The following is a 113839-nucleotide window of genomic DNA, read 5'->3' as shown; positions in this document are numbered from 1 at the left end:
TTGAGTTAGTATATAATTTAGGTAATTAAAAGTCAACTAGTGTTTTGTTTGATCCTTGAAAATGTAAGTTTAGGCAATTGCTTTTTAGACGTGTTACTTGTTAAAGTACTACTTGTATTAGGCCGAGAGATCTCGGATAATAATGATACAAGTAACTACTTATGAAAACTTTAATAAATCAAATTTGGAGTTAAGGTGATTTATCTCGAGAGGAGTGGAAGAGGCTTAACCTTGACCATATTTGGTAATTTGTAGGTGATTGTATTGTCAAAATCAGTATGTTTTATTAAACATCCTAATATGATGCACATGCAATATGTCATCTGTGCATTTACTTGTACACCGAATTATACAATTAAGATAAAAGGCTGAGATGTGTTATGAACAATATGATTTGAGATTAATAAACAATAATACTTTATGATTTTTTTAATTAAAATATTACAAGTTATATGGATAATACAACTGCATTTATAGAAGTTTCTTCCACTAGTCACGTGGAAAGATTAGCTCATGCATATTGACTGGGATTGGGCTGGTAACCGTACGCAGAGGGCTTTTTTGTAGAAAGAAATAGTTTTTACTATAGAATTTTATTGCAAATCATGACATAGAAATATGTGCATCCTTTGAGTTCAACTGCATAACCTACATCTTTTTACTGATTGCATTTAGTATGGGGTCCACCTGTATCTATTAAAAGCACTCAACCAAATATTTTGGTATCTTATTAACATGGTACGATGCAGAGTTTCAGTGAATGTAGGTTATGAAATATGAATCTGCGAATGTAGCGCAAAAATGACAAATCATAGTCTAAAAGTGAATTATAGGAATATGTATTAAAGAAAAGCACATGCAATGTATTCCTAATTAGTCCCGATATTGTACTCTTAGGTGTCTTTTTATAACAAGAAACAAATTTTAGAATGACGTCTTAACTACTTGCGTTTTTTTACCAATTTCACCCTCAAATAATCTCTCATCTATTACTACATATAAATATAGAAAGCTCCTTATGAGCATTAGATTACAAGACGCGTCACATATTAGACAATAATCAGCCTTAAAATAAGATTTTGAATAATTTTGACATAATAAAAAAAAAAATTTTAAGTATAATTCAATAATAAAAAAATACAAAACTAATTTATAAATTCATATTTATTTATATACTATCATTTGACTTTATTTTGTGTAGTTTTTACCTTTACCTAATCAACTAATTGTCCTCACTGTACTATTTTGTCTTCCCAATCCAAAGTGCCATACGTTGTATGATAGGTGAAATGTAAATATGCTCGTAATACAATATTAAGGGCTTAGCAAACCAACAACAGAGTTCTTTTAAGAATTTATACACACTATATTGTGCAAACTTTTTGAAATACAAAAGAAGTCTCAGACAATATATCGAAATTATATAACTAATAAGAGGAGAAAGTAACTTCTGGGTATGGAATTCTAGAAAATCCTAACAAGGTTATATGGTTTCATCAAGAGAATAATTTCTTATTTTCCAATAGAGATCTCAGCATTGTGGGAAGGAAGTCACAATTTTAACAAAAAAGATAAACTAAAGTAGTAAAAAAAATGTGAAAAGCCCATTCGCGTAGAGGTTAAAAATTAAAAGATCTTGTACTACAACGTAAGTACGAGACTCAATCTCATACTTCAAATTCATATATGTAAAGCTTACATTTTTTATTAACTAGTTTGTAAAATTTAGTTTCCTATTAACTGTTTTGTTAACTTTAAAAGGATATTAATTCAGTCCACCTTAATTATTTTGAAATATTAAAAATAAAATAGTGAAAAAGTGATCAGAATATTTTTTAATTATTTCTAGTGAAAAACGTAAATGAAAAGGCTGAAAGAAAAATATGATATGAGAACAAAAAGTATATGAAAATGATGAGTTTGTATTGTTCATGTACGCAAAACAATAAATAAGTTATAATATGGCATAACGTGTTAGTAAAGAGATGGATATCAGAACGACCATCATGTTATTACAAGTGAGATTGTAATAATGTTTGAACTATAGATATGCTAAGATTTTTGAATAATATTATTTTAAGTTGAATTAAATTAGATGAGATAAATTATAAGTAAGTCAAATTGGTTCAAGATGGTATATTTAGAAAAAAAAATACTGAATAATATGTATAAAAAGGAAATTGGAACATTTTTTTACTAATTTTCCATAATCCATACAATTATACATAATTGATTTGTACATAAGTTGTTGGATGACCATTTATTTGTTGAGTTAAATTTATTTATTTGAAAAATAAAGAGATTTAGTTGTTAGATAATTACTTATTCACCGAACAAAATTCAATTAAATTTACATTTGAGAGTTTTTTTTACTGTGGGAATATAAAATTGTTGGGCAAGAAAACTTTTAAAGAATGAGTGAACTTCTACTTGAACAAGTAGACTTAGTAGCTAAGCAAAAATAATGTTTTCTTAATATTAAATAACATGTTTGTAAATGTTAAAATTATTATTTTATCAAGATGTTATAATGAATGTTATTATAGTGCAATGGATGGTAAATTGATATTTATGAGTTTTTATCTTTATGTTGGAATATTTTTGAATGATAAATTTGATAAGTGAGTTTTCGTTACTTTTTTATTGATGATTTATACTATGAGATGTAAAATTTGACATGAATGATGTGAAATGAGATAGAAATTGAGTTAGGCTACATATGAATAAAAGTATATGATAATCATGTTATAATATGACATATGGTGCGTTACAAATAAAACTGTTTTCAAACATTTAGTAATATATGTATATATTTTCTAAAAAACAAGTTACTACTTACAGCGTCAAGTATATATATATATATATATATATATATATATATATATATATATATATAAACATTATACAGTGTACTTCACGTAACAGTATTTAGAGAGATTAGGTAGAAATTTTTTTTACAATAAAATATCATATATATTATTTTGTGATTGATTCAAAATTATTTTAAAATTAATTATAATAATTATAAATACTAATTTAAAACAACTAATTACACGTAAATTATATTAAAATATTATAAAAAAGAAAATTATGAAAATATATTATTCAATTTAAAATGGTTTCTTGCAACTCACCTGATACTTCATCAATAAATTATATACTGTCGCACTCACGTGCATTATTAATGCATGCTATTTTCACCCACAAATTTTATCACTATTATTAAAAATATATACTCATCAATGTCAAATCGCTGGAACTGGAAATTTCAGAATTTCATTATTAAATATAGGGTATAATCAGTAATAAATAAATACTTACTTTATCTAAATAAATTATTGTCTCTGTCAGTGTTATAGTTAAGGAGTTTGAGTTTAGAAATATTCGAATAAAGTCAACTGTACAGCAATATTATCTATTTGATATCTCTTCCAAAGAATTTAGTAGGACGAATTAATTATATCTTAATACAGATGTGTTTATAATATTTTAATACTCGCTTTTATTAAGTTTAATAAATAAATAATAAATCGATAAAAAATAATATATGTTATGTTAAAATATTATTAAATGAAAAAATAATACATATACTGTATCATAATGTTATAAAAAATCTGTGCCAAAATATTTTTTCTTTCCATTAAAGATTGAAGTGATTTTTATTTTATTTTACATAAGTATTGCTTGGAGTCTTTATGTTTTTATAATTAAAGATTGATTTCTTTAAAATATAGAAATCGTTGAAGTGAATTTTACCTTTTTTTTTTTTTTACTTAAGAACTTGTTATTATTTATTAACGTGACTGAACAATAGTACAATTTACAAGTCGTTTGTTATTAGTATTTAAGACGACTAAATAATGGTACAAATTTCAAGTCGTTTGGAGAAAAAACTTTCAAATTCTACCACGAAAATAAAATGCTTTTACAGTTAGTATTAATTAATCTTTATCACTGATGTTTTAGTTCATCTTTATGCACTTGTTCGGAGTGGTAAAATTGATAAATGTAGTAAATTCTGATCTAATAATTAGTCATCCATATACTCAAACTGAATCAGAATGCATCTATTCATTAATTATTTATTAATTATGAACGAGTTGGGTATTTCTCAATACATCTTTAGCCATCAACATAAATTTTCTAAGATTTAAAAAATCAGTTTTCAAAGTTAGGTACTATATATTTGTTCTCTCTTAACTTAGACATCATTAGTTCATTAAACAAATGTATTAATGTTGTTTATAGTTTGTTGTATAGATTGTCTAGTGATTAGCGTGTATCGCACTTTGTTTATGTAGATCGAAAACTTCTATTAAGGTATAGATCACTGACTAGTTTAGTTAAGTATATAAAAGGCATGAATTTATTGTTGGAGTGATTAAATAATTAATTATAACAAATATAAAGAAAATCTTGTTTCAATATTGAAGCTTGTTAACATTGTAATTGTTGAATTAATGTGGTATTAATATGCAACTGTTGAGTCAGTCTGTTAGAGTGATGTTTAAGGCGTTAATTAAGAAATGAGTGGATAAAATATATTTAAAAAGGAGTGAGGATAATAAAAAACTTATTGTTGAGTTGATGTCTTTGACTTAGCTTTTAACTATTTTAGCTTTTAAGAGTCTGGGCCTTTCTTCCTGTCTGGTCTTTGCAGATTAATGTCACACGCAAAGCAGTAACTGTTTCCTTTCAGAAACATAGACAAGAGTGAATGCATACTCAGAGTGTTGAGACCGATGGAAAATAGAGCCTAAGCATTCTTCAGCGACTGGTTTCTTTGTTGAGAGAGATTCATGATAATGACCCATAACTTCCATTTTCAGGGCCCCCCCGTTTAAAAAGACTCGACCTTTATCACACACGATGTGTTTTCTGGTTGCAAGAAAGAGACTTTAAAATGGGGTTCTTCTTCAGATGATGGACTTTGTTTCTGCTTCAGATTTGGGTTCTTGAGAGAAAGTAACTGTCAACAGGATCTCATTGTTTGATACGGCCAACGTTATAATGGAGGTTCACAGAAGACGTTTCAAGGGAAGCTTTCTTAGCTTCTTTGACTGGAATGCTAAATATCAAAAGAAGCACCTTTCTCACGATCCTAAGTTGCCTGGTAATTATCGTCGGCCTCTTGTATATGTATTTATTGTTCTTATTTGTTGCACTTCTGTCTTGCTTGCTTTGTTCAAATGTTGTGTACCTTTTTCAATCATTAGTTATTGTATGGGAGTGAAGTGAGTCTGATTGGCCTGTTCTAAACATTTATGCTGCATGTACTGTAGAAATTTCAAAGCAAGGAAAGGAAAACGTGGACAATTTGCCAAAGTCAGAGGTCAATGAGGTTTGAATTTGTTCAGCCTTTCACAATCCCAGAGTTATTTGTAACTTTTCTGTTCTTGTTTTTTCTGCCCTTCTTTCATGATACGGTTTATTTTTTGTTGGTTGTTGCAATTGTTTCAGATGAAAATGAATGACAATGGAGCAAATCCTGGTAATAATGCAAGTTCTGATTTTGATTGTGCCATATCAATTAGTAGTGATGAAGGGTGTCAGACTAAAGCCCCCGGGTTACTAGCCAGACTCATGGGTTTGGATTCACTGCCAGTTTCAAATGTCTCTGAGCTCTCTTCATTATCCACTTCCTTATATGGCTCCAACTCTCTTGAATCTTCTCGTACTCCTGATGAGGATGTTCTTCTCTCAACGGTTGACCATTGTTGTAATGTTGATTCGATAAACATGGGACTTAAGTCGGTGAAGTCTTCTTGGAGTGTCATGGAATCAAAAGAGAGAAATCCAGCCATGAAAAGATTTCAGACTGAAATGCTGCCTCCAAGGTCTGCCAAAACCATTCCAGTTACTCACGACAAACTTTTGTCTCAACCTAAGCATGCAGCTCAAATTATGGAGGCAGCTGCCAAAATAATTGAGGTAAGTCCCCAGCCATGTAAGAGGAACAGAATGTCTTCAACTGGACCTTCATCTGTACCCTTAAGAATTCTTGAACTCAAAGAGAAATTGGAAGCTTCCCAACATGAATCCAAGTTCACAGGTAAGCACACTGCTAACCCTCTGAATGGCAAGCCTAGTGAGAGGAGAAATAGTTTATGTAAATCTACTCCAAGTTCAACAGGTTCAAGAGATTCAGAAAAAAACAGTTCTTGCCGGTTGCCAAGCAAAAGAAAATCTGCTTCACTTGCAATTCCATCTAGAACCAATGTTCAGAACTGTGATGAATTGACTTTGAATGGTAATAGGGGATGTGTGAAGCAGAAGGAACATAATGATATCAAATCAAACCAGTTGTCTCGGAGCCAGAAGAAACGAAGTACAGACCGAGCCAGAGTCATTCAGCAGAAAGCTTGTAATGGCCAGAATAGTAATGTGCTTGGGAAGAATAACCAAAAACTGTGTAGTGAAACCACCAAAAGTAACCCGACTTCCAAGGCATACTCGCATAAACCAACACAAAATTGGTCTTCCGAAAGTTCTACTAGAGCAAAGAAGACCACAAAAAGGGGTGTTGTAAAAGCCAACACTGAGCCCAAAGGGTCAGACACAAGGGTAATAGGTGCTACCAAACCAGTTTCCAAAAGAAAGAGCATTTCCCAAAAGAAAAACTATATGAATAGGGATGTTCACAATGAGGCAAGAGGCACTGATACTGCGGCTAATAATTATGAAAACAAGTCTATAAAATGCAATATTACAACTGACGGAAGTATTAACCAGGATGCATTTAGTATGAAAGGAAGCAATGGTGTGATTTCATTTATATTTACATCTCCTTTGAGAAGAAAAAGTCCTGAGTTACAGTCCTCCATTGAGAAAATGGTGGAAACAAGGAACAAAACTGATGTCAATTCTTGTAGCAATAATGATATGCTCAATCCCAGAAAATCATCATTATCTCCTCCCAGGTTACATGTTATAGATGGTGAGGCTTTAAGTGTCCTTTTGGAGAGAAAGCTGCAAGAATTGACATCTAGAATTAACCCAACTCAATGCTCTGTGATGAAAGAATGGTCTTCTGCTGGTTTGGAAGACAGAAGTTTTCACCCCAACCTGGTTAGTAATAAATTGGACAGCAGGCATGACAATTGTTTGTCAAGTGATAGCATGGTGCTTAGTATGAATCAGCAACCACAGGTCTCTCTTTCATTTCTTTTATACTGTCAGTTTCATCCATTATGGATTTTTTATTTTTTTGCAATTTTGAATTGTAAAAATATTAGTATGTTATCCTCGGTAACTACCTGACATCAATTGTCAAAGGGGATATATTTTAGGGTTTTGGTAGGGAAGGAGGATGGTATGGGGATTTGTCTGATACGATCTGCATACTATTAAGTCATTCATTTCAAATTTAATTAAATATTTGATATTTTTTGAAGTTTGAACTGAAAAGAACCGTATAGCAATCAATTACTCCTCCATTGTGCAGACATCAGAATCAATAGAAGGGCCTAGCTGCAGCAGCAACAGCGAAAGCAGAAATGAAAGTTACTTAGATAGTGCATATGGTAATGCCTTAGTATTTATTTTTTTTGCACTTCCTTGAGCTTATTTTTTATCCAAATCTAAAAGAAAAACCAGTAGCTTCGCTTTCTTATAGATTTATAATTGAATACTGCATCAAGTTTATGAATATTCAAGCAGGGAGAGGAGTTATTAGAACAGTCACTGAGCTAGATGTGGCAATGAAACTATGCAGACGTTGCAGAAAATTCTAAATAACTGTCCAATTTTGCTTTACAATGGAATCTTTATTGCAGTTTCAATTGAATGTCTAACATCCAGCTCGCCATGCATGTACTATGAAGATAATTCATCAAATTTAGGTCATGAAAAAATAACTGTTAGAAACTTTCTGGGTTCCTAAGCACAATTGCAAAGGCTCATAAAATATTAACACCCATCCATATTTACTCTCTTTTTAGGCAGCACAGTTTATTCTTCCATGCAAGATGAAGAGGTATCTGATTTTTCTCCAATGAATGAATCTCTGAGGTCTGAGCAAAGCTCTTGCATAGTGATGGGAGATGACATGGTTGCCATTGAACAATCAAGTATAATGTCAAATTCAGTCGAGTTTACAAGATTATCTAGGAACGTGGAATTTGAATACGTAAAGGATATACTCAACAGTGCAGAGCTGGTGACAGAAAAATTTCTGATGGGTGAGACAGATAAGATCATAATGCCAAATCTCTTTGATCTGTTGGAGACTAAGAGCACTGTGGCAGAAAGCTATGAAGAGTACTCTAAGATCGAGAGAAAGGTTATATTTGACACAGTGAGTGAATGCTTAGAGTTAAGATGTAGAAAAGTTTTTGTTGGAAGCTGCAAAGCAATGCCTAAATGGATGGCTTCAGTTCAGAAGAAGAGCTCTTTAGCTGAAGATTTGTACAAGGAAATGTTGAACCTTAGGAGCATGGAAGAATCAGTGGTGGAGGAACTAGTCTACAAGGACATGAGTACTCCATGGGGTAGATGGCTTGAGTTTGACACTGAAGCATTTGAAGAGGGTTTAGAACTTGAATTTGATGTTTTCACATGTTTGATTAACGAATTGGTTTCTGATTTGTTGCAGTTTTAATTCCTCAGCGACATTTTTCACAATATATGTATACGTAATCACATGGTAGGCTTTGTAATAGTTTTATATTATTGTAAACAACCATACCATCAAAGTTTCCTTGTAGGATCTTTCATTGGATACTCATTATTTTTATGCTTATTGACTGGTAGAATTTATCTTAATACTTAAAAGGTCTAATAGTGTATTATTCTCCCTTGTCTCAAATTTTTGTCCTTTAAAAAAAACAATGTTACTTGTTAATTGATAGTTAAGTTTAAATCAATTAATCTTGTGTGATAAAATGGTCCTAAATAAATAATTTGAGCGAGATTACACATATTATATTTGTATAAATGTTGATTACCTCATACACAAATACTAACTAACAGGAAAGTGCATTGGAGTATAAACATAATAAACATGCAGATATAATTTGGTAAAGAACACAAAATATATGATAAGCTTGAAATTTAAAACAGACACAACTACCCAATTATAAGTGCATTGAATTGAACAGCTTCTCTGCAAATGTTTGTATAGACTTGAGACAATAGGGTTGCAGCCATGACCCATCAAACTCGGATGATTGTCTCCTTGTGTATACCGTTATGCTTGCCCATTAGCATTGTTTTCACATATTTAGAATGATCAATATCTCTTTGTATTGTGCTTTGATACTCGTGATAAAAAGGGTTGCCAACCATGATTCAATTTGTTTTAATAGTATCTTTGTTAATGTTTCAGCTTTTTTTTTATTCTCTTACTTCTCGTAATGATCCGGGTTATTCAGAAATATTTGCAATTTAAGAGAAAATTAAATTAAAATATGGAAGATAATATTGACTAGAGATAAAAATTAGATTATAATATATAAATTGATATAAATTTCATTGTTTCGATTTAAAGGTTGATCAATGAGATTCAATCTTCCAAAACTTCTTTAAGTCTATTTCCCTATTCTTTCACACATTGAAACGAAAGTATTTTGAATTTTTATTTATAATTTTTTTAATAGGCTTTTGATTATAGCATGCTTAATTACGATTCAAATTTTTTTAATCTTGGTTAGGGATTTAATCAAATGATATTCTACCTTAAACCATTTGACTTTGGTAGTTCAATTTTTCTGAGTTGATTAGTCACTTTTTAAGAGTCGATCCTTCAAAAATTCTTACTTCAAACTATTTCTTATTTGTTTACCATCTTCAGGGATACCTTGGACTTCTATTTATAGTTTTTTTAACGAGTTTTTTTTATTATAGTATGCCTAATTAGAGCCTAAATTCCTCTAATCTTTATTAGAGACTTAATCAAAATTATTTTTTATTTTAAACTATTTGATCTTAGTTGTTCGATTTTTCTAATAAAAATCACTTAAGTTCAACTAACTGACTTTCCTACAGTTCAATCACATCGTAATTAGACGGCTCATAGTGTACATAAAGAATTGTAATGAATGAGAGAGAATCATTTCTTCAAATTTAGTGGAAGCTAGTGAACTTATAAATGTTTATGCTCTTTCACATCATGACTAGACAATTCATATTGTACACTTATTTTATAATTCAGTTCTATGAGATTAACTTAAGTTTAAAGTCTACTTCTTAGTATGTTATGAAAATCAATCCTTGTACATTGAGTTTATTGAATTATCACCTTTGAAAGTATATATTTCAACATAAAGTAGAGCATAAAGTTAAAGTCTACTTCTACATCTTAAAAATCCAAGAGGACCAAGTTGAGTTGTTTTTGTTTTTCTTTGTGATGTACACAAGAAACGTACATTGATGAGTTTACATTGATGAACTCATAAACGATAACTGAAACAAGTTAACCCATCATAGACCCAAAGCATGAATGTGTTGAACAGTGGGCCACGGAAGAAAAGAAACACGGGTGAATCCAAAGAAAATTGCAGGCATTAAACAAAGAAAATAATAGTTTTTGGATTGTAATGAAAACGAAGGAGGTTGTTATTGGTGCGCACATGGGTCCTCTCCGAGGGTGAGGTGAGAGAGAAAAAGTGGTCTTGACTTTTTCAAGCTCATGCAGTTGTTGAGAGAGAGAGGAGAATGGGTGAATGCTATTGTGTGATTTTTGCCTTCATTGTCAACGCACTACACATGTCATAACACAACAATCAATCTATTTCTAACCTCAAACCATTTATTACAACACAACATCGCATGTGGTTTCTTTCTTATTTCCTTGTCTTTCTGTTACCTTTCTCCTTCCTTCCATCTTCTCAGATCTGCCATCAACTTCCCCCAACACACATATCCTTTCTCACATCACACCCACTTACATTCATCAACCCTATGCATACCACATTCCAAAACTATTCAAACTGAAAACTACTTCCATGTCCAATTCCACCACATCCTCTACTACTTACAACAAATCTACGTATATTATTATATTAAGGTTGTCACAAAAGAAATGGGAGTGAATCGATTTGGCATTCAAATAATTTTGATATCAAGAGTTGAACTCTAAATCTGATTCAAGGTAGAAAATCATATTATAACTATTTATATATTATAATATCCTTTTATTTTTAATTAATATAAATTTTTTAATATATTATTTATATAATATAAAACTACATAATAATAATAATTTGATACCAGTGATATAATAAATTAATAAACAATAAAATAGATTTTCGACTATTCTAATATTATTTTATAAAATAATTTTGTTCAAATCAATTTTATAAATCAATACCAAATTATATATATTAAATTCATATTTGAGGGGATGTTAAAAAGTACAACACTTTGTAATACTACTTATTTTTATAACAACTATTTAAAAAAATAATTTAAAATTACTTACACTTATTAAAGTAGAAAGTATTTAGAAAATATAAAGGAATGGGCATCTTCCTCCGAGTTGCATTCACCTTTTCTAATGAAACTCAATTATTAACTGACATCGAATTGGATAAGAATAGCTACATTTCTAATTTAGATTAGATTTCCGTACTCCAAATTATTTGCTGGTAACGTTGGATGGGAAAATGATAAGTGGACTAATTAAAATAATGAATTATATAATTATTTTTTAGTTAGAACATGTTTTAAAATTATAAAGAAATTTTAGAAGAATATATTCCCTGAATGAACTTGTTTGTTTAAAAGTTTTGTAGGAAGAAAAAAGAGATACAGGTAATGTTATTTGGTAACAGTGATTCCATGTGAGTGATGAAGAAGAGGTAATGTTCCATCCCAAGTAAGCCACTGATATTCTTTCTTTGATTTCTTGGGTTTGGAGAAAACTGAAAAGAGTCTCTGCTTTCTATGATGTTCAGTTTTTCACAGATTAATATGCTATGTATCTTCTTTCTAGATCATTAATTTAATCCATTTTTTAATTGCAGAATTATGCTATTATTAGAGAATCCTATGCTTTCTAATCTTCTCAATTATTTCATTAATTTTACAATTACCATTATTAATCAATAATATTTATATATTTTACTCAACAACTAAAATACCTTATAAATTCTCGATGTGACCCAAACTGAACACTGCATTGATATTTACAACTTGCAAGCATTAATTTGCATGTCTTGATTCATTACTGTATATAAAAAAAATAAGTCAACATTTCAATAACGCGTGGGTTCTGAATCTTACAAAAAGTAACACAAAAAATTAAGCAAAGGAAAAAAGAATTCATAATTAAGTTTATATATTTTAAAATTGAAATATATAATGTTTTTGATTTAAATATGCGTCTTTTTTATGTTTCTAAATATCTTTAAAAATAAAACCGATCACATAATATAATTTTTCGTATCAGAAATAATACTTATCCGGCAGAAATAATACTTATCAATCCAACAGTTAGGAAGTAATAGTATTTAAACCAATTATTACTTTTTTCAAAAGTTAGAATGACTAGTATTATAATTCATACTCGATTAAGTTGTTTCGTCAGATATTCTATCTATCTTGGAAAAATTTATTAAATAATAGTTTTGACTCCTAAAATTATAAATATTAAAAAATAAATATAAATATGTGTAATATAAAAAGAATAATAAAACTGGTAAACATCTTATTGTCATGCTTGCTTATGCTAAAGTAATACAACATGTTTATAAAAAATGATAAGTAAATTTCTAAAAGAATATGATAGAGTATTATAAAAAATAGTATCATTAGTAAGAAAGAAAGATGACTAAGATACTTCTAAGGTGTTTTTTTTTTACTTTAACTTTTTGTTCTCTTCCTAAAAAAAATAAACCGGAGCAGTTACAAATTTTGAAAAAGATCTACGAGGAAATCATTATGATAATTATACACAAAAATAATTTGTTTAGTCTGATAATTTTATTTCTGTGATTTAAAATCATTTCTAAATAAAAATAAAATTACCCAAATTTTAAATTTCATCTTTGTCATGATAAATTTTAAATTAATCTCTAAATTTAAAAACTAATTTACATGCTAATTTCTTCATTTATAATTAATTTTGGAAATCAATTTAAATATTAATTCATAAATTTATTATAATTTTTTATTTATAATAAAGACTATTTTATATATAAATATCTTTTAATTTAATAAATTAGTTATTAATTATTTTTATTCTTTAAATTTGATTATTATTTATTTATTTGTTAATGTCTCACCATCATCATCCACATAAATTAACTAATTTAAGTTAATAACAGCGTAAACAAATTGTGTAAAATAAATAATAAAAAAATATTATTTTTTTATAAATGAATATTTTAAATAAACAATTGTTTTAAAAATTACATTATAAATGCAATTATATACAAGTTTAACCATTACCATTTCATTCATTTATTAGTAGGTTCAGAAGCCAAAAGTGAGTGGATAATTATTTTTTTTCTTGAATATGAGAAACAGGAAAAACCATCTGGAAGGTTTTGAAAGGAACTTATGGGACTTACATAATGTGAAATAAAAATAGACGTTAACAAAATTTTGTTTTATTTGAGTGGATGTATATACTTTTATTCAAATTTCTTAGGATTGAAAGTAACTTTTCTATATATTATATGTCTACTATTAGAGCAAAATTCGATAAATTTCTAGCACGTGTACACTCTTGACTAGTTTGTAAGTCTGATAATTTACTTTAATTTAATATTTGTTCAACAATTACATATGATAAATTTATTCAATAAAATCTACTTATCTTATTTATCAAGGTAACTTTTATTTGAAATAGTGGTTAACACTAGATATTTTGTCTCCATTTAATTTGTCAATATTTAAAATCTAATAATAAAAACTGATATAATGACCTTATCATCTTATACTTATACGACTAATTTCTTATCATATATATTTATTTATTTGTGTGTGATTGTAAATTTATTTAATTGAAAGATTTGAATAAACAGAGTTTGTGCTTATGTGTACAAGTTGACTCTTATAAATTTTTTCTTTGTTTTAAAATATTCAAAGTTTATTTCAAGAGCATGATAATATTCATGAACAACATACTAAAGTATTATAAAATAGATTTTTTATTTATGTAATCAAATAATAATTATAATTTTAAAACTATATTTTGCTCTTGTTAGACAAAGTTCATAATGAATGTGACATAAATTTGTAGATTAATATTGTCTGAAGTGTATAACTATAATTTTGTTTAACTTTTTTTGTTTATTTTAGTTCTTTTCGACCTTATTATTTATATGAAAATTTATACACTGCTATTGAGATAAATGTGGATTTATGGCATATGTGTCAAATAATGATATATTTAATATAAAAAAGTATTTATAAAGATTGTAAAACTTTGTGTTTTCTATTTTTATGGCAGTGAGTTATGATTCATTTTGGTATTATAAAAATAATAATGTGAGACACAAAATAAACCAATCATGAATGTTTTAAGTGGAAATTTGGAGAACAAAATCTATGGATGTGGAATAAAGCTTAAACCACACATTCAATCTAAAAAGAACAGAGTAAAGATAATGATATTTTAAGATGTACAAATCAAAATTATGTTTATTAGAACTATAGGAAAGAGTATAGAATGAATAATGATGTTATTTGTAATGAATACTTAATAGATAGATAACGATAGTATTTGTAATCCATATTTAATGCTTAGTGTCAATGTTGTTGTCTTAGATGAATTATATATTCACTTTAATTTGTAATAAAAAAAATTATTGCTATCTAGAGTTGCCAAGTTAGACAAAGAGAAAAATAAAATAAAAAGGTCAATGCTATTGAAATAAATTTGACTAAATGAGTATATGTGAATCAATCACAATACAAAACAAAAGATGACCCACAGAAGTTTAGTAAAAGACAAATGAAATATAGAGATACAATTTGTATTACTAACTATATATATTAAATATGATCAAATTTTGGTACGTGGTTTGATATTAGCTCAATTAAGCGAATTGAAGTTGCAAACCATCTTTTGGAGTTTAGAAGAATATGTTTGATAGTTTAATGAATCTTATGAATGAACAGAATAAAATATTTCTTTTATCTGTTTGAATTGGGAGCAGATAGTAGGAGTCTTTTATTTCATATATATTATGAATTAGTTAATCTAGTTATTTTATATTATTGTTTAAAAATAAGTTTAATATGTATATAGTTAAAAAATATTATAATTTCAACATATCATATCAATCATGTTAAATATAACACAATATAACACAGTGTTGTTTGTTGTATATATCAAACATTTAATATGATTAAAATTCATCTTCATCATATTTTATTACATCTTAATCACCAAAAAATCTTATAATTTCATATGAAATGTTCAGTTTTAATTATTTGGACTATTGATATATAATAAGATTGTAGAAGATAAATATGTTTTAAATAGATAATAAATCACTCTTTAATGTATTGGAAATGCAAACACTCATTAAATGACCTAAACTTCCTTTAGCTAATAAGGAAGTAACTCCCTCTTGCTTTTGTTTTTAAGTATTATTTAGTGGTGTTTATTTAGTTAATTAATTTCATATTTGTTTCTTGTTTTTATTGGGTTAAATTTGATCTAATTTAATTTGAATTAATCAATTATTGGTTGTGAGATAAGTTCTGTAATTGAACTCAACTTTACCAAAATTGTTAAGTGACATTAATATTATTTTATTTTCTCTATTGTTCTATTATTAAAATGTATATTTTTGAAATATTAAATTATTTAAATTTTTATATGGTACATACTTTTTTTAATTTTTGATGTATTATAGATAATATTTTCATATTTATATTTACAAAAGGAAAAACATGGATCCGTTAACATTAAAGATTTATACTAAAGTTATCCGCACTTTTGCAAGACTGTTTATGTAGTTTGTTTTTGTGTTTTAATAAAAACTCTTTTGATCATGATGATAAGTTATATCATATATATATATATATATATATATATATATATATATATATATATATATATATATATATATATATATATTATTTTCTTTTCTTTTTTACGGAACACATATAATGCATTTCTATGTTCATATGTGTGAAAGATGGAAATGCTTAAGGATGAAGATTTGAAACAAAAGTTTCTCACCATACAAACAATATTTACAACCATGGTTTTTACAACCTTTTATTTAGAATATTCAATGTTGAAAAAAGAAAGTGACACAATGACTAGGAGTTGTTAAAACACTACTATTTTTATTGCTTAAAGTTTTATGTGTCTTAAATTTCATAAAGAGTGTCTTTGTAGTCATTTAGTAAACTGGTAATATTCAAATACTATATTAATGGAAAAACATTTTTTTATTTAGGGGACAAAATCCAACTGTATTTTAGATCATATTTATTTTTATATAATTTTTAATGAGTACTTATTTCAAAAAATACACAAGTCTTAGACAAAAATAATTACCTTGGTTGTTTAGTTTTGAGTGACTATATTTTCAAACAATACTCTGATTTGATTTTAGTTATGAGTAATTACATTTCATATAATTCTTAAACTTTTAATTAAAATTAAACACTTATCTAACTAATACTTAAATTATTTTAATTGGAAGTAAAAACTCAACATACACCTATATTTGCTTAAGGTTTGTTTAAATTGCAAGTTATATCAACTGCTAAAACAAAATAAGGATAAGTTTTTATAAAATCTTTTAACAAATGGTCTATCACCTTATCAGAAACAATTTTACAAAAAATATTAATTTTTTTTATACACAATGCAACTTTTACTTCTTATACATTAATTATCTGTCTTTTCACATACTAGACTGGATTAGAGATGAGTAGATTGAGTTGAACTCAATATAATAGAGAATTTAAAATTCTATGCAACTCAATTTATTTTTTTAATTTGAACAATGACTTTGCTTAAGTCTAACTCAACTCAATGTCTATATAATTCTAAGATTTTTTAAATTGTTTAATTTGTATTTGCCTTTCGTTTTCAAAGTTGAAAACAACATTAGTTACTTTTTATCATTTATATTTTTACTTTTCATTTAATACTTAATTAGTTTACATATATGTATTTATTAAAAAATATTATATTTCTTAGTTTCTTCTTAAAAGAATTCTAAACTGAACTTAAAAATGAAGGTCATTTCTATTTTATTGTTTGTCGTGAAATATTGGAAGAATTGAAAGAAATCTATTTGGGCAAATATTATCAAACACATGGTTAGAATTATTGAGATTGAAAATTAGTCTTAAAGAAATAAAGAGGAGTGAATGAATGCTTAAAACACATGTAAGAACAAAATTATCCTTAGAACATGGAGAAAGATAATATAGTAAAAACAAGTTTACCTTTTAATATTTCATTTCTAAAATATATATTCAAATTTAAAATTATATTATCAAGTTTTGAATCGTAATCTACTTGGTTGAAAAATATAAGCATATATTATTTCAATAAAATTAGAGTCCTATATAGTACAAAAATATTAAATATTTCTTTATCAGTTTATTGAGATAGTTTTCCAAATCTCTTAAAATTGTAAATATACAAGGAAAAAAAACATAACAAGGTCATCCATTAAGCAAAACTAAAAGAGAAACTGTAATCTTATTTAATGAAAATGTGAGAAATACAATCTAATCAAAGTCTAGTTCCATGTTCTGAAAGAATAGTTAAATTTTTTGTTTTTTAAATTATTGATTTAAATTGTAAAACTGAAAATATTGATTGTTTTATTTTATTTTCATATATTTTTTTTATTAGTAGAATAATAACTATAAACTTTTTTATATCTATTATTAAGAACATTCTCCTAATAAATAAACTCAATAAGAATTATAATTTTAATTAATTTTTACTATATTTATTTACAAACTTTTTAATCTCTATATATTTTTCTCCATATTTTTAGTTTTAATTTTTTCCAATAAGAATAAGGATAAACTGAAATGAATATTGATTAGATTTGGGAAACTTTTCAATTTGAAATAGGTACTAACACACACACACACACACATATATATATATATATATATATATATATATATATATATATATATATATATATATATATATATATATACATTTTTAAGTGATAAATGACTAGCAAAATGTTATTTATGCAGAATACTTGAAATCATTTAAATTATATTAAAAGTCAATCTTAAAAGTCATCCTTCTAATGAGGCGGACAATTGAATACAGTGTATTATTTATTAAGAGATACGTTTTCATATATATTTTTGTGTACATATTTGTGTTTTATAAAATTTTAAAATGAATTGCATAAAGATGAACAAATTTGACCATACTTTATAATTAATAAATTGTACATTTTAATTAAACTTATCACTTTTATCAAGCAAATATTAAACAGACATTAGACAGTAAGAATAGTTAAGGATACAATTCATTTACCTCTTTCTTTCTTTTGCAACAAGTAAGATTTTAATTTCCACAAAAATAGAAAAGAATAATGAATGGCAGTTAAGGATATAAAATGAAAGAGAAAGGGCAAATAGGTGCAATAATAGAATGCATAGAGTGTAACAAGTAAAACATTTATTTATTCATTGTTGGTTTTGTGTGTGCACTGAGTCAGTCAGGTGAGGTATTAGGGAGTCACATACAAACATATCCACACCCACTCTCTTCTGTTTCTTCTTCTTTCTCTTCCTCAAACAACAATAATAATGGACCAGCTTCAATCAGCCACCACCTATAATGCACAGAAGCCTAACCCTCAACCACCTTCCAACTCCACCAATGGCGAACCGCTCTATGAAGACTTTGACAGCACCTGTTCCACGCCTTACGTCAGTGCCCCTTCAAGTCCCGGCCGAGGGCCGCACCCAGGCTTCTTCTACAGCGCTCCTGCCAGTCCAATGCACTTCGCCATAACTGCCGCCTCCTCCTATGACAAAAGTCCTTCTTCCGCACCAATGGGTTACGAGTTTGAATTCTCTGCCCGGTTCGGTTCAGTGGGTTCTGCCGGTTCAGGTTCCATGAGCTCTGCTGACGAGTTGTTCCTGAATGGTCAGATCCGTCCCATGAAGCTCTCAAGCCACCTTGAACGCCCCCAGGTCCTCGCTCCGTTGCTGGATCTGGAAGGTGAAGAGGAGGAAGAGGAGGCCGAGGCTGTTAGCGTTAGTGTGGTCCGAGGCAGAGATCTGAGGTTGCGGGACAAGTCTGTTAGGAGGAGAACCAGATCCATGTCTCCTCTTCGAAGCAACACGCCTTTGGAGTGGGCGGAGAACGAAGATGATCATATTGTTGGTGGGGATCACGACAATAACGTGAGCTCCGGAAAGCAAATGGAAGTTAGTTCCTTGGAAGCTGAGAAGAGAAGGGAGAACACAGAGGATGGTTTGAGTTTAGGTTTGGAGACAACTCCTTCGGTATCAGGCTCGGCTTCTTCCTCCCGGTCTTCTTCGGCTGGGAGAAGTTCGAAGAGGTGGGTTTTCTTAAAGGACTTTCTCAGAAGCAAAAGCGAAGGAAGGAGTAACAACAAGTTCTGGTCCAGCATTTCTTTTTCCCCAACCGCCAAAGACAAGAAACCCACCACTTCCACTGCTCAAACTCTCAATGTCCCAACAAACACCAAGAGCGGACCCTCTTCTTCCGAAGCCACGCACAAGTCCAAAGGAAGTAGCACTCAGGCTTGGGCCCGGAGAATGAGCGGGAAGCCCACCAACGGTGTTGGGAAGAGGCGCGTGCCACCTTCACCACACGAGTTGCATTATAAAGCGAACAGGGCCCAAGCTGAGGAGTTGAGGAAAAAGACCTTTCTGCCCTATAGGCAAGGTCTGCTTGGGTGCTTAGGGTTTAGTTCTAAGGGTTATGGCGCCATGAATGGCTTCGCCAGAGCCTTAAACCCTGTTTCTTCCAGGTAAATTCAATTTCCTCTTTCCTTTGAGGTTGGTTTACCTGAAATTGTACAGCTCACTACCACTATTATTATTATTATTTGTTTCTTCATTTTGGAATGGTTTAGCTTAGTTTTAGCTTCGAAGAATTAAGATAGCCTCATCCCATCTTAGTGTGAATGAGGATGGTTAGAAGTGAAGTAAAATACTAAGAGAGTTCTTGTGACGAGGATGACGAAGATGCTCTGAGAAAACTATCATGTACAATATACTAAGAAGAAGCCATGTACTGGTACTCGCAGCATTTTACTATTTACACAGTTGCTGTGCAGTGACTGGAGTTTATTAATATATTTTTCATGCTGACCTTTTCTTAATCTCTTTATTTAACTGTCCTTAAAATTATGGCTAGGCCGGTGACATTATTGTGGCGATACCTTAGTGCTGGTTATCTCTCGTACACCATGGATTTGCATCGGTTACAGAAACCACGTGGTGTGGGGAGCCTGTTAGTTGGTTCAGGCCCCATAGTAACTGTGTGAACACATCTCGGCGCCTTCCGCACCACACCACAATTGAAAGATGCCCGTGTTTTTGTTTGCATCTTCTGCGTCTCCAGTTTTTGGTTTGGCGTGCAAATTGCATGTGACGGGAGTGTTGCGGTTTTCTTTGGGGTCTAAATGGTCTTTTTAGATGTAGTCTCATAATTATTATGGTGTGGTGAGATTATTTGAGCTTTGAGTTGTGGAAAGAGATGTTTGGAAATCTATATGCGACAAGATGTGGACATAAAGTAGATCGAGATTATTTGATATTGACATGTTTATAAGTTAGTAAAATATTATAAAGTAGGAATGGAACCCATGTAAACCCCCCAAGAGATGTTCCATTTTCTTTTTGGTTGCTTCTATATAAGTCTCTTTTTCGATTAGGCCTTTCTACCATCCTCTTGTTAGGTGCACCCTGAGTTTTCTTACTCGATGCCCCACACCCACCATTAAGATCTCAATAGCTTTTATATGTTGCCACTGGATTAGGTAGAAAATTTTCAAAAAAGTAGCCAATAAATAATCCACTAGACATGAATCCACCTGGGGGGCCCAGGTCCTTCAATAAGCTCAGCGGCATTTAAATTTGTTTAGCCTACTCAGAAGATGTGTGTGCCATAATGAATTAATCATGTCTCCCCTCCTAACATTGCCATGGAACAATTTGGCTGCCTTCCAAAATTCCCTTTTAACATGAATCTAGTAATCAATAGTGGTAAAGTAAGATTATAATTATATTTCCTTGGTGGTTACTGAAGAAACTGTTCATACTGTCCACTCTTCTCTTCAATCACATGCTAGCTACCTGTGCGGGGATTCTGCTAGACTAAGCAGCAAATTTGTACTTGCCATATTTGGCCCCCCGAATATTTTTCTCCAACTTTTTGCCATAATATTTGCCTATTCTCCAACTTTTTGCCATAATATTTGCCCCTCACCTTCAGTTGATCACGATGCCACTGTAGAAGATACTACTCCTAAAAATATTACATGTTGCTGAAGGAAATGTTTTAAATATAATTTATATGAATTTGGATTTGTGGATCACACTTGCACTGTGGTTCAGTTGTTTCATAACTGCGACAAAATCATTAATTACTACAAAATATAGCATTTTACCACTTGGTCAATGAAATGTTTAAGTAACGAGACAAGTATTAACAAGACCAGAATAATTTCCAAATGGGACGAATTTGGTTTCTGTACTCATTCTAGTAGGTTTAAAATAACAATATTTTTTTATCAGATGAGAATAATGTTTGGTGCATGGTTGGTGGAAAGGATAAGTGAGATGTGCATAAACTGAGGGTGGTAAGACCTTGGAACTCAGGAATTAGAACCCATATCTCCCGGAGCAGAACTTTTTAATGCAACGAATCTTCCATGATGATTTGGATCAAGGCAAGGAAGGGAAAATATGGAGCTGAACTGAGGGTCAATTCATCTGACTCTACAAGACTGATTGACTGCATTAACAGACACAAAATTCAAACATCTTCAGAACAGTTCTCCATACTAATGTCAAACAGTGAGAGCTTGTTTCTGATGCCCAAAATTTATTGTAGAAAACCATTTCTTTTATTACCAAATTCGTTGCTGCTTTATATTAGTGACTGCTACAGGTAAAGTCGTTTCGATTATTTTACTTGGACTTTTACACATATCACCAACTTTAAGCTGAATATACAACAACAATATGGGATATATAATTGCTCATACATGGCACGATTTAACACCATTTCACTGTCTATCATTGTACATGAATTTGGAGTAGAAACTAAATTTCCAATGTCGCGGCATCTTGCGGAACCGTATGTTCTTTCTATATTTTCAAAAAAGGTCATTTTCTAATTTTTGTCAATTTATTTTGTTTTTTTTCAAACTTTATAAAATTATTTCATATACTTAGATTTTGAATTTTGATTTAAATCTTTCGTGGGACTTCTCATGAGTTTTTGGTGTTTTAAACAAATTTTTAAATCATTTAAAGTTTTTTTAAATATACTCTTAGTTTTACTCTAAATTTGGATATATATGGTGTATGAACAACAAACAAATTCAACAAAGTTTAACCAATTTATAGTCAATAAAAAATAAATACGAAAATGAAAACGAAAGTTCATAAAAAATCCAAAATAAAACTAACATTCTTGAAGGTTCCGGAATAAAGTGGTGCAGGTAGTGAGACAAGGAGAACGCGCATAGTGAGACAAGGAGAACGCGCATAGTGAGACAAGGAGAATGCACATATGTTTCAAATAGTACATGTGCACTTCAAATAGTACATGTACACGAAACTAATCAGTCAAAACGAAAGAAAATTATATATAAAGTAGTTCATCGACGTGCATTTGCATAAAACGAACGAAAGATTACATGTGTTGGTCGCCAAAAGTTTCGTCCGAGAAGGGTTTGAGCTGAAAACAAGGTTTCGCACAAAGATAAAGTTAATAAATTTTCACCATCTCGCCCAATTTTTTAATGAATTCACTAACATATAATGTCTGAAAAGTGATATTTTGACTTCTTATAGTTCTTTGACGTCTAAAACTAGGACATTCGACATCATATATGAGTACATTTTCACCTTCACATCAAACATTTTAATCAAATTTCCCTAATATAGTCAGAAATTGAGAATTTCGACATCTAATAACCATATGACATCGAAAAGTATAAATTTCGACGTCGAAATTCAACATTTATTTATAAACACTAGTGCAACGAAGGGACACAACAACAATTGTTTTGGGTCTATGACAATGGTTGTAGAACCAATGTATATTCAGGTGAGGTAGAAAGTTGGAGACTTTTTGCCTCGATTAAAAAATTGAAGCAAAAATGTTACGATTTTGCATCGGTTCAAGAAATTCAAAGCAATAAACCAAAAGAAAATAAAAAATTGGGTCTATTGCCTTGGTTCTGGTTTCAACCGAGATTGTAGACCCTTAAAATTAATTAATTAAAGGGTCTATGACCTCGGTTGTATCCAAAATCGAGGCAATAAATCTTTTTTTTGCCTCGATTTTTACCAAAATCGTTGTCTAAAGTATGTTTTTTTTTTAAATTCTCGTTTCTGTAAACATTCTATAACATATATACCAAATAACACAAACTTAGAAACACAAAAAAACAGACCTGCACGGAAAACATGTTCCCAATGTAAAAGCATTGTTGCTTTGAAGTAATTTTGATGATGATGCAAGTGAAGACTTGAAGACTTTGTTACCAATGTGAAAACACTATTGCCTTTGAAGTAATTTTGATAATGATGCAAGTGAAGACTTGAAAAACCTTTTGTAAATGATTAAAAGCATTCTTTGTAGAAAGAATTTGTATAGGAATCATTCTACATTTGTAAGCACTTAGAAAGTTTCATAATTTAGTGATTTATTACAGCAATAATCGATTCTCACTAAAGGTAATCGATTATCACAAACTAAAATAGAAAGGGGTTGGTCGCGCAAATAATCGATTATTACAAGGGATAATCGATTATCATTGCTTGATTTAATATTGTCCAGGGCGCGCAAATAATCGATTATCACTCAGGATAATCGATTGTCACTTTTTGAAAACCCATAACGACCTCAAATAATCGATTATCACTTATGATAATCAATTATTACTAGTAGTTGGGAGATATCTTTTCAGTTTCTGACCCTACACGAACCATGGCTTATAAATAGAGTTCTCCACAACTTTTAGAAGTAACTTTTCATTTGAGAGTATTAGAGCTATCTGCCTAAGGAAAACTTTTTGTGTGTGAAAAGGAAGAACTAAGCCATTTGAGAATATAGAAATGTTATGAGGAAGTTCTTAAATCTTAGAGTGCTCATATCAAGTCTTGTAAATAGGAGAAACTTGTGTTTAGTGAGTCTAAAGTTGAAGTGGTTCTCTTCAAGTTGATTGAGCATGTTCTTCCATCGTGTGTTGACGGAAGGTGTTCTTTGTCTTTATTATCATTTGTATAATATGATTGTAATCTGAAACAAAAATTTTAATGAAAAGGTTAATAACTCTTTATAGTGATTAACAACTGGATGTAGAATCTTTTGATTCAAACCATGATAAAATCATCTTGTGTTGATTTTCTTTAACTTTATAACTCTAGCATTTAACATGTTCGATAAGAGTTCTTAAAGAAAATAATATTTTTTGTCTGTTACACGCTCCTTAAGTCCTTTCTGCTACGTGATAACAATATCATCAAAACAGACCTGCACATAAGAACAACTATTTAATGTGATTTTTAGTTTTCATAACTATGGTCATTATCTTTGAACGAAATATTTTTCTACCACTCTTTTAAACTCGTATTTCAGGAAACAAATCACAAGAGCCCTTAATTTGGGTCAATATGAAGTTTAAAAATTATTTACATTGCAAATCTTAAAATGACCATAAACGTTTTTGTATTATTATATATGAATTTGGGGTAGAAATTTTTTTTTTATATTGTAGTAACTTGTGTAGCCAGCTAATCTTTCCTGATCTCCCAGAAAATGTTATTTTCTATTTTTCGAATTTTTTTCAGACTTTACAAAAACATTTAAAATAATTAGATTTTGAATTTTGAGCCGAAATTTTTGGTGTCATTTGGACTTTATTTGCACATACTCTTAGTTTTAACAAAAATATGAAAAACATGAAAAACCTAAAACAAAAGTAAGTAAAATTGGGGTGTTGCGAGAATCGAACTCGCGACCTCTCGCACCCGAAGCGAGAATCATACCACTAGACCAAACACCCTTTGTATAAAGGGTGAATGAGATATAAGGTTGCTCACTATTGATGACGATGAAGTGTTTGAAAGAATAACCTAGTGAAGTTAGGGTGTGTGGTGAAGAAGTGATTAGTTGGTGGAGTCAATGAGCAGAAGCAGAGAGATTGAGCGCAAGATTCTACGTCTCCTTCACGGTGCCAAAAACCCCACACAACTCACCCAAATCCACGCTCACTTCCTACGCCATGGTCTTCACCAATCAAACCAAATTCTCGCTCATTTCGTCACCCTCTGTGGAACCCCTTACGCCACGCGCATCTTCGCACACACCCCCAACCCCAACATTCTCCTCTTCAACGCCATCATCAAAGCCCATTCCTTACAACCTCCCTTCCACCCTTCATTCTCCTTTTTCTCCCTCATGAAGTCACGCGCCATCTCCCCCGACCACCACACATTGGCGCCCCTCATCAAGTCCGCCTCCAACCTCCGCCACTACGTCCTCGGCCAGTCCCTCCACGCCCACATCCTCCGCCTCGGCTTCACGCGCCACGCCTCCGTCTGCGTCGCCACGGTCGACCTCTACACCACTTGCGGGAGAATGGGCGATGCAAGCAAGGTGTTCGACGAAATGCGTGACCCTGACGTCGTCGTTTGGAACTTGATGATTCGCGGCTTTTGCAAAACGGGGGATTTAGAAACGGGGCTGAAGCTTTTTACACAAATGAAAGAACGGACCGTGGTTTCGTGGAACCTCATGATGTCTTGTTTAGCGCAAGGAAACAAGGAGAGGGAGGTTCTTGAGCTTTTCAATGGGATGTTAGACCAAGGTTTTGAACCCGACGATGCTTCCTTGGTTACGGTGCTACCTGTGTGTGCTCGTTTGGGGGATGTGGATGTTGGTGAATGGATCCATTCTTATGCGAATTCCAAAGGGTTCCTCCGAGACGCTGTTAACGTGGGGAATTCTCTCGTTGATTTCTATTGTAAATGTGGGAACTTGCAAGCCTCGTGGGGCATTTTCAATGAGATGGCTAATAAAAACGTTGTTTCTTGGAACGCGATGATATCGGGTTTGGCGTATAACGGGGAAGGTGAAGTTGGGGTTGGCTTGTTTGAGGAGATGGTACGTGGAGGCGTAGAACCTAATGATTCCACTTTCGTGGGGGTTTTGACGTGTTGTGCTCATGCAGGTTTGGTTGATAGAGGGCGTGAGATATTTGGTTCTATGAGTGTGAACTTTGGGGTTCCCCCTAAACTGGAGCATTATGGCTGCGTTGTCGACCTGCTTGGTCGTTGTGGGCACGTGAGGGAGGCTCTTGACTTGATTACAAGCATGCCATTGAAGCCAACTGCTGCTTTGTGGGGTGCATTGCTCAGTGCTTGTCGTACTCATGGTGACAGGGAAATTGCAGAAATTGCTGCTAAAGAGCTGATTGGTCTTGAACCATGGAACTCGGGAAATTATGTGCTGTTGTCAAATGTTTATGCAGAAGAAGGGAGATGGGATGAAGTTGAGAAAGTGAGGCTGTTGATGCGAGGAGGCGGTGTCAATAAAGTTCCGGGGCAGAGTGCAACTGGATAGTTGCAATAAATAACTGTCTTTTGGTGGACACAGACTAAAGAAATTCCTCACCATTTACAAAGTTAATGCATGGATCTTGATCTTGATCTTGAGAGAGGATCATACCATTTTTTGACATTTCTTGGTGGATTTGAATTCAAAAGGAATCAATCATCTTGACATGGATGAGTTAGATGTGTTGATTAGTTGAGGAGGCCACTGGACTATTTATCATGTCTTAAGAGATTAAGGAATCAATCAACTCAGTACTTGCTCTTTTGATTCCCAGAGTAAATTCACGTAGTTTAAAATGAATACGAAATGATTTTAATGACAATAATTTTCATTTATATATTTATTTAAATAAAAAAATTCAGGTATTATTATTTTTCATGCAGGAGAAACTATATACATTGTAAATTTGCATGAACTAGAAAAGGAAAATGTACTGATAGGTCCTCCCGGCATAAGGCACGCCCGCCCAGTAATCCGGACGTCCGCCAAATAGTCTGGACCGTCCGTCCTTAGAAACCGGACGACCGTCCAAGGACGTCCGCCCAGGAATCAGGACCGAACGAGCGGCCAACCATCTAAGAGGTGGACGTCCGCCCAAGGTTGGCATGTCCGCCCAAGAAGAAGGACGTTCGCCAATGTGGAGCGTCCGCCCAATGTGGAACGTCCGCCCAAGAAGGACGTTCGCCCAAGCAGTGGACGTCCGCCCGGGTGGACGTCCGCCCAAGGTTGGCATGTCCGCCCAAGAAGAAGGACGTTCGCCAATGTGGAACGTCCGCCCAATGTGGAACGTCCGCCCAAGAAGGACGTTCGCCCAAGCAGTGGACGTCCGCCCGGGTGGACGTCCGCCCGGGTGGACGTCCGCCCAAGGTTGGCATGTCCGCCCAAGAAGAAGGACGTTCGCCAATGTGGAACGTCCGCCCAATGTGGAACGTCCGTCCAAGAAGGACGTTCGCCCAAGCAGTGGACGTCCGCCCGAGTGGACGTTCGCCCAAGAGTTGGACGTACGCCCAAGGACGTTCGCCCGAGAGTAGGACGTTCGCCCAAGAAGGACGTCCGCCCAAGAGGAGGACGTTCCCCCAAGAGAAGGACGTTCGCCCAAGGAGTGGACGTTCGCCCAAGAGTAGGACGTTCGCCCAGAAGTGGACGTCCGCCCAAGAGGAGGACGTTCCCCCAAGAGCTGGACGTCCGCCCAAGGAGTGGACGTTCGCCCAAAGAGTTGGACGCCCACCTAGGGTGACATCCCTGACCGACCATCATTCCCAACCGACGCACTTTATTGATTACACGGTTATACGCTAATGACACGTTAAAGTCCTAAATGAAGATTAAGGTATTACTGGGCCGTTTCCAGGCCCCCAAAAGGTAAAAGCCCATTACGATTCACTATAAATAAAGGTCTCAGGTATGAACTCTAGACCAACTGAAATAACAATGCATACATGCATTATAGAACGCCCTGTCATATTACTGACTTGAGCGTCGGAGTGCCTTTAGCAGGTACCCGGCCCCTCCCCAGCTTGGAGCAAGGAGCAGCGCTTGGAACAGGAGGGTAACCGCCCGGCTTGGAGGGAGGAACAGCGTTCGTCCGTCACGGCACTGTCCGCCCGGTCTGCATCAGCTGGAGAGAAGTGTCCGCCCGTTTCCAACGGTCGTGATGGTTCATCCCCCGGCTCCAGCGTTCGTCATCAGTCGTCCGCCCGTCCGCCATCGACAGTAAGTTCGTGTGTTTTTGCAGGGTCCGCCCGGATCCGGCCGAAACAGAAAAGAAGTCCAATCTAATTTACCGTGAACTAGTCGTATTAAATTATTTTTTAGTAGATATGTGTTTTTTTTATGGTTTCCTTCATAACGTATTGATATTTTTGGCACGGGTAATTGTAAGGTTTAAAATATTGCGATTTTAAAGTATAGTTAAGAATAAAAAATATGTAAATAAGATAATGATATCTTTATTATATATTGATGTAGATTATTTTTATTTTAAAAGAATAACTTGTAAAATACTTTGTTGAAGTCTATTTTTAGTTTTTGGCATGTCTATATTGATGTAGACATGTAAGTGATTGGTTGGATAGGATTTGGATAAAATCATTGTTCAATTCAATAAAAAAAATTGAGTTGAGTAAAATTTATGTAGTTTTTGTGTACCACATTAATTCATTATTAATAAAGTTTGATAGGATTAGTCAATTCAATCACATCTTTTTTATTAAAATTTGTAATTTTTAAATTCTTAGATTTTTTTTAAAATAAAATATATTGAATAATTTAATATTTTAAAAGTACAGTTAATAAAATAATAAAAACAAATAAAAACAAATTGTACTATTGATTGAGTTCACTTTGACTTAATTGAATAAAACTCAACTAATTTATTTAGATTGGATTGTCCCTTGCCCATTTAAAATATCCCTAATTTTATGATAGAATTACCAAATAGTAATTAATAAAGTTTTAAGTAAATCCTTACTGTCATAAGATGAGAAATTAACCCGTAGCCTAAAATTAGTACCTTGAGACAATTTTAGATAGTTTAATTTTTTTTTACAGTTTTTACCGAAATCAGTTTTGTTAATGAATATTATCCATGAACTTAACTCAATTTGTCATCACTCTTAGATAAGGTGAATTAAAAATGTCATAGTAGTTTCTTTTAAATATAAGATACATTATTTAATATTTTAAGAAAACAATATTTTAAAAATACACATGTAGTAGTTAATAGAATAAAAGTTATATTAATATATATTTATTGAATTTGAATTAATTGTAAACGAAAGCCAATCAATTTTTTTGGATTGTGACATTACCTTCTCAATAAACATCCCTAATTTTATGATAGAATTAGGAAATAGTAGTTACTGTGATTTTAAGTAAATTTTTACAGTTGCAATCCTTAGTCTAAAATTAATTACTAGAAACAATTGTAAGCAGTAATGATTTTATTTTGAATTTTTACTTAACTTGCATTTACAATAAAACATTCAAGTATAATCTTAAATCATTGTAAAATTAGTTTTAACTAGAATCAATTCTATCTTTATATATTTTATTCAAAATGAAACCTTACTTCAGATGGTACATTACAATACGGTATAAAATAAGACAAGAGTCATTCATATTGTTACAAGAAAGTAGTAAGCTTTAAGGATATGTGGAAACTTTTAGCCGATATTCACTTAAATGGATTTGAGTGAGAATGATGGAATGAAATCGAGAGAATTTGAAAGTAAATTTTTTATTGTTTATTTGAATGAATTTTGGAGATAAGTGAGATTAGATTTGGAAGTAAAGTTTATGAGAATTAGTGTAAAATTTGATTGATGTGACAGATTAAAAAAAATTATTTCTAAATTCACTGTCACTTACCTCCAAAATCCACTCAAATAAACATTAAAAATTTTACCTTAAAATTATTCAATTATTCTCTCACAAATCCATTCAAGTAAGTAAGGGCTAATGATATCCATTAGTATCTGCTTCTTGCTGCTACTACCTGTTTTCAAATTAAATAAACTGCTACTGATGTAGCAGCCGCTAGAATGAAAACATAGGATTTACTGAGGATTGTTGATTTAGGAGCATTACTTGTCTCTCCTCCTATGTACTCTGCCAAATTGAAGTTACCTGCACCAAGCATACATTTTGTAAGGGAAAATGAAAAGAGTAAAGAAAGTTGAAGCTGATATTTTAAGTGAGTGGAAACTGGAAAACCTCTTTGTCTTGAGAAGCTGCAGCCAGCATTCAGTGCATATCTCATTTGTTGTACAGTGGCTTTGTTGTAGAATAAGAAATTAGACAGTATATCATCTATGCAATTAAGCACTAGCTGTGCTTCTGTTAGGCATGGTCCACTGCAGAAAAAATCAGTGGCCTCAACTGGTATATTAATATTCCCAGATGGGTTTAATCTGAATGCTTCATCACACCCAACATAAATCTGAGAAAGATTCAAAAACAGCCAAAAGAAATGGCAACAGAACATGTGAGAGAGAGTATGCAAGATTGAAAGTGCAAAATAATAAACAATCGTCATTCATGTTCCAACAAATGGCATTAAATATTTGTCACTCACATGCTTATTGTTGAAGCAAGATAAGGCCTTTACCAGGCTTTGTCCTTGCAGCTCACCCTCGGCAGCCTCTGTTCATTTTTTCACACACAAACACATGCCATTAGTATACATCAGGATCCGTAGAGCATAGAATGAATAATTGGCAAGGAAAGAAAGTAGTTGAAGCCATAGAGATGGTATGATCATGACCTGAGCATAAGTAAAACATTGAAATTACAAGAATGATAAGTGCAAGTGCCATGACTATAGTGGTGTGAAAGTTAATATGAATGTGATGAAGCTGGCACTGAATACTCAACCTTTTGTCCTTTTATGAGATCAAGGCAAGTTCAACAAAAGTGGGAACTCATAGTAGGCCACCACACAGATATCTAATAATGGAAAAGCAGAAAGTGTAAATCAGTGGTTTGGTGAACAAATAGCACCAGTTTATACAGTAGTAGGTTGAGACAAATTGACTGATACACAAAGTGAAGTACCAAATAGAGTTTGCAAACCGTCTAACTTTTGAAGCTTTTTGAACACATTTGCCATAACACCGAGAAATTTCCAAAAAATTGAAAAATGGAGATGCGGGGTATCGATCCCCGTACCTCTCGCATGCTAAGCGAGCGCTCTACCATCTGAGCTACATCCCCATGACATGAAACATTAGAAACTCTACAAATACAATTAAAACATAGTGAAATAGTAATTATTATATTGAGGTTTATAATTCAGTGGGCTTGTTTAGAAAGACAGAAGAATGGATTTAAGGCCCACTGTGTTGGAATACCAGAAACCCAAACCTAGAACCGCCAACAGATTCAGTAAAAGTTCATTACATCTTTTTATGATGAGCTCACCTTTGGATAAGAAGACGTGGCAGAATGATATAAATAGACACATATGTCACACACTCTCCTTATTACTAGTCTGTACTTATCCTTTCTTTAACCCTGTTGTTATCTCAAAGCTTTTAGGATCAACGGCTGACATGGCACAAGAAGAACGCCGGATCTTGGTGGCCGTCGATGAAGGCGAGGAGAGCTTGCACGCCCTCTCATGGTGCCTCAAAAACCTTCTTTTTCAAAATTCCAAGGACGCCCTTATTCTTCTCTACGTGAAACCCCCTCGCGTCGTTTATTCTACCTTCGATGGGACAGGTATATATGATCAATCATATGCATAACAAAAACACCAAGCTTCGGTTTGTGTTTTTGATTAATTATATGTGGTGTTTGTTAATTCCTAGGATATTTGTTTTCCTCCGACGTAACGGCAGCCATGGAGAGGTACGGCCAGGAGGTGGCGGATGTGGTCTTGGAGAAAGCCATGAAATTGTGTAACAGTGTTGAAAAAGTAATTACATGTTATGATAAAGTATATTTGGTATGACTATTTTGGTTGATGAATTTTGTGATTGATACGAACGTGGTGATGTGGTTAATTAAGGTGGAGACGAGGGTAGAGAACGGCGATCCGAGGGACGTGATTTGTGAAATGGTTCAAAAGTTGGGTGCTGATGTGTTGGTGATGGGAAGCCATGGCTATGGTCTCATCAAGAGGTGAGTTCAAAAACTTCCCTTTTAAGAAAATGGAGTGTTTGATTAGTTCTTTAGTTGATAAAGCTTTGGATGTTGAATCATTGCAGGGCTTTCCTTGGAAGTGTTAGTAATCACTGTGCACAGAACGCCAAGTGCCCAGTTTTGATTGTCAAAAAGCCAAAACCAGCTGTCGGAAACCAATAAATCATATTTTAATCTTTCTCACCTTCTTTTCTTCTGTAAATAAGTTATTTGAGTTGCCTGTGTTTTTGTTTGTTCCTTCAAAGGGATATAATGCCAAATATATCTTATGAATTTTAGTTCCTTACAACGTTAATTAGTTTGTGCAGCTTAGGACACTTAATTACTCTTAAACAATACTCTTCCTCACCCAGTTAATTTACGGTTCATAATAGAAAAAAATTTAGTTTGGTGTAAATACTTATTTAATGTAATGTTTAAATATAATTGTAATTACTGTATTAAAAGAAATAAATGATAATTAAGTTTAAAATGAAATGGAGGGAAGTAAGTGTTGTTATGAATGTTTGAAATAATAACATCTCCCCTCTCTTATCCGCACTTGAGTTTGAAATAATAAAAGGAAAAAGTTTGAAATAATAAAAGGAAAAGTGATAGTATGACCTTAATTTAAGAATTGACACTAAAATTTTAATTTTGGAAAAGATGAATGAAACTATAAATTATAAAATTGAAATTTGGTTAAGTTTTTGAAGTTTAAACTCAAAACTACAACAATCGGAGCCTTATTGTTGAAACTAACGCTCATCGGCACTTTCTTCCTTCACTCCATTAAAACCCAAGAACTTGTATAACCATCTTTGTTGCTCTGGAATCTGTATAGACTGATTGATGAGACATCTCTTGTATCATCTTTTCGATGTGATTTTTCTAACTATGAGGGTATTTGTATGGTTTTACTTTCACCGGATTAGAACCATGTACAAGGATAATAATAACATGGTTTTGGTCTCTCTGTGGTGGCAATCTAGCAGGAGTATAAAAAGACCCTTTTCTAATGATGTAGTAGCCGAGCTAACTCACAATAGACATTATGTGTTATTCTTTATCTCTTCTGCGTTTTGAATTGATCCATATACACCATTGTGGAAATGGTCTATCTTTTCCTTTTCTATGTTTTCTTATTCTAACCTTTATTCATTACAAAAAGTTATTTCCATTTTTGAATTTTCTGTTTTTGTTCTTTACATTGGCCTTTCACGATTCCATTGAATGTTCTCTCCAAAAATACTGAAATCGTAGTCCTTCAAGAATACAAAATCCCCCTTTTTTTCATTTTTTGCAATGTGTTTTGGAATGTTTGAAGCATGGCTCAATGTTCTATACAACATTTATTTTGGTGAAAGTTAGGTTTATTTTGCTTTGCGATTTATGATGTCATATTCGATTATCAGGGATTCTGTTTCAATTTCTCTATATCTCAATCAGGATTAGGGATCTTGAATTTTGGCAACAACAAATTAGGATTTTGAAACCTTTATTCTCTACGCGTTTGTATATTTTTGTCTATTAGATGTTTTACACCCTTATATATTTTGTTTTCACACTTTATATTTTCGTTCCTTATATGTTTTACACTCTTATATATTTTGTTTTTAGTTTAACTTTTGTGTTCACTTGTGTTGTTTATGATTTTCAAAAATAGATACTTGAATGATTTTCAACCTCTGGAACTTAATTTCCAAGGATATTGAAGTTGGGATCCGTCTCTAACTTCATTAAGGCTGTGTTCCCTTGAACAGATTATACTGTTCAAGCGAATTTGCGAGTGAAGAATGATTTTGAAAACGTGTTCTCATCTGTTGATTTGAGACGATGGAAAGCCGATGATTTACGTAGATTTAGCGTGGATTGCACTGTTTACACCATCTCGCCAAAATGGAAGGATTTGCGCTGATTTATAAGTAAAAGACTTACATGCCCTGTACGATTTTTCAAAACTCTGACTCCATCTGCAACCCTTTATAATATTAAAAAAATCATAATATTAACGTTAATATTAAAGCATAAGACATGTTGCTGTATCCGATTCCAGTAAACATCGTATCCAGATACGATGTCTGTCATGGAAAAGTGAGTGGCAGAGTGGGACGTGAGTGGCAGAGGCGGTGATGTGTGTGATCTTCCTAAGGCTCTTCAGATTAGAGAAGAGACCCTAGGTCTCGTAGCCTCTTTGGGCGAAATGGAGGGGATGTAACTTAACCCTAGGGTTTTCTGAATTGGAAGCAAAAAAAAGGTTTGGGCTTGGCCATTTTTGTTCTTTTATTTGTTTTTTTTTTCTTGTTTTCTTTTTTTTTCTCTTTTTGATTACCTCCTTGCAGTTCCTGTTTCATTTTCACACTCCCTATTTAAAAATAAATTCATTTTATCACATTATAATTTTTATAATATTTAAAAATTAATTTTAATAATTATTAATAGTTTTGGTCTCTTTATAAACTTTTTTACATTAAAAAATAACATTTTATATTAATATATAGCTAGAGACATTTTAGTAATCTTTCATTTCTACTAATTAAACTAATTTTTAAAATCTATCACATCAATCAAATCCTACACTAATTCTCACAAACTTTACTTCCAAATCCACTCTCAATTAACCACAAATCCACTAAAAAAAACAACTACAAAATTACCCTCAAATTCACTCAAATCCATTCAAATCATCTCCCCCAAATCATCTTCCTCAAATACTCCCAAAAGAACACACCCTAAATATAAGTCTCCTTTCTCATCGGAGATGGTCTTACAAGATAAGGAAGTAAGATACATCATTCATCATCAATATAACTTTATCATACCATCCATGCCTTCTAACTTGTTACTTTTGATATTCAAGATGGAATTGTGAATGCAAGTCATACAATTCATGCCTCAATTAGGAAGACACTAATTTACAAATTTCAACTTAACTTTGAAACACAAAGTTTATTGTATTCAATGTTTTAGTTTATTGAATTCAATGCTTCAGTGTTAGAATCAAATTTCAACTTAACCTTGAAACAGAAACACAAAGTTCATTGTATTGAATGCTTTAATGTTAATGTAACGAAAGTTTTTATAAAATCAGTTAAGAGTCACAAAATAGACCAATTTAATCTGTTTTGGTCTAAAATGAAAATGAATCAGAAATGGATTAAATGAAAATTAAGTTAGGTTGGTCGGCCTGCCATAAAAAATGGATCAGAAATTGTGACGTACTTTGTTACTAAGATTCGTCAACGGATGACAAACTGCCACTTTTTTTTAAATTGTTTTTACTTTAAAAAAAATATTAAAAATATATATATATATATATATATATATATATATATATATATATATATATATATATATATATATATTTAAATCATATTTAATTATTTAAATATTTTTTAAGTTTTTAACTGATTAATTAATACTTTTAATTAAATAAATTAAAATAATTATTACAGGTTGAATTACTATACTATAACTATTAAATTGTAATATTATATTTTGAAACTTATTTTCTTTATTTGTTAACTTGTTACCAAATGATAATAAAATATTCAATTAGTTATTTAAAACTTTTTTATTTGACTTTTTTTTAAAATATTTTTTATTATAAAACTATTTAAAAGTAAATAAAAACTTTTAACAATAAAATTATAAATATTATGTAATTTAATTTTATTATAATAATAATAAATTTTATTATTTTTTATCATCATAAAAAAGTAATCATGTGTGTAACATACATGTGTTTTCACTTATTTAAAATATGTGTAGATAATTTGTAAAAAAATGACAAACATTAACAAATAATTTATTATTAACATAATAAATTCTTTTTTGACATTGCCTAATAATATAAAATATTTAAAAAATTAATATCAAATAAATATTTTTCAAATTTATTAAAAGAAGCCACATATTCTATACACTAAAAATTGCAGAGTTCTTCAATGTTATCGTGATGCTAATTCTGCTTTGCTGACATCGTGGTCAATTAATACTTATGACAAGTATAGATGTCAATTTGGATCATTCACGGGCTTGTCCCTATAGCCTATATGAACTGGGGTTAAAAAAAGTCTGTGAAATTAAAAAATCTTTCATTAAAAAAAGAACAAAAACCTCTTTTTTAAATGAGAAAAAAAAAATACTAATCTTTTATATATATTATTCCATATTTTATTTAAGTTGACCCATCTTAACTTTCTATATGATATCGATCCATCTTAAACTTCAGCTCTTCAATCTTAGTACCGACCGCTCTTCATTAATCAGTGCGATCGTTTCAAACTTATCAGACAGCGATGGAAACCGATGGCTGAAGCACTAGCGCAAAAACTCAGCCGCAAGGGCGGGCCAGTACGGTTTTTCTCCTCTTAATATTTGTACTATTTAGCTTCTCATTCCACAAATTCCGCTACCATTTCTTTACATACTCTCACGAGGAGGTATAGATTAAGCAAATCTTACCAATTGGAAGACAGCGGCAATTAGTGGATTAGTTAATCCGTTTTTATAAAAAAAAAATATAAGTTTTTAGAAAGAGCATGCGATGCACCGTATAATACTCTATCAAATCGATTTACAAAAAGAAAAATGCTATTAGACTTCAAACGTAATTTGAAAATCGAAACAAGAGACTTTTTGTCTGTTCTAATCAGTGAAAATAGTCAAATGTGATTGAAACAAAAGCTTCCAGCTCTTACTAGCAGTTTTCCAGTTTGCTTATCTAGAAAAAACAAAACAAAAAAACACTACGTCTGAAATCCTCATCCGTTTTGCAAACTGCCTAGAGCTCATCCTGCATACCAAAGACAAAATATTAAACACAATGCTCCCAAGCTTTGATTAAAGTGAGAGATATTGAGTAGATGAAAAACCTACATGACCATCTTCCTTGTCTTCTCCAGCTTCCGTCTTTGATTCACTATCGGAGTCATTGCCAGCTTCATCAGCTTCTTCATCTTCATCCTCAGCCTACACAGAACACATTAACTTCGTCAGAAACACTGCTACTGATGGACAAAATTTTTAAAAGACAGTAGTTCTACTTACATCAGAGTCAACTGGATCATCCTTTGCTTCCTGTACAAGAGATCAAAATATAGGAGTAAGAAAGGTTTCTTTCTTCAAGATAATTTTATAAACACCGAATTTTTCAAATATGTTTTTCAGTGTCAATTTTTACCTCCTCTTCCTTCTTCTTCTCGGCCTCTTCAAATGCTGCCTTCTCAGCCTGCAAGAAAACAATTCCATTAAGGAGATCGTATCATCTAATAGTGTAATTTAGGCCAAAAGATTAGACAATAGAAAGCGCTTACGTCCTTGTGCTTGCCCCATGTTTCTTCAGCCAGTTGCTTAGCATATTCAGCATCATCGGTAATCAAGACATTGTCAAACAAAGTGCCAGATTTCACCTGTAAGATAAAATAGCCTGCTAGTAAGAGTTCAAATGGAAAACAATCGACTAACAGGGTGACGTTAAATTAAAATGAAAAGTTACCTGCCACAATTCAATGCCCACGTACTTCAAGTTGGGGTAAACATAGAGATCGGGGTCGTCCTTGAAATCTGGTACATGTATTTCAAGTGATGAATATATTGATCCTATATTGCAAATTAATATAAAAATAGTACTACTGTGTCCAATGATAAACCATTGCTTTCTAACCTGGGTTGTCAATAATTGGTGCCTTCCACTTTCCTTTGTAGTTGGGGTTCTTAATTTTCTGCAGAAAGGATGTGAAGTTAGGAAGCAAATCCATTATCAAACATGATGCAATACGTCATATTTCATGTATTACAAGAATCCTTCGACAAACCTTTGGCTTCCACGGGCCCTTGTACTCAGGGTTGGGAATGGTTGGGGCTGTCCACTCACCATCTTCCTCATCATCCCAATCTTCGGGCTACAACATCAAATACAATAATCAGTAATTAAAGCACACTATGAGATATATAGAGCAAAAGGAAACTACAAAGTAAAAAGTACCTTCTTGGCTTCGGCATCTGGGATCTCTTTAGGGATGTCATCATATCCCTATAAATGCAAGATATAGAAGTCAGTATATAACACATAAAGTTCATAGAAGGTGAGATGAGAGGCCTTCTGGAAAAGGCATTACCTCTGGTTTCTTATCCTCGGGATCGGTAATATATTCTTTGTCATCCCAATCTTCTGGCTGTGAGCATATCATGATTAGAATTTACAAATAGTTCAACCAAAACAAGTCTCCCAATTAAATTAACACCGGTAAGAAAAGTACCTTTTTGGCTTCAGGATCCTTGATTTTCTTTGGAGGGAGAAGATCCCAATCAGAGTAGAGGCTACCAGATTGCTTCTCCACATTATCAATCAGGATGGTATAGGATGCATCTGGACGGAGGATAAATGTATAAACATGAGTTAGTTGATCAGTCTCACAAGGGACATCCTTCTTGATCAAGTGGTTTGTATTATTGTAGGTCAAAATAGCATGTACTTTCTTGGTACTGTAACCACAGATATCTGGTCCAAACATGATACTGCAACAGAATATAAACGTCAAAAGGTCAGCTACCATATCAAAAGCATCAATCAAGACCGAGTAACAAAACATATGGGGATATATGAATCACCTGTAAGGAGTATCGCCACCAAATTTCTTCTGATCAACATTCCCACTAAGCAACTTCATGTAGCCACCACCACAGTCAAGCTTCTGTTCATGCTTGACAGAAAATTGGAAAACTAGTGTCTTATCCTTATTGCTGAATTCAGGGTACTCAGCAGAAATGGCGTAGAATCTGTAATCTTCACTGGTTTGAATACCTGAATACATATCACCATTCAACCAAACAACCTCATTATCAATTTTAGCCAAAAGTAAACATGAGCAGCAATAATACATGACTGTTCAACATAGTAATTTAGTTCACCTTTGTCATTGGCGTCGCCATTCCATTGACCAGAGGTGTGGTTCCACTCCCCAGCCAGGTTCTCATCTTTTTTCCAATCTGATTTAACCCACCGACTTTCCCATCCGTCTGGCATCACACAAAACACATGCGTATTAGAAAACTGGATGATAGCGATTTAAGATTATAAAAAGATACAAATGAACAATGGAAAAGTACTACCCTTACAGGTGCACAGACAAAATTTAAAAAGAGAAAAGAAAAAGAGACGCTTACAGTAATCTTACAGACAATGTGCCATCAGATATACGAAGCAAATGCTAGCAATTTATAAAGGACATAACTAATATCAATTAACCAAACTACAAAGGACATAACTACCATCACTTATTCAAACATGAAGGGGGTCTGTAACTGTTGTCTGTACAGTAATCCAGGGTCAAATCTCAAATTAACCTAAAATGTTAGGACACAATCTCTCTTCATCTATCCATTCTATTTTGAGAACCGGCGTCGAGGCTAATGCTTAATCCTCTTTTCAAACCGACATCACCATAATACGGCTATTCAGAACAACTAGCAAAGCGGCATACATGCTAACAGATCTACTCCAAACTATGGCATTCCAAGGAAGACCTCGACGAACAAGTCCCAACACAAATCGAACCGTGAAAAGCTTTCAGATCGAGGCTCAAACGCGAAAAGAAAACCTTGATCCCAAACAAGAAACTCCAAATTCAACAAAAAACAATGCAGAATGAAAACACGAAAATTCAGGGGACGCGATCTGGCGAGAGAGAAAAGGAATAGAAGGAACTAAATTGTATACCTTCGAAGCGCTCCTCGAAGAATACCTTGGCGGAGCTGATGGTCAAGAGAGATAGAAGAATGAGAGAGCGGAGGTCAGGGTTTCGCACCCTAAACGCCATCGCCATCGACGGAACAGAGCTAGGGATGTAGAAAGAAAGTGAAAGCTTCTTAGAATAGTGTGGGAGTGAGCTACCTGTTCTATATAGCCGCTACTATGCTTCGGGTTTTCAGTGCAGTGGGCAAATTTGGAAATTGACGTGGCTAAGTCCTACGTGGATGACAGTTGGCAGACTACAGCAAATTGAATCATGACACGTCAGATATTATTGTCATAGATGTAGTGTGGCACGATACCATTGGTAAATACAGACTCTACCGAGTCGTTAAGTGGATCCGTGTATGCATTTTACGTTACTACCATCAGGTTTTGTCTTAATGTGGATCTGGCACCTGAAGCCAAACAATCAACCACACGTGTGATACCATTTTATTTCTTTTTATATTTTTGAATTTTTCAGCACAACTAATTATTATTGATATAAAAATGTTAGAAATATTCTCTTTGACCTATTTTACATATATTGTTTATATGTTAAGAGTGGTGTTTTCATTTCATTTGGTTTTTTATTAAATACTTGTCTCAATAACATAAAAGTTAAATATAGTTTGATTTTAATTTTAATATAAAATTTTGAACAAATCAAAACCATGTTAATTTTATGTGATTTGGTTTTGATTTACTTTTACATTTGTGAATCACTTTATTATATGTATGAATTAACAAATTTTTAAATAAATTATCAAATTCTAAAAGTAAATAAGTTTTAATTTCAAATTTTATTTTTAAATCAATTAAAGTTAAATTTTAACATATATTTGTACGTATTTGAACTTTTGCCATATTCTTATTGTCACCAAAATTTGGTTGTTGAATACTCAAATTTACAGTCAACATAAAAAGTTTCTGAATGTTAAGATTAAGGTTTATAGCTTAAGATTTAGTGAGTTGTCTAAACTTTGAAAACTATACTAAAATTATGTTCTCAGTTTAATTGTTTGTCCAAATTATTCATAGTTCCATTGCAAAAAAACATTAATAATTTAATAAATGCATTTCATCTACCTCTTATATCAAAATAACTATGTCAAACTAATAACACAATTAAAAATATTCAACAAATTTTTGATTAACCAACGGTCCAATAATAAGTATACCTCTAATTTTATCAAGTTTATTCATAACAAACTAATTTACTTCTCACTTCTCGTTGAATCAGTCTCTCTCATAACTCATTAAACAATTTCAATAAGAATTAACCCGAAAATCATATAATATATCAATATATTACATATTTAACTATTACATACTTATTGTCAATCAAACTAATTCACTTATTTTTAGATTTTGCCATTATTTAATTGATACATGTCAATTATATTACATGAAATTTAATATTTTTTAAAATTTCATTCATATATTATTTTTCGTTACCAGATATATCCATTATTATTTTTTTTTGCCTTTTTTTAATACATGCTCTTAAATTTAATTTGAAGTTTAACTACCGTTTATACGTATTGAGAAGCCGCGAAAGGATAAAAAGAAATTATTTTCGAACAGAGTAAAACAAAATTGTATATAAATAAAATATTTATTATTTTCAATCAAATTAAAACTCGTTTCACTTAATATATTTTTATTAATTGAGATTTCGACATTTCATAATTTATATCATACATCTGACATGTTTCCCATTTCTCTGGGCAAAAGTTATCTTTCAAAAACAACACTGACCCATTTTTATTGGACCTTTCGTGTTTTGACAGTGTGCGTAGTTTTGAAGAGTTAAAAGGAGCCAAGAAGAAACTATGAAAAGATAACATGGCTGAACCTTACACCCATGAGAAAAGTTTGGCATTGGAGAGAAAGTTTTTTTTTATAGACGAGAAAGGTTAACAATATATTCTATATCTTGTATTTAAAATTTATGAAAAACATGAAATTTTAAGGGATCACGTGTTTTCTTTAATGAATTAAACTCATAATATTTCATAAATAATAAATAATGCGTTGACACTCTTTTCTTTCTGACTTTTTTTGGGTGGAAGAAGTAGAATGGGAAAGAGCATGCGTGTACTTCACCTATTCAAGGCTGGATTTTAGTGACGCCGGCATTCATTTTATTATTGTGGTTGGCAAATCATGATGCTTAGATTTGCAGCTACTCTAGACCTAAAAAACTATTGCAAATAATAGTTTCTGCTATCTTGTTCGTTGGCCACAATTATTTGTAACATTCTAGAGAATTCCATTGTGGAGTGCACAAGGGAATTAATTAGGTTAATCTTGGCTTGGTTTTATTATACTCCTACTCATGGACCAAGTGATACAGCACGTGAGGTAGTACCATCATATATAAGCTCCAAAAAGACAAAGTGCAATCAGTTTCTTATAGTTGACAAAGCCCTGTATCACAGGTAACACATTAACAAAACCAAAGTTGATGAATCACATTCACAGTTTTAATCCCTGTTCTGCTTACATAAAAGCCCCAAAAGTGACACAAGTGCAGCTGATCCAATAGCAAAACTCTGTTAGAAAGGAACAAGAACAGCATATTCAGATTTCCATACAAGATATAAAACCCTTAACTCATTGCAAAATATTTGTTATACAGGTTGTTTGATGCTTAAAAAGTTATATACAAGCTGCAATAAAAGTATTAACACTTCATTAATTCATAATTGTTCGCACTGTTGCTGGAATCTAATACAGGCATCGCCTTTACTTTACATTGCTGTTAATCCATAGTAAACATTTTATAAGTTTAAACAAGAAGCCTCATCTGTTCAATAATTAAAGATTTCAAGCAAAGTTGCTTGAATAAAACCAGTATAAATCTAATGTTTTTATAGGAAAGATGAAATCATCAAAGTCAAAAGCACCCAATCCCAAACATGCTTGAACCTTATGTTCTAAGAAACAGTGTGGCCCAATTTCCAGATACAAATCAAAATTGAATTATCTTTGCATTTTCTTAATTCTAGAAGCTAGTCAGGAAGTAAAAACAGTGAGCCATGTCAACAGACAATAAAATGATATCATTCCATTCATTAACTCGGTTCCACCATGAAAACATAGCCTTCTGAAAAACCTAGAAATCCCCATTAGCAAACTTCCTCATCTCAAATGATTTCATATGAATATTACAAAAGTAATGGCCAATAAACACGGTACTTTGCAGAATACCATCAAACATAAATGTCATTCCTTGGAGAAACAGAGGCAGGGCTGTTAATATACAGTCAAAACCAAAACAAAATACAACAATTGTTAACATGAAATCACAAGGCAAGAAGCTCAAAATTTCTCAGCTGCAAGCTGCAACAGAATTGTAAATGTAATTGGTTACATTAGTATTTGACATGAAAGATTGAATTGGGTTCCGACAACCCTGATCTTCCTCAAACAATTAGAAGATATGATGGAAAAATAGAAACACCAGGTATTAATGCTGAAACGCCTGAGTAGCCCACAGAGGGAGAGGTGCACGTAGCATAACGTCAAGACCAGTAACAGGATGTTCAAAGGACAAGGTTTCTGCATGAAGGTGATGTGCATGATGAGTTATACCTTTCCACCCGTAAACACCTTCATATTTCACATCACCTACGATAGAAATCCCTAGGTACTGACAGTGCAAGCGAATCTGATGCGTTCTTCCACTCCGAGGATACGCTCTCACTACAATCTCACTCGCATTGTCATCCTCTTTCACCGCTTTTTCTTCAACCACCAAAACATTTCCCTCCTCGCCCGAATCAGAGACCTCCCTAAAGCTGCCATTTCCGTTTACCGACAACACCTCAAAGGAAGTTTCCATGGACCGGACGGCCGAGCCACCCGGTAGTGTGCGTCCCACATCGGAAGCAGCGTAGACTCGCCAGGCGCCGAACTTGGACCTCCCGTGACCGGATCTGACGGTGACCTGTTCCCAATTGGGAGGAGGACCGGTGCACAGGGCAATGTATGTTTTCTTCACTTTGTGTGCGGTGAAGGCCTTGACGAGTTTCGCGGCCACCTTGTGCGACTTGGTTAAGAGCAATATGCCACTGGTGTCACGGTCGAGTCGATTAGCCAGGTGAAGCTCGTGCGATTGGGAAGCGAGGGAGGAGAGGAGGGTCTCGCAGTAAATTCCTTGGTGCTTGTTGACTGCGATGAGGTGGTCGTCGTGGTAGAGAATGTCGGAGGGTGAGAGAGAAAATATGCTTGAGCTTGAAGAAGCAGTCATAGCTCTGCTGAGCTCGATTTGCTTTGAGATCGGGGGAAGCGGAGGGGACAGTGGCACTGGGTAATTCTCTGCGGCTGTGGGGATTTTCCGTTCCGGGGGGCCTGACATGGCTACGGCGGAGAAGACGAAAGGTTTGGGGTTGAAGGAGAGCATGCGCACGAGGGAAGGGTAGGGACTCGCACGCTTTTTTTTTTCTCATGAAATTGGACTAGTTACTTATACGGGCCCAGTTACTCGGCTCACTCCAATATGGTTTGCAACTTCTTTTTATCATGGTTTAATGTCTTTACTATTTTCGTCCAGAATTTTAAATAAGATTTTTTTTTTCGGCGTTTCAATTGGATCCTTAATTTTATAAAATTGAATTAAATAAGACCTTTTCGTTAAATTGATGAAACGGTATATGCTGACAGTATGTGATACAACACTTAACGTCGTTTCATCAATTTAACGGAAAGGTCCTATTTGATTCAATTTTACAAAAATAAGGACCCAATTGAAACGCAAAAAAAAAAAAGAGTCCTATTTAAGATTCAGGACCTATTGAAACATTAAACCTTTTATCATTTAAATCTTATAACCTCCTACAAAATATTATTTATTAAATTAATAAATAAATTATTTTAAAGAAATAATGTAATCAGTTTCATTTCCCATTTAATAATTTTATTTAATGTCATATATATATATATATATATATATATATATATATATATATATATATATATATATATATATATATATATATCAGGAGGTGCGTACTGCGTGACTGGTCTCCGCTACCGTCTTCCTCTTTCATTTATCGTGTTAGGGTTTTCAGATATCAGGATTGTTCTCCTTCCCTCAAATTCAGCGAATTAGCTTTTTCAGAGTTCAGAATTGTTATCGTCCTTCATATAACTGCGTTTTCAAACCGACATTTGTCCGTACCCAAGATTCTTACGAAGATCGAAATTCTTCCGCGTTTTCGCTTTGGCTAAGGTTCAACGCGGACAACTACGTATGGCTTCTTCCTCAATAATCACTCCTGAAGATGTGTTGGAGTCGCTGATGAACGACGGCTCAATTGATGCCCTCAGATTGAAGATCATCAACCAGCTCAAAGCCAATGTAATTTCTACACTCCTTTCCTTTTCGATTTCGAATCCTCGTATAAATATTTTGGATGTTCTAATAGCGTCGTTACCTGTCTATTTCTCTTCAATTTCCTCTGATCTTTAGTCTGATCGTTTTTGTGTTGTTACATACAGGAGGAATTGAAGAGTACCACTATAAAGATGGCTGAGCAGAGTAAGGTTCTTAACACCCCCGGTGCTGAAAAACAGACTAAAAGAGAGCTCTTTGATGCTCTTCGGCAAGAACTTGAGTAAGTGATACATGAACCTAAATGTTCTATATTCTGAACTCTGAATTTTGTTAGAGGGCTATGGTCATTGAACTATTCTTATATAGAACATAAATCAAATCTGTGAACTTCAGACAAGTCCTGTCATGTTCCAAATTAGCTAAAAGACATGTATATTGATATAAAGTGCAGCTGCCTCCGTAGCATTGCTGCATTGGCCAGTGTGAACAATACTCTCGCTACACAAGAAAATAGCAAATATGCTAGGGTCTGCACTACATTTCAATGTTAGTCGGGAAATTAAAAATTAAAAATCGCTTATCATGAATAAAAACTAACGCAAGATACTATATATCACATAGACTTATATTAAGTCTGTATTATATTATATCTACTTTTTGTTATATGCATTTTAAGGTACATTTCAAAACATTATTTTCATATAATTATATAATGGAATATTATTAATTTTCCTAACCTATATCTACCGGTGGCCAACTCGTTACTTATTTAGCTATCAATTTTTAATTTTATTCCTTGCAAGGAATGATTGTCAAAACCTGAAAAGGCGACCCTTAATTAGTACTCGATGTTATGTCAATTTAAACTCTTAAATTTGATTCAGATCAATTTAAATTTCAATGTCTGTGGGTGCATAAAGCCACAACTAGCTTTGCCTTTTCTTCCATCTCTGGTCGGTTTCCTTCTTCTGTTTAGTATTTTTTTTCTTCATTCTCTCTATTCCTATTGATTCTTCACACTATTTTCTAGCATGTACCACTTTGCTGTATTCTATGTTCATTGTTGAACGTTCTAATACTCTTTAGCTGCCATAACCTAACCAATCTGCAAATAAGTTACAACCAGTATGCAGAAGGGATGAATAAATTATGTTTGGTTGTAATAGAATGGTACAAATATTTGAAGAGATTCAAATTCTGTCCCAACTACGGACTTGGTTTCAAAGTTTTGAACACACGGGTATCTATTCTGCTTGCATGATGTTATTTTACTCAACAATTAAATAGTGGAATAATTTTGAACGCAAGTGAGCACATCCTACAATTAAGGTGTGATCATTCTGGAATATTTTTTAGTTTTCAAATTTATTACTTTACTATGAAATTATCCATAGCATTGGAATAAATCTTCTCAAAGATCAGTAATTTTCCACACACGCATTCTACTGGTCGGGTAACTTATTGACTGGACCATATTTTTGTGTTTTGAGTATGCTGGATCAACTTGAAAATTTAAGTTTCTCCTACCTCAGTGGTTTTTTGTTGTCTATCCAGCTTTGAAGTCACAGATTATGCTAGATTACCATACTTCGAAATTCAAATCTATAGTCTTTTTTTTCATCCTCCGGCCACCATCCAGAAAATCCAAAGGTGTGTGCAGATTTGTGGTCACCTTTTGGAATCTCTGCATAAGATCCAACCTTATCTCTTTGCGGGCTTTTTACCTCTTGCATAAGTTGCACCAGTGTTGCTGCCAGTGCCTAGATTTGCATGCTCAAATTTGGTTCTTCGTGGTCATCTCCAAATCGATGTAGGAGAACAATGCTTAGGTGCCTGTTATTAAGGAACCATGTATCTGCATCAAAATCACCGTTCTGTCATCTGTGTATAGACTGAGCTTGAATAACTAAATTAATGTCAATTTTCTTATAATTGATATTGCTTTATATTGTTGCGAGGTCCACACTAATGTCAAAATTCTGAAGAGGCCGAAACCAAAGTGATAGTTTTTAATTTTCAGAGGATTGCCGCAGGGATTTTACTCATTTCTGCTATTAACCTTTTATACCCTGCCCCACAACGATTTTGCATGTTGGGAAAGTAGAAGCTGTGTGTTTGGAGTTGGATGGGTGAAAACAATATATAAGCAGGGTTCCTGAATGTACAGCTACTTGCTAGTACAAACTTCAAGATAATTCTTAGTCGCTCTTTCTGGCACACTTCATTAAGCGCTTCTATTTACCCTCTTATTCCTGAATAACTATTCTGTTTTGTTGTAGATGTTCATGTAGGCCTTGGAAGAATTCTTACATTGTTAGAAGTCATTATTCCCATTAGGATTGTATCTTAATGATTATCATTATATATCTTGTTGTTCAAACATATTGATGTGCTACTTGATTCTCTGGTCTTCTATATTTTTCTTACATCAATGTTTATTTCATGCAGAGCTTCTGTACTCGAAAAAGCCTCAAAATCAGTTTGGGATTTAATTGTAGACAATAATGGCCTGGGAAAGGAGATAAGTGAAACTGTTGAGCGAGTGTTTTGTCGACTGAGTGGCCAGGAGCCTCCATTGTTTCCACTTCCTAATGGTGAGCCGCAATCTGAAAAGGAGGCTGGCAACAGAAAAGAAAAAGGCAAGGGAAAGCAGAAGGAAACTGAAAGCATAAATACAAATACTCCATCAAAGAAAAGGAGCTTCAGTGAAATAAATTTGGAAGGACCGGATGAAACTTCAACCAGGTTCTCTGATCCCGCGGCAGTATTGGAAGGTTCTGGCAAATCACCTGTATCAATTTCGAAGACTTGAGTTGCAAATTCGACAATCCTTTTGTAACTGCATTGATCAAATCTGGTAAATATATTATATTGACACTTTGTAGAACTTCACTGCAGTTTGAATGAATCTTGGCACTGAAAGTTGTGTACTATGCAACAATCATTATGTATGCTATACCTACAATTGATGAAATTGATTAATGAAACTTAAAAAGTCTGTTGTTGATTGACTAATTCTTTTATATTTAATCTTGTCAAGTTTGATAGAGGTGATATGTGTATTACAATGTGCATATCATGGTATATGCCATCAAGCTTGAAGCCCTCTTGTTTTGCATTTAATCTTACAACATAATTCAATTGCCATAAAACAGTTAAATTTTTAGGCTAATGACCATATCCAGCTTGAAAAATCCATCAAGCTTGAAAAAACTTGTTAGTTATATATATATTTTAAGTGACTTTTTACTGTTTTCATAAATTGAATTGGGACTTAGACTGTGTTATTACGAACAATCATCCTTTATTATCTGCATTGTTGTGACTGCGTACATATTGATTTTTACATTAGCTTTTTCATTCATTATTAGATCGACATTTGCTAAAGATAATGGTCTTTGTTTCAGTTCCGTTTTAGTAGTATACAGTCAACTGGTGGAAAATAAAAGACATTATAAGGAAGTTTTTAAACAGAAGTTTTTGGTACGTTGTTAAAACATTTTTTAATTAATTTTTAGAAGATTAAAATGTGTTTCATTTGAAGAGTGTTTCTGTAATTGGTGCAGTAAGTGAATTATAAAATTTGGAGTATATGTTCTAATATGAATCAGAACACTACCTTGAGTAGTTACATGGCTTCAATTCTCTTAGATTTACGAAATTAAGGTAAATATTAATTGTTCAGAGTCTAATCATTGGGTTATTTATCAAGAAAGCATTCTTTTTGCTTTTGGAGCGCGGGATGGGGATGGGGATGCCTACAACTACAAGCTCCGCGGGATGCCTACAACTACAAGCTCTGCAATTGCTTTCGCAAGATTCTCGCGTGACATTGGTTGGTACTATGGTTAGTGTTGGTGGCTCAATATATTTTTTAACATTAAAAAGTTAAATATCCGAACACCTCACTCGTTGTTTTCTTTGTTCAATATAGGTACAGATGCAAATATTTTGGAATACCCCTAGGGGTCTTTAGGAACGAAGGAATTATTCATTTTTGAGTCTTTACAAATGAACGAAGGTGAGTGCCTCCAGCTTCAACCTATCAAGTTGGAATGGAATATTTCTTTCATCTAACTTGATCTGATCATTATGGAATCAGATTCTACTTGTACCCAGGATCCGTTAATCTTATCAACATTAAAAAACAGAAACCTAGATTTACTAAAGAAAATATATTTTTATAGATTAATTCAGCCCATAATTCTATCTATCTATATAGAACTTCTATTCTACAGTTTCTTGGTCAATGTTTCTCCTAAAAAAATCAAAGGTATGGCAGGAAACTTGTAACTCAGAATTCTGGACTGAATCTGTCCGTTGGATAAAACATCTGTTGAACCAACATGTTTAATTAAACTAAAATTTATTCGAAGACAAATTTATCAACGAATCAGAAATTTGGTAAAAAAAACCCCGAGAAATACTCTACTATAACATGTCAATAGAAGTTTAATACAATACCGTTTTAACGGTTTCCTTAAAAAGTAATATTATAAACATAAAATATTTGCCTTTTTATCCTAAATATTGATAAATATTAATGTATATTATTGGAATTTGGACATAAGTATACTAATGTATGATCTGAATTTTTAGTTTTTACCCTTGTAAAGGGTTAACTATGCTACTAATATAAAATTAGATTATGTTTCTTTTAATTAATACTAATTCAATCATTGTACACACCACCATAAAAAATAGGTGTTGGTGGTCCATTTTTAATCTTTCAGAATTTTTGTATTTGAAACATGATTTGCGAAGTCAATGAAGCAGTAAAGGACCTACTTGTTGGGCGAGATGCACTCGCTAAGCGAGAATGTTTTTGCGAAAAGCAATAGAAACAGAGATGTTTCACTGCCTCGTTATATGAATTTATGAAAATTGTTCTTAGAGGTTTGTTTGTTAAGCTAGTGAAACACCACTCCTCGGCAAATTTTGAGAAAGGTTAAGATATGAACTGTTTTAAATGTGTTTAAATGTTGATTAATTATTGAAAGAGACATGCAATGTAAGTAATCAATAAGATGAAAATGTTTTAGATATAAATGTGATTATGCATGTGATGAAATGAAAATGTTTAGATATAAATGTGATGATGCATGTGATAAAGGATATTGTATATGTGATATTGTATATGATTGGTGTTAATGAAGGTGGAATGACTTTCACTTTAATTTTAATGTGCATTGAATAACATTCAATTAGGAGATTGATCATGGTGAGCTAACTCTGTGAAAAAAAGAGATTAGGTAGAACCTGAGTATTAAATGCTAAAAATCTTTGAAATTCATATGCTAGGTACATAGGTTTTTAGTGCAATTTAATACACAAAATTTTCCATAGATAGAAAATATAATTGCTTTAAATAATTGTGTGTAGAGAATGAATTATTTTTTAAAATGATTGTTTATATTAATTATTTGAATTATGTATAAGTTTTATTTTTTTTTTAAATATACTAGGTTATCCTCGTTTATGATTTTGTTTTATTTGTCAGGATTGTGTATTTTTGCACAAGAGCAAGATATAATGCAGGTGAGGGTTTGTAATAGTGATATAGTCCGGAAATGTATAGATAGGGAAAGCTATTTATATATAGATTCTTTTGTATTGCATAAAGTTCCTATTCTTTTGATTAAGTATTATGTTTTGAAAATATATTATGTAAATTAATAACAATTATTATAATACATGGAGTATACTTATATAGTTACTATATTTAATATCAATTATAAAATTCTTTAATTAATAGAATAATTTTACTAATGAGATGTTACAATCATTTATAATTAGATAAATGTTTTTTTTATCAATAATCATGTCTTATTATTGATAAGTCAATGAATGCATTTCTTAATATTTTTGTAAATAAACTTTATAAAAGATTATGTTCAGAAAATATGATTTGGTCTTAAAGATATAAATTAATAAGTTAATAATTGATAGAAAAGAAAAAGTTAGAGTTGCATTAAAATTTAATGAGTGTATATATTTTTACATTTTTCAATAGAAGCTTCATTTTTATTTTTTTTACTTAATTACTAGATGTAATTTTAGTTGAAAAGTTGCAAGTAAGCTTTTTTTTTTTATGGAAATTTGACTAATTTAGATTGTTTTTATTAGTTTCGTACCAATTACGTTAAGGACATTTGTTTCAATTAGTTTTTTTTTGTTTTTTAATTTTTTTAAAATATTTTATTTTATTCATGTGTTATGTTGTGTGTATAATTGTTTTGTATTCAATTCAATTTTTATGTTTTTTTAAATTGGAATCTAATTTATTATTTGTATAAATTTTTATTAAAATTAACTTTTAAACATATTAAATTAATTATATATTAAATTACTTTATTGTTATAACAACAATAATTATTATTATAATTGTAGATATTAATTATTTAATTTATTATACATTATATAAGAAAATTGATTTTTAAATTATTTTCATTTTAAATTTTAATATTTTCAAGGGAGACAAACATTTATTATATATTTTATTTTAAGTTATACAATCTTTGTTATTTTTTTTATAAATATTATTATATTTATTAAAAAAATTTAAGTTTCATTAAATATTTTGAATTACTATATTATCAATTCATATTAAAAATAATTTTTTTAAATGGAATTGAATATAGCTAGAATCAATTTAAAAAAAGTTTTATAATTATTTAATAAAAAATTAATTTTAATATAAATATCATAATTTGCAACATTAATTTTAGAAAATTAAAAAGTCTTAAAAAATGAAAAAATAATGAATTAACACGTGACATGTTAAAAAAGTCATTGATACGATATTAAATTACAAAAATGAAGATTTATTCACAAATTTCCAACTAAAATTGGAACAAAAGGAGTATAGGTCAGTAAAATTTTTCAAAACAAACACTCCTTACAAATAAGTTACTAAAAAGTTCTTAACGAGGACATTGAATACACCTTCACGAATTTAAGGAGGACAATGGGATCATTGGGTCCTCAAATGATATATGGTTGATTAATGATATAATATTTTAAAAATATATCTAAAGCCTATTAACGAAAGATCACCTAAATCAAAATCAAAGGACCACCTTATTCACAAACCATCATTCAATATTATAATAAATCTCTTTTTTACTTTTATCTTTATTAAGTTTAGTAGCCTACTTAAGTTGGAGTTTGTGTAAATTGACCAAACTTTGTTATTCAGAAGTAGATAAGGACGAGAGCAATCATAAATCACTAATAGGTTTAGCTCCTAACACTTTTTACTCTATCAATGTCTATTTTTCATAAATATAAACTTTGATAATATGTATCACATGCCCAAATACACTCATATTTTCTAGAAGAGGAATCACAAACTTTATATAAGCCAAATATTTTATAAATGAATGAGATGTAATAAAAACACTACGCAACGTACTTTCAAACTTTTTCTAATGTTATCTCTATCCACTCCCTTGGCAGCATGACATCGCAATATGCGATGGCTTTTAGACTACATAGGACGATGCCAATTTGAAGTGACATTAGATTTTCTACATGAAAAAACCGTCACATGCGTTTTAGTTTTTAAAACATAAAGGTGGCATCCACGTATATATGAAATCGTTTTATAAGAAACCATGATACTATATCTTAAACGATGACGAATCACTGTTGGTAATTCTGAACCAGATCAGAGAATGACACACCTAACACGTGGATGGCTTTTTGAAGTCTTGTGACTATAACACAATCTCACACGTAGATTCTTACCAATATTATATAGTCTCTGCGTGCGTGCTCTGAAACCGTGCACATATAAGAGTGTACTTTTACATAATAGTAATGCGTCTGCAGGTTCATGAATCAGCATTGAAACCCTGTTAATGGTGTGACCTCTCAAATCTCATGGTGGGTCTCCACTCTCCACTCTCCACTCTGCAAATGCAATTGGGTAGTTTTCGTGGATTCAAACAGTACCAATACATAGCCGTCTTAGTCTCCAATCATTACTTCCATGCCAATGCAAATCATTTCACAATTGCTTCATCACTACAATTTGTTGACATTTCTGTGATATCAACTTCACACCCACATGTCACTAAAAGCCTTATTTTAGTAAGACACTCGTTTCATTTCAAACCCTGTATATTGAAATAACATACATTGTGTATGGTATACATGTCAAGGGACCGATAACATCGAAGACCATTCGGTATATTTACTATAACAGCGTTAGTCAATATTAAGGTCGTTTGGTCTATCTATTGTAACAATATTAAACCAGGTTAAAAGGTGTTGAACCATAATTGAGTCAACATTTAAAGTTATTGGACTAATAATCGAATAGAGAATAAAATAATCAAAGATATCTGATTAAAAATATTCATAAAATTATTAATGAGCAACCGATCGATTTAAGATGTTTAAGGTAAGTCTATTTATATTTTATTAGGTTTGTGATAACCTATAAATACAAGACCAAGACTAAAAGTCAGATACGGTCTATTCTCACTCAAAAATACTCCACAATAATAACAAAATCACTTTCTTGAAAACTAAGATTCCGTAAAGTATGTCTAACTTGAGCATCGGATACTTTTACATATCCCTTCCCAAAGCCAACGAAAACACGTCAGAAAATGATAGTGTCTCCGTCTAATAAATACCTACCGAAACCATACTTTCATGGTGTCAATTTTTTTATTGGTGAGTTGAATTGATGTGATAAAGAGAAGTGTCAGTTTCAGGTTCAAATGACGGCAAACTTAGAAGTTTAAAAGTAGGAACAAAATGGAGTGAGTCACGTCACGTTTAGGATATTATTGTTATGGAGTGGAATGTGAGAGATGAAGAAATGAATAAAGTAATGAGAAAATATGGATACGCGTGAGCATGGAGAAAGATTTGGCAGCTCTTGTTACGTCAGAAAATCTGGAAGCATCTCTTTCTTTGGGCGTCGTCAAACTGGGAGTCATGTGATCACTTTCTGTCATTCTCGTTGGGAGTGGAAAGAAAGAAAGAAAAAGAAAAAGAAAAGCACCAACGTTGAAGAGAATAGTAGCAGTGTTCGTATGGCCTATGCTGCTGCTGCTGCTTTTTTCAATTATCAAGTTTGAAAGTTACATGGAACATTTTCAATTAAGTCGTGTAATTCCATTCTTCTGATTTCTCCCTTTTTAACTCTTGATTATTTATTTAATAGTACTTTCTTTGTTGAACTTGTTTGACTTTTCTAGATTTATCTTCCATCATCAGTGCTATTAACATGCTAATCACCTTTGAAGTAGTAAGAACGAATTGCTCATTCACGAGCCTTTTTCCTATTCCTTATCTCCATTTTTCAAAGTATGATGACAAATATTTGGTGGGTAGATTGATTTGCGATGGTTTATACCTATTTCTGCATCCAATCATTAATTTATATGCTTTTTCAAGATAAATGATGTGATAAGGTAGAGCAAAAGACATGTAAACACATAAATTTATATTAATTCTCTCTTGAATAAAAAAGTTACTTTCAATTGGTCAGTAACCTTAAAATATAAATATAAGGAAAATATCTAAGAATTATAAGATATTAAACCCTATAATACTTTGAATTTAATTATAAAATCAACTTGAAAAACCTCGTTCAATCATACAACTATAGAAGAGAAATAATCAATAAAAAAGCAAAATCCTTTTTGTAAAAATTCAGCACAATAGAAAAACACAGACAAAGTTGTATTTATTTTTAATTATCTATGAATAGTTATATAATATATGTATGTTTTTCTTTCCCCAGACAGCAACCAGTACACAAAGCTATATTTATTTTTAATTAACTATATTTATATATTTTGATGATATTTTGTATTTAAGTTATACAATTTAGATTTATTTTCCTCGTATTCTAATCTCTTACATGAAGGACTTAAGAGAGTAAAATGTTTGAAATTTACACTCAGAAAATGAGTTATTAAGATCAGGTTTATTTATTTTGTTACAAGAAAATTTGTTCATAAAGATTGAATTAATAGTAAGTAAACTTTAAGAGTTAGTCACTAAAATAATTACATACTATGTTAAAATTAAAATTTAAAATAATTAACATATTTAATTTTTAATTTTTAACACTGTTTAATATTAATTCAAAAACTTATTCAATGACAAAAGAGCGTAATTTGAAGACTAACAATTCTTAATTTCTAAAACATTTTATAAGTTAATATGAATTTTAAAATATTGTATAACTTAATATTGTAAAATTTTCAATTGGTACATTTTAACAATGTGTATCGGGTTTTAGTAGGACAAAAATACTTTTATATATCATGAATTATAAGTTTTAAAGTTAAGGATATTTTAATAATTTTCATTCTCAAAACTAAAAAAAAAGATATTTGTTATTTTAATAATAGTCACCTCTTTTATTCCTCTCAACCCTTTCTCTTTTATCTCTCTCATTCCAACATTTTCTTTGTCATCCCTAGTGTAGCCCCGATTGAAAAAATGAGAAACATCTGCCTTTAAACAATTTGCCTTTGTAAAGAGTTGAGTCATTGACATATTCACCTTCAAGACATCTGCCTTTAAACAATTTGCCTTTGTAAAGAGTTGAGTCATTGACATATTCACCTTCAAGGTTCATTCAAGATCTCTTCAATTTCATCGTCTTCACTAACCTTTCTAATTTCATCATCTTCACTAACCTTTCTAATTTCATCATCTGCATATGTTGAATCATCATCTCTAAAAAAACCCTCCAGGTCATTTACCAATTCCTTCATATGTCATTGTGCTTGTGAAAATTAGATAAAATTATATACGACAAAAATTATAAAATGAAAACTCATTATAAAATCACTTTTTGTAAGAAATTGTTTAACAACTTGAGTGTTTCTGAATTTTTTTCCAAACAGACCAATTACCAATTCCTTTGATGTCATTATGCTTGTGAAAATTAGATAAAATTAGATAAGACAAATTATAAAAATGAAAACTCATTATAAAATCATTTTTTGTAAGATGGTTTAACAGCCAGTGTTTCTGATTTTTTTCAGTTGGAGTTACCATACGTGACAGAGAAAATGTTGTAGTGAGAAAGATGAAAGAGAAATGGTTGAGAGAAATGAGGGAGGTGAGGTGAGCAAGGGTTTCTTTTTTTTTTTAGAGTTTTGAGAATGAAAATTATTAAAATATCCTTAACCTTAAAACTTAGAATCCGTGATACATAAGGGTATTTTTGTCTACTAAAACCCGGTACACGATACTAAAATGTACCAAAAACCCTCTATTTATATATATATATATATATATATATATATATATATATATATATATATATATATATATATATATATATATATATATATATATATATATATATATATATATATATATATATATATATATATATATATATATATATATATATATAGGGGTTTGCTAACGCGCGTACGCCTGTTTTTCAGTTGGTACATTTTAGCAATGTGTACCGGATTTTAGTAGACAAAAATATCCTTATATACCATGGATTCTAAGTTCTAAGGTTAAGGGTATTTTAATAATTTTCATTCTCAAAACTAAAAAAAAAAAAGAAACCTCAAAACCCTTACTCACCTCTCTCATTCCTCTCAACCCTTTCTCTTTCATCTTTCTCACTCCAATCTTTCTCTGTCATCCCTACTGTAGCCCCAATTGAAAAAATCAGAAACACCCTACTATAGCCCCAATTGAAAAAATCAGAAACATTTGGCGTTAAACAATCTTACAAAAAAATGATTTTATAATGAGTTTTGATCTTATAATTTTTGTCTTATCTAATTTTATCCAATTTTCACAAGCATAAAGGAATTGGTAATTGACCTGGAAAAAATCAGAAATACTTGTTGTTAAACAATTTCTTACAAAAAATGATTTTATAATGAGTTTTTATTTTATAATATTTGTCTTATCTAATTTTATCTAATTTTCACAAGCATAATGACATCCGAAAGAATTGTCTTATAAAATTATGTCTAATTCAGTAAATATAATGACTAATTTTTTAAATTTTTTATTATTTAGTGATTTTCTTATAATATATATCATATGTACTGTGGAATGTTGGAGACTGAAAGAAATTAATAGTGATACCTATGTGAGATTGCAATTCAATGAAATAAATAATATATCTATAATACCTAATGAGCTCAATTAACAGAATCGAAATATAGGATAAACTAGAATCACTAAAATTAGAGAATTAAAGGCATAATAAAATTTTTATTTAAGTATAAGCTTAATTGAAAGCTTGAATTTGAGATTTTTAAAAAAAAATATTGTTCAAAGTTGAAGTGGTTTAACTTATTCATAACCAAAAATTTACTCACATTATATGATTTTTTAACATTTTTTATTCATAGATTTTTGTTCTTTCTTAAATTTACTTGTAAAGAGACTATGTTTTTTAATATTATTTTCCCTCACATAGGAAAATTTATAAATAGTAAATAAAAATATTTTTATAAAATTTTTCATTAGAAGAAGTTTACAAATGTATTTTCATATTAATAGTGGGATATGTAAAGACGTAGAAATTTGTATTTTAGAAGTAATAGCGGTTTAAAAATAGTGAGATTTGATTATTTTAATATTAAATAGTTTTAATATAAATAATTTGGTTATAAATTGAGTTTCATTATTTTAAGACATATCTATCTCTATAAACCATTTTCTAAGAGTCCTCTAACTTCTGAAGAGGAGTTATCATCATCTTTTCGTCTGATTGAAGAATCGAGAATTTAAAATTAATCATAGCGACAAGGTCTTCAATTTGGACCAATCAGTTTATCCCATTGAATAAGTTGAGTTTCAACCCTTTTTATTTATCTTTTCTTGTATTGGTTGCATACGTGTCCTGCTCAACTTGCCTGTGTCTTAGTTTGATTATTTACTTCAAAAGTTCTAATAGTGTATCCTGATCATGCTTTTTGTTGTTTATAGGATTCTAGAGTTGTTTGGTCATTTGTTAGGTATGGGAAACTAGTTATTTTGATTTTTAGCTGATAGGTAAGTTTTGATTGATGTTTGTATGGTAGTTGGATTGTGCAATTAAGTTATCTTATGAGATATGACCTCTTGAGTTAAATTAGAAAGCCTGAATTGCCTTAGATATAATGTGATTGAAACTTTGTTATGATTGAGCTTGTATTTGGAGTGAATTGTATGGTTGAAATGCATATGATATGATAATTTGTTGGTTTGAACATCTATGATTGATGTTAGACTAGTTTTACAGGGTTTAAATGACATAAATCTATAAAAATTATGCTCTGCTGAATTATATAAATTCGTTGAGCGAGCATATATTCATTGCCCGAAGTCAAAGTCAGAGAGTCATTGACTTAACGTTTGTTGGACGAGAATATACTTCGTTGGGCAACTTTTGGGAGAATTTAAGTTTATAAGTTTCTGTGGTTTTTTAGCTGAGCGAGCAAATTTAGTCGTTGAACAAGTGTGCTATTAGGCACTACTACCAATGCGAGCAGGCTAAGCGAGAGTGCTTGCGCTAAGCGAGCATATCTGGTGACTGAGCGAAAATACCAGAATTTTAACTAAGTTTACATATACCTCTTATGATGTGTTTAATGAGTGTGATTATGTGGATGTCAAAAACAATTATTTGTTTATAATATGATTATGAGTATGTATGATGTTTATTCATGTATGATAATATGTTAACTAGTTTGTGATGGGTAATTTAGGATGGTTGAAGTCAATCCAAGGAGGATTGGTGGTGATGATATGCTTTGATATATGGGGATTTTGAAAGTATAGGTATCCTGAGATACTACCAACCATTCAACTCATATAGAGATGAATGGAGTGGGGGAAAGAATGGCAGGGAAGTCTTTATCCTGGACTTTTGGTCTTAGGTGTGAAAAATTAACCTTGTGAGTAGTAGGGCGTTAACCCCTGCGTTTATGACTCTGTAGAGTATAAATACTACTACGGGTGCACACCTATATTGAATATATGTGTGAGAACATGTATTCCGATAATTGACTCTAAAATCAATTGATTATATGTTTGAGTTATAGAATGTTATAAATGTTGAACTAATATGTGATGTGTTAAATTGTTTTTGAAGTTTTCTTTTGAACACTAGCTTACCATGTTGTTCTTTGTTGTTTTTGGTGTGTTGTTTGTTTTTTGCAATGATCGGATTGAACACATAAGAAATAAGTGTTTAAACATATATAGTGAAAAGTATTCTTAGTTGTCTAGTGGTTACATTTAACTATTATATATTTATCATTTTAGTTATTTTCTTCTAGATAATTATTTACTACTATATCTCACATGTTTTGTTTTATTAATTTTATAACGTCTTATTATTATATGAGTGGTAATGTGTTAAAATTGGGATGTTACATTATTTATTTTATTTTATTTTTTCTTTTAGTATTTACTTCTAATTACTCATACATATAATTATTTTAATTTAATCAATACCTTCAAATGTAAACCTTAAACATATTCAACTTTAACTATTAAATATTTCTAAAAAAATATCAATGGAAATACCAAGTAAAACTCATACAGAAGTTACGTGATTTCTTACCAATCTTAATTAACTTTAACTTTGATTTAAAATACATAACCAAGCATAAAATTTGGAAAACCTTTTTTTAAATAAAGAACAAAAATAGGGTTATTAATCAAAGCACAATTTTTAGCCTAACTTGAGAAGGTTTGGGAAAACTTGAAGTGATCTGAAATGAACCCATTTTAGGAAGCTTGTACTTAAGTTAAATTAATCCACTAATTACTTATTTTTCATCAAAAAAGGTCTTAGTCCACTTTGTTCAGACTTTAAAGATAAACACTAATTAAAAATCATGAACAGACCCTATACGAGATAATATATAAGGAGTAACATAACTTCAATCCTGAACAAGGCTTCCACACAAAACTCAGACTCCTCTGCAGATTGAGCTTGCAGTATCTTCTATGGCACACAGCACTGCTTCCAGTGACAGTTTTTATCAAGAAGGATTCACCCACCACCAACACATTGCTATGACTTCATATAAATATCACTCTTCGGAGAATCAGTTTCTGTATTTCTCATACCTTCAGGATGACCACCACACCGAATATCATGATGATCCACAAACTGAGTCTAAAAGGGTATGATTTTTTGTCATGCATGCAAACTATGATATCAGTAGTATATTCAATTTTTCTACCTGCAGCCCCATGCATTGCATTTTCCTTTTTTCCTTTTAATTTTCCAGAGAATTATCTTAATGATATATTTTATCGATAAATGTTAATTGTTAACATGTTATCAAAGGATTTTCCTTCTAAACTCATCCTCTCTTTCAACTTTACCGTTAAACCTTATTACAATTCTGCGTTTTTTTCTTGTTTTTTGTACAGGCCCTGAGAGAATTTTCGCAGCTTCCACCACCCATTGGGTTGAAATTCACTTTGACTCCTGAAATGATGCAACCAAGTCAAGTTGCAGCAGCCAACAAAGTTGAGAAACTGAAGGCTGTGCAGTTTCCAATGAACATGCTCAGAATCGGATACTTTAAGGTACGTAATTATTATATAATCTTGTAGGTCAAATGTAGAATGTTAAATTAATGCAGATAGAAAATTGTTATCTGTAAATACTTTTGACCTTTATCTTCTCTGAGTTTAGCTTTTCCTTTTGCTTCTATCGCTAAGTTCGACCCTTCAGTTGTATTCTGCAAACAAATGTTCAAAATTCACTTAGGAGGAGTAAATTTTGAAGTGCAGTTTAGATGTTTAAATAAAAACTATAATTTTCTTAACTTGAACAGATTTTGATACATATATATAGTCTTAAAGACTAAATAGAATGATCAGTTTCTTTATTTTTGTCTAACATGGCATGAAAAAAATAATACTGATATAAAAGTTGAGTATGATTATTGAGTTGAATTTAATGATGCAGATTGAGGCTAAATATCCTTATGAATTGGTAGCTAAGTGTTATTACGCAAGACAAAAATTGATGTGGGAGATATTACACGATGGTTTGAAGTACAAAATTGAAATACAGTATCAGAATATATCAGCCATTCGAGCTGTTATCGACGAACACTCACCTGGAGTTCTTGAAATTGAGGTATTTTTCCTTTGTTATTACTTTAGAAGAAGAAAATGTCCAAACAAAAAAACTATACATTGAAGTTTTACATATATAATTTCATTTAAAAATATGTTACCATAAATTTGTCTGTTCTTTGAAGAAAAAAAGAAAGTAAGTTTTCTACGATTTTAAATTCATACTAGTATAATAGTTAGTAATAAATATTAGTTTTAAAAAACAGGGTTATATATATATATATAATTATTCATTGATAATATGTTCATCTTATTTATTATAAAATGGATAATAAAATAATAGGGTAGGAAAGTAAAGAAGTGGAAAGTGGGCCAAGATAAATAAAAAATGCAATTGCAATGTCACGTTGCCACTTGAGTTCTTCATTTCTTATTCATAAATTAATATTTAAATTGATAATATCTATCACAGAAAGTATGCACATTAAAATAATCACAAAGCAAGCTCAATGGATAATTAGTCCAAGTAAATCCAATCATCATTACGGATCAGTCAACAATTTCATTCCTTCTTCCATTATTTTATTTGAATTAGTACAATAATTAAAAGTATAATTAAGTGTAGAATTTTTATATTTACAAAATATATATATATATATGTATATAATTAATTTTTAATATAAAATTTAAAAATTACAACCTAAGAAATATATCAACTTATTGAATTTCAAAAGTACTCATTTTTTGTTGTTAATTCTTTAAGAGAACGAAACAAGTCCTTAAAATTTGTTTGAAATAGACAGTAAAAGAATATTAAGTTAAACCTAAGATAATATACAGTAATTTAATAAACAGGTGGGTTATTTTTTATGTTTTTAAAATATCATACTTATTATTGTTAAAAAATCTAAAAAATGATTTATATTCATTATCCAACCTTACTTCTCCTAATTATTGTAAATAATATTAAAATTAATAGATGTAAAAATGAATTAAATGCACTGCTAATAGTTTGAAATTTCAAATGGATTTTTTGACCTAACCGTTTAAGTGATTAGATTAGCTTAATGAGGAATGTTATGTCCTACAGTTAGACAAAGTACCATCATTCTTTAAAGAGATTGATCCAAAGCCCAAAAAACATACTATGTGGACCATATCCAATGACTTCACCAATGCTCAAGCTTCACAATACCGGTATATTTTTACTCTTTCTGCATTTTTTTTTCTTTTAATTTCTATATTCAATTCAAAATTATATCTTCTACTCACATATTTGGTCCATTTTTTTAAAGTTAAAAAATAATTTTGAGAGCATGTTTTCAGATTTTATGTAAAACTGAAATTACTTTTTATTTGGTTACATTTTATTTTTAACATGAATTATGGTTCGAACTAGTTTATGTTGCTGAGAAAAAAATGATTTTCAGGAGGCACTATCTTGAATTTCCTCCTGGAGTTCTTGACCAACACTACATGAAGCTATTGCAAAGCGATAACCGATTGCTGGAATTGAGCCGAAGAAGTTTTCCAAGTTCACATTCTGCTTATTTTAATTTGCATTTAGATGAAGGAACCACTCAATTTTCTATTGGTCATGATCTGCATCACATTGTCTACCCCTACTCCCTTAGCCTCTGAACATGTGCTTTTGTAATTCTCCATGCTTCATATTTTTCAATGGAAAAGTTTTTTATCTTTCTAAATTTTCTTGCCAGTTACGTGATGTATGCGTAGGAAAAAATGGGTGCATTTCATTTCATACTTGTTAACTAACTTGTCAGCTTTTTTTTCTTACACCCCGTGATTTTTAAAATTATCATTATACCATTCACAATGGTGACTTTCAAATTTTCTATTTTGAACAGCTTTCAGAACAATTTTTGAGAGTTTCTAAACATAATTTTTTAGTACAGGATTTTTAAAACGACTTTTGTAATGGAATTTCCAAAATAATATTTCTGAAACATATAAGATACATTCTAGATCGAACTTTCTAAATAGGAATAAATTTTTCAGAACTAAATTTTCAAAACAAACATTTTGAAATAGTATATGTAATACATTCTGGAGCAGGATTTTTGAAATAAGATTCTTGAAACAAAATTTTCAAATCATAAGAAATATTTTATAAAATGAACTTTGAAGAATAAGTAACCCAACGTGTTACTTTCTATCATCCTTTTCTTCCTCTCAGAATATGATGGAAAACAGAAATGCCACATAGGAGAAGTCAAAACGGCTATGTCGGAAAAGGCATGGTGCAGCTGAAGAGTATTTTAATTTTTTGACTGTTAGAATAAAATGCAGGTAATAGTAATTCAGGAAGAAAAAGACAACCTGTTAACATGAAGTCAAAGGACAAAGTCAAAATAGTTTTATTCAATATCACACTTTATAATTGTATTCGGTTTGCCAAACGTTGTACTCCTAAACAGTTGTAACGATGAATTGATGAGTTACTTATATGGTGTCAAATCCTCTCCATTTCTAAGGCAAAATGGACATCTCCATGTCAGTAAATCCATCAAACACGTGGCCTAATAAAAAAATGACAGTGTGAGATTCAATTTCTTTCCATGAGTAAGCCATTTGCAAGATCAAAGTCAGGATTGTTGCCTGGTATTTTGGGTAACTTACCTACATCTTATTACAATATAGAAAAGAAAATAACCAAGACACTGCACACTATGCCAGATGAAAAAGGAGAGGTTTAAGGTCAAACCGTAAAAAATTGTATACTTTCTATAAATAAACAAATCTGCAAAGGTTCCGAATCTCAAATGGTGTTACCTATATGATCGTTGAAATAAATTAAAGCAAGTTGAAGTTAAGTAACAAAAAATATATAACATGAACGAAGTAGTTCAAGGTTAAAAGCAAGATTTAAAAAGAAAATCTTGAGATAATTTGTTGTATGTAAAACTTATACACCACACACGCATATATACATTAAACTTGTTTCATTGAAGAAAAAAATGAGATCAAATAAAACCTCTAGAGTATTGTCTAGTTATTTCCTATTCTATTATTAAATGCTATTACCTTTTAAAAATAACCCTTCTTGTTAGTTTGGTAAGCTACAGCCCTTATAGGTATGAAGTTTTCTAAACTTAGCTTGAAATTTTAAAAACTATTAAAAGATACGTTAAGTCTTGTACCGAGTCTTGAGGGTATCCTCGGCTTAGTTCTTCAAAGAGACGTTAAGGCCCTCAACCCTTAAATTTACTCTGCAACCGATTTGAGTTATTTTAATAATTGAAGAGGGAAAATGAAATGATAAGCATGAGGCGTACGAATCAGTCCTCACCCGTATATTACATTGTCCTAAAAGAACAGGGAAGGTATTACTGACACCCTTCTTCTGCACATCCCTAGCCATGCAGTATGTTTATATAAGTGTGTATTTTGATTGATAACCTGAGTCTCTAAATCTAGTCTTGTTATTATTAATTCACACTAAGACTACAGGCACACAAACACACACAAACATGCTTGCATACATACATGCATGCATACATACACATATACAAACATACATACATATATAGAGAGAGATAGAGAGAGAGAAAAAAAACAGAAAGACACGTACATTCAGTTATTAAGCAGACTACTCTTCAACCTATCCTTTAAGTGTGTTCAAAAATGAATTTTAACTGGATAAGTTGTGTTATTGTCAATATTGGAATATTCTCCCTTGAACGTGAACACTCCCTGGCCATGCCTCAAAAAAAACAGCCATCCCCTCAAATATAAATATACATGTTATTACATTGGAATGCCCAATAGATGAATAGAAACACCAAAAACAATTGGTACTAAATTAATATAGTACAAAATTCAGCTGGTTCCCAGCTCAACAAAGAACTATGTTTCATCTCAAGATACTACAGGGCATTAGTGACTTACTTTATATCCTGAGCTTGCTCATCACCAAAAGCCAAATTAAAGATCTGCATGTAGTCATCAACAAAATGAACATCAAGACCTTCTTTCACATTAGGAGCTAGCTCGTCAAAATCTCTCCTGTTAGCCGAAGGGAATATAATAGTCTTAACTTCACTCCTTCTTGCGGCTATTGTTTTCTCTTTAACCTGCAATTTTCACAGCATTACAGGAGTGAGTGTTAGACAGAATGTACAGAAAAGAATTCACAGCAGAAAACATTGAGGGGGTATCTACTGATGAATAATCTATTGGCTGGGCAACCATTACTAGAGGACTCTTTTTTTGAGCTTAATGTAATTTAGTAGGCGAATAGATACTGAAAGCAAGGGGCAACTCGTCTAGGATACACTACTTTAGTTGTTGAAATAAATATAACAACCTTCAAAATAAAAAATGACAATTTGAAAACCAATAGCATCTAAAGATTCCCAGAAGTTTCTGCATCTACAAGTTATGAATAATAATATTGTAATAGAAGGTATTTCTCAACATACCCCGCCAATGGGAAGAATTTTCCCTGTAAGTGTCACTTCCCCGGTCATTGCTAGATCCTTCTTCACAGGCTTCTTCATGGCAAGGGACAACAGTGAAGTGGTCATTGTGCAACCAGCACTTGGTCCGTCCTTTGGTGTGGCCCCTACAGGGACATGGAGGTGTAGTTTTGAATTTGCAAAGAAACGATTTTCTGGTTCTTTTTCCAGTAGTATTGCTCTGGCAACTGTATGAGCTATCTGAGCACTTTCTTTCATCACGTCTCCCAATTGACCAGTGAGTTGCAGTGCTCCTTTTCCCTCCCCTTCCTCAACAAAGGTAGTTTCTATATACAGTGTAGAGCCCCCCATTGAAGTCCAGGCAAGACCCATCACAACACCAATAGGTGTCTGATCATAGATGCGATCAGCATGGAAGACTGGCTTGCCTACAAAGTCAGTTAAATTTGATTGATCAACCAATACCTTTTCAATTTCCTTGTCTTCCTCACTTTCTTTTGCAACCTGCAAAATTAAGATATACATATATAAAAATAATTAGAGATCCATATATACATAATAGAGAGAGTTATCATGTTACTCCTAGAGTAACTTCTAAGAGAGTCACTCTTCATCTTCTTCCTTCACTTTCTTTTAGATTCTGTTCGTTTGAAGGAAAAGTGTAGAATGAAAAGTGTCTGGTGCTGGAAAATGAGTAGAAAGAAAGCATTTCCCTTATTTGGTAGCAATGAAATGTTAAATTTCCATTGGGTCTTACATGCTTTATTTTCCTCTTACATACAAGGAGAAAATAGTGGAAAGTGTATAGAAAACTTATAATTCTCAAAATTACCTCTCTCGTCTATTTCCATAATAAATGCATTAGTAACTTTTTAATTGTACAATTATTTAATTCTAATTTATTTATTATTTTTTAAATGACAACTATCCTATATTTTCATGTCATTTTCTCCTTAAAAAATTCGCAATTTATTTCATCTCTCTTTTTTTCCTCACGCTTTCTTTCATTTTCCTTACAACAAACATAGGGTTAATCTAATGGTTAAAATTAAGTCAAGTGTTACAATCATTGAATAAAAGAAAATAAAAGGTGAGGATGATCAATAATTCTCTTAAAGTAACTTAATCCCTTCTCATTGTGTGTGGGCGCTTGTGTTTATATGTATGCACATATGTACATACATACACTTATATCTGTGTGTGTATGAAAAGTCAATCTGTGACTATATTGAACAACAACAAAATTTATCTGGTTTCCAAGGAAAAAAAGTAAAGTACAAAGTTTGTGCACAACCAGTAAAAAAACTTCTGTACCAAACCACAAGGTTGTACAATGGTAAAAGACAAAAATGAATGCACATAGTTCTTATAAATCAAACAAAATACCACTTTTTATAGAAGCAACAAATTGACTGCACTTTCAGAGTTAAACTACCTCAAGACTTTGTGATTGCTCAGATGATAGACCTGTTTGCACCATGTCAACTTCATCACAAGTTTCACCCACTTTTTCAGTATCACTACCCTCTACCGACTCAGAGTTCTCCTTTTGAACTGTATCTACCCCCAATTCATCGGAGTCTACTTTGTCTTTCATTGGTTCCATACTCTGAGCACTACGAATGGTAGCATCAATAGTTTCTCCTTGCCTCACAAGTTGTAATGCTATCTGTCACACAAGCAGAACATTTCTGGTAACAGATAACTGAAGAATTTGGTATAAATTCAAATTCAGGATTAGTGATGAACTCGTTCAGTAAAAATTCAAAACAAATCATGAGTGGTAGTCGTCATTTCAACCATGCAAAGCGTATAGTCTCAGTGAGTAAGGTTTTACTACTAAAAAGATAAAATTAAAGAGACCTTTCGGTAAATTTTCTCTATGTGCTTTTGAAGGTTTCTGACCCCAGCTTCTCGGCAGTAATTTTCAATTAGGGAAAGAAGTGCTGCATCAGTCACTTCCACCTGAAGCAAGGGAGTTTTTAAGTCAACATTTTCAGCATGAAAGGCAATAAACATTGGCATCATTATGCTTGTAATAACACTATGTTAAGACCTTCAATATCCCATTTTATGCAGGAGAAGGAACAAAAAAGATAACTACCTGTTCAGACTTTATTCCACAAGCTTCTCGAGTGGTTTTCTCCAGATAATCTCTAGCAATGTGCATTTTCTCATCAGTAATATACCCAGCAATAGCAACAACCTCCATTCTATCCAACAGAGGATTAGGTATCATTTCCACAACATTTGCAGTGCAAACAAAAAGAACCTGCAGTGAGATTTTCCAACGCATAACTTCATAAGTATCAGTAAACTCAAGCCCATTCTAAGAACAACCAACAAGCAATGAACAAAAAATGAATAATCCACGCACAAATGCTGACTATACCACAACCTCACTATTAAGGATTTAGATTGTCAAATAAAATACCTTTGATAGATCAATGGGAACATCAAGATAGTGGTCCAGAAAATTAGCATTCTGCTCTGGATCCAAAAGCTCTAACAAAGCACTTGCTGGATCACCAGCATGTCCCCTGCCCAACTAACAATTGAACAAAAAACAAATATTAATACTTAAATCAGCATTCTTATTAAAAGATTTACAAGATTACAAACCATAGTAAATTTAGTGAAACTGAAATGCGTGCATTATATTTATTAGAGCCAGTAGAGCCCATACCAACAGAGAATATAACAGGAAATCAGAAAATAAATTAATAATATTACTCAGCAAAAAATATTTAACCATTTAGAGATGTATTTACTTTGTCAATCTCATCAATCAAAACAAGGGGGTTAGCTGTGCCCACGTTCTTAAGGCATTGTACCATCTTCCCTGGCATTGCACCGATATAGGTTCGACGATGACCCTGTAAAATACAATATTGAGGATCCAGAAGATCACATCATATGTTGCTAATGAACTCGTTTATATAATTCAATTGTAAACAGGGACTTTAGCTACCTTGATTTCAGCCACGTCAGCTAATCCTCCCACAGAAAATCGGAAGAACTTACGGTTCAAGGCACGTGCAATTGATCGACCAATACTTGTTTTGCCCACTCCAGGTGGACCAGAAAGACAGATAATTTTCCCTGCATATATCAAAAAGATCAGGAACCACGTCCCACTTTTTGAGCTAGCAAAAATTTCAAGGCCAAAGTCTCAACTTTAAACAAATGGATTATTAGCATACTTCAGTCAATCTCTTAAAACCATTTTAACAAATAATCAATACCCAATACATAAAAAGGGCATCTTTTTACCAATATAAAAGCCAAAATTACTAAAATTTCTTAGAAAATCTATGTTAGCTAAAACAAATAATATCATACTGCATAGCATGGCTGCCCAGCTATAAAATACTTCAACTATATAATTATTATCAAGATATATTGTTGAATATAGTGAAAAACTATATTTGGATTAATCTCCCTTGTGTAAAATACACACATAGGGTTCTCTATTTATAATAGAAGAAATATGGGCTAAGCCCAAAATACAAATGAGAAATAATAACAAACTAACTAAAAGATAAAAGATATAATATATCTAACACTCCCCCTCAAGCTGGAGCATACAAATTGTATGAATTAAGCTTGGAATAGATGAAGTCAGTGTTGAACTAGATGATTTGTCTTCAAGAGTGTGAGGCAAACATAGATGGGCTAACAACAGCTTGTGAAATTTCAACTTCAACTTCAAAAGTGGATGAAGGAGAGCAGTAGTGGACAATGACAAACTGCAAGGACTAATTCCCAATCAATGATGGATGAGTGACGGGATCAACAATAGTAGCTGAAAGCTAAGAGCTACAAAACTGCAGGAACTACACTAAATCCTCATCAATGATGGATGGGTGACGGAATCAACAGTAGTAGCTGAAATCTACAAAACTGCAGGGACTACACCCATATTTATGTGACTTGCAGTGTCTTGGAAACGTACTCCCCCTTAGTGTGAAGGTGGAAATGTGAAAGATCACAGTTGCTGAACCACTAAAACAAAACAAAATATTAAGCTACAATGCTGAAACAAAGGCATCAAAGATCCAAAGACATGTTGGAGGTCCAAAATTCTTTGCTGGACAACTCCCAAGTGGTGATACTTAGCAGTGTATCACAAGAAGATCGGGCTAAACTCTAGCCCAAGAAGAACTGACGCAATTGTCTGAGGCGGTAGCGACTGCAGCGGCGGTTGACTGCTATAAAACTGTAGGACAAAATTGCCATCACTGATTGATGGGGCCTGTAGTGGCTGGAAGCGACAAAACTACAGGGACTGCCATCACTAACTGTGTGATGGGGGCCTACAGTGGTTGGAAGCACGCTGGACAGCGGCACACGGCGCCTGAACAGCGGCAAACGGCGCCTGGACGGCGGCAAACGGCGCCTGGACGGCGGCAAACGGCGCCTGGACAGCGGCAAACGGCGCCTGGACAGCGGCAAACGGCGCCTGGACAGCGGCAAACGGCGCCTGGACAGCGGCAAACAGTGCCTGGACCATCAACGGCGGAGACGAAGACAGACGAAGATGGCAGCAATGGCTGCTCTGGAGGGTCTGAACAGAGAGAGGGAGGTCCGGCGACGGCTATGGAGGTGTCGCGATCAAACTCCGACACCGGGAAGGCGGCGCGTGCAGAACACGCGGCCGAGACTGGCCGAGAAGAAGCGGCGCGTGGAGGCGCGTGGAGAGGAGTCTGGTCTTCACTCCGGCGGGGTTGGCCGTCGCTCGAGGAGACACTTCAGATCCGCTGGTCACCGGTCGAAACTGTGACGGCGGCCGGCGATGGCCGGCGATGGCGGAGTGGCCTGAAAGAAGCGCTGCGTGGCGGCGCGTGACTGAGAAGCGGCACTCGAAACCGGCGTGGTTGGCCGTCGCTCGAAGAGACGGTCCAGATCCGCAGGTCACCCGTCAAAACTGTGACGGTGGCCGGCGGTGGCGGCAGCGGCGGCAGCGACGGTGGCCGGAGTTAGCAGCGACGGTGGCCGGAGTTAGCAGCGACGTCAGCGGAAAGTGGCGGCGACAGCAATGGCACACTGGGTCTGGACTGGTGCTGACTGTGGCAGAGATTTAAGAAGAAAAAATGGACTGCCCACTGAGATTTTAGGGGCTGCCGGCGGCCATGGCGGCCGGCCGCCGGCAGAGACTACCAGAAGAGGATCAGAGAACTTGCTCTGATACCATGTTGAATATAGTGAAAAACTATATTTGGATTAATCTCCCTTGTGTAAAATACACACATAGGGTTCTTTATTTATAATAGAAGAAATATGGGCTAAGCCCAAAATACAAATGAGAAATAATAATAAACTAACTAAAAGATAAAAGATATAATATATCTAACATATATCATTTACAGCAATTTAATATTACCTAATTAAAGCATCTCACCCATTCGAATTCTGAAAAATTATGGAACATAGTATTCAGGTTAAGTATAAATTTTGTCCCTGAACTTTACTCTCTTCTATCTTAGTGCCCACACGTAAAAAATCCCTAAATTTTGGTCTCTACATGAATAAAAGTTTATAAAATGTTCCATGTTGTTTGTGTCAGTATAACAATGTTAGATTTCATCTGTGTAGCTGATGTTTAGTTCCCGTGTGAAAAAAAAATGTACAATTCATTTTAGTCTCAACATTAAAATCAAATAAAACTCTATAGTTTGCTATTTACAGCTGACATTTTTTCATTATAACTTCAGCAAATGGCAGATACCACCAATCCACAGATTTTCTCAAGTAAGGACCAAAATGTAGAGTACTTTGTGCAGGAGACCTAAACCAAAAAATGGTGTAATGACCATTTTTTTAATTTAACAAAGTATTTTGTAGGAAGTTAAAAGCGAGATCAATATAAACATAGTATTTGGCATACACAATGAAAAAAAAAATCAGAAATTCAGGATACATCATTGCATTCAACATGATTACCTTGTGAAGTTCCTCTTAATTTCCCAACAGCTATGAACTCCAGTATCCTTTCCTTCACATCAGTTAATCCATAATGGTCTTCATCAAGAATCTTTTGCGCCCGAGTAACATCAAAGTTCTCATCGCTGAAATGAGAAATTAACTGATTGAAGTTCATGAAATTTGAAATAGTTTGGAGTTAGCATAAGAATGACAGGTTTAAGAAAATAAAAATGCCAGCTCGTCCAAAAGCCTCTGAACAATGCCCTTAATTGGTTATGCATTTCTTTGTCCCCTAAGGGCCTTTTCAAACCCTTATTTGGCAGCTGTCCTAAATTTTAGCTGACAAGCATATCTGTCCCACATAAATGGTAATGGGTGGTGTCTATATGAGGTAAACAAAGAAATCTCAAATAAATTTAAATTACTCTAGCAAAAACAATAAGAATGAAATTCCACACATGGATACCTATATTCACCCCAAGGCAGTGCAGTCAACCAGTCCAAGTAGTTACGGGTAACACTGAATTCACTAGAACTAGCCTCCAACAACTGTAGTTTTGCAAGTTCTTCATCTATAACTTGTAAAATATGAGGTGGGCATTTTTCTCTCTTCGGCTCAATCCTTTCCCTGAATTTACCTGGAATAAAAATCCAAATAAATGTTATGGTAAAAACAAATAACACTAAAGCATACCCCAATAAACATATTCCATGAATGAACAAGCTTAAGCTATGCAGCTCAAATTCAATATGAGATCAAGAAACATCAACCAAAATACAAAAGAAAAGTACATTATTATAAAGAATATTCCTAGACCCACTATAGTGCTGCACAACAAAATTGAAGGATACAGGATGGAAACATAAAGAGGACAAGCAAGATTTTAGAAAGAAAATAATGTTAAGTGAACCCTCTTTAGTAATTTAGTAATCAGACTTCAACCAAATAGTGCAAGTCCTTCAAGCTAAACGATCCAGCCTACTTGTATGCACACAGCATATCCATGACAAAGGTTATACAAAAGATGCATGTTATCTTGTACTAAAACTAGACATAGATCAGAACCAACCAGTAAGGGCTGTTTTGTCATCAGTCTCCAGTCCCAACTCCTGTAAACCGGAATATTAAAAGAAAATAATATAAGACCAATATGAAAAGTAAAGCATTCAGCAAAACATATCGTTGCCTTGGAGCATTTGGATAAACAACTTATATGAACATTTCAGAAACCTCTTAAGAGATTATTCAAATGATTGATTGTGAAACTTACTGAAGTATGATAAAAAGAGCTTATAATCACAAGACTAAATGAGCACCTCCTATACATATAATTTCACTCATGATAGGATGAAGTAAAATGCAACAAATAGGATCAGATGCCAAGGTTGAACACTAAACATGACAGGATAAACTATAAAGTCTAATGAGAAGACATATCCATAAGAAAATATGTCCAGTGATGAGATATCATTCAAGCTTCCAAAGAATGAAGTTAATGACATTAAAATAAGGTCAATCATTTTTATCAGCATATAGTGACATCATTGCTTTGCTTGCTGTTAGAAAGTAGAAACAAATTGGCTACAAGACAAACTGCAAAATTCAGAGATTAGTGGCAACACCCAATCATCTAGTGCCTGGTTTTTATGAATAAAGTCATGAGCTACAATGATACACATGGAAGCAGAATTTAGAAGTAGTCAGCAGCAGAAAGAGATCATGCAGAAGATACAGGTTAGCTAATTTGTGGAAGTCTTGTATAGAAAGAAATAATTCAAAGAGTGCCAGACGGGGAGATTAACATATATGATTGAATAATTGACGTGTACCTTCTTTATGGCCTTAAGCTGCTCATTTAACAAGTAACGACGCTGCTCACCACTTATCTTTTCTTCAATTGCTTTTGCAATTGATTCCTGATAAGAATAAAAAACAAGCCTTAATATATTATGAAAAGATCAGTTCAAGACATACAAGGAGGCTAAAGACATGATTACCTGAATCTTGCTGATTTCCATCTCTTTCTTTACCAACTCCAGTGTAAGTTTTAATCGTTTATACACCTGTTCAGGAACACAATAAATTCATCTCAAAATTATAAATTTACATTTTTCCATTTGTTCATCTTTATATGTTAATTCAATACTAATTGAGATCATTGAATTTCCAAAGAGATTTTACCCAAGAAATTAAAACGTATTACAGCACAAAAATGGAAAATATAGTCTCACTACATCAAATCAGAGTTTCTCAGTGACAGTGCAAAAGGTAAATTCTCACATCTAGCTCTTCAAGAACTTGTTGGCATTGTAATTTATTTGCCCCAGATATTGCAGCACCAAAATCTGCAAGCCTTGGATAAGTAAAATCACCTATATGCTGCACAATTTAAGCAAAAGTCAATATAATAATGACAATATAAAAGTAAAGTATCGAACTGCAATCCGATAGTTTAAATTTAACAACCACCATATAAGTACTTCGTTGGCAATTGTTTTGAGAAATGCATTTATGTGTATATGGGAAGAATAATGACACAATCCATAAGTTTATTGAAAATTAACAACATAATTAATAGCTTGTCAGTATTTAAATAAATAACTGTCATACAGTAATGAAAAGACAAACATCAGGGATCTTCTTAATGAGCAAATAACAGAAAAATACAATAACTGAGAAAAATGAAATTATCACTAAATTAAAGAATTCAGTGTTTTACTCCAAGTCCAGCCAACCAATATAAAAACAAGCAGCTCAAACGTTATACAGATAATAGACTTTCATTGACAATGTCTTTAATTGGGCACGCTAAATTCAACAAAAATTATTAACCAAGACAACCCTAGCAGTTTCCTTGGAAACAGGGCTAAGGGCTAACATTTATTATAAAACCTCAACCACAATACAAGTATGACTAACATGCTCATATCACCAGAATACAGTATATTCTACCCACTTTCAAATCACCTTTGGATTACCCTATGATACTTAATGTGTTAATTCTTAGTTAATACATTGCAAAGCACATTCAATAGAATCCATGAATCAAGTTCCATTGGACTCGTCATCTGTTTCAATGGTAAAACAAACACAGGCTTGCAAAGCACCACTGCTTTAAAGAAAAATTTTAATTCATTAAATATAGGCATGCAGAATGATTGAATTTGATGTTCAGAGTAAAATGTGTTCTTGGATTGACATATATAATATTCAATAGCATCTTTATTGTATCTTAGATAAATTTAGTATATCTTAGTAGTTTCCTATTTCCTTGGTTTCCATGTTTCGTTAAATTTCACACAGACACAATGTAGAGCCAATCCATTGGAGAGTTTCCACACAGACACAATGTCTGTGTCAACTTCCAAAATTTCTAGAAAACTAATGCAACCAAACCTATAGGCATAGCACAACTCTAATCATGTCCTCCAATTCCATGTTCAAATAAACACTTAAAGAGAAGGGTCCAAACCTTAGTGTAAGTCTGAACATGATCTCTCCAAAGGGAACTTGTTTTAAGAACATCTCTTAGGGTTGATATAACCTCAAAAGATGTGGCCTTAATAATATCATCATCTTTATTATAAGTTTTATCCTGCAGCGCCAGGTAAAACCTGATCAGAGAATAGACAATTTGATAGAAATGTATCAGCTTAACAGAAAAAAATGAGGAAAACAGTAGACAAAGACATACCTTGAGATGATCAACTTTTACAGTTAGAGGATCCTCACTAACCTGTGGAACAGAACAGGTTTTAGTTCAAAATACTTTAGCCACATATTACATACACAAATTAGCACCAGAAATCAGAATCACAGTGAATAATAAAACTCATGTATGTTATACCGGCACAATAATAAAATTAAACACTAATCTTTAATTTTAACATGTTCAACCAACCATCTCTGTTATGCGTAGACGCCTGTGACCAATCAGGATCACCTGATCCCCATGGATACTTGAAATCTGTAATTGAAAAGGGGAATAGTAAAAAAATGTTAGGTACTTAAAGAGGTTATACAAACAATCTACTGAAGGCATAAAAAAACTAAGCCAGCTACTGACTAAATCACATACCTGAGCAAGAGTCCCAACTTCATGAAGACGGTTAAATAACTCCTTTCCTTTTAAATCATATACATTTTTATCTGTGTCGGAGCCAGACACTAAACTAGGATCAGCCTCTGGCTCATCCTTAAGGAGGAAAGCACCGGCATAAGGGGCCTGCCGTTCTCGACTTTCTTGTAAAGCAGCCAATAATTTGGGATCCTAGAAGCATTGTAAAATACGCATTAAAACTGGATAACCACTCATTCCATTTTCAAGTTACATTCAATCAAATCCTCACCATACAAGCACTGATCATTGATAACAATTTGCTTATGATTCACCCATAAGCATGTAATGAGAAAAGAAACATAATTTACTCATCATTCCGTAAACTCACCATACCTTAACAAAGATTGGCATGTAAAATCCAGGGAAAAGCGGTCTGTGGATCAATGGCAATGCCAAAACCTGTTCCAAATATAAAGAATAAACATGAACATCCAGAATCTTGAGTTATCAAGAAAACTGACAAAACTTCATTCACAAGCCCCCAATGTTTTGTTTTAAGAAACATATAAAAAATAAATAACACAGGAAAATGCTGATACAGTCCTTATTTCCATGATAGGGTGTGGCATCGCTGTAATGCACCCCAAAAATGACTGGAATAGCCTAGAACTAGACATGAAGTAGCATAACAAAAACAGTAGGACTTTCAAGCAGTCAACACACAAACATTGAATTTAAATCCTCCCCTAACATTAATAAAAAAATCACACTCCAATCCAAGAACAGAAAAAAATTTCATCAAGCTCGAATCAAAGAAATGAGGAACAAAAAACCCCAATGATCTTAACATATTAGCTGAAGGGAAAAGACTCCATTTGGCTCAATAAATTAAATCCCTACTGCAAAGGCACTTGAAACAATCATTCAGTTCAGACTTGTGACAATGGTTAACTAGCAGCTTTAGATAAACTTCACAAATTACAAAACGTGCTAAAGGCCTATTTAGATTATAGTTTTCTACAAGCACTTCTACAAGTTGAAAATAAGAAAAAAAATATACAAACTTCTTTATAAGCTAAAACTAGTTTATGGATAATTAAAAAATAAAGAAATTTATATCACTAGGTTTCTACAAATTAGTTTATACATAAACCAAGTATAACTAGTAAAGAAGTTTATTTTATTTTATTGCTTTTCTTCTTCGCCCCCTATATTCACAAAAAAGTTTAGCCAAAAATATCCTAAGAGTAAATTAAGGCCCTAGTTGGATAAATTTCTTTGTACACACTAACAGAGAAAGAAAAAATGAAATACGATTTTTTTTTTTTCACGAGTGAAGAAAAGCATTAGATAAAAATAGCTAGTGCAAATGTTGAAATCCGCTTTTAGAAAAAGCTAAATGATCTCAGGTCACGAGACAAGCCTGTTAAATTTTCACTTACACCGGAATTATTAAATTTAGGCTTTTAAATTAATTTTCACTTGCTTTAGCTATTGAACATGAATCAAGATATATCCCTAACATCACATTTTACAAGCATGAGAATTAACTTTCGCAACAGATTTTAGAAGAAATTGAAACAATTGAGCAACTAATAATAGCAGTAACGACAATCAGACACTAACGGTGAGATAATCCTCGGGTCTGGGATATGTGGGAACGATGGCGGAGGCCTTTGACTGAGACTCCTCGGCCGCTTTGACTCCAGCGTCAACTACTTGATCAGAGCCGTCGCCGGAATCGGAACAGAAAAAATACCTGCCTCCAACGTCAGTGTTTCTACGGCTTAACCCGCCGAGAGAACTGAGCACTCTGAGCAACGGCGAAGCAGAATCGTGTGCGGGACGGAGCACCGTGGGGTGCAGCCGGTGGATGCGCGAGGATGCAATGAGCTTCAACATTGGCTTCGTCAATGCGATGAATGAAGGAATGGGGCTTTGAAAATTGAAGGTTGGTTCATGCCCTAGCTAGGTTGGATAAGATTTAAGTGACAAAATGAGATTTTACACTGCGCAACACGAAACCGCCATTGATGGTGCTGAAAGCGAAGAGGGCTGGGTTGTGTTCTTTCGTCTAGATTTGTTAAAGCCCTTCATAAACCCTCGTCGGAAATATTTACGAAAATAACCTTTTCTTGCAGTAGAAGTACGGTTTGATCCTCGGTTGACAAAGGTGTGTTGTGTTAGATGTGTATCACAATTAAAAGTGAATTTCGTTCAAAAAATACTTAAACATTAGTAAAATAAATTCGTCATCTTCAAATTGTTAGTTAAAAAGTAATTTTTGTAATATTTAAAATTAATCTCTTATTGGTATTATTTAAATTGAATTGCTTATATGTTACTCAAATTTTTTTTCCCGATAAACCTAAAATTAAGAAAAAAATTTAATAAACCTGATGCAGATATATTTACTGGAATGGACTCATCCGCAATGTTCATACAGAGAGTCCGAATTCTCGGTGCTTGAAATGTTTGGTTTTGTGAATTTTCCTGCATGAAATTAGTACAGTGAAACTAATTCTTTGCAGAGCTTTTCTTTTAAGTATTTAAAATCATTTGAGTTTGGATTTCAAAAAATAATAAAGTTAATGTTGAGGGTATCAAAATAAGATTAGGAAGGAATTAATATATTGAGGTAAAGACATAGAAAGAAATTATATGATGTAAGGAGAAAAGGATGTAGAAAACAAAATTATAGGAAAATCGAGACACTGTCAACATAAAAGATAATACATAAATTAAAGTGAATAATTGGGAATTTCGAACTATGATCAAGAAAAGCGACATTAAGAAATGTGTTCACCGAACATAATCAAGAAAAATAGACAATATTTGGTTGAAAGGAAAGTTGTCCGAAAAAATAAACAATAGAAAGAAATATTAGTTCGGAAATAAAGTTATTCTAGGATAGTTTTAGCAAAACATTTGATTAATAGACAGAACTAACATAACAAACAAGGACGATTTTGAAGTAATTATCATAGTTAATATAATTTTTCTTTTTTTATTTTATGTTAAGTGTAAAAAAATTGAGAAAAAATAAATAAGTGTGTCCGTTTGTGGATCGATATTAGATCTTTTTCATAGAAAATTTTTAAGTTCCAAACTTAGATTAAGATTTTCTCTTGGGTCCTCTTTTTGCGTCATTCAATTGAACTAGGTGTTATCTAAAATTAACGTGTGTTTGAAATTACTTGCATATTAAACATGTATTTATAAATTTTGAGATGATTAGTGCTGACTCAATTATGATCCATACAATAATGACCTGACTTAGGATTAACATTATTCTTATAACTAATCTTGTTTGTAGTCTGACCAATCGATCCATGGATCGTTTCGTATTAGATCAAGAGGTGTGTAGACTACTCGTTCTGTAGTTGATCGAACAGTTATACTATATAATAAGTTATTCAACCGTAAATTAGAAATGATAAATTATAATTCAAATATTGTGTGAATATAATGAAAAAATAATAATATCAAATCTCCCTGAAGATAAACTACTAATTCTAAAATTTAAAAAAAAATTAATAACAATAAAAAAGAAAAAACATAACACACACTCCAATCAAAAATCAACATTAACATCATCAGTTATTTTGTTCTAAAGTGGCAAACAAATAAATCATTAGGAAGGTGGATTAATGTTAGATGGGTGTTTCTGATTTTTTTTTCGGTTAGAGCAGAAGTTTGGAGTGAGAGAGATGAAAGAGAAAGGATTGAGAAGAATAAGAGATGAGAGAGGTGAGTAAGAGTTTGAGAATTTCTTGTTTTTTTTTTTAGTTTTGAGAATGAAAATTATTTAAATACTCTTGACCTTAAAACATAGAATTCATAATATATGATGATATTTTTGTCTACTAAAATTCAATACACTCTGCTAAAATAAATAAATATATATAAAATTCAGTATCCGATTAAGGGATATATTGAATAATCTATATTACCATATCTATTTCAAAGTCATTCAAATACTTCCCATTTTTTCAAAATTAGTAAACAAAAGGTTTATGTTCAATTTTGTACTGTTAAAAACAAATTTATGAAACAGATTTTATAGTCTAGATATAATTATATGCAATCAATTATCATTAGCTTTCCATTTCAGGTGTTAGCATTGAGTAACCTATGCATGACATTGACTAAATTAAGGTAAGAAAGAGAAACATACTCATTCATTTTGAGAAAGTAGCAAATAGGATTATTAAGAATATATGGTTCTTTCTGACTATATATGCAAATTAAGATGCGAATAAGCACCTTACTATATGTGCAAATTAAGATGCAAAGAAGCACCTCATAGTGAAAATGTAGCAGCCAAATAACATCACACAATAGGTAAATGCATACATATTATCCAAAATATGAATCTGCATAACGATGAAACAATGAGTAATCACTTTACAAGTTCACATGCAAAACAATAGGCCTATAAGTAAAATTTAACAAAAAAAAAAAAACTCTAATTACTATCAATATTATTTTGGTTATGCATTTTTCAATTTCAGTATACATGGAAATCAATTGAGATATACAAATGCAAGACATCATATTGATTTCACTGTGACATGCTCAAGTTCATATTTTGTGATGAGTCTGTTTATTTAATTCAATTTTTAGACGGAACTTTTAGCCTTCAAAAATAATTGTATTATTTGAACCTTGAATTGGGTTAAATGTTGTGCAATATTTGACAGATATTGATAAAAATGATTGACAAACTGTAACAACAAAATGGAAATTCATTCTTAGTTAGAAATTCACCCCTAACATTACTAACATATTAGATAAACACATAATTTTATATGTAGATTGATTTTTCTAATATATTGTACTTTACTAATGATTTCTTATTCAATATAGCTTCTATAATAGTACAAGAAATGACTATTATTGTGAAGCAGTGCTATGGACACAAATTACTTCAAAAGTTTTTGTGATGAATCTATTACAAAATGAAACCCAAACTGTCACAGCAACTGTTATCAAGTTCTGAACTCAGGTTCTGAAATTTCTATTAACACAATTAGTTGTAATCAATGTTGTCAAAAACAAGAAAAAATTGTAATTCATCTTATTTTGTTTGAAGCACTTTGCTCTAAATTTCAGTACTATTAAAACAGATTACTGTACTCCGCGTGCTTAAATGTAATATTTTTACTCAGTATATACTGATCATACATTATTCAAAACAATATTGTATTTATCATTCATATTTAAAATACAATGTCTATTTTATTTTTTTTCTAATTATTTTTAATTGTGATACTTAAAAACAATCATGCACAGGTAAAAATACTAATATATATATTAAATAGAATGAGTGAACTTAGCAAATGAGGGGTGCCTGAAGTCGTTGGAAAAGCTTATGTATTTGTTTTGTTACAGCTATGTTGTTCTGCAGTCGAATAGTTACAAATAAGTTTCTTTTTTGGAGTTCTGAATGAGTTTTACTTGTTATAAATTATTGATGATTGGAAATTGTCTGTAATGAATTGGAATGAAATTGTTATATATGATATTGTTACAATTGCCCCAATATGTTTATAATTTAAGCTTAGTGTCATAAAATGAGTATTTTTATCTAAAAAATACAATTAGTAACTCTAGACCAATTTTAAACACTACTTGGTGTATTTTAGTTTGATAATAGGTATGATATTAATTTGGTTTGATAATTGGTATTTTAGTTCTACTTGAGTGTACTTAATTTTCTTGTGTAAAGTTATGAGAGTGCAGAAAGCAGGGTTATTTTTGTCAATTTCTTTGAGGTGTTGTACAGTAACTTGGGGGTTCTAATAGTAAATACGCTTCCAGCATTTGTTTTGGGTCTATAGGTTCGGCCCACCACTTCGAGATGGTTCGATTTTGTTTTGTCCACATTGTGGTCAACGGTCACTATCATCGCCCAGCGGAGGCCGCGGAGAAGGCACGGTTGTTTACGCATCAAGACTCTTCCCTCTCTTTGAAGCATTCAATTTCAAAGTGGATGCTATAGACGGTACATTCTCTATAATCTTGAGGCTTAGTTAGGGTTTTCTGTCACTGTCATGGATTTCGAGAGTCTCTGTTCTTGCCATCGTTGCTCTCAGCTTCGCAGGTATTTCACTTTATTCATCTCCCTCAATTCAAAATTTTCTATAAAACTAAGATCTGGGGTGCAAAAGGATCCTCCCCAACAACAGATCGCAAATCTCTGCAACTTCGATACGGTTAACGTTGAGGTCGGGTACGATTTTAGGTGAAGAACAATTACGGCTGGTTTTATAGTTCGAGAAGTAAAGGATTGATTGAGAGAATTCAGAAGATCCTGTGAAATACAGGTTCGACGATGACCCTGTAGAATACATTATTGAGGATTCAGAATATCACATCATATGTTGCTAATGAACTCGTTTATGTAATTCAATTGTAAAAGGGAAACAGAGACTTTAGCAACCTTGATTTCAGCCACGTCAACCTAATCTTCCACAAGAAGTTCCGGTTCAAGGCACGTGCAATTGACCACTCCAGGTGGACCAGAAAGACAGTTAATTTTCCCTGCACACACACACACGCATACATATATATATATATATATATATATATATATATATATATATATATATATATATATATATATATATATATATATATATATATATATATATATATCAGAAAGATCAGGAACCACGTCCCACTTTTTGAACTAGCAAAGATTTACGGGCCAAAGTCTCAACTTTTAAACAAATGGATCTTTAGCATACTAAAGTTCTTAAAACCATTTTAACAATAATCAATACCCAATACATAAAAAGGGCATCCTTTTACCCATATAAAAAGCCAAACCCAGTCAACAAAATCATTAAATTTTTTAATTATTACTAAAATTTCTTAGAAAATCTATATTAGTTAAAACAAAGAATATTATACTGCATAGCATGGTCCCCCTGCTATAAAATACTTCATATATATAATTATTATCAAGACATACATATCATTTACAGCAATTTAATACTACCTAATTAAATTCATCTCAACCATTCGAATTCTGATAGTATTCAGGTTAAAGTATAAATTTTGTCTCTGAACTTTACACCCTTCCTCATCTTAGTGTCCACATGAAAAAAATCCCTACATTTTGGTCTCTACATGAATAAAAGTTTACAAAATGTTCCATGTTGTTTGTATCAGTATAACAATGTTAGATTTCAGCTGTAGAGCTGATGTTTAGTTCCCGTGTGAAAAATATGTACAATTCATTTTAGTCTCAACATTAAAGTTAAATAAACCCGATGCTTTGCTATTTGCACCTGACATTTTTTATCTTTCATCCCAACTACATGTATAAAAACAATAACAAACCATTATACTTTCCTTCAGCAAATGGCAGATACCAATCCACAAAGAATTTCTCAAGGACCAAAATTTAGATCAATATAAACATTTGGTATATACAATGAAAACCCAGATCTTCAGGATACATTATTAAATCGAACACGATTACCTTGTGAAGCTCCCCTTAATTTCCATACAGCTATGAATTCCAGTATCCATTCCTACACATCAGTTAATCCACAATGGTCTTCATCAAGAATCTTTTGCGCCCCGAGTAACATCAATGTTCTCATATTGCTGAAATGAGAAATTAACTGATTAAAGTTCATGAAATTTGAAATAGTTTGGAGTTAACATAAAAATGACAGTTTTCAGAAAATAAAAACGCTGGCTCATCGAAAAACCTCTGAACACTACCCTTAATTGGTTATGCATAAATTTGTCACCTAAGGGCCTTTTCAAACCCCTATTTGGCAGTTGTCCTAAATTTAAGGTGACAAGCATATCTGTCCCACATAAATGGTAATGGGTGGTGTCTATATGAGGTAAGAAAAGAATTGTCAAATAAATTTAAATTACTCTAGCAATAACAATAAGAATCAAATTTGTAACATCCCAAAAATAATAATCTTATTATTATTATTACTTTGTTCATCATGTGATTATACATATATACTTAATACTTATTTACAATACCCGTCTCACGGATGCTCCTCACCATCTTCTGCAACATTCTCTATAGATAAATCTACCAAATCATTTGCTCACGTATATAATATATATAACCGAAACACCACAAAAGAAATGAAGGGTAAGCTTATTTATTTTTAACAGTTCTATCATAATTTTGTAAGAATTTAAATAAATTTTGTGGTAACTATTCAATATAAATAAGCTTTCAACAACCAATACACCACACATCATTCATGCAAACTTAATCATTTAACAAAACTTTAACAAGACCTAAACTCAATTTTCAGAATACTCATGCATTAGATTGAATACTCATGAAAGTCATGCACTTGTCATGAACTCTTATAGAAAATATAAGACCCGAACTCCTCTTATTCCAAACCACCATCCTTATCCCAAAACACTATGACATGGTTAGTTCCTTTGCGTCCTCTAAATCACGATACTATTTCATACCAATCCTGCAGATTAATAAACATCCTTCGACTCTCACTACCTAAACCTCATTTTCTATATGAATATGTGTGTTTAGTAGAGTTATAATTACTTCACACTCCAGATTCCAACTCAATGCACAAGTCCCATTTAATTTGATATTTCTCCTTAGAAATGATCATATTCAGATAATTCACACAATCGCAATACAATCATATAACATGATCCAATAGATTTTCGGCACTCAAGCCCAAGTTCTATTCCATATAACATACACCATCACAACAACAGGTTCATCTTATCCATTCTCGTCAAATCATGAAAAACAATCATAGAAATTTCATATCACAATACATATCAAATATGCAGAATTCAATATCATTTATATTGTTCACATTCTCATCATCACTATCATTTCAGTTAGAAAGGTCATAAACAAATTCATGTACAACAATTCATCATCGGAACATAAAACAATAAATAACTAATTCAATCCAGCAAAATCATAAATCATACTAATGTTTTGAGCTTATAAAAATTAATAAGCTTCCTTTACCTCGAAATAGTTTGTCTAAAGCTAAAATTTTACTGCTCAATAGATTGAGCAATTCCCAACTAGAGAATCTGTTGTAAAATGTGGTCGGTTCAACATGCTCCTTATTGCCTCGTCTGCTCAGCATTGTGATCAATTTTCAAGCAGACTGACGTTAACTAACAGCAATGCTACTGCTGCACACTTTATCCTCGTATACATATCAGCTGGTTGTAGAGTGAAGTATGCTGCTTTGAGCTTAAAAGCTGTCCTAGATTTTTTCTCGTCTTATGTGCTTCTCATCTGCTACCAATAGTCGCCACAGGAGCATACCCCATCTCTAAAATGATGGTATCGAATAGGATCTCTAATTACAATATGTCGTTGCTCTAACTTTGCTATAAGTTTTGCAAACTTATGACAATCTCCACAAATCTTTAGGTTCTTCCATATTCTAATAGTTTTCTCTTTAGGAAAGCTCATGATACCAAAAACAATTGCTAGTTTCTCACTGTGGTATCTAAGAGAGTCTTCTCTTTGTTCCCCTTCAAGATCTTGTAGTACAAAATTTGTGTCAGGTACATAACCAGCACCAGTTAGCCTACAAATAAACAGGTTCAACTGTCTATTGATCTCATCTATTTGAGGATGTGATTTATCTCCCAAAATAAAAGCATGTATTTGCTTATTGACTTCAATCCAGCTACACCCAGGTTCTTTCCTTATGCCCCTTATTTTCATAGCCTTCCGAACTTCTGCAACCTCATTCCACCTTTTTGAAGTTGCATAAATATTAGATAATAACACATAAGCTCCTGTGTCATGTGGATCCAACTTTAGAATCTTTTTAGCAGCATACGTTGCTAAATCCACATTCTGACGTGCCCTGCATGCATCAAGCAAAGTCCTCCACGTAACAACATCTGGCTCACAATTCATTTCGTGAATTAACTTAACCATGTCATCAAGCATCCCAGCTCTTCCAAGAAGATCAAGCATGCACCCATAGTGTTCTCTTTCAGGATCTACCCCATACAAGTTCTTCATAGATCGAAAATAGATCCAACCTTCACTTACTAGCCCTGCGTGACTACACGCAAACAGAATCCCAATAAATGTAATATGGTTTGGTTTTGGACCCTTCACTTTCATGGACTCAAATAAATTGAGTGCTTCCATACTGAAACCATTTTGGGCCAACCCAGCAATCATGGTGCTCCAAGAAATTACATCTTTCTTGGTCATCCGATTGAAAATGAGCTTTGCATCCTCCAAACTACCACACTTACAATACATATCTAAAAGGGCATTGTTGAGGATAAGATCTTGGTCAAACTTTAGAACAAGAACATGAACCTGCCTCCCTAACTCCAACAACGACAAACTAGTACACGCTCTCAAAATACTAGTAAGTGTTGACTGATCTGACCGAAAACCTGCTCTGCTCATGCTCTTGTAAAGATGTAAAGCCTCATCACCATCACTGTGTTGAGCAAACGCAGCAATAATGGAGTTCCAAACAACAGAATCTCCAGTGACCATCTCACAGAAAACACTCGAAGCTTCCAGCAGCTCCCCCAATTTTGAGTAAACATCAATGAGCGCACTCCGAACAAATACATCAGACTCCAACCCCACTTTCATTATACAAGAATGCAGTTGTTTGAGATCAGACAACCTCTCACACGCTCTCAAAACAGAAGAGAAAGTAAACATGTTAGGCATGACACCATCCCTAAACATAAAAACCAAGAGCCTCACAGCCCTGTCATTGAGCTTGGCATTAGAGTAAGCGGATATCATAGTTGTCCACGATACAACATTTCGTTCAGGCATTTTATCGAACAACACATGTGCTTCTTCCAAGAGGTTGAATTTGACATACATATTGATGAGAGTGTTGATCAAAAACGTTTTGGGGTGGTACCCATTTGAGAATATGTGGCGGTGAACACGTTTGCCTTCCTTGACAGCACCGTGAGCCAGGCAACACTTGATGAGCTCAGAATAGGCGATAGCGTCGGCCCAAACTCTGCGTCTTTCCATGGCATCCAACACATGCATGGCTCTGGGAAGGTCTCGTTGGTGACAAAAGTTGAGTAGTGATTCTGTCTCTGTGGGCAGAGAGTGTGAAGATACGAGAGAGAAATTACCACTATATGAACAGTGATGCAAGGTCGTTGGTTGCAACAATAGTAAGTGCTTTGATATTTGAATGCTGCATATGTAATTATAATTAAGGGTACTATCACAATGTTACATATTTGAGTGTAAGTGTCAGTAAAACAAAAGCAGATACTAATTACCAAGTATTCCTTTGGGAAATAAGAAGAATTTAAAGAGAAATTAGTTAGTGGAGTTACTTTCGCACATCACACGTTTAATTGCTAAACAAAATAATAATACTAATACGTTATAGTTTGACGGGAGTTGAACTCACTACTAGTAGACCTATTGTAGGTTAATGAAAAATTTTAAATAAATAAAACTAAACAGATGTGTTAAGTGAGAATTGAACTCATGAAAACCATTGTCTATAAACTCTAACCAGTCAAAGGCCTCCGCCATCGTTCCCACATATCCCGGACCCGAGGATTATCTCACCGTTAGTTTCTGATTGTCGTTACTGCCACTATTAGTTGCTCAATTGTTTCAATTTCTCCTACTGTTGCGAAATTTAACAATTCTCATGCATGTAAAATGTGATGTTAGGGATATATCTTGATTCAGTTTCAATAGCTAAAGCAAGTGAAAATTAACTTAAAAGGCTGAATTTAATAATTCCGGTGTAAGTGAAAATTTAACAGGCTTGTCTCGTGACCTAAGATCATTTAGCTTTTCTAAAAGCGGATTTCAACATTTGCACTAGCTATTTTTATATGATGCTTTTCTTCACTCGTGAAAAAAAAATCGTATTTCATTTTTTCTTTTTCTGTTAGTGTGTACAAAGAAATTTATCCAACTAGGGCCTTAATTTACTCCTACGCTTTGATCCAGCGTCAACTACTTGATCAGAGCCGTCGCCGGAATCGGAACAGAAAAAATACCTGCCTCCAACGTCAGTGTTTCTACGGCTTAACCCGCCGAGAGAACTGAGCACTCTGAGAAACGGCGAAGCAGAATCGTGTGCGGGACGGAGCACCGTGGGGTGCAGCCGGTGGATGCGCGAGGATGCAATGAGCTTCAACATTGGCTTCGTCAATGGGATGAATGAAGGAATGGGGCTTTGAAAATTGAAGGTTGGTTCATGCCCTAGCTAGGTTGGATAAGATTTAGGTGACAAATTGGGATTCTACACTGCACAACACGAAACCGCCATTGGTGGTGCTTAAAACGAAGAGGGTTGTGTTCTTTCATCCACATTTATTAAAGCCCTTCATAAACCCTCGTCAGACATATTTACGAAAATAACCTCTTCTTGCAAGAAATACGGTTTGATCGTCTGTTGACAAAGGAGTGTTATGAATCGTGTTTGATGCGTACCACAATTAAAGTGAATTTCATTAAAAAATATTTAAACATTAGTAAAATAAATTTTTCATCTTCGAATTGTTAAAATAAAAAGTAATTTTTGTAATATTTAAATTGATTATGTTTAAATCGAATTGCTTATATGTTACTTTAAATTTTTTTCTCGGTGAACCTATAATTAAGAGAAGAATCCCAATAAACCTGATGCAGAAATATTTATGGAAATCCACAATGTTTCATACAAATAGTCCGATTTCTCGGTGTTCTTTGCTTTGTGAATTTTCCTGCATGAAATTAGTTCAGGGAAACTATTTCTTTGCAGAGTTATTTTTTCTATTTAAAATAAATTTAAAGTATGGATTTCAAAAAGTAATAATTTAAAATAATAAAAATAAGGTTTAATACCTCTTTTGGTCCTTAGAAGTTCAATGTTGTCCCAACTTTTGTAAAAAGTGTGCAAACAAGTCCTTTTTGGAAACGGCAGCTGACAGAGTGGACTGAAGTTAGCTATGTGGCTGTGTGAGGGTAATACGTGGCTGTGTGAGGGTGATACGTGGCTGTGAGAGGGTAAACGTGATAATATTACTGAGGTTAAGAAATCAGAAGTTTCGTTGATCTCCGCAGAAAACCGCGAGGCCAGCCCTCCACCTGCAGAAAACCAAAACCAAAAATAAAAACCAAAACCCAAAGATCCAGCGGCCAACCTCGGTGAAGTTTCATTGATCTCCGCAAACCTGTCGCTCGAGACCCACCGCGCGAACCACCATCGAAACCCCAAGGGTCGCGCCTCTGCCGCTGTGTCGCTCACAAGCTCCGCCGCCGCAGACCACCCCAAAGTTGTCGCGAGTTGTCCCAACGTGAGAGAAAGGAAGCTGCCATATGGTTGCAGAGCAGCGCCAAAGGAGAAGAAGAGAAGGGAAAACTATATCTTCCCCTCACATGAGCGTGACGAAGCAGACATAAGAAGAAGAGGGTAGAAAGAAATTGGGATTTTCAATTTAGGGTTCATAATCCTTTCAGATTGAGAGTTTTCCCTCTTAATTCTAATTTTAATTAGGTTCCTAATTTTCAAATTTAGGATTTTTTGAATTAGGAAAACCACGTATTACCCTCACACAGCCACACAGCCACGTAGCTAACTTCAGTCCACATTTTTTACAAAAGTTGGGACCACATTGAACTTCTAAAAAAAAGTAGGATTCAATTGAACATTTACCACCTTTTGAGGGACCAAAAGAGGTATTAAACCTAAAAATAATATTGAGGCATCGAAATCCATATATCTAAAGATGATATCAAGGTGAAGATATTGAAAGGAACAATATGATGTAAATAAGAAAAAGATGTGGACAACATGATTAAAGGAATATTGAAATAAAGGTCAAAGAGTTAAAGTGAATAAATAATTATCAAAATTCGAGTCGTATATCAAGAAACGTGGTATTATTAATTGGACAAAATAAAAAAAATTGGACAATAGTGAGTCGAAAAGGTCAAAATCGAAATAAATACAATTCATTTAGTTTTTCTTTTAATATTTTGGCTTAATTGTGAAAAATATGAATAAGTTATTCAAATGTAAATGAGATGATAAATTATTGTTATCATTCAAATACTCTGAAAACACTGCGAAAAAGGAAAATAACAAATCTAATTACGACGGCTACAATTTGGATTATTCTTTTCGTTAAATTCTTGTATTAATATATGGTTTACCTTGTTATTTTAGTTTTTGGCACTTTACATTTGCTAGTAGTCATTTTCATCCATCTTTACCTTTCTTATTTTCCTTTCTTATCTCTCCATAAATCATTCAATCTTTATATACAAAATATATGATTAGTGAAAAGAAATGTACAAGTTCTTTTATTCAACCCCACATCAAAAGATAAACGAATTATATATATATATATATATATATATATATATATATATATATATATATATATATATATATATATATATAATTATCTATAATATAAGTGGTTTATACATTAATTACATATTAGTTATGGAATTCAAGAATCAACACACTCTAATTTAGATTGAAAAAGAATAGTTTGCTTATTTGAAAAAAATTAATTTAATTTATTAAAAATAATTGACTGAATAATATCGAATCAAAATCCTTAAAAAATGTTAAGATTTATATCATGGATAAAATTATGTTAAATTTTTGTTTATTATCTAGTACAATAATTGGATCTTTAAAAAAAATCATTAGGTTTCTTTAGTTCAAGGGTGGCAAAACGAGTTTCCCATCAACCCATCAAGAAAAATGTGGGTTAGTCCAACATATTGAACCCATCAGCTCGTATCAACTTGACTTGTTTGGCTCATTAGTCAGTTGGATCGTATAACGGGTTGGTCGTAACTCGTTTGTGGAATCTCGAAACAACAGTGAATACAAAGTGTGCATAGTAAAATTCATGTTGTTTGAACTAAACGAAAATCCAAAATAAGAAGTGACAAAGTTTCTCGTAAGTAATAATGAAAATCACGAAAAACACAAACAAAGGAAGTAGCTTTGAGGACCCACTATGTTTCCTAAAAGGTAGATTTTGTAAGGCTTTGACTTCGTCAAAATGACTTTGAAATAAGTTTCAGGAATATAAACAAATGTTCAAATAAAAACCCTGAAAACAACAACAGGAACAACTAGAACAATTTTTTATGAGACCTAAATTGAACGGTTTGGACCAAAATACAGTAAATTCACTCGAGGTGAATAAAACACAACTCACAACCCCTTACAATTAAGAGTGACATCAACATTAGACAAGGGCAAAGACTCAAACCACAAAGACCCAATACGACGAGGATCAAGTGGTTGACACTAGTGATCGTAGTGGATGAGTGTTGATTGTTGTGTAGACGCGCGACAACTCTTGTTATCGTGTTAGGGATCAAGACCCCCCCGCTCGTTGAAATCAAAGATTGACTCAAGAAGAAGAATATGAGTTAAAGATGGAGAGGATGAAGAAGGTGGGAAAGAGCTCGTGGGAACCTAATTAATCACATGTCACAATTTTCTAGAAACAAAAAAGAACAGGTTGGCTCATCAACCCATCAATCGATGAGACGAGTTACATTTTTTTACTTGTGTTGTGTTAATGGATTGACCATCCCTTTTTCAATGGGCCAAGAATTGGTTGGGGCAAAATGAGTCTAGTGGTTGATGTTGGTGGCCGTAGTAGATGAGGGTTGATTGATGTGTAGACATGTGACAACTCTTGTTATTGCTGCAGATGATCGAGACCTACCGCTTGTCGGAGAACTAAAATATGAGCTAAAAATGGAAATGATGAAGAATGTGGGAAAGGGCTTGTATGAGCTCAATTAATCACGATTAACAATTACCCAATCAAAAAATAAAAGGATTAATTGACTCGTCAGCTTGTCCAAGAATGGGACGAGTTACATTTTCTGACCGTATTATGTTAAGGAGTTCATTTTCAACAGGACTAAAAATGGGTTGGACCAAAACGACTCTAATGATTGACGCCAGTGGTCATGGTAGACGAGGCCTTGTTAATGTGTAGCCGCATGAGGACTCTTGTTATCATCGCTGGTGATTGAGACCTACCTTATCAGAATTGAAGATTAATCAGAGAATAAGAATATGAGGTGAAGGTGGAAATTCTTCAAATAAGGTAGGAAAGGGCTTTTGGTAATCCAATTAATCACAGGTCACAATTTTCCAAAAAAGAAATCTGTTCAAGGATGGGACATGTTACATTTTCTTACCCATGTTGTGTCAATAGACTGACCTAATCCCATTTTTAATAGTAAAAAACGAGTTAGGACAAAATGGGTGTAGTGGTTGACACTCGTGGCCATGGTGGATAAGGGTTGGTCGGTGTGTAGATGTTTGACGACTCTTGTTATCATTGTTGGTGATCGAGACTCACTGTTTGTTGGAATCGAAGATTAATTAAAGAAGGATAATACGAGTTGAAGATGGAGAGGATGAAGAAGGTGGAAAAGGGCTTATGGAAGTCAGTTAATCCCAAGTCACAATTTGAAAAAAAGAGAGGATGGAATGGCTCATTAGCTTGTCCAAGGACGAGACATGTTATATTTTCTGACTATCTTGTGCTAACAGACTAACCCGACCCATTTTCAACCGGTCAAAAACAAGTTGGGCCAAAATGGGCATAACAGTTGATGTTGGTAGCCATGATGGATGTGTAGCATAGCGACTCTTGTTATTGTTGTTGATGATTGAAACCCACCAATTGAAGAACGAAGAAGGAGAAAATGAGCGAAGATAGAGAGGATGAAGAAGGTGGAAAAGAGCTTATGAGAGCCTAATTAATCATAGGTCACAATTTTCCAAGAGAAAAAAGATAGATTAATAAGGATAATATAAGTTACACTTTTTTTGAACCGTGTTGTACTAATGTGCTAGCTCAATCCATTTTCAGTGGACCAAAAACGGTTTAGGCCAAAATGGATGAGCTTGACCCTTTTTTTTTCTCTCTCATACTTGTTTTCTCCTTATTATTACTGGTTAAAAAAATGTTAACGTTATATTCACTCAGCCTGTACATAAATAAATAGCAAAAATAAATAGAAGTGGATATCTTTTTCAATATCTAAGTTTATTTAATGTGGATTTTTTTTAGGTTGCAGCGTTGTCATGTGTTATTATTATTATTGGTTTAGTAATTCCCCTTTCTTAACATTTTCATAATAATTACAACATATTCATAATATTTTCAACCTGGGTATTCTTCATTGAAATGGCTTATTCAATTGTAATTGGAATTACTAAAAGATAGCTGATCAAATGTTTTAAGTTTCCCGAGAACAAATATCTTGTAAAATAACAAGAAAAATAACTTACAATTAAAAAATCAACCACCGAAATCCATCATGACGTTTTCCAATAACATTAGTTTTAAAGTATCTATGATTCGGAGTCATGTTGTAGATTTTATTAAGGAGTGAAAATAGTATTACAGGTAGTATATATTAAATAGAATTGAGTGAACTTAGCAACTGAGGGGTGCGCAAAGTCATTGGAAAAGCTTATGGTGTTTCCGTTATCGAATAGTTTGAAATAAAGTTTTGTTTTTTGGAGTTTTGAATGAGTTTTGCTTATTATAAATTATTGACGATTGAGAATTGTTTGTATTGAATTGGAATGAAATTGTGATATATTACATTGTTGCAACTGTTCTAATATGCTTTTAATTTAAGCTTAGTGACATATTAAATGGGTATTTTAATCTAAAAAATGTAATTAGTAACACTAGACCAATTTTAAACACTACTTGGGTGTATTTTAGTTTGATAGTTGGTATTTTATTTCTACTTGGGGATACTTATTTTTCATGTGTAATGTTACGAGAGTGCACACGCAGGGATATTTTTGTCAATTTCTTCTATGGAGTTCTACAGTAACTTGGGGCTGGTAATAGTAAAACAGCCTTCCAGCATTTATTTTGGGTCTATCGGTTCGGCCCACCATTGGTGGTTCCTTCGAGACGGTCCGTTTTTGTTTTGTTCGCATTGTAGTCAACGGTCAATGTCATCGCCGAGTGGAGGCCGCGGAGAAGGCACGGTTGTTTACGCATGAAGATTCTTCCCTCTCTTTGAAGTATTCAATTTCAAAGTGATTCCTATAGACTATACATTTTCTTTAATCTTGAGGCTTAGTTAGGGTTTTCTGTCACTGCCATGGATTTCGAAAGTAGGAGGCTTCATCTGCTAATCTCTGTTCTTGCCATCGTTGCTCTCAGCTTCACAGGTATTTTACTTTATTCATCTCCCTCAATTCAAAATTTTCTATAAAATTAAGATCTGGGGTGCAGGAGGATCCTCCCAATAACAGATCGCAAATCTCTGCAAATTCGATACAATTAATGTTGAGGTCGGGTAGGATTTTAGGTGAAGAACAATTACGGCTGGTTTTATATTCCGAATGATTGAGAGAATATTTCCATAATTTTATCAGTAGCATGAATTCTAATGAATTCCTTGGACCTGTTGTAATCAATTCTAATGAATTTCCATAACAGAGCAGAACAAAAACAAATAAATTTTTTTTTTTTCGAAAAGAGGTCTGTTCTTCAATTTCATCCTTGATATATTATCTAATAACTACCTCCTCCCGTAAAGGGTTCCTAAACTACAAGAGAAAAGGAAAATTATATAAGTAATATCAAGTATTAATATTAATAATCTTGCCAATTAATCTCTCTAAAACTGAAAAACCCTTCAAATTGATCTCTAAGCATTTGTAAAATATGCCAACTTGGAAATTAACATGATTGATTGATTTCTATACTTGAAAGATTAAACTTATACGTAAGTTATTCCTTTCAGCTGAAAAGTGCAGGGAACTTGTTGGAGAGGATGGGTCATCCCAGAGTGGAAAGTTTACCATCTTAAATTGCTTTGATATGGGTTCTGGAACTGTAGCATGTGCTGTGAAGGAAGGTGTGAAGCTCTACTTTTACAATATCAGATCTTCTCATGTTGAAAGAGCAAGGACTGGTGCAATTGAGTCTGCCCTTGTTCATGCTGTTAGTCAGGGTATGTCCCCAACAGATTCAGCAAAACATGCACAGAAAGAAGGTAAGAAGGCAGCGAAATTGGCTTCCCGTCAAGCCAAGCGGATTATAGGTCCCATCATCTCTTCTGGATGGGATTTCTTTGAAGCTATTTACTATGGTGGTACTTTGACAGAAGGTTTCCTTAGGGGCACTGGTACTTTGTTTGGTACTTATGGTGGAGGGTTCCTCGGGGAGCAAAGGCTTGGTAGATTTGGCTATCTTGTTGGAAGTCACATGGGCAGTTGGGCTGGTGGCAGAATAGGACTAATGATTTATGATGTTGTTAATGGACTGCATTTGTTGTTGCAATTTGTTCAGACAGGAGAAATTGTAGTTAGCGAAAAATCTGAACCATCTGAAAGTTCCTTTTTCGGCGGCGAAACTCCTGTTTATGACACCTCTGAAGGCTCCGGATTATATGAATCACCTCCCAGTGAAGAATCCTACGCCTATGACACAGATAGAGATTCTGAACTGTGATGTGATGAAAATGTGAAGTTCATATACTGGTATTTGCTCAAATTTTTTGTCAGCTCTGAAGGCTGTTTCCCGTGTTGGCAGATCATTTCCCACCAAGAATCCAATGCCTAAGAATCTACTGAACCTCACAGCTATGAAACATATGAAGATTCTGAACTTGGGTAAAATTGAAGTTCGTATATTGGTACTTGCTCAAATTTTAGGTTGATTATTAGTGTTTTACTTCAATGTCTTTGCTTCAATGTATCAGGGATTGCTAACCTCTGGAGACTCTACTAGTGCTCCACTTCATGTAATTGGCTAATACTGTAGGTCCCAACTTTTATGCTGAATATATCTGTTGCCTTCAATTTTCAAGAAACTCTAAATAGCTGTGCTGGGATTCCATGGAAACAGAAGGAAATCACATAAAAACAGAAATTGGTTGAAATTAAAATGAAAATATTTTCTTTTCATTTTTTTTTCTGTAAGCTTGAACATTGTGATTTTGCAAACTGTCCAAACCAAATCCCTCATTTACTCTTTGAAAAACTCCAGTGGCTTACAACAATCCTATTAAAATATTTGAGAAAATCGAAAATAATTTTATTTAGGGGAAAATATGCCAGCACTCTTTTACAACTATGGATGGGTTGCAAATAGGGAACGGAGGATAGATCCTGACAAATGAACTTTCGTTATCTTTATACAGAAATGAGTTTACATTTAATATTTGAAGAAAGAAATTAAGGAGAGAAAAATCCATCCTTGCTGCTTTGAAATTATTTGCAGCATATTGCCACATTTGTTATGGAATTCTCTAAAATGTTCTATTGCATGTAGATCTGAAACCAAAGATCAATACGACGAAATAGTATTTTACTATCCAGTTAGCTTCAGAATTTAATTTTGGTTGTGATAGAATAATTTTAAAAGAATTATGGAAGAAAAATAAACTAATTTGTGTTATAATTTATAAGTTTGGTTTATACAGTTAAATATCAGATTTTGGATTAATTATGAAATATTTGTGTTCTTTCATATATTTTTTATTTATTTTAAGTTTTCCCACAAATACTTAACAATTTCTTTTGTCTGCACTGCCTATAATGATTGTGTCCTTAGTTAGATGTAGTTTAGTGACAGATATCTGTTATTTACTTTTTGAACATAATCATACATTTTTTTGTAATCTTACAGCATTTTCTTTAACAGAAAAGAGAGTCTTAAGTGCGATATGACATTGGCATATAGAGTCATTTCACATCAATGAGTTGGAGAAGTTAACAAATATCATTGATATAGATAATGTAACTATATTTGGATATATTACACTCTAATTCTATCGATTCTCTATAATTTAAGTTAGTAAAGATGCACTAATAGTTCAATTTTTTAAATGATAAATAATATTAAAATAAAAAAATATTAACTTAGTAATGATTTTGAAATTAAATCAGTAATATTCTGTAATTCATATCTCTGATTCTTCCTAGGAAAAATTATTTATGCAAATGAATTATATTATTAATAAAATTAATTATATATAATATATAATGTTACAGTTATACCTTTTGGCTTTAATTTAAGTGTATTGACAATGTAGTTTTTGATTACTATAATTTAAATACGCTAAATCTATCTATTTTTTAAATGTTTATACTGTAAGTTGTATCATGATTTCAATATAGTTCACGAATTTCTTACAGTGATCTTATAAAATAATTAAATTTAGTTTGTACAACAGTTATGAACACAATATTGATTATTTTTTTTTTTATTAAAACACAATTTTCTTAATTTCTACAAATTATTAAAACACCAGTGGAATATTTTTACAAGCCACTCATGCTCCTATCAATATATATAAACATGAGTCGCAGCATTTCAATTTTAAAAATACTCATCTTATTTGCTTTGTGCCAATATAATTATTAATATTAGTGGAAACACATGAAATTTTTATTAAAATTTTTATTAAAGTAATTTTTATTAAAAACATTTTGTGTAATTTTTATTATTAAAGTAAATTTTATTAAAAATAATTTGTATAATTTTTATTATTAAATATTTTTATTATAAATAGTTATTTGAATTTAAAAGAATAGTTATTAAAAAGATAAAATAATAAAATAATTAGTAGCTTATAAATAATTAAATTTAAATTAATGGTTATTTAAAAGGTAAAAATAGAAATATAATTATTTTTGTTTAAAATAATAGATATTTAAAGAATAAAATTGAACAAAATATGTAAAAAAATTATATAAGTATAGATAACTTTTCAAAAACAAATATATTATACTGATTGTACCGAGACAAACTTGAAATAAAATATCTAATGTTTCATTGAAAATATTTTTTTTTACAAATAAAAAATATTTTCAATATTAAAAACATTTTAAAATAGAGGGGATATGTTGCCTAAATAAAAAGAAAAAAATTAAGAAAAAGGAAATATGTATAATTGCAATTAGTTTATCATGGTAACAGTAACTGAAGACGAGGAACGCTAATCAACTGGATTCTTTAAATATATGATTCTTATCTTGATTATGGAGTTTATACACATAAATAAATAAATAAATAAATAAATATATATATATATATATATATATATATATATATATATATATATTCTTTTTCTTTGGTGTCTATCTTATCTTGAAAATTAGTCTTCTGTGAAAATTAGTGCAAATTTAATTTCTTAAACATTATGCAAAACAAACAAAAAAGCTTCCCATAAAATCAAATATTAATGATTTGTTATTTGATTCGTTCTCACCTATACAAAACTTTATTTTAAAGAAAAATTAGTACAAAAATCAATTATACAAGCTAGTATTGTGATATCATGCTAGTTGTGTAATTTGTCAATAATATTTGTTTTTTACTTTTTTTGGTTTAAAATTGTTATAGCAAAGAAAGTTATTTATTAAATATAATATAAAGTGATGTGTTAACATTGATAAATATTTTATAATTATAATTTTTTAATTAAAAAATATAGTACTTTATATCCACACTCATTGCTTCACTGGTGCAGTGACTACTTTTATTTTTTCTGTTAAATTATGATCCATGAGTTATAATATATTTAAGCATAGTAAAAGAGGGAGAGTTGGAACCTATAATACATAATAAGCTTTGATTTTTTTCATGAACCATATTCATATAAGGATTTTTAAAAAATGTTTACATTTTATCAATTATACAGTGTATTAAATAATTTGAACATTGAACACATATTTTATAATAGGAGATACATTGTTGAACCAAAAACAAGTAACATAAAAATTTAGTTTTCAACATTAGTATTGATTTGAAAATATCACTAAAAAATAGGTAGAAAATAGTTTTTAAGTCAATTTTGTTGTGTTAATTTCTATTAGTTTGCTGTAAGATAAATGAAGTCAATGCAACAGTAATGCACAGAAAACGAGCACTGAAACCTAAAGAATCAAAACCCATCGACTAAAGGTCAGTCTTGTCTTTTAATTGAAAGGAAATACAGAGTGCAACGTGCTCTCTGTCAAGCATTCAACAAAAGAATATATTATAACCAAAGAAAGAAGGGTGTTCCTCCCTCCACCTCCATAGCCTTCTCCCTCCACCTCCCCAATTATCTTTAATTCCAATTATATCCTTAAAGTTAAAATTTTTTATTTTTATTATTTTATTATTTTAATATTTAAATATAAACTAATATAAATATACATTATTAAAATACATTAAAAAGATATTCAAAAATAATAAATCAAAATATTAAAATATCTAATAAAATAATAACAGAAACATAAAATTAAAACAAAGCTTAAACGGATGTTGACATCCGTTGAAGGATGTCATCCGTTTAGGCTTCGTTTTCATTTTACGTTTTAGGGTTAAAGGATTATTGGAAAGATTATTGGAAGGATTATTGGAAGGGTTTAGGGTTTAGGGTTTAGGATTATTGGAAGGATTATGACTACGTACCTGGAGAGGAACCACGACAAGCACATTACACCACAAACGCACTGCACCACGTACTGCACCGAAAGCAAGAGGAAGATTGCTTGATAATTCTTTTCACGATCACTGAGCTTTGCAGAAAAATATTTTACTCATACAAGGAACTACGTAGGTTATCAGTGAAATATGTTATAAATGAGTAAAATTAAAAAATAATAATTCTAAAAATAAAATTTTACTGAGGGGCAAAATAGTAAAGGGGAGGTGGAGGGAGAAGGCTGTGGTGGTGGAGGGAGCAACACCCAAGAAAGAAAGAGAGAATTCAATCATTTGTCTGCCTCCTAGAGGCCCACTACATTTCCTTTTGTATCCATTATTTCTCCACTGAAAATCCTTTAACCGTGTGCTCTCTTTTCTCTCCCTCACGTGCTGCTGTATGCCCTTATTTTTTGCAACAGGTGCTAGGTGTCCTGAGTCTCCAACTAACTCATCCTTTCCCTTTATTTCTTCTACCAATTCTGCCCCTTCAGTCTCAACGTTCTTCTCACTCGTTACAATACCCTCCCCATCAATAATAACCTTGTCCTCAAGGTTAAAGTCCGGGTCAACTTTGACAAAATCTAGAATGTCTTCCCAAGTTGCTTCTGTTGCAGGTAACCCAACCCATTGAACTAAGACTTGTGAAAGTATTTTAGATCTGCAGAGGATGTCATGTTTCTGAAGGATAGATTGAGGAAGCAATACAGGACCTTCTGGTAGTGTAGTCAAAGGTAGGGGAACGTAGGTAGTGGCATGTGAACCTTTGCATTCCTTTAATTGAGAGACTTGGAAGATGGGTGGATTTTAGCAGTGGGCGGTAGTAAGAGTTTGTAGGCCACCGTTCCTATTCGAGCGATAATTGAAAATGGACCAAAATACCTCATCCCTAATTTCTGGTTTTTTCTCAAGGCAATGGAATTTTGTCTATACGGTTGAAGTTTCACCAAAACCAGATCACCTACCTTAAACTCCTTATGTATTCTTTTGTGATCAGCATACTTTTTCATGCTTTCTTGAGCTTTCAAAAGCTGTCATTTTATTTGAGTCAAGGCTCTGTCTTTTTCCCTAATAATTCTTGTACTGTTGGAGGATCGTTAGGATCCACCGTGTACTTCATTATGGTAGGGAGTCTCTTCCATATACCGCCTTAAATGGTGTGGTTTGTAAACTGGTATGAAAAGTCGTATTATACTAGAACTCTGCCCACGGTAAAAGCCTGGTCCAGGTCTTAGGATTCTCAAAGGTAAAGCACCTGAGATACATTTCAACACACTTATTTAGTGCTTCTGATTGTCCATCTGACTGGGGTGGTAAGTCGTAGTCATGTTCAAGGTTGTGCCACTCAACTTGAAAAGGTGTTGCCAAAATTGACTTATGAATACCTTATCTCTGTCATAGACGATGGTTCTAAGAAACCCATGTAGTTTGACAACAACATTAATGAACAATTGTGCCACTTGCTTGCTATTGAAGTCTGCCTTTAGGGGAGCAAGGTGAGCATGCTTCGACAATCTGTCAATGACCACCATAATCACCGTATATCCATTAGAGGGTGGAAGGCCTGTAATGAAGTCCATGGCTATATCTTCTCATATCTGGTCAGGAATTGGAAGGGGCTGGAGTAACCCTTGGGGTAGAGTGGTGGTCGATTTAGCTTGTTGGCATATAAGACATTCCTGGACGTATTGAGTGACATCTTTAAGCATACCAGGCCAATAGAATTGAGAGGAAAACCGAGCCATATTTCTGGTTATTCCCGCATGACCCCCTAGTATGGAACTGCGGTATTCCTTGAGCAACATTTGTATAATCTCAGCATCTCTAGGAATTACAACTCTGTGCTTCCAAAGTAAGTATCCATCAAAGTAGGAATAATGAATGTTGGGTGGTTTTCCTACTACACAAGCTTGAATGACAGATTGGAGAGTAGGGTCTATTTGAGTGGCTTTCTGAATTTTTATCATCAATTCATTCTCTCCATATGACCATGCCATAAAGAAGGATCTGGATAGGGCATCCGCAACTTGGTTATCTTTCCCAGGCTTGTATTCAATTGTGAAATCAAATCCTAAAAATTTGTGTAACCAAGCTTGCTGCTCTGGAGTTTGAAGGGATTGGTCCAGTAAGCTCTTGAGGCTTTTTTGATCAGTTCTTATGATGAACTTGTGGCCCAATAAGTAATGTCTAAACTTGGCAATTGCTTCGGTAATGGCATAGAATTCCCTTGTATAAGCAGATTTATGTTGCATACGAGAAGATAATTTCTTAGAAAAGAAGGCTATAGGGTGCTTGTCTTGGCTAAGAACGACACCAATTCCCAAGCCTGAAGCATCAGTCTCCAAAACGAAAGATTTTGTGAAATCAGGCAAGGCTAGGATTGGGGCAGTGGCAATAGCTTGTTTCAGGGCCTCGAAGGCTTGAGTTGCTGGAGCAGTCCATTTAAAATTATGTTTTTTTAGGAGATTGGTCAAGGGATGAGCAATTGCAGCATATCCTTTGATAAGCCTTCGGTAATATCCCGTTAAGTTAAGGAACCCCCTCAGTTGTTTTGTGTTTTGAGGGCAGAGCCACTATAAGACAACTTGGACCTTGGTAGCATCCATTGTCACCCATTTCCTAAGACAATATGGCCTAAGTAGTCTACTTGAGATAGACCAAAAGAGCATTTCGATAATTTGGCATATAATTGGTTTTCCCGCATAATGTGTAACTATTTGTTTTAGCTTAGTGCAACATTACAATGGCTAGGTCTTTTAAAGCTTTAAAAAAATAAGATTGTGTGAAAGAAGTAACTCACATCTTCGAAATTCCATTTATAGTAAAAGCTATTTTTCATTTTATGACAATTTTAAAAAGTTATTTTCTTGGAAGGATAATTATCGTTTTTTAAGCCTTTAAAAATAAATTCTCAAAATATTCGGTTGTCAAAAAAAAAAATACAAGTGATATCTGATTTTTTTTTTCATCAAACATAGTTGCCTGAATACCATGATCCTCAACAAGAAGTTAATAACATCCAAGAAATTGACCACTCAAGTTTAAAAAAATTGAAGTGACGCAACATTCAACATATATAATAAATGAGTAGAAGTCCTAAACATTATCATTACCAACCAACAAAAATTTACACTGATAAAAATGTTTCTGAAATGTTCGTTTAAGTTACAATATCACAAATTAAAATAAATTTTAATTATTAGATTAGGAATTGGTGTGAACTTCGATATTTCTAGATATTGGACGCACAATTTCAAAACAACTTTTTACTTGAAGAAAGATCGTAATACCTGGAGTTTGAAATTGATCTTATTGGAATAACAGTATTTCATAGAAAATATGTGTTGGGAGTTCAAGTTCGAGCCATTAAAACGATTAACACATTGCATTTGTATCGTCACCTGCAACATCAATTACCAACGGCTACACAAAGATGAACAAAATATGCAAGACATAAATGTATAACATATATATTGTAATAAAATAATGATTCAGTAACGTTTGATCGATTATCGTTATTGTCGGCTATATATATTAGCTACTGTTGTTACACTCTTGCACATATACACACTTTGCAGCATTCAAAAGCAGGTTCAAAAAATTTAACATTTCTAGAGGAATACAAGGTATGAGTACGAGGTAGAAGTAACAAAAATCAACAGCGTATGCACACATCATCACTGGAGTACGAGGTAGAAGTAGCAAAAATCAACTTGGTGGTTCATTTCCAGTGCAGAAATAAACTACATATGTCCTCTACCTATGGCGCTGCCACTTACACCATCCATAATCGCAAATCGCATGTCTTCAGATGGTTTCCAATGCCGTTTCCTTTGGTTGATGAACCAATTGTTTATCTGCTTTTGATCAAGTCCTGTCATTTCTGATAGTTGCACTTTCTCCTCCTCCTAACAAACAATTTGTTTCAACCCATTCATATCAAATTTCCCAATCTTTATTCTATTCACATGGAAAAGTAAACATATTCTTGACAGTGTCCACAACACAAGTGTTCATGGTTCAATCAAATGCTCACCATTTTGTGCCTATTTTTTGCAACCAACAAATCAAGCTACCTCATACCACAACTAGAAATATCGCACACATTTTCAAGTCTCAACACGTACAAAATATGGCAGAGGAGTGAATCCTCACTACCTTGAAATGAAAACCACTATCACTACAAGTTACAAGACAGTACTATCGGTATTTTCAAATCATTGCTGATTTTTCAAGGGGCTAACTTCAGATATATGTGTGTGTATATATATATATATATATATATATATATATATATATATATATATATATATATATATATAGGGTGAAATTATGTGAATGAAATACACAACAGAAAGACAGTGATGATATTAATGTGAATTACCGTAGGATAAGGCCACCTATAGTGAGTGCTCCACCAGTCCAAGAGTATCCTCCTTGCCTCCTTCGGAAGTTTACCCTTTTTCCTTTTCTTCAAAAATTCCTTTCTTAAGCTGCTAAGATAACCACCATACTTACGAAGGAGTATTTCTTTAAGCTCTTGATCACCGGGACGAGACCCAGAAGATTCCTCCACACCTTCCACTGTTTCCATCTTCTCCCAACTCAATTCATCTTCTGACGTCCCAGCCGCCTCATCTGGAAAAAATGCAGAAACATACAAAACAGATATTACTTGTTATTCAGAACTTCTTTTACCACTTTTTTGAAGATGGGAAATTTCTAGTTTTTTTTTCATAATGGTCAGCTAGCCATGGACAGAGAAGGAGGGCGGTTAAACAAGGAAGGTGCAGTACAGAGGAAGATGAATGAGGGTGAAAAGCCAAAGCATGAATTAAACTTGAAGATGATGTAAAAATTTGGCTACAATTATTAGTGTCAGTACAGGAAAATATAAACCACCCCAATTATTACAAGCCAATGTCATGGCCTTTCTCAACATTTTTGTTGCTGTTTTTTCATCTCTTCATGGTTTTTGCATTAAAATGGTCCCCCACTTCGATATGTTTAATTCGAGACTGACTCCACTCATTTATAGAAAGATCCAACACCACTCTTTCGCTTTCGCGTACGAAAAGAAAATCGCATACGGTCACTTTCATAAATACATACTACTTCCTCTATATACAAACAAAATGAAAAACCTCAACTAAGATTTTCGGGTAACTATCCCATATTATTGCACCGTGCAAAAACTTAACAGTCGAAACCTTTCCATTTTCGTAACTTGGATATGTAAGGACTCCAGAAGCCATAATATCGCAAATTTTCAGTATTAATGAAAAGATTCATGCAACTTTGACATGCACAGGAAACTAAAGATAGTAATGTTATGTAATCCTACAAATATTCATAGTGTGCTTTGTTCTAAAAAGGAAAAGTAAATACATATCTAATGCTTCAAACTTGAAAAACATTTTACACTTTCTTTATTTACAAAGTTGGAAGATTATTTAGTGCAGGAATTTAGAATTATTCATTGAACTCTTATCACCCACCTCAATATAAATAATTCGTATGATAGATATTGCATAACTAAATTATTTAATTGTAGGATGTAACAAATAGATGAGCAGTAATTGTTAACTAGGAAAATAATATACTTAGACATGTTCCTGACATACTATAAAAAATAGACATTGATTGACCTAATTTATACATGTTGAAATATGATTGATCAACAGCACCAATGCAATTTCCAAGCAACAGATAATACATACATATACATATACTTGTGTGTGTATATATATTTCAAATATTAGGTACAGCATCCATGTATTACGTCAAGATGTAAAGCATTAAAACAACTAGTGAGTATGTGCTAGAGACATTGACTACCACAAGACTTAAGTGAATCCATGCTAGGCTATTAACAAATACTAGAGGGAGAATGACATTAGAAAAATGGAATAATGTTAAAAGCTAAGAAGACATCAATGTACCCCACCATTTTTCTTTCCTGATAAAGGTTTAGGTGAATTTGTTCCCAAGATTCACTAAGACCAAAACATGTATCAACACTCAAAGATTGTTTACAGATATCCCATCAAAAGTTTTTCTCATCCATAGAACGATTTTAAAAAACAACCTTCAAGGACATGTGATTGATCCTCACCAGCCGAATCAGTTATTAGTAATTCTTTATTGTGTCTATACAATCATTTTTTTTCCTATTGTTACGACATTTTTGTTTTAACTGTCTCTTTCTTTCACAGGATATCAATGGTCTATTTATCACTTTTCTCTCTATCATTTTCTCTTTTCTTCCATTATCTCTTACCTCCACTCCAAAGTTAGTTATGTCCTTTCTTTAGTGTGCAGTTCCATGTTGGAGTGTGAACATGTTTTTACTTGGTCATTTACACACTCCACACGGGACCAACTTAAAAAAACGTCAACAATGTCGCAAATCAACTACTTTTGTAAGAGGGTTGTGACGTGGGCGTCATAGTAAATAATTTAAATTTAAATTCATTAAACAAGACAAAATCCCACTCCATCTCCAACGTACAAAAGAGGGCAATCGGTTGGTCTTCACCTAAAAACAAAACACGAATACAATATAATAATGATTATATAAATGAAAATATGTCCATAACCTTATTCTTTTCACACAACACCATTTATACACGATGTGTCGATTGAACATGAGAATAAGGTTGCGAAATCAAATGTTTACCTGAGCGGTTGTTATCCAGTGGCAATGTAAGTGTTCCCTTACAAAGATTGCTGAGTTGTGATTCGATACTACACAAAAACAAGGTCGCTTCGTTGAATGGCTTGGACAACTCCTGCTTGTATCTATGAAGAATTTCGCAGTACGATTCCTAACATGCGTTGCAGCAACAATTAAAGTCTTCATCCCAGCACAAGTTTATCAATCCTTTCTTTTAACTCAAGCAAAACGTGTCCCTCCCGAAAGAAATTACTTTAAGATAGAAAAAGAAGAATACCATGAACTCGTCAAGCTCGGGATCGTCTCCTATCTCACGAAGAGCATGCGTTGGGTGGCTTTCACGGGCTATTTCTTCAAGAAGTGAAGCGAGTTCCGGCGGTGCTCCAACCTTCCAACAGTTAAAAATCACAACTTCCATTTATTCTTAATATTCACAGCAGAATTTCTGTAACTTTGGCTGTTAATATTAGGCATAGAGAATAGAGCACAAAGAGAAGAACCAGAATTAATTGAAAAAAGGAAAGAAAAGACAATTGATATGGCAGTGGCATAACCTTTCGGCATTCTATGTAAGCAGATACTAGATTTGGATAAAGAGGGTGAGTGGCGATCTGGGTCTTGATGAATCGTTCCGACATATCGGAACTTTCTGGCTCTTCTAGCTGAAGGAAGTTATTGGCCACAAGTCCTAGATTCAATTCAGATGCGGCGGCGGAGGAAACGTTGACGTTGACTCCTCTAACAACATCCTCGGTACAAGATAGGAGAGAGTTGAGCTTGTAAAAGTTTTCCATCGATATATATCCCTAGCTACTCTCCACTGAAAACCACTCTTCTCAGTCAGCAACTATATATATATATATATAAGCAGAGAATTTGCACAGAAGCAAAGTTTAAAAAGTAGAGGACATGGTGTGAGATCTAGCACGCAGTGCAAATCATGCAACAGTTTATTGAAAATGAGAATATAGGTAGTGAAATCAGGTGGGAGTGTGAAGAAGCGGAAAGGGGAAGTTGTTTCTTTTTTGTGTTGTTTGAGGTTGTTTTTGTGTGTTGTTGATGGAGTGATGCGGTGAGAGAGAAGGGTAAGTGGAGTTGATGAAAAGGAATGATGGTGAAGAAGGGGAAGAAAGTGGAGCTGTTACGGCACCTGGAAAGGGACGAGACCTTGTTTTTCTTTTCCAATAAAAACCTGGGGAAAAGGAAGAAAGGAAAAGAGAGAGAAAGAGAGAGTAATGGTAAGTGGGAAGTGCAGAGAGAGAGAGAGAGAGAGAGAGAGAGAAGAACTGAAACAGTAGAAAGGATTTGACAAGGTTAAGGTGTGTCTCTGCAAAGACATAGGCATGTAGGTGATGTATAGGCCGTATTTGTAGACGTCAGTCACTGATTTTCACCCTGACGTGACATATCGCCACGTGACTAAATTTGATTGGTGACTCTAGTGTATGGGTCCACCTACCTGCATGCAAGTTTGGAGGTAGCTATTATCATCTGCTTCTGCTAATAATTCCAACCTCACACACACGCTTTCTTCTTCTTCTTCTTGTTACGGCTTATCAGTAACAGTAAGTATTCTCAATTCCACTTCTACTTTCAACCATCTGCTACTCCTATCAGGAGTACTCCTCCATAACAATCACTTTCTTCACACACAACAAAAATAATTGTATTACATTTTTTTTTTCTAAGATCACCGGACATCACGTGACACCTCCAACTAATCTACGGATCATACGTGGTGCATATCTAATGAATATTTTGTAGGTTTTTTTTTAACGAACAATTCATCTCTGATTCAAAATTTTAATCCTTACAATTTATTGTTTTTCTCAAAAATATGTGTCATTTTCACCAGGATTAATTTAAGAACATCAATGGATGTAGTGGAGTGTTTTAGTTTATTTGAAAGTTTTATTTATTTTTTGGTTTAACTTACTATTTTCGATCTTCTACTCATGACAAAAAAATCAGCTATTCTCGTATTATATCTTACTAGCCTTAAGTAAGCCTTTTTGTCAACCAACAGTTCTCGGCGGGGAGAGTTGTACAATTAGATTGCGTTTATCTATGAGATCCGTAAATTTTACGGGATTTTTTTTATGCTATATACAAGCATTTATTTAATTGAATAAAATCTAAAATTTGTGTGACTTGTAGTATTGATTTTTATCTGATGCTATTAACACATTTATATTTTTTTATTATTTATTTTAAATTAAACAAATTCTATCTTTTACTTGTTTTTATCACTTTATTTATTTTCGTCTCACTTACTTTTATATGTTTATCAAATGCGCTTATTTCTCTTCTTTTACGTATTTATCTCCACCGATTAAATCGTAAACCTTAAATTCTACCGTATCATATTTATATGTGTGCGTGAGATGATTGTTATAAATATATAAAAAAAAAGGTAAAAATGGTAAGTGTAATTAAAGAATATTAAAACATGTTAATGTAACATATTTAAATTTAAATATTGGATTAATTAGGTTTTTTTTCTAAATTATATGAAAGTTTTAGTTTCCATTTCAATTTTTTGATCCATTTGGATCTCTCTCTCTCTCTCTCTCTCTATATATATATATATATATATATATATCTTTTAAATTTTACGTAAATTATAAAAAATGTAATATTCAAATGTATGTCTATGGAGAAACCAATTTTTGTAAAGTACATAGTTAGTAAAACTTGTTTTTTATTGGTTAAATTAATAAATGACATAATGTTTTCCAATTAATTTAACAATAATACCATATTTTTAATGATGATTATTTTACTATCAATGTAAATGATCAATTGTAAAATGTATCAAGTTGTATAACATATCTTTTCTAGAATAAAATTTATATTTATGAGTATGATGTCTTAATGAATCTCCAAATATGAATCTCCTCCCACTTTCATAATTAGACATTTTTCTCTGAGTAAAATACTAACAAAAAGTCAGGATAATATTTTCGTGGAATCTTCATTCAAAACATCATTATTGATATCACATCAAAGATCAATGAAATTTGTCAATTTCAAAAACACTTATTTTTGCAATTCTGATTTCAATTTTTACGAGCGAAAACTAAAATTTTATTTATTTAAATCATTCAAAATTAAGAAAACCATCCAAAATTTTAAATTAAAGTATACATGACTTCAAAATAAGTTTTATCTTAATTAAATTCAAATACACAAAAAAAAAAATCTTTTTTCCAAAGCTCCTCATTTCCATGCATCCATGTAAACATATATAATAATATCTATTCCAGTATGATGTCTTGGTATACATATACAATCATCGCAGATAAAAATTTCATTTATAACTTACAAGGTGAGCCAACAAAAACATATTAACAAGGCTTAATACCTCTTTTGGTATGTCTTTAAAGGCGCAATGTTTAAATTCGTTCTACCTTTTTTAAAAAGTTCAATGTGGTCCCAAGTTGTGAAAAAAATGTACAATTAAATCCTTTTTAGTCACGGCGTTAAATATTTAACGACCCAGCTGACAGTTTAGTCACGACGTTAAATATTTAACGACCCAGCTGACAGCGTGAAGTAATGTATGCAACGTTTAGGTTCATAACGTGACTGCATAAGGGGTAAACATGTAATTTTGTGAGTTAGGGTTTAGATTGCAGAAATCGCGATTTGGGGTTAAGCATTTTGGAGGAGCTGCCTTCCAAACTGGGTGATCTTGAAGCTGAAAACGGTGATTCTGTTGGAGTAGATGGCATTTTGAACGAAGGCGGAAACAGAATTAGAGGCTTGGACGTGCAGTGTTCCAAACCACAACACAAAAACAGTGAACGTCACCGTTACGACCATACCCCACCTTAACCCCATCATCATTCTCCTTCTCTTTCGCAAATACATTGTTCCTTTCCTTCCTCTTCTTCGATGGTCGCAGTGCCGCGGATTTCTCAAAACGCAATGCAAAACCGTCGTTTTGGTGCTGGGACTCAAGGAAAGCACCTGTTTCTTCTAACATACATAGGAGTTCTTCAATTAACTTAATTTAATTATTTTTTACAAACTTTAATTTTAACTTGTTACCTTATTGTACAACTATGAAAAGGATTATTAAATATCCATGTTATAGAAAATATCAAATTGTCTTTTTTTCACTTATATTTTTCCCTTCTTTTTCCTTTTCCATCTCATCATTCTTGTTTAAATATTTCAATCCAAATTTAATATTCTTACTTTTATTAGTTTATTTTCTTTATTCACAATATATTTGTGGATCCAAATAAAGAATTATTTATATATAAAATTTAATAGTAAAATCATTTATATTATTTAAAAAGTTGCTTTTTAATTTGAAAAATAATTAAATTAACATTTTCAATTTGAATAAAATTTAAATAATAATGTTAAATTTTTATTAAAATATTAAATAACATTTTTTATTTAAATAACTTTTCAGCAATTAATATTAATTTTTTATTAAAATATTAAATTATTAGTTTATATTCAAATAAAATTTAATCACCAATATCAATAATGATTAACTTTATTAAATTTATAAATTTATTAAAAATAAAAATGTCTAATAATTATTGAAATAATGTAATTAGTTTACTTTAGTAATTTATATGAATACTTTATTTTGAAAAAGAGTTGAAGTTATTATAAAAGAAATTTCAGTCTATTTTCCATTTCACTAAAGTGAAGAATAAAAGTTGTTTCCTAAGGAACCAATTTCTGAAAGCAAGAACTGATAAATCTATTCCGTAAATTTTTGTGCTAATAACTTTGTTTGGAAAAGGGTTTATTGTGTGGAAACAATATGTTAATAATAAGCTGCTGGAAAATTGAAATGAATAACACTTGTATTGGGTCTGTCAGACTGAAATGAACCTAAACAGTCACGTTGCACACATCATTCCACGCTGTCAGCTGGATCGTTAAATATTTAACGCCGTGACAAAAAAGGATTTAATTGTACATTTTTTCACAACTTGGGACAAAACTTTTTAAAAAAGGTAGCACGGACTTGAACATTGCCCCCCTAAATAGGGACCAAAAGAGGTATTAAGCCTATTAACAATTATACTACTTCTTCGTAAGATCAGAAAATAAATATCATGATCGGTCACTATAATGCACAAACCATAAACTTAATAAAACAAAATCAATTAATCATTTAGGAATTCATAATACAATTACACAACTTTCAAAATTCATAATAAAAAATATAAATTTTAAGATTTATCATCATTTCATTCATATCCCAAATAATCATACACATAATTTTAAAAACAAATTCATTCATATATCAAATAATGATAGAAACAACCATAGACACAAACTCATTTATAACTCAAATAATATTAATCACAACCACACATTAAAACTCAGTCATGTCCCGATTAATAATATGTATAACCTTTATAGAACCGGTGCATAAACTAGTATTAAAAGATCGTGCACCTATTATTTATAAATTTCTATAACTGTCAAAACGGGTAATCTGGCTCAACCCGGCCCGACTCATCACGGGTTGGTCGTTTAGTGAGCAAAGCCAACCGGCTCACTTATTAGCAAGCTGAAAAAATTCAAACCCGACTCGACCCACCACTGGTTGGTGGGTTAAACGGGTTGGCTCACTTAATTATAAGGTTTTTTTAAAATAAGAAAATTATAATTTTTTTTAATTCAAATCTAAATAAATTTTATTATAAAATAATGTTAAACTCCAAAGACAATTCAAAATATAAAAAAATATATCATACAATTTAAGCGTAATCTAAAATTAAACACAAAAGACGAACAAATAACTTTTTCATATTGATAATTTTTGTATCACTTATCTATTTATAATATTAGAGACTTGAATAGATAGATTTATAATATCTTTCCCTCTTGAAACATCTTTTTTTATCTCGTATACAATATAATAAAAAACATGCTAACTAATAATATTGAAACAAAAAATAATAAATAATTAAATTAAATTAGGTGGATAGGCTCACCAACCCAACTCACCACGGGTTCAACCCGTGTGAACCGGGTTCTAAGTGAGCCGATTGAAAGCTAACTCGCATAAAAAATTTACAACTCTTTCAAATTCAACCCAGCTCAAACCCGTGATGGGCCGAATTGACTCGCGAATTACAACGCATTTTTACATCTCTGTAAATTTCTTCTAGATCTACAACCAAAATATATACGGACTTTATTTGATCCATATTACAATTATTTTTGTAGCCAACAACCATAACCAAAATATATGTGGAGCATTCAATCCACATTATAATTATTCTGCACCCAAAAATCATAGTCAAAATATATATGGACTGTGCACCTGATCCACATCAAACGATAGGGTAAGTTAAAATCCTTTGAGAGTGGTTGTTACCAACCTTCTATATAAGAATCTTTATCGACTTACTAATCAGAATGATCTCAAGCATACATATGTCATTTATAAACCACACAATTTTACAAACAATAGTTTTTCCCTTGAGAAAATTAAATTTCAAAGTTCAGAATTAAATAAAAGACTTAAAATCATATTCTACTCACCGATCCAACACATATAATATATTTGACTTAGATCCAAACTAATCACATGTCATTTAATTCAATATGAACATGCCATACCTCATTTTATTGTTATACTATTTTTCTTTTTGAAAACTTAACAATATAAAAAAAATTGAGTCATGAAAGTTTAAATTGGAGTTCACATTTAGATATATATATATATATATATATAATTGAAAAATGTTTGATTATGAATGGAGTAGTCAAGAGATTTACATCATAAACATGATATTTAAAAAAAACATCATGACAAATTATTGTTAAGGATAATATTTTTGTCCATGATAAAATAAAATCAGAATTAGCATCAATAAAAAAAAGTAAAAAGTATAAGAAATATAGAATAGATATAATTATATTCTCTTTGACATTGGTAGAAAAAATCATAATTGAGCTGAAAAATTAATAATGATATGCACAATTTTTTTATCAATATAAATAAAAAAAATAAGTAGTCTTCTCAATTTTGGTTAAAAAAAATATTATAAATCAGTACTGATTGAAAAATAAAATTTTGACCTAAGTTGTTGAAAACAACTTCCAATAAATATTAGTTGAAAAGCAACTCCAACTCCTATGAAAATTGGTAACGAAATAACTCCATCCTAATCAGTAATAAATACTTCTTATGTAAAAAATAAGCACGTTCAACTCTATTTTAAATCGAGCTTTAACAATCGATAAATAAATATGTCTCAATTTCTTTGGTTAAATCAAAGAGAAAATATAAAAAATATATATAAATTTAAGAATGTAATTATAATTTATTACTTTTTATAGATAAAATTGGATATTAACTCGCACAGAGTAATTTAATTACTCTAAAAGAATTCTAAACTTTCATTATTTAAAAAAAAAATTATCCCAACACTATATATTATCATAAAACATTTTTATTTTCTTATAAAAAATTATATTTTGATAATTTTCTATAAAAGAACAATATTATGAATGCCTTTTCTTTATTTGAAATTATATGTTATTATGATAATAAATAATAATAAAACTGTTATTATAATTATAAAATTAAATTTAACTAATTTTTATTATTGTAAATATTTTATATTTATTTTGTATGTAATTTTTTAACTAAAAGAATTGTTAAGTTTAAAAACACGATTAAATAGTAAAAAATACTTAAATTGATAAAATAATTATTGTAATTTTACAAAACTTTTATTTAAAGAATAAAATTGAAAAATAAATATGGATAAAAATATGAATCCTCTTTTTATAGTATATAT

General features: G+C 32.3%; 13 protein-coding genes and 2 non-coding genes across 26 annotated transcripts; 7 read left to right on the top strand and 8 right to left on the bottom strand.

The window, feature by feature from the left end:
- Positions 1-4662: 4662 nt before the first annotated feature.
- On the top strand, positions 4663-8765 carry LOC124826725 (uncharacterized). The gene is made up of 5 exons (XM_047299635.2): positions 4663-5113; positions 5283-5341; positions 5461-7149; positions 7445-7523; positions 7941-8765. Exons 1-5 carry the CDS (start codon positions 5011-5013, stop codon positions 8597-8599), a joined length of 2589 nt encoding a protein of 862 aa, XP_047155591.2. The 5' UTR covers positions 4663-5010; the 3' UTR covers positions 8600-8765.
- A 9806-nt stretch (positions 8766-18571) lies between these two features.
- LOC124826727 (uncharacterized) lies at positions 18572-22041 on the top strand. Of its 3 annotated transcripts, none has more exons than XM_088095672.1 (2): positions 18572-19904; positions 20294-20820. In XM_088095672.1, exons 1-2 carry the CDS (start codon positions 18709-18711, stop codon positions 20421-20423), a joined length of 1326 nt encoding a protein of 441 aa, XP_087951798.1. In that variant the 5' UTR covers positions 18572-18708; the 3' UTR covers positions 20424-20820. The 3 variants fall into 3 exon arrangements, with proteins under 3 accessions (XP_087951798.1, XP_087951799.1, XP_047155592.1); XM_088095673.1 differs by lacking the exon at positions 20294-20820 and adding an exon at positions 21676-22041 and having other exon boundaries at positions 18574-19904; XM_047299636.2 differs by lacking the exon at positions 20294-20820 and having other exon boundaries at positions 18576-20258.
- A 3068-nt stretch (positions 22042-25109) lies between these two features.
- On the bottom strand, positions 25110-25181 carry TRNAP-CGG (transfer RNA proline (anticodon CGG)). The gene has a single exon. It is a non-coding gene; the product is annotated as a tRNA-Pro (tRNA).
- A 40-nt stretch (positions 25182-25221) lies between these two features.
- On the top strand, positions 25222-27112 carry LOC124826728 (Tetratricopeptide repeat (TPR)-like superfamily protein). The gene has a single exon (XM_047299637.2). The coding sequence runs from the start codon at positions 25301-25303 to the stop codon at positions 26738-26740; it is 1440 nt and encodes a 479-aa protein (XP_047155593.1). The 5' UTR covers positions 25222-25300; the 3' UTR covers positions 26741-27112.
- A 2638-nt stretch (positions 27113-29750) lies between these two features.
- Positions 29751-31083, bottom strand: LOC124826730 (uncharacterized). The gene is made up of 4 exons (XM_047299640.2): positions 30999-31083; positions 30810-30877; positions 30449-30674; positions 29751-30361 (listed from the first exon to the last, which is right to left on the bottom strand). The coding sequence occupies exons 1-4, from the start codon at positions 31048-31050 to the stop codon at positions 30237-30239; spliced, it is 471 nt and encodes a 156-aa protein (XP_047155596.1). The 5' UTR covers positions 31051-31083; the 3' UTR covers positions 29751-30236.
- A 291-nt stretch (positions 31084-31374) lies between these two features.
- TRNAA-AGC (transfer RNA alanine (anticodon AGC)) lies at positions 31375-31447 on the bottom strand. The gene has a single exon. It is a non-coding gene; the product is annotated as a tRNA-Ala (tRNA).
- Positions 31448-31702: 255 nt separating this feature from the next.
- Positions 31703-32672, top strand: LOC124826729 (universal stress protein A-like protein). Its single transcript, XM_047299638.2, has 4 exons — positions 31703-31954; positions 32044-32150; positions 32244-32356; positions 32443-32672. The coding sequence occupies exons 1-4, from the start codon at positions 31786-31788 to the stop codon at positions 32537-32539; spliced, it is 486 nt and encodes a 161-aa protein (XP_047155594.1). The 5' UTR covers positions 31703-31785; the 3' UTR covers positions 32540-32672.
- Positions 32673-36934: 4262 nt separating this feature from the next.
- Positions 36935-40242, bottom strand: CRT1A (calreticulin 1a). The gene is made up of 14 exons (XM_047299641.2): positions 40080-40242; positions 39272-39379; positions 38972-39164; positions 38620-38878; positions 38479-38535; positions 38346-38393; positions 38176-38262; positions 38025-38082; positions 37857-37924; positions 37675-37770; positions 37542-37589; positions 37409-37438; positions 37238-37330; positions 36935-37154 (listed from the first exon to the last, which is right to left on the bottom strand). The coding sequence occupies exons 1-14, from the start codon at positions 40183-40185 to the stop codon at positions 37143-37145; spliced, it is 1263 nt and encodes a 420-aa protein (XP_047155597.1). The 5' UTR covers positions 40186-40242; the 3' UTR covers positions 36935-37142.
- Positions 40243-43147: 2905 nt separating this feature from the next.
- Positions 43148-44602, bottom strand: LOC124826732 (Pseudouridine synthase family protein). The gene has a single exon (XM_047299642.2). It carries the CDS (start codon positions 44503-44505, stop codon positions 43570-43572), a length of 936 nt encoding a protein of 311 aa, XP_047155598.1. The 5' UTR covers positions 44506-44602; the 3' UTR covers positions 43148-43569.
- Positions 44603-45103: 501 nt separating this feature from the next.
- LOC124826733 (antigenic heat-stable protein) lies at positions 45104-51150 on the top strand. 6 transcript variants are annotated; one of them, XR_015781706.1, is made up of 6 exons: positions 45104-45462; positions 45603-45718; positions 47887-48295; positions 49155-49273; positions 49373-49459; positions 50939-51150. XR_015781706.1 is itself a non-coding variant. In XM_088097338.1 (4 exons), exons 1-3 carry the CDS (start codon positions 45355-45357, stop codon positions 48248-48250), a joined length of 588 nt encoding a protein of 195 aa, XP_087953464.1. In that variant the 5' UTR covers positions 45104-45354; the 3' UTR covers positions 48251-48295; positions 49155-49634. The 6 variants fall into 6 exon arrangements, 1 of the variants encoding a protein (XP_087953464.1); XR_007027895.2 differs by having other exon boundaries at positions 49155-49285; XR_015781707.1 differs by having other exon boundaries at positions 49151-49273.
- Positions 51151-60356: 9206 nt separating this feature from the next.
- On the top strand, positions 60357-63187 carry LOC124826744 (uncharacterized). Its single transcript, XM_047299664.2, has 5 exons — positions 60357-60573; positions 60826-60984; positions 61370-61543; positions 62573-62679; positions 62913-63187. Exons 1-5 carry the CDS (start codon positions 60394-60396, stop codon positions 63121-63123), a joined length of 831 nt encoding a protein of 276 aa, XP_047155620.1. The 5' UTR covers positions 60357-60393; the 3' UTR covers positions 63124-63187.
- Positions 63188-63815: 628 nt separating this feature from the next.
- On the bottom strand, positions 63816-78019 carry LON1 (lon protease 1). Of its 3 annotated transcripts, none has more exons than XM_047299646.2 (21): positions 77534-78016; positions 76301-76366; positions 75926-76117; positions 75749-75814; positions 75542-75583; positions 75320-75442; positions 74128-74226; positions 73845-73910; positions 73677-73763; positions 72917-72956; positions 72313-72484; positions 71865-71989; positions 68893-69023; positions 68693-68797; positions 68356-68469; positions 68026-68193; positions 67785-67886; positions 67357-67590; positions 65925-66425; positions 65392-65576; positions 63816-64022 (listed from the first exon to the last, which is right to left on the bottom strand). In XM_047299646.2, exons 1-21 carry the CDS (start codon positions 77807-77809, stop codon positions 64010-64012), a joined length of 2907 nt encoding a protein of 968 aa, XP_047155602.1. In that variant the 5' UTR covers positions 77810-78016; the 3' UTR covers positions 63816-64009. The 3 variants fall into 3 exon arrangements, with proteins under 3 accessions (XP_047155602.1, XP_047155600.1, XP_047155603.1); XM_047299644.2 differs by lacking the exon at positions 63816-64022 and adding an exon at positions 64652-64856 and having other exon boundaries at positions 77534-78019; XM_047299647.2 differs by lacking the exon at positions 63816-64022 and having other exon boundaries at positions 65056-65576; positions 77534-78014.
- Positions 78020-82175: 4156 nt separating this feature from the next.
- On the bottom strand, positions 82176-88343 carry REME1 (Pentatricopeptide repeat (PPR) superfamily protein). Of its 2 annotated transcripts, none has more exons than XM_047299649.2 (5): positions 87938-88343; positions 84915-87108; positions 83400-83527; positions 82353-82453; positions 82176-82250 (listed from the first exon to the last, which is right to left on the bottom strand). In XM_047299649.2, exons 1-2 carry the CDS (start codon positions 88078-88080, stop codon positions 85197-85199), a joined length of 2055 nt encoding a protein of 684 aa, XP_047155605.1. In that variant the 5' UTR covers positions 88081-88343; the 3' UTR covers positions 82176-82250; positions 82353-82453; positions 83400-83527; positions 84915-85196. The 2 variants fall into 2 exon arrangements, with proteins under 2 accessions (XP_047155605.1, XP_087953106.1); XM_088096980.1 differs by having other exon boundaries at positions 84915-87004; positions 87938-88072.
- A 5513-nt stretch (positions 88344-93856) lies between these two features.
- Positions 93857-95765, top strand: LOC124826736 (uncharacterized). Its single transcript, XM_047299650.2, has 2 exons — positions 93857-94116; positions 94695-95765. The coding sequence occupies exons 1-2, from the start codon at positions 94047-94049 to the stop codon at positions 95402-95404; spliced, it is 780 nt and encodes a 259-aa protein (XP_047155606.2). The 5' UTR covers positions 93857-94046; the 3' UTR covers positions 95405-95765.
- A 7059-nt stretch (positions 95766-102824) lies between these two features.
- LOC124826737 (homeobox protein knotted-1-like 1) lies at positions 102825-107452 on the bottom strand. Of its 2 annotated transcripts, XM_088097531.1 has the most exons (6): positions 106601-107452; positions 106324-106434; positions 106050-106197; positions 105882-105908; positions 103755-104008; positions 102825-103278 (listed from the first exon to the last, which is right to left on the bottom strand). In XM_088097531.1, exons 1-6 carry the CDS (start codon positions 106838-106840, stop codon positions 103114-103116), a joined length of 945 nt encoding a protein of 314 aa, XP_087953657.1. In that variant the 5' UTR covers positions 106841-107452; the 3' UTR covers positions 102825-103113. The 2 variants fall into 2 exon arrangements, with proteins under 2 accessions (XP_087953657.1, XP_047155607.1); XM_047299651.2 differs by lacking the exon at positions 105882-105908 and having other exon boundaries at positions 106601-107439.
- Between the last annotated feature and the right edge of the window lie 6387 nt (positions 107453-113839).

This window comes from Vigna umbellata, chromosome 8 (genome assembly GCF_029865625.1).
Source record: "Vigna umbellata cultivar VRB3 chromosome 8, Vumbellata_1.0, whole genome shotgun sequence".
NCBI lineage: Eukaryota > Viridiplantae > Streptophyta > Magnoliopsida > Fabales > Fabaceae > Vigna > Vigna umbellata.
Note: the sequence above shows the minus strand (reverse complement) of the source record. Positions and strands in the feature narration are given on the sequence as shown.

Coding starts and splice junctions, on each gene's coding strand:
- LOC124826728 (XM_047299637.2), top strand. CDS start 25,301: ATGAGCAGAAGCAGAGAGATTGAGCGCAAGATTCTACGTCTCCTTCAC.
- LOC124826732 (XM_047299642.2), bottom strand. CDS start 44,505: ATGCTCTCCTTCAACCCCAAACCTTTCGTCTTCTCCGCCGTAGCCATG.
- LOC124826733 (XM_088097338.1), top strand. CDS start 45,355: ATGGCTTCTTCCTCAATAATCACTCCTGAAGATGTGTTGGAGTCGCTG. Junction 45,463..45,602: donor TCAACCAGCTCAAAGCCAAT/GTAATTTCTACA, acceptor TGTTACATACAG/GAGGAATTGAAGAGTACCAC. Junction 45,719..47,886: donor GCTCTTCGGCAAGAACTTGA/GTAAGTGATACA, acceptor TATTTCATGCAG/AGCTTCTGTACTCGAAAAAG.
- LOC124826729 (XM_047299638.2), top strand. CDS start 31,786: ATGGCACAAGAAGAACGCCGGATCTTGGTGGCCGTCGATGAAGGCGAG. Junction 32,151..32,243: donor TGTGTAACAGTGTTGAAAAA/GTAATTACATGT, acceptor TGGTTAATTAAG/GTGGAGACGAGGGTAGAGAA. Junction 32,357..32,442: donor GGCTATGGTCTCATCAAGAG/GTGAGTTCAAAA, acceptor GAATCATTGCAG/GGCTTTCCTTGGAAGTGTTA.
- CRT1A (XM_047299641.2), bottom strand. CDS start 40,185: ATGGCGATGGCGTTTAGGGTGCGAAACCCTGACCTCCGCTCTCTCATT. Junction 38,536..38,619: donor AGGATCCTGAAGCCAAAAAG/GTACTTTTCTTA, acceptor ATATGCTCACAG/CCAGAAGATTGGGATGACAA. Junction 37,331..37,408: donor ATGATCCAGTTGACTCTGAT/GTAAGTAGAACT, acceptor TGTTCTGTGTAG/GCTGAGGATGAAGATGAAGA.
- REME1 (XM_047299649.2), bottom strand. CDS start 88,080: ATGTTGAAGCTCATTGCATCCTCGCGCATCCACCGGCTGCACCCCACG. Junction 87,109..87,937: donor AACACTGACGTTGGAGGCAG/GTATTTTTTCTG, acceptor TTACATATGCAG/CATTCAAATATCAAAGCACT.
- LON1 (XM_047299644.2), bottom strand. CDS start 77,809: ATGTTGAAGCTCATTGCATCCTCGCGCATCCACCGGCTGCACCCCACG. Junction 67,591..67,784: donor TAGAGAAAATTTACCGAAAG/GTCTCTTTAATT, acceptor CTTGTGTGACAG/ATAGCATTACAACTTGTGAG. Junction 66,426..67,356: donor AGCAATCACAAAGTCTTGAG/GTAGTTTAACTC, acceptor TTAATTTTGCAG/GTTGCAAAAGAAAGTGAGGA.
- LOC124826730 (XM_047299640.2), bottom strand. CDS start 31,050: ATGGCACTTGCACTTATCATTCTTGTAATTTCAATGTTTTACTTATGC. Junction 30,878..30,998: donor AATGTTTTACTTATGCTCAG/GTCATGATCATA, acceptor AAAAATGAACAG/AGGCTGCCGAGGGTGAGCTG. Junction 30,362..30,448: donor CAGCTTCTCAAGACAAAGAG/GTTTTCCAGTTT, acceptor TGCTTGGTGCAG/GTAACTTCAATTTGGCAGAG.
- LOC124826744 (XM_047299664.2), top strand. CDS start 60,394: ATGGCACACAGCACTGCTTCCAGTGACAGTTTTTATCAAGAAGGATTC. Junction 60,985..61,369: donor TCAGAATCGGATACTTTAAG/GTACGTAATTAT, acceptor TTAATGATGCAG/ATTGAGGCTAAATATCCTTA. Junction 62,680..62,912: donor GCTCAAGCTTCACAATACCG/GTATATTTTTAC, acceptor AATGATTTTCAG/GAGGCACTATCTTGAATTTC.
- LOC124826727 (XM_088095672.1), top strand. CDS start 18,709: ATGGACCAGCTTCAATCAGCCACCACCTATAATGCACAGAAGCCTAAC. Junction 19,905..20,293: donor TTAAACCCTGTTTCTTCCAG/GTAAATTCAATT, acceptor AATTATGGCTAG/GCCGGTGACATTATTGTGGC.
- LOC124826737 (XM_088097531.1), bottom strand. CDS start 106,840: ATGGAAAACTTTTACAAGCTCAACTCTCTCCTATCTTGTACCGAGGAT. Junction 104,009..105,881: donor CCAACCGATTGCCCTCTTTT/GTACGTTGGAGA, acceptor CATTTTTTCCAG/ATGAGGCGGCTGGGACGTCA. Junction 103,279..103,754: donor ATAGGTGGCCTTATCCTACG/GTAATTCACATT, acceptor ATTGTTTGTTAG/GAGGAGGAGAAAGTGCAACT.
- LOC124826725 (XM_047299635.2), top strand. CDS start 5,011: ATGGAGGTTCACAGAAGACGTTTCAAGGGAAGCTTTCTTAGCTTCTTT. Junction 5,114..5,282: donor TCACGATCCTAAGTTGCCTG/GTAATTATCGTC, acceptor CATGTACTGTAG/AAATTTCAAAGCAAGGAAAG. Junction 7,524..7,940: donor TTACTTAGATAGTGCATATG/GTAATGCCTTAG, acceptor CTCTCTTTTTAG/GCAGCACAGTTTATTCTTCC.
- LOC124826736 (XM_047299650.2), top strand. CDS start 94,047: ATGGATTTCGAAAGTAGGAGGCTTCATCTGCTAATCTCTGTTCTTGCC. Junction 94,117..94,694: donor CGTTGCTCTCAGCTTCACAG/GTATTTTACTTT, acceptor TATTCCTTTCAG/CTGAAAAGTGCAGGGAACTT.